Consider the following 132,999-nt stretch of genomic DNA (forward strand, 5'->3'; position numbering starts at 1 on the left):
CCAGGGATACCAGCGATTCACGAGTTCGCCGCCGAACAATGTGCACATGCAGCCGCAGTATGCCCAGAGCAACGCTCGCCCTATGTATCATGCACCTTTTCAACCCCTAGGGCCCCAAGCTCAACACCAGGTTCCAATGCAGCATTCTCAGCAACAACAACACTCGCAACAGGTGCCTGATTTCGGTGCCTGGGGAATGAACGACGCTACTGCTCAGTTTGGCATGCAGCTTGGTCACAGTGCAGTTGCCGCTGGTCAAGAGTATGTTCAGAAAAACGTATCTTCATATCTATCTAGTAGTATCTACATTCCTTTTCACGCGTGGGTCATGTTTACAGTTCGGAGGGATGGTCCCTTTCACCATGCTCAAGCATCACTTCAACGTGTCGAATTCATATGTTATTCGAAAGTTACAACTTGTGATATTCCCTTGGCGCCACAAGCCCTGGCCACGGAAAATTAGACGCGCAGAAAATGGCCACAGTGAATGGCAACCTCCACGGGAAGACATCAATAGCCCAGACTTGTATATACCACGTTCGTAATCTCCTTTTTATTTGATGCTTTCACATTGACAACGAATATCATCTAGTCATGGCTTTGGTCACCTACATCCTAGTTGCAGCATTGCAAACCGGCTTGCAGGAACGCTTCCATCCACAAATACTGGGCTCCTCCGCATCCAGGGCTTTTGTCGTTGTTCTTCTTGATTTCGTGTTTGTCAAAGGAGGCTGCTACCTGCTCAACGTTCAAGGTTCCGGTCAAGTTGTTGATTTGATCGCATATGGAGGTTACAAATTTGTTGGGTGCGACTCTTCTCTCCGTAGCATCATTCACGACTGACATCCCGTGCAGCGTGATTTTGACTTTGTTCGCAGGATTACTAAATTTCGGGACGACGATATATGCTATAGTGTTCTTGTATTCATTTTCTGCCAATGCATTCTTTTTGGTGGGCTTTTCGATCCCTTCACATTTACTTATCTCACACCAGCAGACAGCTTCGTTCATTGCGCTCTGTTGTATTACCCGACGCCATCAATACACCCGCCAACGTTGGGACTGTCAATCCTGCGCAACGCAAAAGACGCATCACATTCCTTTTCCTGGAAGCTGTCTTGCAGATAGTTTACATGGCCATACTAGTCAGAATATAGCTCCTAACGCGGGTCGTATGCATTTATATTATAATCTGTGGAGAGTTGGTCCTTGTCTCGGAATTCGGTCCCATTTTAGACTTAAGTTGAGCCAATCACGTACTGTGTCCTTGCATATTAATGTCCTTGCATAATTTACTGCACCCGAGATGTGAAGTCACGAAAGTCCTGCAAGTTCTTTAGTTATCACATCGGCCATGATCCGGAGTGGTTGAAGATGAAAATTCTTGCAATTATCACATGCGGTACATTTTGTAAACGGATCACTCTACCAGGAGGCCTTAAGGTTTCAAGTCGTGGTGCCAGTGGATGGATAGCGGAGTTGTTGCCAATGCTTTTGATCCCAATAAGAGTCATCCTTACAGCAATACCTCACGGTTCCGTCGTGGCTCTGTGCCCCGCACTATATGCATGATACAGAGTCGTAAGTTACCTGAAGCACTTGGCCGTCAATCGCATTATGGACCGCCAGGATTTTTGGTGGTGTTCAAGTTTAAGTTGAACACTTCCTTCCTTTTATGGCGTTCTATAGAAAATCGTTTGTGGGCGTGGTCTATTGTCTTCGAAACTGAAGGTTTGCCACGTTCTTGTGCTCATTGCCGATGTCACGGTTAGGCGCGCATACTTAGACGTCTCGGACCTTGCTTTGCGTCTTACCACAGCGTGCATTGCATCCTTGATGGGGCGGACCACCAAAACCAGTTCAATGTTGATCTGGCTAGCCAGGGCCACTGTATCTGCCATGCTTGCCCGGAAATTATTGCAAGGTCGTTGAGCGAGAGGCTGATTCAAATATTTCCTGACGCCCTCGGGTGCATTTTACAGTGCGTCATTATTCATGGAAAGTAAGTCCGGTAAATCATCCGAAACATCCTTTTGTTGACTACTTTGTTGACTATGGAACATACCAAGTAGCATGCTCGTGGTTTATCAACGGTACTACCCTGTTTTTCTGTGGCTGCACAGGAAGTGGAGTAATTACCACAAACAGTATAGTGTCTTTCGAAAGGCTGGGGACAAGGTTCGTCGCGCCGCATCACAGATACTGTTGGACAATAGCAGGTTTTGGCACTGTATTGTCTTCAGCCCAGAGTCTGATCCCTTAGATGTTCTCTAGCTAGATGGCGCTCAGCGGCAGTGGTGTTTCAACACGTTTGTGGCTTGATTTCTTCTTTCTGGTACCGAAATTAAAAATGCCTTGCAGCTTAAATACGACTGCGCTGCGTGATTGAAGGCTACCTCTGTTGTGGTTTCCTTCGTACACACTTCGACTTATTCGCCATTATGGGACACATACTCCTGCTCTTGCCGTTGGCTACGCTTGTGCTCTATTTGCTGACTCGAAAGAAAAAGAGTGCACTTCCTCTACCTCCAGGCCCTAAACCCCTACCGTTGATAGGCAATCTTCGAGACCTCCCTCTAAAGAATGAGGCTGCAACTTATAATGACTGGGCGAAGAGATATGGTATGTGCCACGATCTATGATAGTTACTCCCAATATCCTCATTCTTGATGCTGCTCGCTATACCAGGCGACTTAGTCTATGCAAATGTTCTTGGTCGCCACCTGCTCTTTGTTAATTCTACACAGATAGCAAATGATCTATTCGAGAAGCGGTCAACCAATTATTCCGACCGTAATTCTTTACCAATGATAAATGATCTGTACGTTTGACTTGATGTTGTATCCTCACAATGAGGCCGCTGACAATCACGGTGCCTGTCAGGATGGGTTGGGACTGGAGTTTCGGCCATATGCCATATGGTAGGTCGGCCAATTCATTGTACATCTTGATAGTCTAATCAATTATAGGTGAACGCTGGCGGAAGCACAGGAAAATGTTCGAGCGCCAGTTCCGACCTGCCGTTGCTCCCACGTACTGGCCTGTGCAGCGCAAGGAGGCACATGCACTCCTTCGCAACATCCTCGACGCCCCAAGCGATCTGATCGAGCACCTGCGTCAGTGAGTATTTCCGAAGGCAACTAGTATGATCGATATTTTCGTACTTATCGTTATCTATGCTAGTAATGCGGCTAGCGTCATCATGAACGTGATTTACGGCATCGAAATCGCACCACGTAATGATAGGTACATCGACATTGCTGAGAAAGCCCTTGATGGGATGGCGAAAGCCGCAGCTCCCGGTGCATTCCTCGTCGACGTCCTCCCCTTTTGTACGTGGATGTCGTAAATTTCCGTTTTCATCAGGTACTAAGTACTCCATTTACAGTGAAATATGTCCCGGCATGGATGCCCGGGGCTGGGTTTCAACGTAAAGCTATAGCTTGGAAGAAAGCTGTTCTTGAAATGCGAGATGCGCCTTTTGAGGCTGTTCAGAATGCGCTGGTAAGTTCATTGTTCATCAGTTAATGGGACACGAGCACATACATCTTTTCGTAGTCCCATGGAAAAGCATCCCCGTGTTTTGTCTCAAACCTCATCAACGATCTGGACAAGGAAAATACCGAGGACCAAGTAGAAACTATCAGGGGCTGCGCAGGTTTAGCCTATGCTGGTGAGAACACTTCCTTTGCGTGTGCCTGAGATAATGATAACAGTGATTCGTCGTGTAGCTGGCGCAGAAAGTGTACTGTGTTTGGTCCATTTCCCTGTTTTCAAGCTTACTAACTGATTCGTTGCAGGAGGTGTCATCATTATCGTCATTTTTCCTTGCAATGGTGCTTCATCCCGATGTCCAAGAGAAAGCACGGGCAGAACTGGATTCTGTCATTGGGCCGGGTCGTCTTCCAGATTTCAATGATAGGCCAACTTTACCTTACATCAACGCAATTGTGAAGGAAGTGTTACGGTGGAATCCTGTTGCTCCTCTTGGTGAGAGCATATCAATACTTTCTGAGGTTTATCAGTCATAACTGTGACTGTTAGGTCTACCTCATATGGTCACTAGTGATGATGTTTACGAGGGCTATTTCATCCCTGCTGGGACGACCATCATTGGCAACACCTGGTACGTCCTTCGTAATTTATTTAACAACTCGATCAATAATCATGGGTTTCAGGACAATACTGCACGATGAGAGGAATTATTCCCAACCGATGAGATTCTGGCCAGAACGTTTTCTAACAGCAGACGGAGAGGAAGACAACACCGCACTTGACCCGGCCACAGCGGCATTTGGCTATGGAAGGCGGTAAGTAGCAACGCGATATCCGTTGGCTTTTTCTGATTAGGAAAATACAGCATTTGCCCAGGGCGCTTCATGGCTGATGCCCAACTTTGGATCTCCGTAGCTTGTCTATTGACAGTATTCGATATATCTCCTGGCTTCGATGAAAATGGACGCCCAATCAAGACGGAAGCTGCCTTCGAATCAGGTATGATATGGTAAGTTGCCGGTAGCGTTATGGGCGAAAGAGAACTAATCGGTCAGGCCTAACAGTCATCCGAAACCATTTGGGTTTACCATCACACCCCGCTCTGAGTCTGCGAAAGCGATTATTAAACAGACGGCAGACCTCGTTGCCTAGGGTTCAGCGTATACTTCATCTCCTATTGTATATAGCCATCTATGAATATTGTAAGTTAATACATGTGCTTTAATCAAAACGTTCAGCATTTAGCTTCGAGTGCGTTCAGCACGGGACGTGCTTTCTGGCTTTTATATGGTGAGAGACTAATGCGCATGACGATGTATCAAGAATTCTGAAGCACGATCCTCTCGATCAAACCTGCGCCTAGCCTCTCGATTTCGTCCAGTACGGCACGTTCGTTAAGAACGACTAGTCCTTTATCTTTAGCTTTCTCATTCTCCTTTAGAATGACGTTTAAGAATAGTTATAGGACTGATACGTATAACCTCCCACCTTTTTGTTTGGTATACTGGAGAATCCTCCTAGGACTCTAAACAGTCTGGGATTTTTCAAGGTAGGTATCCATACTGCTCCTATGCGGTTACCGCCGTAGGGGTCATAGAAAAACTTCAATGTCTCCCCATATGTGCGCTATTACAACAGGAAATTAGATAATACAACTTTGAGTAGGATGGGCCACTACAAACCGCAAGATCATTGAAGAAGAGTCGGGCAGGATCGAATCCTGGGCGCACCACAGTGCCCATGTCGCTACCTTGAGAAACGTTTTTCCTTGACCAGACACCAGGGTCGGCAACCACGTTTTGGAAATAACGGGGAAGAACGCTAGAGTTTAGCTCAATGATGATATCGTAGTGAACAGTAGGGTGAATGAAGAGGTCCTGTGGATATCATATGAACTCTATGACATAGCAAGAGGATGAGACGATATACCTTCACGGTAAAGCCACTGCTATTCTCAATCCCACACAAAAAATCCCAGGTTGCTACCGCCAAACTGCGAATTCTACGCGCTACTATCAAGTCTGGTCCACCAGCAGTCCAAACACGACCCTCCGTATCCTGTTCTGTAGAGATAAACCACACGCCTCGCGAGGATGCAGATACGACAGCACCAGTTGGTTTCGTTGATACAATAGAATCCTTCGTAGAATACAGCGGAACGAACAAAGGGTTCTCCCATTCCCATTCCTTCAAGTATTCAACGACCAGGGCAAACCCACGTTCTTTACTCCTAGGAACGCAAGCACTAGCATCAGTCACGGACGTTCCCACACCATCAGAACTAAGGAATATGTGTGCACAGATAATTTCTACTGCCTCCTCGCTGACATGGCACTGCAAGAGCCAGTGAGAGGCCAACCAACGTTTGACTAGTCTGACAGTTCCTGCGAATGCAGTGAATCGATGACAGAGGTTGTTGATGGCGCGATGGTGTTGAGGAGCATGAATGAAACGGCGGGTGTATAATTCTTTGGCTTGTCGCGCTTCGTGAAGTTCTGGGTTATGCTCGACGTCGGTAATCTGGCCAACTTTACGATTGCGTGGTTTGTCATTAATGATGCGGTCAAGAAGCGTTGCTTCCCTATCGTGCCATATCCGTGCAGAGAATGCCCAGCCTTGGGGTGTCATGATCTCAAGCGAAGCTTGGTCTTGAATGGCAGACGTTTTTGTTGACGTCTCCCCGACAACCACAGTGGCCTTCACACCACCCATCGCTTTCATGATAACAGTTGCTATGCTTTCAAAAAAGGCGAGTTTCATTTTTTGTATCGCCCGTAAATCATCTGGCCACTTGGCTGATTTTTCAAATTCAAGGATGATGTCCATTGGCGGTAAATAGCGTAACGGTTCAGGAAGTGCCAATGACGAGGAAGCAGGTATAGGAAGTGGACTGAATGTACTAGTGTATCGCAAGTATTCAGAGACGGGGCTCACGTTGAGCAACGCCAAAGGCAGTTGGTCATCGAGGGCTTTCAGACCTTTCACAATATTATCAAACGCAGATATGGCAGCTTTGAAACCAGTCGATCCTCGAGACGACTCGTGGAGATCCAAGACTGAATCGGGAAAGTGTAGTGATGAATCGAATTGTGCCTGCCAGGTTTGGATGTCCTCGTTTACGAGACTGAAGTGCCGTCCCAGTAAGTGACGAACTACCATGCTTGGGATATGGGCTCGTTCATCTGACGTTTTCACCTCCCAAACGACGCTTTCAGTAATCCTACCATCCTTGAACCGTCGAAGCTCGGCCTTCTCTCCCCAGAAATTACGAAATTGTTTAGCTTCTTCCGAATCCTGGTCTTCGACGGAAGGGCCATGATCAACCAGCCTGAAAGCATGGTCCGAGTCGTAAATCAAGCCGACGTAGATGGAGGTTAACCGCGAAGGGTAAACTTCAGATATTAGCCTGACTTCAGACGACGGGTGAAGAAGTACTACGGCCTGTGTACGATTACCAAGCCCATGATGCAGAACAGTTGATAGCGATGACAAAAGGGCGTTGTCCGATGAACCGTGGTCCAACTCGGAGGAACTGGCGACAGATGACGAAAGCTTAGCGCGTGATAGCTCGACGCTGCATACAAATACAGATCAGGTAACGTCGAGTGAATGTGTGTTCAAAGACCAACCGAAGGACGACATCAAACCGTGTAGACAAATGACGTTGTTCCCTCAAGAAAACTTGCGTAAACGGATCATCTGACGTGGATGTTGGATGATCCAAGATCTCAAGAGTTTTCCTTGCATCATGTCTGAGCTATGCGAGCAACGCCGTAAATAATGGGAATTCCTTGCAAAGGAAATTTCGCACCAATTCAAGAGAACCCAGAGGTACATTGGCCAAAATATTTACCCTCGATGATGAATCGACGAAAACGGCGGAGTGGTGATGAACGTATTCTTCTGGTGGGAACTATCGTATAGATTCACGTTAGTGGTCTGTCCAAATTCCAACATGGATACATACAGTGTGACCTTCACTCGACTTGACGAATATAGCACTTTTGCTGAATTCATGTCTGGCTATTGGACATAGATCTATCACTGTCATGGAAAAACAATAATTAAGTTGTCGCTTACATAGGAAATAAAGAGCTGCTTTGAAAAGTTGATATGAACTCAACCCCCGCCCCAAAGGCTTTTGACGGACGTTCGTTTTACCTGTGCTGCTTGGTTCCTCGCCCAGAATAAGCAACCCCAGTAAAGCAGCCCACCAAAATCCCTTGCCTTCAAAACCCCTCACGCACAGCTGGGATCCTTCTCCATATCCCCGCTGGTTCGCCCATACTCTCAGAAGCATAACAGCATCCTGGAAAGCGGGAGATATTTCCTTCAGCTTGTGATTAGTAAGAAGGTCCGCTTTAGGTAACGATGACAGGAGTAGTGTAGTATTGTATAGGGGGGTTGAGAGTTGGGTCTCCGCAGGGTCGTCTGAGCTGGTTCGGATATTAGTATGAGAGGGAGAAAGTCGATGGAACGGGATTGGAGAGGGCGATGGGAGAACGGGAATGATGCGAACTTGAGCATGTAGGTTGGAGAAATCGCTCTGGCTGTCATCTAGATGACTTGTTAGAGTATATAGGAACGAAATATATATATGTTACCTTTATGCGGACGAAGCACAATGGTCGTCAATCGAGGATCATTAAGCGCTGCTTCGTAAAACACCTCAACATTGAGTGCACTTTTTTCGTCTTGAATGGCAGCAGCAATTGTTGCCAAATAATACGACCTCTTGAAGAAAAATCTCCCATCCAGGTAGTCCTTTTCTTGGAATAGACTCTGTAAAACACCCAAAGTTTTCAATATACAATATATTAGAGTGCCTGTTCACTCACCTCGGGCATTTCGACAGCTATATCAACTCCGAAATGCTTGTCATCTTTTCCCTTCACGCTGATCTTATTAGCCCAGCTACCCACTAAAGTGATATCAGTAGGCTTTTCGAAGGTGACTTTCCATTTTGTTTCCCGCGTTGGGAATGGCAAGGTATATGGTACAGCGACACCTTGTTTTCCAAGGGATTTGTATGCAAGAAGAGGATGTTGAGCTGGTATTGAAGGGAGAGACCTTAAGAATGTGTGCAGCGTCATCAAGAAATGGTCAAGTGGGGATTTTTGGGATCCTTTTGGTCGTACATTAGGGAGAAGCGCATCAATCTAAGGGAACGCCAAGATGTCTGTCAGCCATATCCCTATCATTTCGTAACCCGGAAAGACTTACCTGTAGTTTGAAAGAGTTGGATCGGTATAAAAGTGACGCGTCTTGTATGGCCCGGAGTTCTTGTCCAGTGGGAGGCTTTGACTTGTTATTCGACCCTCCATGCTCAGCCTGCGCGACAACTGTGGTGGAATCTTGTTCCTCTTCATCATCCTCACCAAAGCCTCCCCATTCATCCTCATCGGCCCCCTCCGAACCATCTCCCTGCATTACTTCATCACCCTCCGCTGGTCCACTGCCTACCTCGCTTCCTTCTAATATATCCTCATCATCTATTCCAGCTCCCACGTCAATGTCCTTCACATCTTCTACTGGTGCTCGATGCTTCTAGTGTTTCGTGAATTTCTGTCCTGCAAAAATACCAGAGTACTACTCACTTTGTGGCTTGTGGCTGTCTTATCCATTCCTCGTTTTCTTTTGGCCATAGTTGCGATGACAGATGTTTGGAAACTGAGAACACAAGACTGTTTGATAGTTCTGGTAAGCTTTTCTGGCCGTACCAGTGACCAACGAAAAAAACTTGGCGGCAAAGCCCGATTTCCAAATAAGGCAAGTAAGATAAAAAGGCCAGCCCGCTGCAAAACATTCGCAAGGAAAGCTGAAGCCCGTGGCGAAAACGTGTATTGAACTCATCGCTAACATTTTGCATACAACAAAATAACTTATTCCCCTGCAAAGTTCCGTCGCTGACAGAAAGCCAAGCTAGCCCTAGCCCTAATTATGGCCGATATTTATGCTCTATGCCCGAACACATAATGTTCCAATGCCAAATCAATCTTCGATGACAATCACTTCCCCAGTACCCTGAGCCTCCCTCCCAGAAATCCCTCCTCCACTTCCTCCCACCCGGCGTTTTGGATTCCTAACCTCATCACCCACAAGGTCTATATCTACCACTTCTACGTTTCGTTTTCGTTTCTTCCCCGATAAGCGAGAGGAACTAGTCGTCGACGAAACGGGGGCGTCGTCTTCTGAATCTGATAGTGTAATCGTTTCGGCTTGTGTGGCGCTGGCGCTGGTACTGATCCTTGAAGTTGAAGAACGGGTAATTGAAGGCGCCTTTTCCTTGCCTTTGAGTTTGCTACCTGCTGTCGTCGAGGTTGATGGTGAGGTACTGGACGAAGATGTAGCGACTATGGGAGGAGGAAGTGCATATAATTCGGTCCAGCGCCGTGCAGTGCGATCGTGCATTTCTCTATTGCGTATAAACTCGGTTGCAATGGAAGGAACTGATGGGGAAAGTGGGAGCACGAAGCCACAAGACCCAAATGAGCATAAGAGCAACGCTAAATGAGCGTTGGATTGGCTTACCCAGTGGATCCTCTGTTTGAGAAGTCCAACTAAATATCAGCACGTGAACCTGATTATGTAGAACATAGATACGCACGAGGATTTGGGTCTGTAAGAAGTGACGAAAGTGATAACATTACTTTGAATAGCGACAGTGCAGGCGACCAGTTGTGTTTCAGGATATCAATACATATGTTTCCTCTGTCGGATATGTTCATATGATATATGCTATGCATCCCACTCAGTTTAGGCTATTTAAAAAAGGAAATTGGTTGCATACCGAGTGGTCAACGTAACTTTTGGAGCAGAGAATCTGGCGAGAAATTCAAATAAGTGTGAGGACGACAAGGTGTACCTTCGCGGTGAGCAACTCACGGGTAGTCAGGAGTGAGATACACGTCCACATTGAAGACGCCTCCTTCGTATGGGCTGCCTTGTGGACCTGGAATGGATCCCTTCCAATGAAACAGGTTGTCAGCGGACGGCGCGAGAGTGATGGCACCTAAATCTTCCTTCTTCACGTCAGCTACTTCGCGGTGAATTCGTTTCACAGTCATCTGTCATAGGAAGCCTGGGTTAAAGCGTGAGGAGAAGTACTTAGGCGGCTTACTGAGGACGTTCCAGGAGCCATGAGGAATGCTGTCTGCACCAAAGAAAGTGATACCTTGTACTGCGAAAGGATGGTGGTTGCAGGTCAAGTGCTTATACTGAATAACCGCTTTGAGGGCCGCTCATGCCGTCTTTCGTGGCCACAACTACACGTTTAGAAAGTGGCTCTCACACTCTCACGTGACAGATAGAGTCATCGCTCCTTTACTTTGAGCGCCAGTCAAGCTGTTCTACTTTCTCCTTAATACCACACAGAACGAAAACCAGTGTTGTATCGAATACCATGGTCACTCGAATATCTGCCTATACACAACCACTCTGAATCATCCATAAACTTATATTTTCTTGCCTGTTTCTTGACTTCATGTTTGGCGAATCAGAGTCTGAGAGCCCACGCGTACCCAGTCCATGGGACTCGCTCATTTCCACACCCCCGTCACCGCCGAGGGAGAGGGAAACTCTACAGCGCAACATACCTAAACTCGTACCAGAAGCTGAAGAGGTGAGCCTTCCTCTATGTTTCTCACCGAGAATAGCTTATTTACTCTCTTATTGTCCCAGGGAAATGTAGAGTACAAGCTGCAGTTACTCTCGCCCTCCCCCGCCCGTTTCGCCCGCCTCGTTACGCAACTCAAGTGGCGACTTCTCGAAGGTGGTGGACAGGCATACTACGAACTCGGCGTAGCCGATTCAGGTGCACTCGTCGGCCTTCCACGAATCCAGCTCGAAGAATCCCTAGAAACTCTAGAAATGATGGCCGGAGAGATCGGCGCCTCTGTCATCGTCGTGAAAGAAGTTGAAGTGCCCGCTGAGCTCGCCGACTCGAACGGCTCACCAGGCGACCGCTGGGGCATTAAGCATAGACGCGAGAGAGAATCGCTGATGCTGTCAGTTGAAGATGACTCGGCTACGTCTACTACGGATGCTGACTTTGAAACGGATCTTTCGACGACCGACGTTACAGATGTAGACGACGATCCAATCTCCCCTCAGAAGCCTCGTTCTGACGCCGAAGCGAAGAACAAGTCGGCGGATGATTCCCTATTGGCTATCTTTACCATGGACGCAGAATCAGAAGTTGAGGTCCTAGACGGAGTAGGAGGTTCCGTGTGTGATCCAGCGCCCTTCTCAGTGAATCTCGAAATCGCATCAGTATACAAACCACGCCCAATGCGCCGGCGCGCACACATAGCCTGTACAGGGACAACCATGGCGACTTCCCCACAAACTAAGCATGATAAGCGGATGGTGAACACCAAAACCAAAAAGGCTCCACACCACGTACATCAACTTGCACCCCCCCACTCCACAGATATTACCAATGGTGCGCAGGCCAAGCAGCAACCAAAGGCGCTCAACCGGCGGTTCGGGAGGGACCGTAGACGAGATGCGAAACGAGTGGCGTTGCTAACCCACGTACCGACTGAGCGAGCTGGCCCACTGGCTGGAGTGGAGGGTCATGAGAGGGAGGGACAGGTGGTAGACGAAATCTCAGCTGGTTTGGTGGCAAGGTTGGAATCTCTGCATGTCACTGTGGAGCCGCAGTCCGTTGATTCTACGTTACCTCCTGAGCTGTTGGTGTGTGCATCCGGAGTCGATAGAGAGTCCATGCATTCTCCACCGGTTTCCTACGCCCGTGAAGGTGTAAACAGCACTGTTGGCGAAGAAACAGGAGGTACTAGACTCATCGTCGAAGCTTTAGTCGTGCGCAAGTTGTCGTTGGAGGAAGCCTATTTGGATTTTGGCGGATTTTCTTTGCTCTAATATTTATTGGAATTATGTTGTGTGGTTGTTCAGTTAGATTTTTAGAAGGATCACACAGTTGGAAGAATGATACATTTTACTGCAGGACACTTCACTCAGATAATTTAGATATACTTTGCAGTTCGATGATAATGTGACAATATCAGTACAAGTACTGACTGACAGTTTGGGACTTCGCAATAAGTATGACGATGATAACGGTTAAAATTCACGCTGCCTACAATGTATGATTGGTTGGTGGTGATATATTGCCGATTGCTTTCTGGAAGGTAGATTCTTTCATGCGAGCAAAGGGTGGCATGGGTTCGTTTAAGACCTACGCACACCAAGCAAAGGCGTGAAAACATATAATTCGTGAGCACTGTAGGTAGGTAGTGTATCGTCTGTCTCATTTATGAATGTACAGTTATGGGTGGGACAGTGTGGATAAGGTGGACAGTGGAAGCAGGTTGCCCATTACATAATGACGCAACAGGAGTTTTGCTAGACGAGGGCATGAGTTGGGTGATAGGCAATAGGAAACGAAATGGAGGAGAGGTTGACTGACCTTCTTAGCGGTCTTGTAGAACATCTTGCTCTGTGCAGATAACGCTTGTGACCTGTCTACGAGATTGTCCAGTTTCTCTCCACGCTGCAGAACCGATTCAATGGTTTTATGCTATAGAAGAGACGTTGGATTAGCAATCGGTGCAACTCAATGTAGTGGAGAGCGATGGGAGAAATAAAGATATGTGGGAGGACGTACGAGCACGATCTTCGTCTCATCTAGTTCCTGTTGTACTCGCATGATAGCATCAGCCTGGCGGGGGTCCTGGTACTTCTGGAGATAAGTTTCGATTTCTGGGAAGGGTATCGAGGGAGCAGCAGAGGTGGTGTAGGTCGACTGAGGAACTTTAGTGATGAAATCATCGAGCAGTTTCGCTATAAGCGAGAAAGCGGGGCGGACAGGGTATTCATGGTCCGTGATGATGATACCTGCGACGAACATGTTAGAACGAGTGACAGCGAGGTAAAGAGAAATACGATACCTGCAATATTTTCTGGGCCGCCTCTGTTCCAAACATGTGCAGTGTAGTTGCCTTCTTGTACGCTCTGCCGCTGGGTGGCTTGTGTCCTCTCGACGACAGTGCGAGAGAAGAAGGTCATGAACTCTGCAACGGAGCCGCGCTGGTAGAACGAGAACGAGGAAAGGTCAGACGCTGTCGAGAGCAGCGTGCTCGGGCCTGAGGAAGTCGTCAAGAGAATTGAGAGCGAAAAGATCTTCATCGTGTCGTTGTAGTAGGTAGTAGCAACTGTGATTAGAGGTGATGACTGCGATTGTTCAAGTTATTGTAGCGCCACAGACTCAGGTGCGCATGCTGTAATACCAACTCAGGTAAGAACTACTAGAACGCAATGGTGAGCTTATCACAGTCTACGATTGCATTCATGCACATTGTTGATCATAACAACGCATCATATAGGACGTGGATCCCCTCCAAGATACGGCACCACCCCGACACGCACTCGAATCAGATGACGAGGAAGACGAATACAATCCCGCACCACGTCCTTCTCTTTCTTCCCCAACCCAGCCATCGCCAACCATCAAGATCGTCGGTAAAATCCCTTCCAACACGTCTCTCTACATTGGTTCAGGCCCAGCTGGTCTCGCTTGGGCTAGAGGTGCTGGACTCGGTGAACAGCTAGGCGCGGTGTACGTCAATGAAAAGCAGGTGCGTGTCGGTGGACTGTAGTTCCAACGTGCATGATACATATTATCTATTTTCTCCCTGCTGGAAATATTATCATGGTGCTGATGGAAATGCAGGTAGGACTGTTATTCGTGCCCTCATGGACATCCACCGTCGTCCTCATGTCAGAGATTATGGTCCGTCTGCCCCTATGGGCGATGCACACCTATGCAGAAGCCGTGTTAAATCACTTAAACCCCACCAGGTACGATTTCGCCAAAAGAGTGGTTTCATGAGTTTTGTCTCGGTGTTCAACTGACTCCCTTTCCCCAGCGTCGTACTCCTAGATTCGTACTCCACGCGAACTTACATATCTACAGATCCGGACCCAAATCCATCCGCTGATCCTCCCATACGATACCTCTCTGCAAACTGCACCCCCAATCTGGTCAGTATACTCTTCTATATTTTCCTTCATAAGATAATTTGCTTACTGCCAACTAATCCACTTTTACGCGGAAATGAAATAATAAAAACAAATAGGGCCCCGCAGTTCACCTCTTCGCACTACCCAACCTCCTTCAATCTACGTCCGCCTCCTTCCTGTCCATCCTCCACTTCGGCGCCTTCTCGCCATCGACGTCACCGTCATCCCAACCTGTCAAACCGGCGCCCATTCCAAGTACCCTCCTCCTTCTCCCTAACCCCCAAATCCCACCTCCTGCCCCAACCCAGCTCGCTCCTTCCTCTGCATCGACGCTCGAAAGTCCCAGTCTCTGGTCGGTTGATACGATGCGCGCCGTCCACGCACTGTTACTCGGTGTCCTGGGCCAGAAGGTGACGCCGTGGGAGGAGCGTGACGAAGAGACAACAGGAGGAGCGGGAAAGGATGTAGCCAAGAAAAAGAGGGGAGAGGTGGGTGAGGGAGGGATGTATATCTAGCTTGTTACCGTATTATTTGAAGCTGGGTGAGGAGGAGTAATTTCAAGCGAAGTCGAGGTTTCCAAGGAGGTAATCTCAAAAATAAAATTGTACTGATAATGTACTTCCTATGAACAAAAAACACGGTTTGTGTTTGTGGAATTCAGACTCGAACTGAGGTTGGTAAGGATCTGAGTTTGTCTATCCAGCCTTTAAGCTTTGAGCTTCAAGCTTCAGGTTTGCAGTATCAAACCTTGGTTGCACGTCCTGGTGTTGACTTGGACTCTGTAACATCTTCGTCCCATGCGATATGTACTTGAAGACCAGATAGGAGGATTCGAGCGAAACTTTCAGTCATAGTGACGGTGAACGTTTACATGGTTCGGAAGTTATATTAGTTGGTTCCTGTCCCTGGCGGCGTCTGTGGATGTGAAGATATCCTCTGCTAGCATTTAGGATACAAGTGAGAAAGCTTCATTGGATGGTGTTTATCAACTGCAAGTTGTGCTCGGCTCTTATCCTATCATGATACAGAGAATGACTGTAGAATTCTCATACCTTGGCTGCGAACCATGAAGGCTAACAAAACGTGTATATACCTTGCATCTTAGATGAAAATGTATTCAGACCTTGATTTGGACACGCTGGCCTGGCAAAACGTTGATGAAGGACAAGAAGAAACGAAAAGGGGTCGCAGAAATGAATAAATAGGGCATGAATTCGAGTAATTGTTACTAGTAGCGCTTACTGAAAAGGTCCATTTGTGGACAGACGCCCTTGAGAAGAAAGCTGTCTAAATCCATGCCATGGTTGTCCCAGTCATCGCCATTATCAATATGGTAAGCGTCAAGTCGTGGATAAGTTAAGGTTGTAACCACATTTCCTCTTCTCACCCGTGCACATGCAGTATATCTTCTCCGCATCGCAGAGGTGTCGAGTTCAAGTTCCAGTTTACTAGCAGGCCGTTTTTTTTGTCTACCTCGACAGTGGCATGAGTGTTCCGGTGTCCTCTGTCAGCGACGTCGGGGGTATGGTGGCGCGATCTCATTCTGTCGACGCTCGCTATGGTAGATTCAACGAAGTCCACAGCAATGGTCATCAAGTCAACAATGAAATACACGGCCCTCAAATAAATAGAACGACAATCAACACCTATATTCAACATAATGGTGCGATTGATCTTCTTCAGTGGCACGAACATCGTATAATGTAGCCCGTTCGATAATCCAGCTAAAGAACGCCAGGAACTCACAGACTGGCTCTCTCCTCTGAATTTTCGTCAAACGCAGAGCGAAGTTCGTGGAATTTGGCGAGAGGGAACGGGAGGATGGGTGCTGGAGGATGAGAAATTTAGGCAGTGGCTAAGAGGTGATGTGAAAACCCTTTGGTGCCCTGGTATTCGTAAGTATAATGTTGCGGTCGAAATCAACATGGTCCATTTTGCTGATATGCCGAGTCGACTAGCTGGTGCTGGGAAGACCGTTCTTGCGTAAGTCTAGCGACTGGTCACTGGGATTCATCCCGATCACTATCATGCATTCTTACCAGGTCTTACATTATCGACCATCTTGAGAAGGACAAAAAGGATGATGTGGCTGTGGTCTACGCTTATTGCAGCTACAAGGACCGTTCGAGACAAACTACTTGCAATCTCGTTGCAAGCCTATTGAAACAACTTGTCCAAGATTATTCTGCTACGTTTGGATGCATCAAAGATGAATTCAAACGTCATCGAGAACAAAACTTCCGTCCAACTCTACCAGAGGTTCGCGACATGTTAATCAACGAAATCAAACGATATTCCCGGGTTTTCGTCGTCGTTGACGCTTTGGACGAAATTTCCGAGGATGACGCGGCTCGTTCTGAGATGCTGCATTGTCTGCAGTCTCTGGGAGGTAGCCTATTGGTGACTTCTCGTGACATATCATCGATCAAGGCAGTCCTTCGCGAAGCTCTTCGCATGGACATTCATGCGCACGAAAATGATGTACGCAAGTATATCACAGACCGCATTCGCTTATCGGCACGATTAGACGGGATGTTGGGTGCTGGTTCCTTTAGAGGAGAAATCATTGAGCTGCTGACAAAGGAGAGTCAAGGCATGTGAGCACTTATTAGAGCTATTCTCATGCTTGCCTACACCGGATTTTAACGTGCTAATCTAGGTTTTTGCTATCTCGTTTACATGTGGATCTACTAGCACATAAACTTACTCGAAATGAAGTTCGACTCGCTATTGATAATCTCCCCAAGGAGGTGGGGAGTGCTTACGACGAAACTATGAAACGGATAGATGAAGGTCCACATGGAGAACTGGCTAAGAAAGCCTTCACGTGGATTGTTTTTGCCTTGCGACCGCTGTTGTTCACCGAGCTCCAGGAAGCTCTAGCATTATCAACTGGTCTACGTGAGTTCAGTGCTGATGACCTGGTGGATAAAGCGGCGATAATGGAAGCCTGTGCTGGTATATTAGTTGCTGGTGGCAAAAAAGACGGAGAGAACGATGTATGTCGTTTGGTTCGTAAGTAGTCTGTAGTCTGGCGCATGATCCAAATGTTATTGCTTAAATTTGTGTTCATCAGATTACTCTGCTCAGGAATATCTCGTAAATCGTGGAGATTGGGCTTTTCCAGACCCCCAAGCGCAAATAACTAAAATATGCCTAGCTGCTCTCTCTATCTCACCAAAAAACACACGTCCCGAGAAAAAATCAAAAAATAATAAGTTCCTTGTTTATGCTCGACAAGATTGGGGTCACCATGCGCGTGGGCGGGTCGAGGAGAAAAATGCGACAGTGATTCGCAAATTTTTACGTAGTGACGCAAACGTTAAGAATGCTCTGAAACGCATACATGGCACTCGTTACTTCCACGGGGGATCAGCATTGCATCTGTGTGCCTACTTTGGTCTTTATCAGACTATCGATTACTTGCTGGGGAAAGGCACCGTTTTCGATCGAAGAGACGACTGGAATAGAACGCCACTGTACGTTGCTGCAGAAGAAGGGCATGCCAGAGTGGTGAAGGTACTGCTTGATCGAGGTTTTGACGTCAATTCGAGGAATGATGATGATGAGGATGACACACCGCTTAGTATCGCAGCTGCGAATGGGAGGATAGAGGTTGTTCGAGTACTATTGGCAGAGGATGACATAGATGCCGACCCAAAGGATATGTATGGTTCGACACCGCTCTCGCTAGCGGCTAGGGATGGATACGTGAAGATTGTCAAGCGGTTGTTGGCGAGGGACGAAGTGGAGGTGAACTCGAAGGATAATGGTGGTTGGACGCCGCTCATGCAAGCAGCTTCGGGGGGGCATGTGGAAATCGTCAAGCTGCTATTGGCATGGGACGAAGTGAAAGTGAACTCAAGAAACAAAGACGGTTGGACGCCGCTCATCCACGCAGCGTCGGAGGGGCATACGGAGATCGTCAAGCTGTTGTTAGCAAGGGACGAAGTCGGGGTGAACTCGAAGGATGATGACGGTTGGACGCTGCTCATGCACGCAGCTTCGGGGGGGCATGTAGACATCGTCAAGTTGATGTTGGCAAGGGACGAAGTAAAAGTGAACTCAAAGGATGATGACGGTTGGACGCCGCTCATCCACGCAATTTCGGAGGGGCATATAGAGATCGTTAAGTTGCTGTTGGCAATGAGCAAAGTGGAGGTGAACTTGAAGGATGCCGACGGTTGGACGCCGCTCATGCACGCAGCTTCGGGAGGGCATGTAGACATCGCCAAGCTGCTGTTGGCAAGGGACGAAGTGAAAGTAAACTCGAAGGATAATGACAGTTGGACGCCGCTCATGCACGCAGCTTCGGAGGGGCATGTGGAGATTGTCAAGTTGCTGTTGGCAATGAACAAAGTGCAGGTGAACTCGAAGGATAATGACGGTCAAACACCGCTCTTGAAAGCAGCTAAGGAGGGGCATGAGGAGATTGTCAAGCTGCTATTGGTGAGGGACAAAGCGGAGGCGAACTCAAAGTATGGACACGTGTCAAGGTCCAAGAGTTCAACAGTAGCCACCAGCTAATCCGGAATGACCATCTCTTCAACAGCACTACGTGCATGATGACCCCACTGTGTAGCTGCATAGTGATATAAGGCCCTGCCGCCGGATAACCACTCCCATCTATAGAGGCGATTTGGAAATGGGGGGAATGTCAATAACGATGATAAAATCCTTAGGCGTTCGCTGGTGATCCCTGATCCTTGCATGAGGATTCCAACACGACTATGATGTATATTTCTCGAGATATTGTTGTGCATTGTAGTCTTGTGGAAATAATCATTAGATGCAAACAAAATCAGAGTTACGAGCCAGAAAACTCACGAACTAAACGGAATACAGATTGCTTTTTATCAGCAGCAACCAGGCCAACACAGGCTTCAAGTATAGTGGCTTCGTCCAATAGATCACCCTCACTTCTTTTGGGCTTGTCTGTTGAAAAATCTAGGACGTATCGAAGCTCCAAAACCGATAATGATTGGAGAGCTTTTGGTTATCCACAGGAGAGTGTTTGTAGCGAATGAGCGAAGATCCTCGTCCAAATCGTTAATCCGGCTCATCGATACATCATAAACACTTTTCATCTCCATGGACAAACACTAGAGCATCTGTGACGGCCTAACGGGTAAGTGTGGAAGCTAACAAGTCCAATTGTAGGCGAGGTAAAAAAAACCTGAAGTCAAATATCAGATTGAGCAAGATTCAGGGTTAACGTGTCACCTGCCGATCTGCTCAAAAATCTCTGCTCTTAGTTGAAAATCGCCAGCTACACACTTGCCCAGTCGTGTCCCTAGATGGATACGGCTTTCAATATACTTTTGTATATCGCTTGTATGTGCTCATATGTCCATACGTTGGGCGTCACAAAGAAGGTCACCAATTGGCGCGATGTCATGCGAAGTCACCAGTAAACTAGCTCCGAGCGCATTGAGCCTACAGAGTAGCTCATAAGGGACGTGGCCATCCTCCGGAACTTCGTCCATAACATCCACAATAACAAAGACCCTGGAAAACGACTGTATTTCCGAGATCAGTGTATCATGAAACTCAGATAGATTTGGGCGAAAACTATATTGTTCGTGATAGTGGTACTGGATTTAACGCTGTAGAAAGTGGAAATATAGCCTTCAACAAGTTGTTTCAAAAGATTTGCGAGAAGGTCAGACACTGCCTGCCTTGCTTTGTCTTTATAGTTGCAATAGATGTAAGACATAGCGATGCCATCGGTTTTATGTTGTTCGGCAAGAAATTTGACCATGGATGATCTGGAAAAGTCTATGATTTTAACAAAGATGAATATCTGATGTTTGACGAGGTGCTTACGCAAGAACGGATTTCCCAGAACCAGCTAGTAGATTGAATCCATTAGCTAACTAAAAGACCATTGTGTGGTGATGAGAAGACTACTACGAATCCCAGGACACCATAGTGTTTTCGTATTCCCTTGATGCCACTCCTTAAACTTGTATTCCTCGAATACCCAGCCACAAGTCCATTCTTGACGGTTTGCATAAATGTCGTTCTGGGTTTGTCGGAAGTTGAGGGGAGAGAGCCATGTAACAAGCTGCTGGGGGTCACGAGCTGGTTATTCGCATTGTATAGGTATCACTGTAGGATAGAAATACGGTAAGCCCAAGGGCCTTTGTGGATTGGGTCGATGTATGTGAGACCTCCGGTGATGTTGATTTACTGACCGTGAATTTCGTTGAAGGTGCTGTGGCGAGCATCGACAGTGCGAGCCTGCGCCACCAAATCAGCGACACAGTTATAGTCATCGTTCGCTGAGTGCGAAGATGGCTGGAGGTTCGTGTTAGTTCCGCTCTAGCGTCTTGATGATATTTGGAATCGTGAAGTGGTGAGGTTCATCAAGCTACCAGGGATGTTTATCTAGTTAGTCACCATATTTGAAGCCAGGTGAGGTGGGGTGGTTTCCAAAGTCAAGGTTTCCAAGGAAGTAATTTCATAAAGAAGACTGCTGATCATGTATGAACGAAGAACGCGTCCTGCGTTTGTGGAGTTCAAACGCGAGCTGAGGAGGTCGATGTTTTGATGATATGTAGAGCTTGATTAACTAAGCTTACACGGTGATAGCAGTATGCTTCAAGGGTGAGATAGATTACCATTCGAGCGAAGTCTTCAAAATCACGGTGAGCGTTTGCATGATCCGAAAAATGTATTAGCTGGTTCCTGCCCCTGTCTGTGGGTGTGAAAACGAAATCTCTGCGGTTAGTGGATCGACAAGATTCATGTTGATGCCATATCACGTTCGACACGGACGGGAGAGACCATACGCATCACCGTTAGTTTAGATTGCTCACCACAACCGTAGTCTTGCTGCTCGCTGTTTGATGAAGGTGTATCATTCCAAAATTTCCAAAACTAGCTTATTTCAATAGGACGGATCCCACGCTCAATTGCAAAAAAGAACTGAAGAAATAGAGAACAATAACCTGAGCTTGCGTGTATCCATAGTTGATAGCGTACACGAATCCATTGGAGCAAAAGACATCGCGCGTTTGAAGATAAAGTTCAGTCTTCGCCAGTTTGATGACAGCAAGGTCCGCAAAGTCCACTGGGCAGGATACGATCTGGAAGTCATCAACAAGGTATCCTTTAGGTGGGCAAAGACGTGCACTTTCTCTTGAGTGGCGATTGGACTGACATATCGCAGGCACTCGGGGAGTAATGTATTTGGTGTAGGTATAGGCACTGAACTATTGCTGTAGTTGATCTGGGGTAGATGAGGGGATGAGAGTAACTTGGTTATGCCTGAAATTGACGCTAGGCAAACTTTATTGGTAGGCCAGCTGGTCATAACAATTTCGGAAAGGCACTATCTAAATGTGTGATTCGAGAAGGGTATCGTTTGCTTGGCAGTATTGTCAGTGACATATTTAACGAAAATGGTGAAGAAAGCAGCCTCGTGATATACCGGCAGTGAGACTCATCGCATGTACGATATCCAAGTATCCTCTGCTAACATTGAGGACACAAGTGAGGAAGCTTCCTTGGACGGCGTTTGATAACTGCAAATTGTGTTTGGCTGCTATCAGGATACAGAGAATAATTGTAGATTTCTCATACCTTGGCCGCGACATGAAGACCGATGAAACGCGTATACTTTGCATCTTAGATGAACATGTAGTCAAACACATTGGCCTGGCAAGACATTCCGGGTATTGTCAATGTCAGCGCCTGCTGAAAAGGTATCTGTGGACTACGCACTTTAATTCCGCTGATAGTCGTGCGTTTGAAGCATTCCAAGATCATGAATATCAGTCCTGTAGCTATCAGATATAAGATCAGTCTATTGCAGTAAATCAAAGATACTGACAGACGTCCTTGATAAGGAATATGCCGAGATCCATGCCATGGGTCCCAGTCATCACCATTATAATTATCAGTATGGTGGGCGTCAAGTCGTAAATTAAACTTGCACAGCCTATATGTAACCACATTTTCTCTTCTATTTGTCCACGCTATATGATAAACTAGAGTATCTTCGCCCCATCGATCGCAGAAACATCGAATCTCAGTTCACTGGCGCTGCCAGCCACCCGCCCGCCCGCCTCGCCCTCGTGCAGGCTAGCAGGTCGTTTCTATTCGTCGAGACCTCACAAGTGACATGAGTGTTCCGGGGTCCTCGCTCTCGCGTGTTGGCGGTGTTGATGTCAAGGGCATGGTGGCGCGATCTCATTCTGTCGACGCTCGCTATGGTAGATTCAACGAAGTCCATGGCGATGGCCATCAAGTCAACAACGAAAACCATGGCCCTGAAACAAATCAACAGTCTAACTCTGTCGACGTTCATGACCATGGCTATCAAACCAACAACGAAGACCATGGCCCTGAAACAAATCAGCCATCTAATCCTGTCGACGCTCGGTATGGCAAATTCAACGAAGTTTATGGCAATGGTTATCAAATAAACAACGACGTCCATGGCTGTCAAATCAACAACAAAATCCATGCCTTTCAAGCAATTCACACGCTGAACCACTATACTCAAGATAACGGTAAGGACAATATATCTTCCCCGGTGGCTTGAAAGTAGTCTAATATATTTACAATGAAGTCCATGCCTATCAAACAAATCAAACGACGATCAAACACTATACTCAAGATAACTGTATGATATATTTTCGTCTTCGGCCTGAATGTAGTCTGATTATAATGCAGTTGATAGTTCGGCTACCTTGAAAGAACGCCAGGAATTCGAAAACTGGCTGTCTCCTCTGAATTTTCGTCAAAGGCAGAGCGAAGTTCGTGAGACTTGGCGAGAGGGAACGGGAGGATGGGTGCTCGATGATGAGAGGTTCAAATTGTGGCAGAAAGGAGATGTGAAAACGCTTTGGTGCCCTGGGATTCGTAAGTATCATAAATTATAATCGCGGTTTACATGGTCCTTTCCCTAATATGCCGAATCAACTAGCGGGTGCCGGGAAGACTGTTCTTGCGTAAGTCCTGCAGCAAATCAGTTATCTTAAGCAGTCATCACGTACGCCTCTACTAGATCATACATCATTAACCATCTCGAGAAGAACAAAAAGGACGATGTGGCTGTGGTTTACGCTTATTGCAGCTATAACGACCGTTCAAGGCAAACTGCTTGTAACCTTGTTGCAAGCCTGCTGAAGCAGCTTGTACAAGACTTCCCCCAAACGTTCGGGCGCATCAAAAGTAAATTCAAACGTCATCGAGAACAAGACTTTCGTCCAACTCTATCCGAGGTTCGCGACACTTTGATCGACGAAATCAAACAATACTCCCAGGTCTTCATCGTTGTCGACGCGTTAGACGAAGTTACCGAGGATGATGATACTCGTTCTGAGATACTGCGCTGTCTGAAATCTCTGGAAGGTAGCTTGTTGGTGACTTCTCGTGACATGTCATTGATCAAGGTGGTCCTTCGTGATGCTCTTCACATGGATATCAGTGCGCATGAAGATGATGTACGCAACTATATCACAGACCGCATCTGCTTACGGACACAATTGAACGAGATGTTGGGTGATGGAGCCTTTAGAGGAGAATTTATTGAGCGGCTGACAAAAGAGGGTCAAGGCATGTGAGTACTCATTGGAGTTATTCCTATTCTTTCACACGCCAGATTTTAACATAATAGTCAAGGTTCCTGCTATCTCGCCTGCACGTGGATCTACTAGCACACAAACTTACTCGTAATGAGGTCCGATGCGCTCTTGATAATCTCCCCAAGGAGGTGGGAAGTGCTTACGACGAAACCATGAAACGGATAGATGAAGGCCGACATAGAGAACTAGTGAAGAAAGCCATGACGTGGATTGTTTTTGCCTCCCGACCACTGTTTTTCACGGAGCTCCAGGAAGCTATAGCCTTTTCAACTGGTCTGCGTAAGATCAGTGCTGATGATCTGATGGCTAAAGCGACGATATTGGACGCCTGTGCTGGTATACTCATTGCTGATGGAGAGAACAATGTATGCCGCTTGGTCCGTAAGTAATCTGGTGCATGATCTAAACGTTATTGCTTAAATCTGTTTTCATCAGATTACTCTGCTCATGAATATCTCGTCAAACGCGGAGATTGGGCTTTCCCAGATCCCAAAGTGCAAATCACCAATATATGCCTTGACTCTCTCTGTATGCTTTCACCGAAAGAAGCACATCCTGCAGACGTTTCCCGCAGCCAAGACTTCATCGTTTATGCGCGACAAAATTGGGGCCATCATGCACGGAGTGTCGAGAAGACAATTCCGATGGTGATTCGCGACTTTCTAGGCTGTGAGGCGAATATTGAAAATGCCCTAGAACACATGTATGGCCCTGATTCTCGTTACTTCGACGGGGGTTCAGCATTGCATTTGTGTGCCTACTTCGGCCTTTATCAGACTATCGATCATTTGTTGGGGAACAACGTTGCTGTCGAGAGAGGAGACAAAAAGAGTAGAACACCACTTTACATTGCCGCGGAAGAAGGGCATGACAAAATAGTAAAGCTACTGCTTGATCGAGGTCATGATGTCAATTCGAAGAATGACACTTGCTATGACACGCCACTTGGTATCGCAGCTCGGAACGGGCGGATAGAGGTGGTTCGAGTGCTGTTGGCGAGGGACAAAGTTGACGTGGATTCAAAGGACAATTACGGTTGGACACCACTCAAGAGAGCAGCTCATCAGGGACATGTGGACATCGTCGAGCTGCTTTTGGCGAGGGACGAAGTTGACGTGAATTCAAAGGACAATGAAGGTTGGATATCGCTCTCGTTAGCAGCTAGCCAGGGACATGTGGAGATCGTCAAGCTGCTGTTGGCGAGGGACAAAGTTGACGGGGATTCAAAGAACAATGACGGTTTGACACCGCTCTCGTTGGCAGCTGGCCAGGGGCATGTGGAGATTGTCAAGCTGCTGTTGGCGAGGGACAAAGTTGACGTGGATTCAAAGGACAACGACGGTTGGACACCGCTCTCGTTAGCAGCTAGCCAGGGACATGTGGAGACCGTTAAGCTGCTGTTGGCAAGAAACGAAGTTGACGTGGATTCAAAGAACGATAACGGATGGACGCCGCTCTCGTTAGCAGCTCGCCAGGGACATGTGGAAATCATCAAGCTGCTGTTGGCAAGGGACAAAGTTGACGTGGATTCAAAGGACAATGACGGTTGGACACCCCTCTCGTTAGCAGCTAGCCAGGGATATGTGGAGATCGTCAAGCTGCTGTTGACGAGGAACGAAGTTGACGTGAATTCGAAAGACAATGACGATTGGACACCGCTCTCGAGAGCAGCTTACCAGGGATATGTGGAGATCGTCGAGCTGCTGTTGGCGAGGGACAAAGTTGACGTGAATTCAAAGAGCATTAACGGTTGGACACCGCTCTCGTCAGCAGCTAGCCAGGGACATGTGGAGATCGTCAAGCTGCTGTTGGCGAGGGACAAGGTTGACGTGGATTCAAAGGACAATGAAGATTGGACACCCCTTTCGTCAGCAGTTCACCAGCGACATGTGGAGATTGTCAAGCTGCTGTTGGCGCGGGACAAAGTTGACGTAAATTCAAAGAACAATGGCGGTTTGACACCACTCTCATTTGCAGCTCAACAGGGACATCTGGAGATCGTCAAGCTGCTGTTGGCGAGGGACAAAGTTGATGTGGATTCAAAGGACAAGTATGGTTGGACACCGCTCTCGAGAGCAGCTTACCAGGGACATGTGGAAATCGTCAAGCTACTGTTAGCGAAGAACACAGTTGACGTGGATTCAAAGGACCATGAAGGTTGGACGCCGCTCGAGAGAGCAGCTCACCAGGGACATGTGGAGATGGTCAAACTGCTGTTGGCGAGGGACAAAGTTGACGTGGATTTAAAGGACAATGAAGGTTGGACACCGCTTAAGAGAGCAGCTCACCAGGGACATGTGGAGATTGTCAAGCTACTGTTGGCGAGGAACGAAGTGGATGTGAACGAGAACAATCATATCGGTTGGACAGCACTTACTTCAGCGGCTAATAAGGGGCATCTGGAGGTCGTCAAGCTACTGTTGGAAAAAGATGGAGTTGATATGGACTCAAGGGAGAATGATGGTTGGACGCCGCTCACGCAAGCAGCTTTCGGGGGGCATGTGGAGATCGTCAAGTTTCTGTTGGCGAAGGATGAAGTTGATATGAACTCAAAGGACAATGATGGACGGACACCGTTCTGGTATGCCGCTCAGGAGGGGCAGGTGGAGGTCGTAAAGCTAATGTTGGCCATTGATGGTGTGGATATCGACTCGCAGGACCACGAAGGTTGGACGCCGCTCTCACGTGCAGCGCATCAAGGGAAGGCCGAAGTTGTCGAGCTACTATTAACGAGGTATGACGTAGAAGTTAACTCGCACAAGGATTGTGATTCCACACCGTACACTCCTACAGCTAATCAAGGGGAAGCACAGTTCCCATTCTCCGAGACATGTATGCTACTGGCTTTCTCGTTCCGAGCTCCTTACCACAAGGAATTAGCCCGTTTGCTTGTCAAAAGGGCTTCGGTAAACTTCAACGTCAACTGGAAAGATCAGAGTGGTTTTACACCCCTTTGGATAGCGACCTGGCATGGTGATGAAAAGACCGCGAAACTTCTATTGGCTTGCAGCGGGGTTGACGTGAACATGTTTCCGACAGACAGCAGTGTACCGCCATTATGGGCTGCTGCGTACCGTGCTTTTAGCGAATTGGACGAGATCTTGGACACGAGTTCTTCCATCTATCAAGGTGTAGATAGCGACGACGTCAACTGTGGAAAGAGGTAAGCCCCAATAATAGTGATATTACCGTTACCAGTAGTATTTTAAATGATGATATATATTACAGTAACGACCTTCAGAGCGTCGAGAATTCTGGTTTCCAGCAAGGGAATGAGGCAGTATTGAGGTTGCTGCTCGAAAGATCCGACGTTGATGTGAACTGGAAAAACAAGAATGGGGAAACACTCCTTTGTATAGCAGCAAAAAACGGATGCGTCTCTCTCGTAAAGCAATTACTCTCTAGAGATGACATCGACGCGAATTTGCAAGATGATAATGGAGACTCATCACTGCACCGTGCAGTACGTTCTGGACACAAGGAGGTGGCCGCTTTACTTGTGGCATGTGATGACATTGCACTCAATCTGAAGAATGCTTTGGGTCAAACTCCCCTTCATTGTGCCATCGTGTCACAAGACAGTGAGGAACATGAACTATGGGATGCTTGTACACAAGAGGGGATTGTGCAGCTTCTTCTTTCTCACGACGACATTCGCGTCGACTTGGAGGACGACAGTGGATTTACACCTTTAATGCTTGCGCGCCCTATTGAAAGATTAGGCGTAGTGAATTTGATTGAACAACACCTCAACGCGAGCCTTAGGGATAAAGCGAGGGCACAATTCGAAGGCGTGGAACGGAACTGCGTCAACGTGCGAGATGGTTTTTCGTTCCAGGATGATACATCAGAGACTTATTACACAGCCTTGGATGAGATGTCAGATACTTATTACACTACCATGGATGAGGTATTAGAAATTACGGAGCAGTAAACTGCAGTGCGGCGTCAATATTGATAGTAGAGGTACCCGTCTTGCGTGGATGACCTTGTTCGAGTGGCTGACGTTTTTTCTAGATTTTCCTGGCTGTCCTCCTAGTGTTCCCCCTGCAATTAATCGAGTGGTTCCGCACCTCTCTTACTGTTTTACACCGTTGCTTATTTATCTGGTCTGTGCTTATGTTGATCTTGGGTCTTGTGCGGTATATTCTAGAAAGATCTGTAGTGCTATATTCGCGTACAATGAGATGGATATATCAAGGGACAGTGTCAATCTACTCGAGTCGTTTTTCATGTAATAATTAATACGAGTCTCGTTTAATAATATCGATCAAGACTTACTCGGTCGATAATTATTTGAAACTAGCATCTTCTAGCAGAGACCGAAACCACGTCAAATTCTGAGTACTTCGACTGAAGACAAAAAACCGCGTAAAATTCAAAGTCGCATTTATTTTCGGTTGTAGCAGTAAGTGGCACTAGTGTAGCCTTTTTCTTAGAGGCAATCGTAGCTAGTGAACAGCTTTATGGGGCTGCCGATGAATACTGCAAGGCTGGCCGACAGCATAAAAAGGCTCGAGCCAACGCATGTCCCCTTACCCCATTGTAACCGTCACATATCCTGGCAGCTGGACAATTGATGATATTCTAGAGGGATCAAATCGACTTGCACACAGTCAGGATCAGAAGGCTGCAAAAAGAACGGCAGCCAGGCATTAGGACAACATATTGCAAGAGTCACCTCGAGGACAGTATCCTTGGAGCCTCATTTTTTCGATCTTCCAGTAAGTTGATGGCAAAAATATTATTTCTTTCTGTATATAGCCATGATTAATGACCTTGATCCTTGTACGTCCTCGCATACCATACCTCTACCTCTTTTAGCTGGATAGCTTTGCCATTTCGTGACCGCGATGATGATTGCCATGAGGGACCGTTGTTGGTCTGTAAATATGATGATTATGTGATAAGGGATGTACACTCGACTGATTCGTACGTCTGAATCCATATCACGAGTCCCAGCCATTTATTGTCGTAAGTCCTGGCATGTGAAAAGAGTGTCAAGGAGTGTCTGAATTTAGCAAAGCAATGTGACACTAACAAAACCAAAACCCATGGTCGATAGCGAAAATGCCATACAATTTGGTTGGAGGGTAACGGAGGAAGGTGATAAGATCGCCCAGTGAGAAGATATCTGCGAAGAGACCACTTTGGATGGCATAGCGGATCGAGCGATTCAGTACGGCATCAGCTTTGTGGAAACCAGTTCGTGGTCAAGTAAAGATGACCGTAAGTGAGACTACGACGAGATGTAACAGCGATATGCATCTACCGATCGGTGAGCATGTGAGCAGGGAGAAAGGGTCTTTGTACCGGTGATGAATAGGTCAAGGCTAGCTGGCATCGACAATCACCCTGTAACGAGGCCGCCCAGCACAGGGAGTTCGACCAACCTAGGTAGCTTATCGCAGGCTCGGTGTATATGGCTCAGCTTGGACCTACACATTTATTATCCATGCTTTGATGCTGCAAGCCATTCTGAGGGGAAGGGACGAATTTGTAAGCCCCACAATGGTACTGAGAGAGATTCGACTGTTGCGCAGACGATATATAGATACTGGAGACATCACACTTACCAATAGCCCAGGAACATATTCATCAATAAAGCTGACCGAGACCGTGGCGATTGGAGTAAAGCATATAACCAAAGCGCCGCTGAAATAAGGCATTGGTAAACGGTAAATACTGTAGCCCAGAGCAAGACTTACGGTTTATATCAGTAGGTGTATTATAGTCTGTCATGCTGCAAAGTGTAGCACAGGCAAGAGAAAGAAAACCATACCAATGTACCCAGGCCATGTAAATGGTACTAATATAATGATAACAATACAGAGAATGCATATGAGACATTGAAAAAACGTACGAAAATACTGTGAACGATGTCGATGCAAAACAATGACACCACCATATACCTATCAGCGGCAAGTCGGTACTAAGATTATCGAAACGAAGGGCGTGGTATCTACTTTATTGCTGGATGATCATTGTATTCTGTGATATCCCATGGATTAGATCGACAAACGAGGGTGTGATAGGCAGCACACTGGTATGTGACCGAGCCGTATAGGTAAGTATAAACCGCAGAAATAAAGGCGACGATGGACAGAGCAAAGACATCATGAATGACAAAGATCCATAGAATATCCCATTTAGCAATGTACCTTTCACAAATGATCGGATGGAGTCGAATTAGAAGAGGAACAGACTAATTGTCCAGTCGCCATATGCCCACAGTCCCCCAGTTGCTTGCTAGTTACAATTGCGAAAGAGAGAGATACAGCGATGACAATAACAACAAAGGCAACTTCTTATCTTAAGGAATGCCGACGATTCAACAGTTCTGCGCGGACTTGTACCAGACGGGGAAGTTGCATAGATCAGGACAATAACTCATTTGAGAAAGTGTCTCGCAAGGTACTCTAAATCTCCTATAAGAAGGCTTGAAGCAGCCTGTCCGAGTCCGTCTGCAGTCCGGCATCAGCCGTGAAAACTGGCAAATTAAAGTTCAGCCACCCAGTGCGTTGAAACCATGGCATTTACCTACCAAGTGGGATAACGACTCTACAAGCCCGCAAGACAGACCGCCGTACGCCATGGTGAGTACATTCCACAGTATGGTGGTCCTAGTTCCACACCGAATGGCCACCTCATTCTCTTGAACTGTAACACAATGTACATCTAACTCTTGTCTTTCTCTGTTGTCTAGCCTAAGGAAGTTCGGGATATCAAGGAATTCATCGAGATCACCCGGCGGAAGGGTGCTTCCCGTGAGTTGCTTTCGTTTTCATCAGTGTTTGCAGCGTACTGAAGTACACGGATTGCATCATTGTTTGCTTGTTTTTGCTCATCCTGACTTTTCCAATCACACCCACCGCGCCTTACCCAAATCTATCTCTACATCACCCGCATATGCTTCGTATCACGCAACGAAACAAACACGGAAACAGAGACCCGCATCAAGAAAATAGCACCTAAAGTCGCGGGGGGAAAGGTGCAGACAAAGTTCAAAGTTCGAACGAAGCGATACCTTTACACGCTTTCCCTCGATGACCCTGAAAAAGCAGAGAAGCTCAAGCAGAGTATGCCTCCAGGTAGGTCTTATTCTCTTTACCCTTCATTTAGCCCAACCCCTCCCCGTTTTCCCTGCGTTTTCCCCATGCGACTTATATCAAAATGCATACAAATCAAAATTGCAAATAGTTTGAGAGTTTCATTGCTAACTTTTCGTTGTCCCACAGGTCTGACGGTCATCGATGTTGATCAGACGCCAAAGAAAAAATAGAGGACTTTGCGTATCTTTCTCGAGCGCTCACAGTGCTGCTTTTCTACTCGCTTTCGTCTTACTACTACATCGGTGCCTGAGGTCTGGGGCGGTTGATAGCCTAAGGGTAGTAGTGTTAGTATCACCATGCATTTATGCCACTATGCAGCCCTACACAAACACAAAACTTGAAGAATGCCTTGCGCCTCATCACGCATTCATGCACTGTAATGCCATCCATTTTTTTTTGTCTCGTCACTTTTTATGCGCGCTATGATCAGCCTTGTCCCTCTTGCGTCGTTTAAGTGCTAGAGCTTCCGCACTTATCCAGTTTCCATTGAATGAGTTATACATTCAAGGTGACGATATTGGACGAGGTATCCATGAAAGAATCAGATTCAATCCACTGTACATGAACCATCCCGAGAATAAACTGAAAGCATCTAAAGCAAAAAAAAAAAACCGTTCACATCGTATCGTACTATACATTAGCTGATATATCTATCCTGCAAGTAACCAATTAAGCAGCCCAAGAGCCCCACAAGCACCCATCAAAACCATTGTCGTCGTACCCGCCGCCGCCGTTCCCATATCTCGCACCCTCACGGACGGCCCAGAATCTGCCATTCCCCATCTTTGACTTTGGAGGTTTCGCCGTCGATCATCAGCACGCGAATCTAGCGCCTCCAGATCGATATCGGCGGGGGATGTTTGGGAAGATGTAGAAATGAGGTGGAGGAGCACTGAGAGGAGCTGCGATCCATCGAGGAAGGGTAGGGGGAGAAGGTTGAGGAGGTAGAGCGAGAGCATGGTCAGTTGGAGGTACCTATAGTTGTGAAGCAGGTTTGTTGGATTGGTGACGATACACAAGATGGCCGCAACATCGTTTTGAGACCAATTAGAAGGGAGCATGTATCATATAAGTAGAATTTTGTTCAGTGAAATATCTCTAGAAGATAATGAGTGGAGAAAGACGTACGAGGAAAAGGTGGCGATAACGTTTGGAAGGTAGGAAGGTAGGAACGGGTAGGATGGAAGGAGGTTACTGACTTCGACTTATTGTGGTATCACAGTGAGAGAGAGACACGATGAGGAAGGCCAAGTCAATTTAGCAGGAGCAGAAGTAAACCAGAGAACACCTACCTTGGTCGTACACCTCAGCCCTTGGTCCACTCCAGAGGATGACGTGCTCATCAGTCGAGGGTATCGAACTTGGTAATGAAAACTTCCCATCATCGTCCAAACCACCCAGAGCGCCGTTGGATGACATGTCACTTGGGAATGCAGGCAGCGCAGATGCAGACGGGGAACGTTCGCCCTCGTCGTGGCGGTAGGATGACTGCACGGTGATCCGAAGTAAGTGGGAAAGCAGGTGGGGTTGGATGCATGTTTCAGTGCTGAAGCAGGCCGAGTTGGCGGTGCATCGGCGCTGGGTATTTGAATGGAACTGATGCGTGGGTGATTTAGGTGTGGAGAAAGGGTGAGTAAGGAGAGGGACGGGGTCGATGCAGTGTTCATTTAGAAAATCAACCGATGTGAAACAGGAGAGCGAGCTCGAGGTATTCTGCGCTGATGAGGATGAGGATGAAAAGGAACAGCAATGATCCGGTTGGGCTTGAGAAATGGTGTTAGCATTGAATGTGGTAGCGATGGCAGATTTGACGTAAAAAGGTAAACGACACTTCAACAAACACACCATGAAATATTTTTCAAAGGCAAAAAGCTAACCTTGATACCATGCTGCGTCTACGCACCATCCCAGTTGAGCAGGCGAGTTGGGGTAGGAAGATCCTAACGAGCGAAGAAGATACGTGTCCCATGGGTCGGTACCGCTGGAATCTGTCGCGTTCAGTGGAACGTCATCTAAGTAAGTGATAACTGATCCAATGGGTAGGTGGGCGCGGAGAGGTGAGTCCTTCCTTGGAAGAAAAAAGCGATTATTGGTGAGATCGATGCAGAAATGTACAAATATGTATGGAAGCGTTTTCACTGCATATTTGTACCAGCCGTGGAAGGCATTCAACGTCCTTCAATGTCCATCGCTCACTCGAATATAGATAAACTACAAAAAGAGCCAACAACGAAAAGAAAGCAGCCCGACTTACCTCGTCAACATGGACAATGACCCTGCCCCAGGCTGATACATCCTCGTAGCCTACGTAGGACCAGAGTGTGCTGAGCCCGGCTCGAGATAGGGAGAGGAGGAGAAGATACGCGAGGAGATTGTGAAAGCATCCTGCGGAGATGATATGCAGTTTTTGCTTCGGGTGGAGAGAGGAAAGGGGTGTGGAAGCAAGGGATAGGTGGGCTGAAGGGAGAACGAGGACTAGAGAGAAACCGGCAGAGAGAAGGGGGATGGAGTGGCTGCAGAGATCGAGGCGCTATGATGTTTAGGGGAATATAGTCACTGAGAGGAAGGACGTACAGCGCGGATGAGACGAAATGGCCTGCTTCGTGCACGAATTGGCCTATTAGTAGGGACAAAAAGATGAATGGCAATTCGGAGAAAGGGGCGGTTAGACCTGGGATCTTTGAAACAATAAAATATATTCATTAGTCGATGTGGGACTACTTACAATTGGTCGAAGGGCAAAGGCACTGTCGTAGGAGCCATCTGCGACATCTGTACCGCCATCCGCATGTCTTTTAACTATACCACTAGGTCGCGTGTTATCGTAATAGTAACGATGGAAATGACTGAATGTAGCACCAGCCAATAAAGCCGTATTCCAGAGCAGTAATCCGAGTGCAGCTACCATTCCCAGTACGCCTAGAATAGATCCAAGAGTATAGAAGCCATCGAGGACGCTAGCGAGGCGTGAATGTTGTTTCGTAGAAAAGAGAGCTGAGAGGTAATCGTGGAAGGGGTTGAGAAGGGATGTTTGTACGCGGAGATGGAGATTTCTTGGTTGGAAGGTGAGCGTTGTGGAAGAGGACTCGGAGGTGTGGAATGGTAGGGTTGGTTGGCGATGCAGCCATTTTGAAAGCGACCGTATGATGTAAGCTGCTACTGATAAGAGAATAAAAGCCGTGAGGAGAGACATCAACTGCTCTCAAGCTGCAGTAGTGTCTACCAACGCGTTTACCGTAGTCATATAAGTACCAGCTTGTTGAGGCTGGCATGCGTTACGTACGTTACAACAAATACGTCACGCGAAACATGTCACTACTCCGTTCAGTTACTATGTTTTCTTGTCAGTGTCATAGCAGTCATTGAATTTTATTCTTACTATCAGCTCGTATACAATAATGCACAGCATCTCTTCGATTTTCTGTTCAAGAACAATTTACAAACAAGGCTTAACAGCTGTTACGTTCCAGAGACGACATTTTGCTCAATCTATCGTTGCAAAAGGCCATGACAATCCTCTGGTGAGCACGCACTTTCCATTGCTAGCTTCTTATTTCCTTAGTACAATTCAAGCTGATTTTTTTTCTATTAGTAGGGTCTGCCTAAGCTCACTGGTTCACCTCCACACAGTCCGCGCGGCCCAGCACCTCAGATTCCACGCAGAGGCCAACCAATTCCTAAGAGACCCATCCCCAACGTTAAAAAAGTAATAGCTGTGGCTAGTGGGAAAGGTGGGGTTGGAAAGAGCACGGTTGCTGGTGAGTGCCTTGTTTTCTCCTCTTCTCGTTATGGCGGTACAGTTTTCTTATGGATGTAAATAGTCAATCTAGCATTCGCTCTCGCCCTTCTCCGTTCTCCTTCCAATCTTAATACTGTGCGGCCCCGCATTGGTATTCTTGACCTGGATATATTTGGGCCTTCCGTACCTACGCTTATGGGTCTCCAGAATAGTGAAGAGCCGGAACTGACCGACTGTGAGTAGCTTCTTGACTTCAACTCGAAATAACACTTACCTCCATAATTTGATCCTCTTCCTTTTTCGCGACAGCTGCAAAAATTAGACCGATAGTCAATCATGGACTTCCAACCATGTCCATGGGTTATCTTCTCCCAAAATTAGGGAACGCGGACGGAAACACGGATACAGCAGTCGTATGGCGCGGGTTAATGGTGCAAAAAGCAGTACAACAACTTTTGTTCGATGTTGACTGGAGGTCTGGGGATGGTGGGCAAAGTGCGGGGGCTGGGTTAGACGTTTTGGTTGTTGATATGCCTCCTGGCACGGGCGATGTTCCCCTCACATTGGGTCAGCTTGTCAATGTGGATGGTGAGTTTTGCAAGCTTTATGTATCACAGAAGTTAGAGTTTATTCAAGATGTTGACATCATCTAATAGGTGCCGTTATCGTCTCCACGCCGCAAGACGTTGCGTTGAGCGATGTTAGGAAGGGAATTGTTATGTTTCGAAAAGTCGGCGTACCTGTGAGTTTATGTATATCTCATCTCTTCGAAAATTTCCAACATCGCGCATGGCATAGATAACGGGCCTTTTACTCAACCAATCTCACTTTTTATGTCCCTCCTGCTCGACCCCCCATTACCTCTTTGGATCCCCCGATTCCTTCCGCGCGACTGCGAAAAGGTTGGAGGTAGATATCCTGGGTGAACTACCGCTTGTTAGGGGGGTCAGCACAGGTGGCGACAGTGGAATCCCTTACTCGTTAGTGTCTAGTCGAAAAGCCGAGAGTGAGGATGCAGAGGGAGGAGAAGAATGGAGGAGAGTCATGGATGATACTGCTGCTAGGGTATGGGGAGAACTGTTCAAAGTGTGAAGTTTTAGTCTGCGACAGTAATGTCTACCCTTATATGCTACTATTAGTATGTTGACATCCATTTTAATTCTTGTTTCTGGAACATTCCACAGTCCTGATGCACATTATATGCGCCTTTGATTATGATAGCCTGATTGATAGCTGAGATAGTAAGTGGCTGTGTATCTTGTTGAAGTTCTCACTTTTTTCTGGGAAGGGTCTCTGGGTTGATCTGGTAAGTAAACTCAACAACGGTCCATTATTTATTCCTTGATTTCATGGCCACGTCGCTTAGATCAAGGGTAGTTTGAAGAATATGTCGTCTCGCTAATGGTCTTTCGGTTTCTTGTCGTATATGATGGGACTCTAGATCTACTAATCGGGCTCGAATGAGAGGAAATGACCCCGATCGATGGATCGCCGACGACCATTCCCAACTCGGGATTCGACGATCAAAGTGCTACTTCTTCTATCTACGTCACCGACGATCATCGACCAGTGCGAGTAGATAAAAGCTACCTCTCCCTTCCTCTTCTCCTTCCTTACCCCCCTGCTTCACTCTCGTGCCAGCCAGCCTTTTACCACCAACCGCCGTCTTCTTTAGCCATACAGTCATGACTGGATATATTCCACTTGCAAAAAACGCCATCCATCTCTTCCAAAAGGGCTTAGGTCACGGTCCCTTCTCATCGGACCTGCTCACAAAGACTCTGGAAGACTTAGATAAGGTGCTTGAGAACTCTTCGACACTTACCGTGCGGGATCTCGTGAGTAACTATGCTCGCATCCTTGATCTGGATTTTCTGAATAACTGGCTCTCTGTACACGAACAGCCCGCGTTTACCGATGCTGCGAATGCTCTCGGTAAGGGAGTAGATGATAGGAAGTTTCTGGTGTGTTTTATCTTGGCTGCATACAATGTATATGCGCCTTGTTCACAAGATATTAGCTTGAGAAATTGGTTGTACTAATGTCTCGTCTTCCGGATGACTCGGAATTAGGGAGAAGACTTCAGAACACTGTCATTGATATATGTGAGCGGTTTACTTTGCAAGCATGCACTATCTACATATACGCACCCATATTTCAACTTTTTGGAGGCATATATCCGCTGTACGTAAGTCCGGATGATTACTTATCATAATATTTCTACATAGTGTTTAATGACCTTCCCCACCCACCAAGTACTTATCTCACCTTACCAAAGCCCTTAAAACACGCTTCCTCAAAGCAGACCAACTACGCATTCCGTAGTGCAGATGGATCGAACAATAATGTTCTCTTCCCTTCGTTCGGACAGGCAGGCCAGCCTTACGCACGTTCCGTGTCTTCGATGAATACGGTTCTCCCATCGTTTTTCCCTGATCCAGATATAGTATTTGACGCTCTTCTTTGCCGGCGTCCTCCCTCTCCCCAACAAGCATCATCCTCGTATTTCCAGTCTCATCCAGGCGGGCTTTCATCTCTCTTCTTCGCATTTGCCAATTTTATCATTCACTCCATATTTCACACCAATCTGGACAACCCTCGCATCAACGATGCGAGTTCGTATCTGGATCTGAGTGTGTTATACGGCAGCTCGGAGGAGGACGTAAGTAGGATAAGGAGGTTTGATGGTTCGGGGCGGTTATGGGAGGACGTATGGGCTGATAAGAGAGTCGTAGGAATGCACCCTGCATTTGGGGCGCTCGTGGTCCTGTTTTGTAGGAACCATAATGTGAGCATCACTCTTCCTATTTTCCATACCCTGGTGGTTCCATATTTCGTCCTCCTATCTCAAATGTAAGTGTGTATCCATTGCTGACTACTGTATAGTATATAGCCGAACGTATTCTCGCGATTAATGAGAATGGGACTTATTATTCGCCATCTTCTCCCCCCATCATTTCTGCCACTTCAGCTCAGTCCATTAGTAGTTCTATGCCATTTGACGCAACTTCCCCTCACAGTAACGACACTAACCGCTCCCGCCTCCTCTCCCAATGCGATGAAATTTTCCATCGCGCTCGCCTCGTCAACACAGCTTACTTCATGCAGATTGTGTTAAGAGATTACGTGGGCGGGATTTTAGGCCTTGTCAGAGATGGGCTGGAGTGGAGATTAAACCCGCTTGGATGGAGCTCCCAGGAAAGTAGTGGGGTGAGCTGTTCCCTTTTCATTATTGTTCCAAGCTCTTGCCCCTGATAATAAACATCCCATACATCTATAGCCCTCTGGAGGTCAACGCGAAGGCCAGACACCACGAGGCGAAGGGAGTTCTGTTTCGATGGAATTCAACCTGATGTATCGATGGCATGCCGCGATATCGGAGGAAGAAGAGAAGTGGCTAGAAGGCGTTATGAGGGAAGTGAGTGGTAAGGGGTCGGATGAGGCAAGTGATGATCTCATCAAACGAATGTACTCTCAAGCTCACCACTGTTCTCATTTCGGTCACAAATAGATGCCCGTAGCGGACTTTAGAACTACCGCAACAAAGTATGTGAACGATAGGACAAGAGGTAGTGTCAAAACCTGGACGTTTGGAAGGTTTGCATCCATTTTTTGTGTCACTTGCGACTTGCTGACTTACAGTCCTACTTCGACCCTACGCTTTTATTCTTTCGCCTACTGTTTTGATGCCACTATCTCTTCTCCCGCCCTTGCCATTGCCAAAAGTTTGGACCGTCTTCCTTCCGGTGCTTTCTCTTCTGCAGAGCTCTCGGATATCCTACATCGTGCCACTGCTTCCCCGGCTTCCTCTTTTGGCGCACGTAAAGTCCCGAAGGCCATGAAACCGATAGAAATTGCTGGAATAAGGTGGGCGAGGAGTGTTGGAGGGTGCACGGTGAGAGATTGACGGCTTACACTTCTGATTCATCTGATTGTCTTCAAAGCTGAACGAGTTCAGGAGATTTATGAGACTGAAACGTCGGTTCAAGTTTCTTCTCTCGTTGTCTGCTATTCAGAGAAATGATAACTAAAGTATTTCCATTTTATGTTACCATCAATTCACTTCTTACCCCGATCAAAACTGACGTTCGTGGTTTGTACTTGTCAAGCTTACAAAAGCTTCAAGGAATGGAACCCTGATCCTGAAATTCACGTGAGTCCTTTAAACACGAGTGCTCAGTAGTGACAAAGGGTTTACTGGTTACCGAATCCAATGGCCGATATTTCCGTCGTTTTGTGTGCTATATTGCATGCATTACTCATACCTTATCCTGATCACCGCACTGTCTTGACGGAACGTAACAAATGGTTATTATGCTGAGCACAGAAAGCAGCAGAAGACCTATACAAAGACATTGAGAATCTTGAACTATACGTACGTGCTTCCTACTTATCTATTTATTCGCCATTCTTTGCAATTTTTGTCAATCGCCTTTATCTTCTTTGCATCTTCCGTTATACTACATAGCATAAGTATAAAAGTATCAAGCAATTTTTTTTTTGCTGTTTCTTGGGAGCGTAGCGTCCCATTCGCTTATCAATCCGTCCCATTCACAGGTCGGCCTTTACGCAGAAGAATGCAAACCCCCGATACCTGGAGCAGGTTTATGCCCAGGATACACACTCTCGCGCGCTATACTTGCCGACGCTGTTTGTTTAACGCGAGGAGACAGGTTTTTGACGGTGGACTGCACACGTGAGGATTTTCGTACATCCCTCAACTTCCAGCTCAGCTACTCATGTATTCAATTCGCACACGCTACTCGATGCAACAGCTCATAACCTAACCTCCTGGGGTTTCCAAGATATTCAACCCAATATAGAAGATGGTTCGATGGGAGGTATGCTCACGAAGCTCTTGTTCAGGACACTTCCTGGAGAGTACGTAGCAGGCAGCGGATACGCGCACTTTCCTTTTTTGGTACCATCGTTTGTAAAGGAGTCATGTTTTGGCAAGGATACTAAGGTTGGAGAGGATAAGCTTGGTGGTAGAGGGCAGCCTAAGTTGAACATCTGGAGGAACCTTAATATAAGTGCACCTGGCACATGCGAGGTGGATGTGAGGAAGAGAGGATGGGTGAACCAGGAGATGTACAAGTGGGAGGCGCTGGATGTAGGCATCAAAAATGGAGTAGGATTTAAGAACGGTGGGGTCGAGCTTCATATGTGTAAAGACTTCTTTTTACAGTATGAGGCTCGTATGAGGCTTCTCACAAAGGGTGGGATGAACGGATTGGACTCATATCACAATGTGGTAAGTTGTCATCTGCATAGTGCTACACATCTACTATCTCTTGTATTCTTGCTCGCTTCCTTTCATCCATACAATCACCGTAACAAAAAATGGGCATGCTAACTTCTGCAATCTAGATCGATGTGGCTCTCGTGAACCAAGTGGAATTGTCCTCGTTTACACACCTTCTTATCTCCGAGAAATCTATTCAGTGTAATCGCCACAATGCCGGTTTGCCAGCAGATGTTAACGATATGTTTGTCGACGTGGTGAAGGACGTGATCAACCTTGTCCCAGTTTATTGGGTGGTTAATAACATGGTGAATGATCGCTCAAATTCTTATCCAGTTGTTGACTACAGGAGCACCTCGTCCCTCTTGAGTTATTACTGACGTTATAGCTATCTTCCTGCATTTATATATGATATATTGACACAAATATGTCCATAGCTTATGTTGCCACTGAAGGCCAGTGCGAGCTTACGTGGAATGTATACATTGCAAGACTGGTATGGAATGTTCTCTGATGTGTCCAAGTGAGTTCTTTTCCCTTTCTATATAGTGTTTGGCACAGTTAACTAAACCGCAAACTTACAATCCTGACCAGGTATCTGTACTTCAATAATGGCCAAGTCAACGACTGGACATACCGGGAGAAAGGTACACGAGCTACTTCAGAGATTATACGGCATCTTAAAGCCAGTTTGGCGGAAATATGCAAAAGCACTGTGAGCCTGTCTTTGATTTATCGGGAGATCGGGGTAACGGAGTTGATTAAAGCTCTCCCTCGCCGAGTTGACCCAGTCAGTTCTTGCCTGGCTAGGAGGCAGCAAGGAGAGGGGAGAGTTTCTAAAAGAGGTTTTATCCGCTATCCCCGCTGACCGTCAGCGCGATGCGTACGATATCCAAATTGAACACGCTGCGTATAGTCTATTTTCGGAATTGATTCCTACCGCTGTTTTGTTCGCAAGTGCTATGGCTACGGTTGTGGACTATTATCTAGATGACAGGTCGCGCGATGCATGCCAGGAGCTGCAAAGACTGGCTGCAGCGAAGAGTCCAGAGGCTAATGTACAAATACTACCCTATGTCTACAAGGCACTTGGTAAGTCATTATCATGCGAGTCTCCATTGATTACCCGCTAATATACCTTTCAGAGAACCGGCGTCATGTGAGTGGCGATTTTGTTAGGAATCTGGGTTCGTTTGTGTAATGTATAGGATTGGCAGAAGCATCTCCCCGGAAATGTGAATGGCAATAGTGCCACGCCCGCACACGTTAATGGCGGCGGTCATTTGAATGATTTTTCTAGTGCTCATGCAAATGATGCTCGAATCATAAACGGAAATGGCCAGAATGCTCATGTGAATGGCATTCACGAAGAAAACAAAAACTCAGTATGCCTCGATGTCCTTCATATGTGCTCTCGTTGACATACCACTGCTCAGGCTTGTGATTATGCACGACTGAGGCAGAAACATTCTGGCGTCGGAAGTGACAAGGGGTAAGAAAACCTCTCCATCCTTCACGGGCCTTCACTTCCTCGCAACTAACAAAGTCACAGTCTTATGTCTCCCGAGGTGTTTGAAAAGGTATTACAATTTTTTTTCTTTTGGAGTTGATCACAACCGTTATGTCCTAGGCTGCGCCTCAGGTCATCAGTGCCATCTTTAGCCTTGTAAATATTCGAAGGGCGCCAGGCAGATGTGGTCGGTTAAAGACGTACGCCCCTTTTCCTTTGTACCAAGTTTAGGAAGTACAGATTTATTTTGGAACCAAGGTGTCATTTTCAAGATAACTTGCACCTCAATCAGCACGTAGAAGAATGCTTCGTTGATCCTAGAGGGGGTTTGTCCCCTTTACCAGTTTCATTGGTTCTTCAAGTACGTATTTTCCCTCACCGAAAGCATTCCGACATTGTAATGACCTACATGATATTCAGTATGATACTTAGCTTATGACAACACTTCGTGGAACGATAATCAGTGCCCGATGAGACAGTGTATCAATATGTAAGTACGATGACTCGTCTATATGCCACGCAGAGCATTTCTGGTATACATTTCTTCTTGTGAAATCAATGGTATATCAGTTTCAATACGAACTTCCTCGGTATTTAGGTCCGACGGTTATTAGAAACGTGAACCTTGTTTCATTCGGTCTTTTCAGCTAGCTTTGGCTTTTTAGTGGCCCAGTGTATCTTAGTAACCCTCCAAGCAAATATAGAAGCGAGAACTATCGTTGCTGCTGATCTTGCGGAATCGTGCGTGAGGAATGGCTCTGTTGGGCTCACTGGCAGCCAAGGCAGTAAAAACGTCGGATAAGTCGGACGTGACACGGTGAGATAGTCATATACAAAGGCTTTGCATACTTGTGAGCAAGAGAGTTTGTAAAAATGCAAGGGACTAACCAGCAATCGATCCGCCCCAGATGTCAGCCGTCGATAAGATGCTACCTTTCAGAAATATAGGAGTCGACAAGCGCCACTCGGAGGTCCACACGCCGAATGTAGCTGCAGTTACTCCGCCTCCTGCTGAGGCGATCGCTCCAATGATTAGACGAAAAAATATGGATTGGGAGAGTCGTGGATCAGGATAGCTGTGCACGAGTGAGAGAGAGGAGGTAATGGAGCCAAGGCGAAGGATAGCATCTATGGGGATGAGAGTAGTATCAAAGAAGCGAGGAACGAGTGCCTAGAGATCGCAGTTCGGACTAACATCATCTACGGCTTAAGATAATAAAGGTGGGACATACCGTGGGGAAGATATGGAAGAAAGCGGTCAGGCATAAATGAACGGAGAGATAGTTGATCCAAAGAGAAAATGAGTAAAGTGGCGGCGGCGGCAGAGATAGCAGCATATGCGTCCAGATAGACCCGCCCCATGACTGTGAATACTTGTCAATGACCTCTGGTTAGACATGACATTGAGTTATAATACCATGATGAGAAAACCCGCGAGATACATAGCCCAGGTCAAATTTGGCTTATTTCCACTGGCTCTGACCTGAGCTTGAAAAGCGATCGATATCCTGTTCCAGTGGTAGGCATGGCATGTTCTATCGATAAAGCGATGACTTACCTCGCTGCATGAAGAGTTGGTGCAAGTGTAAAGGGAAAGATGGTTGAATGGACGACGGTTTTGGAGACTACCTGAGTGAGGCTTGTCACAGGCTCGAGAATGGTAGAAGTCATATTCATTTCCTAATATCGCTGCGGGCAGTAAGAAGAGCCTGCGTGCGAGCCAGAATGTTCAACGTTCAACAACGATGTGCACCGTCGTGGTGACGCGTAATTACAGCCCTGTAAGCCTGAGTTTCAGGAATTAGTACCGTGAGACTCTATTTAGTCTGGCTGAGAACGGAATGACCCCTTGGAACTTGAACTCTCCTCTTACATGCTCAAAGTGCATCAGTTGTCTATCCCGCATGTCTTTATCTCAAGCTATTCAAGAAATCCTTGCCACGCCTTTAGGGCCATTCCTTGATTCTGATATTCTCAGTGACAAATGCCAGAGCTTCAAGAACAAAATGCTTGTCCTACACTCCCTCTTTCTCGAATGCGCAGGTCAATCCATCGGGTAAGCCTCGTAGGTCCACCTCAGTCGTTATTATAGAATCACTCATGCTATAGTATGCTATCACAGCCTCGATGAGTCCGAGGACCCCCCCACAAAGAACACTCCTCCACCGCGTACAACGACGCATCCTGTTCGCTTTCGCGGTGTTATGACCTTGTGTTCTCTTGATTGGCTATCTGAACGAGGATGTCAGTACATTGAAGCAGAAATAAAAACGCGCGAGGCAGAGTGGCGCATGCGTGAGGGCCAGCGTCGTCATCTTGATATCTCACTCGAATCGTTAATCAATGGAAATCGAAATATTCTTGGCGGAGAAAAGATCAGGCAAAGTGATCAGCAAATCCACGTAAAAGTCTTGATACAGGGCACCAAGAGCATGCCTGCTGTCTACCTGCGATGTACGTGATTATCTTGTCTACGTCAAGCACCTTGCAACAACGTGGTTTGATAGCTAAATTAGTCCCGCATGGGCTTCTATGGAGTTCGAAAGATCAGTATGTTTCTTCTCTACAAATCGAACAGTCGAAGTTCGTAGACTCACACTATACTAGACATAGGCTGTACTCTGTTCCCACCCTCGATGCGGTTACACTGGACCTTTCCCGGAACTACCTCTTGCGTTACAAGCTTACCCATATCATGGAAGAAATTATTCGTACTGACGCTGCAAAGACACCACTTCGACAACGAACCCCAGAATACTTTGTACGGAAATATTTAGAACACTACGCGTATCCGAATAACGCACGTCGCCGTCGCCTCATCTTCACGGAGTCAGACCCGAATGTCGATAGCAATGGGAATACTCGTATCCCAAGACATCTACGATCCGTCCACAAAACTGAGATATTCAGCCTCTTTGCATCGCAGGCAGAATGGATATATGCATATCAATGCGCAAAGCCAAAGCCAAGACGCGTGATTGATATCAAAAGTTGGGGCGAATTTATTCCAACAGTGAACAAAGCGAGAAAGAACGCCGCACGAGAAGGAATCTTGTGGGGTTGGCCCATAGGTGGGGAGCCACAACTTGACGAGATCAATGAAGAAACGTCAGAGTCTGATGAAGCTGAAAGCTCGGACATCGCTGATCGTGTACGGATCATTGGCAAGGATGCCGCCACTATGCGCAGAGCTATACGGAATGCAAAGAAAGCAAGTTTTAAAGGCAAAGAACCCATGACGCGAGCTCTCTCCCGCTCCCCTACACCATCTTCAGGCGACGAACCTGACCCTTTGCAAATGCATCACTATGACACAGACTTCTCTGAGTCATCTACTGAATCGGCATCCCTGTCATCATCAGATGAAGATAGTCGCTATGACATAGATCCACGCATTTACGACAAGGTTCCTCTACCATTATTTCGCAAACCTGATCCTCCTCGCAGAGACATGCGTTGGTGGTGTCCGGTTCGAGATTGTTCATACCTGATTGATATGAGGAATCTTACAGAAGAAAATGTAGGGAACCTTCGTGGAGATATCGTGTTGCATCTGACAAGTGGCAACTGGCGCAACTTTTACGAAGACCGAAAGGTGTTTTATGGTTTTATCGACATGGTGAATTCACATTATAACGACCATTTGTTAAAACTGGGACTCAAGTGGACGGATGCTGTCGACAAAGAGGTAAACTTGAGTAATAATGATTAAATGAATCTTGATACTTACGGTGCATTGTAGCGCGTTCTTGTTTGGGCCCATCCCAAAAGGCGCCAGTGAAAAAAGATATCCTTGATATGAAGATGGATTCAATGGGTTTCACATATGACCTATTCCATACAGTTACGATTGTAAGGAGCTATAAATTTAAACCCTGGTGTAATTTATCGAGGCGAGGAGCCAATTGTCTTGGGTTACATGAGTTGTAAAGGTGAGGCCGGTGAGGCGCTGTAAAATGATCATTCAAATTGACCGAGAGATGCAGGTATCAGGATACAACGTAGAGCGAGAACCGCCGATGGATCACGAAGCAAGCTATACTTGCAACCTGGATAAATATGGCCTGACAGCGACAGAAACCACTATGATGCCGTTTAGCACCAGGAATAGCTAGTTTTCCTCGGTTATTTGACAGAACTGGTTTCAGTTTACTAGCACAGAATTTGAAAGATGAGCGCTGAGCCAAGGTACAGCATTATTTGTGTGTGTTTGTAGTTTGTTCGAATGAGGCACGCGTCCAAAAAGTGCGCGAAACCAATTTAAAGCTCGGTTTTCATCCCAACACTCATTCGACGTCCACTATAAAGAAAACACAGAAACGAAAGGAAGATATCAAACGCAGAGTTAAGGCGTAACATATCTGTCAGTTTCAGTGCAAAAAATCATTTATATCGTATTTATTCCCCGAATTGACCCGTTAACAGGACAGGGCGATCAAGCATTGTACCTGCTTCTCACCAGCGAACTGGCTTAAATTCCTGAAACTCGTACCAGCCCTTACTTTCTCTCCCTTTCTGTCCTTAAATACCCATGGATGCAGCGGAACTCGCCCGTTGGACACGGTTTGCAGCCAAAGGCGGCATTGGAAAATGTACAGCACGTATAGATTGTATTGCAGAGGAAACTGGTGACCTGATGTTTCTTCAAGTACGGCTTTCCCACTTCCATATCATGTATTTGTGCTCTGCGTACTCATTTAAGCTCACCAGGACGATGAGATTACAGTCCTGATGCAACTGACTGAAGAATCGCTATTTCTCGTATGTTTTTGTCTTCGTCTTCTGGCCAGCGCCAGTGCTTCCAACTATCTCTTTTCATAGGGCTATTGTGAAGGTGTTGTCGGCCGTTTCCACGGCAATCATGTCGTTTTCCACTCAAAGCTGAAGAAGCCAATCATCGCCAAGCGTTCTTCGTCTTCTGTTCCTCGTCGCGAATCGCCCTCAGCAGCACGATCTGAGTCTTCTAGTCCACATCCTGTGTCATTCTCATCGTCACCTCGTGAATGGGCAGCCTTGTCGCAGCGCTCGTCTTCACAGCGTTCTCCCGCCTCACAGCTGTCACCCTCTTCTGCCCCGCTAATAGATTCTTATTTCATGTCGCAGAATTCATCTCCGTCTGCATCATACCTCGAAACTTCTTCATCGGCTGCACGTGATTCTGCGACTCTATCACATTCTCCAGTGCCCGTCATGCCTCTCAACATTGAACAAAAGCGGGTCAAAGGTGCTCGGGCGAGTCCTACAGTGGAGCAGATTATAGAGCCTGTACACTCTCAGGTAAAACCCCCGCCTGAAGATAACGAGCATCCAGATACTGTCTCAGCTCCAGTCTCGAATGCGCACCCAGGCCCGAGCTCTAGTTCCAGCGCTCATAATGGCTCGAGCTCGCACGCTTTACCCCCGTTAATAAGTTTTTCGTCCCCCTCAACTTCCAGCACGGCCGACTCCGCTCCGTACACTCCACCCGATTCGCGTACGTTCCAGAACGAGAAGCAGGAGAGTGTTACTTCATCCGTGAAGTACACACAAGATCCCTTCCGTTCCCATGATATTTCGTACACTGATACATCATACACCGATCCGAGTACCCGTATATCCTTTGGGTTATCTGACGCACAGACAGGTATTGGGTTGTCGCTTTTGGGAAACTTGGGCGATTCTGGAGACGTGTATAAGCAAAATTACGGGCTAGGTGACGATGAAGAGGACGAAGAAGAGGCCACGTTGGGTTATGCAGATGAGCATGATGATGATACGGATGAACGCCAGGATATGAAAGACCCGGAGTCTCAAGACAGAATGGAAGTGAATTCCGGAGTGGGTAGCACAGAACAACCCGCGACTAGAGAATGGGAAGGCTCCGCTCTACCTTCGCCATATGACAGGGCAACTACAACCAATCAACCATCTTCGTCTTCACCGAAGGATGAGCAACTTCATGAAAATGAAACTATACTCCCGTCTCCTTATGACTACGGGTTGCAGGGCCACAACCTGCCATCAACCTATGACTCATCTTCTCAAGGCGCTCGGTCTTCGCCTGAAAAGCAAACTACAGATGAGACTCGTTTGCCATCGCCCTACGACCACACTCCAGCTTCCGTTTCCGATCATCTTCCATCTCCGTACGATGCTCCAGTTCATTCACAGGTCCCTGTCTCGAACCCTCTGCCATCTCCTTACGACATCTCATCTCACCATCAAGTCGACTTTCCATTCCCCCGACCAAATGACTTACCGTCTCATGATCTTCCTTCGCCACACGAGCAGCCTTCCTCCTCTCTACATGATCCTCCTGAACAACCAACATTACCAAAAACCACTTCGGAGTCTACACATAAAGATGCAATTATGGAGAGTCATCCAGGCGATGAGGACGACCTTGAGGGGGAAGAAGAAGATTGGAATATATATGATGACTATCGTTATTCCCGTTTCTCCATGGCTTCTCCTGGGGCACGATATTCAAGGTATTCCAGGTTCTCTATGGTTCCAGGTGCAGGAACGCGTAATTCGCAAAGCTCAGGGTCTCTGCTGGCTGGTAAAGGGAAAGACCAGATACCACCGATGCCAATCTCCCCTACTGCGCGAGAAACTGAGGCGTCATCGCCAGCTCCACGAACTACTCCATCAACGGGAGCACTGAATTCGATGCCAGCATCAGGTCCTCCCACTCAACATGCTTATGCACGTGCTGCATCCTCTGCGTCCACTCACTCACTCTATTCCGCGATATCAGAGACGCAGACAATTGAGTCGCAAACACAGTCCGTCTACTCTCACTCTTCCTTGCTCTCCATGCAGTTCCCTGGCGTGCCTGGTTCAGAGAGGCCCCCTCACCTAACGCCTTCTGGCAGCAGCCACGACGTCGGTCAAGCTATGGACGTTCTCTCGATCGATGCAGCACTAGCACCGGCGACGAGTAGCCCACCTTTGAGTTCAACGAGCTCAGTTCCGAATGGTCAAGATCGTCCTGCCACCCTGACCATCGCCTCACCTCTCCTCCACACGACTTTTGGTTCGCCGCTTTCGTCGCCTGTTGGAGATTCAATAAGGGGATCCGGGATTAGTTCTGGGGTGAGTAGCTCAATGAGGAGTTCTGGGATGAGTTCTTCGCGAGCATCGGGATCTACGGGTGTAAACTCCACGAGGGTGTCGACTGCTTCGCATGGGACTGGCGCTGCAGTGTCAAGTATGAATACTAGTGGCAAGGGTAATGGTATGAGTGCTGGTGCAGGTATCGCGTCGGCACTACGTATGAGGCTCGAGAATGAGCGTGAGCGCGATGGGACAATCCAAATGGGGATCGAGCACCCGAGAGGGCCAGAAAAGGGAAGAGGAACGGAGGATACGCTGATGCGACCTATTGTCGTGGAAGATGATGAGGATAATAATGTTGGACTTGACCATCAGGAAGAGGATCAAGATGAAGATACTCCGCGAATACTAACTGATTCTCCTATGCCGTTGGATGAAGATGAGAGTGTTTCAATGGTTGAAGGTCCATCGCTCGCTTCTGCGTCAGTGTACTCAGGTGAGACGGCGGAGACACTCAGTTCTGATGTAACCTCGACGCCAGCCTTACAAGCTCAGTCTGGTGGAAGCGTTCCAGATGCACTTCGTCCGCGCCAAGCGTCTGGTCTTTCTTCGTGGCAGCCTTCGCCGTCAATTTTGCGTTCTGCGTCCCAGTCTCCGTCTGTCCCTCTCCCTCAATCACCTTCGTTTCCAAGTCCTCTGTCTAGAGCTCCAACGCAAGCTCACCCTCAGTCTCGAACTTCCCTGTTTCTTCCTCACCCTAATGCGCCCAAAGCTCCGCCGCTCATGCAAGGACAGGGACCTATGTACGCTCGTGCTGAGGCCGGTCCATATGCCTCCAGTTTGGGACATGTGGGTGCGAAGATCCCTCCTGGCTCCAGATTTATTCATGGAACTCCACCGCCTGGGCCCAATGTTCATCGTAATCAGAGTATGCAAGCAGGTGCAGGTACGACACCATATTCTGTCCACATTTTGCGTCAGATTATCGGGTGGCTGCGTGCGCAAGGACAAGCGCAGGGACGCATGGGTCTGATGACGTTATATGCACGGTGTGAGCCAGACCTTGCAAGTGCAATAGGGCCTGTTCCAATAGTTTTCTCGGTGGAACCGATCCCAGGTGGGGGTGTAGGGATGGGTGGTGGCGCAAGTGTTAATGGGGCCATGGGAATAGGAATGGGTGGGAGTGGGAGCAGTGGAGTTGGTAGTAATAAGGGGTTGGAAGGCATCAGCCCCGCCAATGGAGGTGCTATGAGAACGGATGCAGAAAACACTCCGCCATTACGGATCCGGCGGGCAATGACTACTGCTGGAACGAGCGACAGTGCCCAAACCTTTGAAGTTCCAAGTGATGAACTGAAGAGGGATGATGGATCGAATAAGGGAAAGTATGGAAGTATGATAACGGGTATGCATGAGGTATCGGTACCTGGTGGGAATGGTACATTGACGTCAAGTAATATGGGTATGTCGGGTAACAACGGCAGTAATGGTGCTCTCCAGCGTACAGGCTTTGTTCCTCAGGCAGGTGCCGCACGACCTCGTTCACGGTCGTTTTCGGGGTTCAATACTACCGCAGCGCAGGAAGCTGAACGCAGGTGAGCAGCCGTGTTGTCCTTAGACTTTAGCTATTTTTCAATAAGAATATATGTACGTTCAGCCGTGAAGACCCGCAACAGATATCCAGAACAGTGTCTGCTTCAGCTGTTACGTCTTCTGGTTTGAGTAGCGTCGTTGCTCCCCTCCGCATCTCGAGTAAACCTTCTCCCCTATCACTGGTACGCAACAACGACACAGCACCGACAAGACCTTCTCCAAGATCACCCACCAGCCCACTTTCACAAGTATCCCCTATCACAGATGTGACACAGTTTGCTTCCTTCTCATCCCCACCAGTTAGTGGAGGGCAAGCAGACGCCAGACGAGGTACCCCCATTAGTCCTCCTCCTGTATCTCCTCATGTCCCGACTATGGGTGATAGAGACATATCACCCCCCATGCCGCTTTCCCCCATGCCTCCTGGTCCCCGTGCACCAACCGCATCTGTGAGGAGTTCATCGGTGTCGTCCAACCACCGAAGTATAATTTCGCCCCAGCCATGGGTATCCCAACGCTCCGGCTCACTTGATGGGGAATCATCTCAAAGCGAGACGAGATCACTCATGACTTCCCCTCCGCCTATAGAACCATCTGCACGTTCATCGCCCCTTACACACGAGCTGTCGCTCCGCACCAAGATGAGTCTTCCAATGCTACGGGGAAAGAAAAGCACAAGACTTGGGCGAGCAGATGAAACGGCAAGCGTAACGTCATCGAATGGGCGGACTGAGGAACATGAGACTGTTCAAGTTCAGGACATGGATTTCGAATTGATAAAGCCGACATTGCCACTCTCTGGTAGGACGAGTCAGGACTCGGTTATGATTGGGCGTGACATGCTTTCGGACCATAAGCCAGATTCCTCGAGTCCATTTGGTGACACATCTTCGATATTGTCAGGTGCAATGCCTCCTAGATCCCCTCTGGCCCCAGTGGATCCGTCTATTCCGGATGTAAAGCCTTCGAGATCAACTGATGCCCATTCTTCTATGGATGCTCATCGGCACCGAGAATTGAAGTGGATGGCTCTCCTGCCTACAACACCTCCCGCACAGGCGAGGAAGAGTAAGAAAGTCAGACGGCTGCTAATAGAGGGTGTCCCTTCTTCTGTGCGCTACCTTGTTTGGTGTCATCTAACCGATAGCAAAGCACGCGCTCTACCCAATGTTTATTCTCAGCTTGGGAAACGAGGGCGGGTCCCAGTATTCAATGAGATTGAGCGCGATGCACAAAGGCTTTTCCCAGATCAGGCACAGTTGCACAACGCCAAAGGCCCTTTAGTGTCACTTTTGCAGGCGTACCTAAGCATGGTACCGGACATCCAATATAGTTCAGGTACGGTGTCTCATTTGGTTTGATTTTCAGTATTATTGATAGACCGCTATTGGCAGGGTTAACCTCAATCGCGGGTCACTTGCTTCTTCTAGCACCCGAAGAAGATGCTTTTTGGATTTTTGTCTCCATGATGGACACTCATTTGCGCTCCTACTTCTCTGCCAACCCCATTCAAATGGAGGTTGACTCGGCGCTCTTCAGTAAAGCTTTAGAAAGTACTGATGCAGCCGTTGGCAAGAAACTATTCGTCACCTTGGGTATCTCTCCAAGTAGCATCTGTCGTCCTTGGTAAGAACATTGCACTTGCAAAGAACAAAACAATTCTGAAAAGATCTGCTAGGTTTTCTACATTATTTGTTGGCACTCTTCCTGTCGACTACCTTCATAGGGTGTGGGATATGTTCCTGTATGATGGTAAGCAGCTTTCTTTTCACTACCTATCTGGAAAACTTTATAATAGTCATACAGGCGTGACATTCCTTTTCCGAGTAGCAATGGTATTGATTCAATGCTGCCGTCATCTCCTCCTCCAGTCCACTAGCGAAGCTTCTGCCCTAGAACACCTCTCGCGCCCACCATTAGCATGTCTACCTTCAAACGCTGATGCATTTCTAGCCCTCACAATGTCAATGAAGTTGAAAGATGATGATGTCCGTAAGCAGCGTATAAAAATGGAAGCGCAGGTGAAACGGCATACCCAGACTCGGGCGTCATCAGCGAGTGGCTCCGGTGTGCAGACAACGTCCATATCGCTACCAAAAAACTAATTCATACTTCCCCGTTCTGAACTTAATCATCTCCTATTCATTCGATCCTTGTAGTTATATACCCGACCCTATGTTCCTATGATATGGCATGTTTTTATTTTGTCTTTTCCAGCTTTCCTAGTGTTAATCATGTCACTCGTGGACTGACCGGCTCACATATATACCATACCATAGTCAAGTGTCGACATATTGTCCTATAGCGCTTTCTTGCATGCATTCTCCTTTCACTTTGCATATACCACTAGTTGTATGTAATATACGATAATCGTTTAGAAGAAATCAATACATGGGTAAACGTACATCCATTTTATACAAGTTTTTTAATAAGTTCCCTGTACTTTATTTGCCGTGTCCTTCCAATCTATTTCCTGTGTGAGGACTGATTTCAGAATCAATTCTGGAGAATATATAGGGTGTCCATCACGGACGAGTGGTCTCCATATCGAAGCATCTTCTGGGCAAGAAATCACATATCGACCTTCTTTTGCCTTCAAAATACGTGACGTAGGGGCCTGCGTTGAAATCTGTGACGTTGTCATTAACCTCGCAAGTGTATGTGGACAGTCTGTTAAGACGTACCTGGCCACCAGCGGCGGCTACAATGTTCTTTAATAGTTTATGATCGATAGGTACTTTTGCCGTCATGTAGAAAGTCATTTGCGCAAACAGGCCACATCCATGGTCTTTGGACCGACGAAGGGCATCAGTCAGATTGAAACCCCATTTCTTCTCTGCTTCAGGATCACTTAGAATATATTTATCTTCGGCTGGATAGATGTTAGTAACAATTTGAGCTAGAGGAAAGTAACTCACGAAGAAGCTGATTTGCAGCCGCAGAAGCTGTAGCCCACTTTTCATTCAAGACATATGGGGAAACGGCCATCGCACAAAGAAACTTCTCTGTGCGTACTATGTTTTTCGTGAGTAGGTGTGTACACTCGTTTGGTCTGGTCGTCGTTTTTACACCAAGTTTTCCTAGCCGCTAGGAGAGAATATATCAGTTGGTGCACAGATCACACAACACGTTTGAAAACTTGCCTTGATCACGTCGTCCGATAAGCTGATTTGAGTAGTCATCATTTTAATCACTTTGGCCTCAGATCCCCGACTGTCGTGTACTGTGTCAATAACGGGATAAACAAAGGGGATGTGGGAAACGCTACCTCTTCCCCTGGTTTTCTATGCCGGCACCCTTCGGGTTGGGTGGTTTGGTTGATACTGTCGCCTTCTTCTTACTCGTTATCTGCTCGTCCTCACCGCTACTTTCGTCTTCAGATTCAACGGCTACCCTCGTCTGTTTCGCTGACTTGGGTGGCTTGGCAACTTGGATCACCTCTTCATCTCCCCCTTTTCGTTGTTTCCTCTGTGTTTCATTAGTCTCCACACGTTGCCTCTTATTGTTTTGCACTTCTTCTTCGCCCTCAGAACTCTGGTCCAAATCAGCAGCGTCAGAGGCTCTCTTCTTTCTTTTCTCTCCAGCAGCCCTATCCTTGTCTTTCGATTTGGCATGTTTTCGCTCTCGCTCGAAGTTTACAACGTCTGGCATGATTTCGTTACGTAATCTTGTAGAAGCCTTTGAAGCAGCAGAACGTTTAGACAGCGATCGAGCCAGCGTTGAAGGCGTCTCATGAATCCCTCCTCCATGACGAGGCGTTTCGGTAACTCCATGCTCCGGTATTTCCTCACAAGGCCGCTTGGATGGACGACCGCGTTTGGGTGACAGGCCCACCGCTGCCTCGTCTGCTTCGACGCGCAACGAGTCCGTCCGTCCCAAATTACTATTTTTCTTAGCAGAGTTCGAAACAGAAGGATAGTCCTTGGGGAGTGAGGGCACCAATACAGAAACTGTCCTTTTCGGTGTTTGTAGCTTCTGAGGTGAACCGGTCGGCTTTTTTGCGTTGTCACGAGCCTTTCCTTTGAGGGGCGACGAGGCTAGACGTTCGGCATCGTGGTCGGACTCTTCATCTTCTGTTTGTGTTTGTTCAGGCTGCCGTATGGTTGTTTGTGTGAGCTTATGAACTATAGGACGCAAATCCTGACCGCTTGACTCATCATTGTCAGCGTTCCGTTCCGAGGGTTTAGCCTTGGAGGAGGGACCAGGCTCGTCAGTCGACTCGATATGTTCTGCATCTAACATGTTCCCCGAATTCCGCATCTGTCCAGCTCGTCTAATCAACTTGCGCCGTGGCTTCTTGGCGGAAACTCCGTCCTCTTCCTCCCGTGGTTCATCTGCACCATCGCCGGCCGCAGCAGGTATTTTCTTCTTAGCAGAGGAAACCCGTGGTTTGCGTGATCGTGGCTTAGGTGAAGGAGGCCTTGCTTCGTCTTCATTATCATCAATATCCATTGCGTCCTCTTTCCTCTTTTTGCCCTTCTTTGAACTTTTGGTCACCTCTCGAGTCGGCTCGGACCTCATCACAACATCACCATCATCATCTGGCAAAGCTACAACTTCTTCCACTTCCCTAGCATCCTTTGCACTCGTCTCTGTTTCACCCAGATGCTCATGTGCCGGTGGTTTGGATAAACCATTTCCTTTCTCCAATGAGGTCGACTTCGGGACAGCATATTTCGCAGCAGCTTCCGCCTCTAAATCTTCTTCAATGTCAATATCCATATCTTCCAGAATCACCTTTCCAACACCCTTCTCCCCTAGTATCTGGGCAAAATCGACGCCGTGGGGGAAAACGATGTATTTTTCGAGTCCAACAGTGAGGTTTTTCCATTGCACAAAACAATCTTCGAGCCATGTGTGATTGACTACAGGGATCGACCAACTACGAGCTTTGGTTGTCTTGTTTCCAGATATGCTGGCGTTATAAGTTTCAGTTTCGCTGATTCTCGCAAGAGAGAAGGGATATAGGCTCACTATGCAGCTATGACAATAGTATTGCTTGTAGACATGCTAGGGGTAAACTTGGCCCCCATTGCTGATATCAACCTTTTCAGATAGTCTCGGGAGTCGCCTGTATAGTTTGTGATAGTGATTTCCTACGGAAGCTGAGTTGGGCATGAGCACTCTAACTAACCAAACTTACGTGTGAAGCAAATCCTTCAATGAGTCTCTTGGGTATGGGGTAATGTAAAAGTTGATCGGTAGGCCTTGACATAGTACCACTGGATTCCACATGGAAAAGCCAACTTAGGGTTCCTATGGTCTTCCCTGCTCTAGCAGCCTGTTAACGGGCTCGTTACCGAGTACACTGCATGATGAAGAAAAGAAAGATTCACCCTGAAGTACGGAACACCACTTCGGTACCTCGTGATGAGAATGTCCGTCTCGTCAACCTTGCGAAATTCTTCTTCTATGTCTCCATCACCACCCTGCGCCTCAAATTCTACGACCACACCATTGGCTCGTCGAATTCCAGCTTCCACAGCTTCGCGTCTGCCGCCTGATAACTCTAGACTCGGGCTCAGCAGAATCCGTCTTTTTTGCCATACGTCGCGAGAAGGTGATACTGATGAAGCGTCCTTCCCTGGTGTCATTAACGCAGATTTGTATAACGACCTCTTTTCAGAGCTGATCTTTTTCAGTTTCTTAGCAGCGTCGGAATCGCTCAGTACAAGTTCAGACGACGGTTTCAGAATTCTTGGGTCGGGCCACTCGTATTCTGCTGTTGGCAAAGTACCGAAACCTAGTCTGACAGCATCATCGAACCAATGGGGTAAAAGGACTATCATCTTTGTCTGGTCCTTGAAATGCATAGCAGTATTGTACTTGTCGCTTTCCGGAGAGAGGGCAAAAAGGTGAGTCACATCCCGCGTGAGGCCACCCCGCCATTGGCCGCCTAGCGCGGTTATACCTGCGGAAAGAACCTCGAGGTCTGTGGCTGGAAGCTATGCCATAAGGGTAAGGTAAGTGAAATCCGTTTGAATATTAGAAGCAGCTACGAACATCGGTAGCACAAGCCACTATTCCAGAAAATATCATGGCGGGATCAGCGGAATAGTATTGCTCTCTGTACCAATTAACTGTGAGATCCTTGCATATGTTTGTAGAGGCGAATAGAAACACGAACGGCTGAGATTTACCCATAATGATGGATCGGTCAACCCATTTGTCCTGCATAACGTGAATGAGATATGTAGGTATAAGAGAGGGTCCATACGCACTGAGATAACAAAAACGCCATCTGCGATATCTTGCCAGCCCTCAAATTGGCTCGAATTTGTTATGACATGAGTTGCGCGGTCTAAGGAGACAAGCCTCGCGCCATTGATATCGAGAACACTAGATAATTCATTGCGACGGTCAGATGGAAGAGACAAAGGGAGGTGATATTTGATGTTATCGAACACTGGCATATTAGTATAACCAGTGACAAGGGAGTAAAGATGACTCTGCAGGCTGCAGATGGGAGTAAAAGGAAAACGCGGAAGGGACTCTGACCGCACTTTACCACGAGACGCGCTTATGCGTGATTAGCACGTGACTTGCCACAGTGGGCGAATAATCGCTCACAGCATCTCTGAACCATCTTGTAACTGGACTTTACGAATAAATTGGTTTTCACCGTACCCCACCAAACAATGCCCCTGCGTTTCGTCGACTTCCCTTCTGACCCCAATTCATTGAAATCGGTGCCAGGAGACTACTTAGTTATCTATTCATCTCTAACAGATGGAAAACTATGGTGCCCAGTACGTTCTGATGGATCAGAACGAAACCGTTGATATAATATCTGTGCAGGACTGCGTTGCTGTTGATGACACTGTACAGAGTGTTTTCGGAAACAATGATGGCCCTTCTGCACTAATCGTATACGTTGGTCAAAAGGCAGAGTAAGTAGTTACTGCGACGGTACTGATCGTCGAAAAGTTCAAGTTGCAAATATGCAGCTGGAAAACACCTTCCAATCAATTTCGCGGAGAGCCTTGGAAGATCCAGTCTGTTCCTACCATAATCAGACTACGAGATGTACGTCCTCTTCTTTACGTTTGCTTTTTGTCGATGTCTTGACTCATCTTCGTTTCAAAAGGATGCACGGCTTGTCGATATGGACATAATACATCGCCTACATGGGTTTGTGGAGGATGGATTTAATCTTACAGGGAACTAGACACGTATCCTGGCAGAAATTAGCATTGACTTCGATCTGTTGCTATCATAGCAAATGAAAGTGCGTAAGCCACTAAACTTCATACTTCCCTAATTCATGGATATGATCAACTAATCAACTTTTGATCAGTATATGTGACTATCATGAGCTATTGCCAGGTACATCGACGCGGACAGTTTTGCACAGCAGTTTTGTGGACCTGATCCGTCCCTGTTGTGTCAATGTGTCATTAGTAGTATCTTGGTCAAAACACGTCATCATTGCAACCAATTGCATATCAGTACTAGATAGCGCACTGAATGAATGTGTAGAGGTGGGTAAACTGACATCAATGCTGGCAGCGAACGCAGTCAAAATGTAACTGTGCGATGATGGAAATTTGAACTGACTCGATGCAGTGCCCGAGCTGCGAGTGAATTGATTGCTATCGATTGGTGAACAGCAGGTATAAGGAACTGACTCGTCACCTATCCTATCATAGTCATACCCTCGGTACCGAGCTGACAAGAGGTACTGCGTGATTTTTTACTAGACTTGAACGTTCTTGAACGCCTGATAGGTATTCATTGGTTATATGCCAGTGGGTATAGCTACATGTACCGATGAGTGATCAAAGCGGATTGCTCAGACTAACCAGTTGCTGGCAATGATCTCAGTCACTGAGTCAGTTCGCCAGGGCTGTTGCAACATCGACTGATATGAAGTTTGAAGCTGAACAATAGCTGAGCAGTCATCGAGAACAGTATCAGCTGACATCAACCACTGGCAATCAGGTCAGTCATGGTGTCCAGTGACTCCCATCAGTCCAAATTAGACAGTCTCCGGATCCGAGGCGTTTAAACAGTGTTTTCATCAGCGCTGCGTCACGATGACAGATATGGAAGAGTACCACAGCTGGCATAGCATACTTTGTAGAATCTGTAAATTGAAGAATGCAATTTGCCAATAAGTTACGGTAATGGACACTCTAAGGAATTGAACATAAGGAAATGCCATTAGGTCGGCTGAAGGAACCTAGGGAAATGCGGTGTTGTTTAGGACAAGTTTAGGATCCGGACCACTGGCAAAGTGAGAAAGCGGTCGCGCGTAGAGATTTTCAGGACCAAACTTGAGTATCAAACGCAGAAATATCAGATCTGGTCGCTTTAAGGCGTTTCATATTCATGACACAAGTGGTGCATTGCAGTGGACAGCCAGCGGAAGAAAGAAAAGGCGCGTTTAATGCTCTACTTGCTGTCGATGCGGTCTGACTCGGATGTGCTGGGAATACCTGTATGACGAGCGTCTGAACATTCGCTTAGGCGCAGGAGGAGTTCATCCTCCGAGTCTTCGTTTCACTTTCGCACATCCTTGTCAGCGAGCATCTGCGATGGCAAAATGGTACCCGACGACGTTGCAATTGACTCACGCTGACAAATGGTTATCTGTACTGCAGTGTAAGTGATCGAGGAATCTTTCCATTGTGTCTATCGCTTAGCCTCCAGTCACAGATCGGTGTCCGTTCAGGCTTGCTCCGTTTGCTGTATACTTTGACGATGCGGAAACGCATCTCCTGAGAGCTGCGCTTGCAGCAACTCGAGTCACATCCTCTACAGCATGGCAACCGACTTTCTTCCCGTCCATCTCAATACTGCTCAGTCTTGGTATATATAATGCTAACACGAGGAGCCATGGATGTCCTCATTCAATCTATATCCTCTCATCTACTTGCTTAGTTATCTCCAATGCCTGGTCTCAACTTCAACTCTCAGTCCATTCGAGTTGTCCAGCACAATTCTGCCGGTGACTTCTTATCAGTCGCATACCCCACTCTTCGCCGCCACGAGCGTTCTTCCAATATCATTCTCGCACATGCTTTGAAGAGAATCAGCACTGAGGCTGCTTTGACTGGATGCCAGTTCATCACTGACTCTGAAGTCTACCCCAATTCGCCATCTACTTCACAAAACTACGATGACTCATTCTGGCTCACTGTCTGGTCTACATCCGCTACCGGGTCCGCTCCTACGCTAGACCTCATTTTGTCTTGCACTACCAATACTCTCGGCGACTACCCAGTCTTCTTATGGACACCTTACACTTCCTCTTCAAAGTCTGCTACTTGGCTTGTTCCCCGCATAACGGCTCTCATCCATCATCTTCTAACCCGCGTTCACCCCGAACGTGTCTTTTCGGTCTTTGGTTTGACTTCATTAGTCAAGACCTTTGCAAAACACTGGTCAGATATCACAGGCTTTGTCGTAGAGCCAGAACCTTTCTACGCTGCTTATTTCACGTTTTGCACTCCCGATACATTCCAAGAGTCTGCATATCAACTCTCGAAAGGGCATGTTCTCCGTCGAGCAACGCTCGCGGACGTTGACTCCGTTGCTCAGCTCTGCAAGGAATTCGCCGATGACTCAGTAAGTCTAGTCTACTTTGATCAGCAATCTGGATGAATCGATCTGACTTTGACTCCTCATTTAGATATACTTCCCTCTGACCATCGATCGGGCCAAAGTAGAAGCGTGCGAGATGATATCAAAAGGACAGATCTGGGTATACGAGGCATCAAATGACATAGCTGCCATCTGTGCTGTTACTCGTAGCTCCGTCGATGTCTCTGCAATCACCAAGGTATACACCACCCCTAAGTGGCGGAGACGGGGATTCGCGGAACATCTTGTCCGTTATGTGACGCGCAGGTACGTGTTCATTCTTTCGTGGTAATAATAGGATCCTTATCCGAATCCTTGATCAGACTTTTCGATTGTGGGAAAGAGAGCGTTGTGTTGTATGTGGGTCACGCCAATAGCGCACAGCGCGTCTACGATCGAGTCGGTTTCGTAGGACTTTGTGGTAAATCCAAGCCCGAAGGAGTTGAGGACTCACTCGAACTTGGTTTTGTTGGATCAAAACGGGGGCACTGGTGAACGGCATCATTCAAATTCATGAACTGGACTTGGACTACAGCAAAGCTGTGCATAAACACATCCAAAGGACTCATCTAGTTTTCAATACTTTAATCATTCCAGACTTATTTATCATATTTACAACACTTGGAATAATGTTTCTTGCATCATATTAGTATACTAGTCTCCAATTGCAGACCTAATGTATATATGATAGTCGATATTAGACACTGAAAAATTGTAATCTGCTGCAATTTCATCGCCCTTACTTACCTTCCCTGCATGCCATTTTCATCGAGTGTTACCAAGTTCTTATTTGTGTCCTAACAGCAAAGCGCCGCACACTGAGTTTGTAATACCTACAATTTCAGTTGTAATGCTTTACAACAATTCCATTGATTAACTCTTCTTCTACTCCTTCCTCTTTTCCTTTCTTGAGCTCTTTCCTACCATACGCTACACTCCTTTCTTTCATCCAATTCCCAGCAAGGGGTGCATCTTCGTCTGCACACTTTCGTTCTATACCTATTCGCTGCAACACCGGGCTATCAGTACACGGAAGCAACCTGACGTCATCATTCGGAAGAGAGAAATAGAAGACTCCAAGACGGCTATAACTGCGTTGATCTTTGGGAGGCTGCACAACACGATGGATAGTGGGTTTATAGAATCCACCCGATAAGAACTCCATTGTATCGCCCGTGTTGATTACCTGTAAGTCAATGACTTTAGCATGGATTCAGGGCAAAGAGCATGTCACGTCCTTACCAGGGCATTGTCCATATGCTGTACCCACTTCCATTTTCCATCCTTTGAGAGGATCTGCAGACCACTAACCGGCTGGCTCCATAAAATTGTGACACTCCCGTAATCTAAATGCAGTTGGATAGGTTGGTAGTGCGTGGACTATGATGTACCCACTAAAATGTGATTCACTGACCAGTATGTCCCTTGAACCATACATTGTTAGCTAGCCTCTCTTCTTCTTCAGATCGTGGATAGCTGTAGGTATTTATGTCAACCCTCTAAGGTACAAGTGCACAGTTACAAAGTGAGGATCTCACTATTTGATGAACCGCACTAGCGTCAACAGATAGTATTCAACCTCGTTTCAAACCCACGGTGGGAGGAGACACATACTGGCTGTTACTCCGTTCGCATCAAATGTGTGTTTCTTCACTAGCGTGTCCTCTGGAAGCTCGAGACTCAGAGCTAGAAGCCTACAATCGCCATATTAGCAGGTATGTGTGGAAGTTACTCGTTACTCACCTTAGGATAGGATGAAGAATGTTGATATGATTGTGCCTTGCAAATGCATCGAGTTCTGGGAGGAAAGGGCGTAGTGCTTGGGGATGAGGACGCAAATACACATTTCTGTTGACTATCATCAAACGCTGTGACCTTATAAAAGTGTTGATTAACAAGATAAACCATGAACCCACTTCCGTATTGCTCAATCTGGTCAAGGACTTTATTTTCGGTATCGACGTGCTGGCAATCATTGAACCCTATCAATGATACACACAAGAATTGGATAGCGAAGTGAAGGCCTCACCCAATATCTACGGGGCTTGAACCCTTGGTATTCCCCCACTTTCTCAATGGTTGCTCTATATGTTTTCATCTCCTCTGGAGGTACCACAGAGAATGGTACGTCTGCTATGTCGAAGAAACGATCGCGCTTTTACAGGATTAGCATTGCGTTGCATCCCACAAGTCTTCATCCTGCATACCTGAGCTTGTGTGTATCCATGGTTGACAACGTACATAAAACCATTAGTCCGTAGGGCATCGCGAACTTGCGGATATATCTCTGCACGTCCTTTGGGAGTCTGTGCCTTGGCGAGGTCAATGATCGCAAGATCGGCAAAGTCCACTAACGAATATTATATATCAAGGTAAATCGCGATGGATAATCTCAATAAAGGTGCAACTTACATTTCTCTTCAGTTGGAGGTGCAGGGATGTATCTCGGACATTTTGGAGAGGCCACACAGGGAGCAGGCATTACCAGTTGAGTCGACTTGTCCTAGAGGAAGCGTTTAGCGGACAACAAAAGCACTCGGCTCTTCATACAATCAGACCTTTTGAAGTGGAAATATTGGGACTTACAGTTCACCTGAAAACTGAAAGAGGTAAGTAACTCTCCAGAATAGCATCTTTTTCTTTCCGCCATGGTTCTCGAAGCAGGTACTGAGCCGGAGAGCACGGAGTCATGGGGCATTGAAAGTATCACAGGAGTCACATGAAGGCCAAACAAGCGAGTCGTTGATCTTATCTTCTCCAAGATAAGGCGCATTAGGCCCACATGGAATAGTTCTGCTGAGAAATTTCTTGTCAGAACCAAGGTCATTACATTCTTTGCATCGCTGCAGCTTCAGTTGTAATGCTTTACAACAATACCGCTAATCAGCTCCTCCTCCACCCCTTCCTCTTTTCCTTTCATAAGTTCCGTACGGCCAAATGCAACACTTCTTTCTTTCAGCCAATTCCCAGCGAGAGGTGCATCCTCGTCCGCGCATTTGCGCTCTATTCCTACTCGCTGTAACACTGGACTTTCTACGCAGGGGACCAGCTTGACATCATCGCTTGGTATAGTGAAATAGAAGGCTCCAAGGCGTTTGTAGGTATGCTGGTCTTTCGGGGGCTGTACAACACGATGAATAGTAGGTTTGAAGAATCCACCTGACAAAAATTCCATTGTATCGCCCGTGTTGACTACCTGGAAATGAAAACAAAACAAAAAACGATAGGCAACAAGTGATACACATAGAATCCTTACTAGCGCATTATCTATATGCCGCACCCACTTCCATGTTTTATCTTTGGAGAGAATTTGTAGACCTCCGACTGATTGACTCCATAATATGGTGACGCTTCCAAAATCTAAACGACGCGTAGTGTGCTGACAGGTAAATTCACTGTCAGTTTACTGAGCGGAAGATGTTACCGACCCGTATGTCCTTTATGCCACACGTGGTTAGTTAGTTTTTCTTCTTCCTCTGAGCGTGGATAACTGCCGATACGTTAGTTGGTTGACATTGACCAGTAAAAAGCAAGAGTCTAACTATTTGATGAACCGCACTGTGTTAACGATGACGGTCAGCATTGTGCTAGGACGATGATTACGAGAAGACATTTACTAGCTGAAGCCCCATTTGCATCAAATGTGTGCTTCTTTATCAGAGTGTCTTCTGGCAGCTCAAGACAGAGAGCCAAAAGCCTGTAATATAAAAATTTATGGGATGTGTGCTTGATAGTACTCCGCAGCTTACTGTAAAATGGGATAAACGACGTTTATATGATTATGCCGAGCGAATGCGTCAAGCTCTGGGAGAAAAGGACGCAATGCCTGAGGATGAGGACGCAGATAAACGTTCCTATTGACTGCCAGTGAAGAAAAAACGCTGTTACAAAAAAGACCCATATCAGCCATACAAATTGCGAGCTTACTCCCATATTGCTCAGCCTGGTCGAGAACTTTATTCTCGCTATCAAGATACTGCAACCATTAATGGAAATACCCCCATCAGCGATTCATGACGAGTTGGCGCGATAAGACGATAAACTCACCCAGTGCCCACGGGCTTTGAACCCCTGGTACTCCCCTATTTTATCAATACTTGCTCTGTACGTCTTCATCTCTTCTGGAGGCACCCCAGTGAATGGCACGTCTGCTATATCAAAGAGGCGGTCACGCTTTGCAGAGTTAGTGGAGTATCGCATCCAGTACGTCCTTATCTACATACCTGGGCTTGCGTGTACCCGTGGTTGATGGCATACATGAAGCCATGGGTATGGAGTGCATCGCGAACCTGGGGATATAACTCAGCACGTCCTTCAGGAGTCTGTGCCCTGGCGAGGTCTATGGTAGGAAGATCCGCAAAGTCCACTGGACAAGACCGAGCGCGAGGTCATCGACAAAGAGCGTAGAGATAAAGACACGACGTACAGTTTTCTGTAGTTGGAGGAGGAGGGAAGTATCTTGGGCATTCCGGAAGAAGCACACTAGGGACAGGCATTTCTGACTGAATCAAATTGTCCTAGGGGAAGAGCGATAGAATTAACTCAACCCTTCATAAAGCCAAACAACGTCTCTTAAAGAGGACGTCTGTGGCTTCGAGAATAGAGTGATATGGTTTGAAGACTGAAAAAGGTAGATAACGTCCTAGAATAGCACTCTCACCTTCGAACCGAGAATCAAAGTTTAGATACATTGTAAGAAGCCAAGACCAGTCTATTATTCCTTAAAGTTCGAAGTCTCGCAGCTAAACAACTGTTGGAAGTGAGTCTCATACAAAACATATTTTTGCTGGTGAGCACTCATAACGGAATAGCCACAGTTTAGGTTTACGGATCGTAACCCTTGCCACGTCCTGATATATGCAAGTGGTGGGAACAGTAGCTTGAATGCGAGATATCCTCTCCACTCGAGCTTGAACCGCTGGGAATTGATGATTCATTCGAGATCCAAGACCTGATGAAAGCCTACAAACGCTCCAGAAAGGCGATAATCGGACATGGGAACATTGAACCACGCAGAGACTTAGACATAGGTGCACAAGGAAAATCGACAATAATCTAATGACGACGTCAAAATAGGTGTCAACTTGAATGTGACCATAATCCTGCAGATTATACGTACATGATATGGAACAGTAATGATCCCCGAAGTGGCCCTGCCACTAGAAAGGTAACATCTGACATCCTCTGAGAAATCAAAATTGCTCACATGAAGGTTCGACATTCAGTTCTGTTAAGTTGTGACTAGCCAGCTGCGGGTATGACATCGGTCACGATTAGACGATGACCGACATGGTTATAACTCTTACTAACTTACTAAGCAAGCTAGGGTGAATGTCAACTCTTAGGTCACCAACTCTATAGACAGATGACAGTCTTTATCAGCAATCCTAGATACTAGCGTTCACAACGCCGAGCCTGATGAAGCAGAATGAGTCAAGTCACAAGCGACTGAAACAGTCTTCTGGTCAAGAGAAGAGAACTGGAAAGATGGCATATACATATAAACGGCGTCTCGAGATCCAAGTAAAATTGTCTTCCTTACCATAGCAAACTCGAAGTGCTTGAATCGACCTTGAATCTAAAGAATTGCCCAATACAGCGCAAATCAACCTGTCAACTCTTACATCTTTGCATTAGAAAAATCCAGTTCCATCGCGATGTCTACTTCTACTCCAATGATGGATGCCATCGTCCTTGACCACTTTGGGGGCCTTGATGCCCTCGTCTACAAGCAACTCCCTGTCCCGATCCCGAAGCACGGCGAAGTTCTCATTCGTATCCGCGCCTTTGGGATTAATCACGCAGAAGTACATATGCGCAAAGGAGAGTGGGCAGAGGCCGCACCTGTCTCTGGCATTGAGTGTGTCGGCACGGTCGCAGCTGCACCAGGCGGCGAGTACCCCATCGGGACGAATGTTGCAGCTCTCATGGGTGGACTGGGCAGGACAAGGAATGGAAGCTATGCCCAGTACACGGTTGCCCCATTACATAATGTCGTCCCACTCACTACAGACAAGAGCGGCCTGCCATTTAGCTGGGAAACGTTAGCCGCGATCCCAGAGACATTTGCTACCGCGTGGACGTGTCTTTTCCGTAATCTGGAGGTAAAGAAGGGCGAGAAGGTGTTGATTCGAGGGGCAACGAGTTCGCTGGGCCAGGCAGCGGTGAAGCTGGCAGTCGCAGTGGGTGCCAAGGTTGTTGCGACAACGAGGAACGAGGACCGTTTCCAAGGCTTGTTGGATTTGGGGGCAGAACGTGCTGAGCTTGAAGGAGCTGGTCTGGCTGCTAGACTTCCAGAGAAGAAAGAATTTGATGCAGTCCTTAACCTCGTCGGCAACGTCGTTCTACTCGACTCGATCGATATTCCCCGACGCGGAGGCCGCGTATGCCATGCTGGATGGTTGGGTGGACTCGCGCCGGTGAAAGACTTTGACCCGTTGACGCAGATGGCGAGTGGTGTGCACTTTAGTCTCTTTGGGAGTTTCATGTTTGGAACACCGCAGTTCCCTCTGTCGGATGTGCCATTGGCACAGATCATAAGGGATGCCGCAGAGGGCAAGTTCGACGTAAAGCCAACGAGGGTTTTTCAGTTTAGTGAAATCAGGGAGGCACAGAACGTGATGGAATCGGGAGAGGCGAATGGGAAGATAGTCGTTGTAGTCGAGGCATAGGTTACCGGTTTTCCAACGTCGCGATCTTCTTCCTGTGTACCACATAGAATTCTGGGCTTGAAAAACTTTGGCTGTACTTGCTGTCAATGAAATGAATTGCACTCCATTTTTTGCGTTTTGAAGTTTATGTGTCACCGTGACCTTCGTGATCCAGTACCAGTACGAGCTGTCGAATGTACATCTCTGTTCAATTTAATGAGCTCGTTTTTTAAATCTTGTTCGCCATAGAGATGCGGTGCTGGCGATTGGCTATTGGTGAGTACGGTATCTTCGATCCAGAATCCAAAGTGTATGCAAGTGCTTCGTCGTCGACATTGAGAATATAGTGCGTTCGAAAGAAAGAAAGACAAAAAGCTGGAAGAACCGATTGGTCGGCGATAGACTCCCGACGCTCGATTGTAAACGGATCACCGGCCCGTCGCCCCTAAGGTTTGCAGGCGGTCGACTCTCTGGCAGTTCATTCCAGTTACACCCATTGCTTGCATATGCATTACATGTACGCTAAAGAAATTGCACATTTGAGGGAAACCAATTGTAAGAAAACATTCTAGAGTCCCTTAAGTGTAAGATCCTACTCCTCATCCTCTTGGTCCAGTGCATCGAGCCCTGAGCATGGCAGATCCTCCTGAGATAATTCGGTGACGTCCAGTAGGCGGAGATTTATCTTGTCTGATCGAGGGAGATGCAAATGACTTTCGCGAAAGACGGTCTCGAGGTATTCTTCAAGATCGTGCCAGTTGAGAGGAGGGAGGACGGGAGAATGCCCAACTTGCTCATCGGAAGTAAGAGAAGATATCAAATCAGGGGAACGGAAGAGAAATGGGATTGCAGAGAGTTCCATTAGCGAGTCTGGATTACTTTGAAGTGGTACATAAGTGGGAGAAATGTAAGTGGGAACCATTTTATCGGAAGACGGATTGATATTGTTTATGGATGAAAATGCAGAACTTGACGGCGATGATGGATCTGCGCCAGAATCTGAAAAATATCAAGCACCATGAGCAGAACGATAGAAAGACTTGAAACAAGATCTTCATGGGGTGCGAAATATCACCTGAAATAGAGGTACACAGGTAGCAGGTAAAGTCAGAAACAGCATCGTCGCCCTGGTTGCAAAACAGACGCGGAATATCTTTAGGTAGAGATTCAGGTGCTTCTCCAGCTTGATTCGATTCGTTACACGTCCACTGAGAGGATATAGTAAGAGCAGGGACAATAGGCGATGACAAAACACCGGAATCGACGGAAGTAAGGCTCGTTCGGTATTTGTATTGTTCACAAGAAGGTGACCTCGTGCTGTTTCTTTGCGTGACTGTGGAAGGTGTGGAGGGCTCGATCGAGTCGCGGCTATATGCGCCAAGCGAATGCGCTCTAAAGCGGTTATTGCTTGAACTAGACAGTGAATGAGAAGAGGAGACATAATCCGATGCATTTGTAGGAGAGGATGGACCCATTACAGCCGACGAATGAAATTTGGGGCTAGAAGACGGCAAGACGGTGTCAGAAGAGGGGACAGAGAAAACGTGAGTAACTGTGGAGAGGTGTTCTTCCTTGGCTGTTTTTTCTTTTTCTTGTGGTGCATCTAGCGGTAGTTCGTACGTTTCGTCTGATAACGGATTACCGGCTTTCCTTGCGGCTGTTTTCCTGCGATAGAACCACGTATCCACTTTTTCAGGGTCTGCACCTCGACTGAGCGCCCAAGCATTCCGAGACGTTTTTGATGGTAGGCGTTGATCGTATCTCCATATCGTCCAGAGATCGAGAAGCTGCGAAGACGAGAGATAAGGCTTCGCCGTCTTGTGAGATGGGGAACTGGGTTTTGCGGTGTAATATGCGGATGGCCGTATGCGTGTAGACTTTGACGATTTTTGAGAGACCTGGCGCGTTTTCTCGGATGTTGGGTTATGTATGGGCCTTTTCTTTGCCTCTGGCTTTGCAGTTGCCATGTCCAAGTGGTCGGCTGTTTCTTGGAGTCTGAAGAACACTAACCCAGGTCCGATCCGATCCGAACAGATCTAGCTGACACTTTCGGTCTCCGCGACAATCCTTCCTTTTCGACCAACTTTCGACGTCAATCTGGATTCTGTCGGCTGAACGGATCCGGCGATGGAGCATCTGGTTTCATTCTTAAATGCGAAGGTGCTTTTGTTATCACCACCATGTTAGCACCTCCGTCAGAGTCAGAAATGGCTGCATTTAACGACGACGACACGTCCAAGGCTCATGTTCGCACAAAGACTGATCTTAGCGAAGACCATAGCGAAGATTTTGGCCGCAACGGGGTCGATAGGGCAGGCAGGGAGCATGGTCGGATCGCTCGCCCTCGCATTCAGTTGCCAGATGGAGGGACATTGGGCGGCTCTAGCGAGGAAGAGAAGCGTTCTCATAGCGGATTGTCTAGTTCACCAGGCAGGAGCAGCGATAAGCCCTCTCGATTCAACCTGAAACTACCAGCTACCATGCAGTGGATCCCCAAGAATTCGACGTGGTCAAGGTGGAAGCCAGTAATTCGCAGTGCACTCGCCGCATGGGTATCTGCTCTTTTGTTTGCTATTCCTAAGACAGAGAATATAATGGGACAGGTGCATCGTCTCCTATTTCAACCCTTGATATGCTTATATCCCATAGGCAAGCTTTCTCATCATCATAGGTATGTCAATGGGCTATTTATTAATCCTCAACGACGACACTGACTTGATTTTCCTTAAAGCTTCGTTTCTCTCGCCTCCCAATGACCCCTTTATCGCTGTCCTCGAACGAGAGTTATTCATCTTGGCATTCGTTGCAGCTGGCTGGGCGTGAGCACGTTTTCTTTGGGTAGCTGAATGTTTCTTACTTTCCCTTTCAGCTGGAGTTGTCTAGCGTTGAAGCTCGGAAGCCTGGTTCGATCGGAGATACTGCCTACCGCTAGTCTGCCTAGTATCATCACTGGTCAGTATGTTGAAGCTGCGGTGAGTTCTCCCTATTTTTGTTTCGGGACCTTGTAAACATATCACTGTATAGCCCACAGTTATACACGGAGTTTTCATCTTCGTTGGCATCGCGGTTCTCCTTTTTGTGAAAGCTCGACAAGGTCCCGGGCCGTTTCTTTTTGGTGCCATCTTTGGAAGCATATGTATCGGTGAGCTATTAATGCACGTTGTATACATCTTTCGCTAAAACATCACTCAACGTTTCCCAGATATCTCACTTACCACAGGGTCTCTCTTCCCTTACCCCTACTATACTGCAAGTATATATATTTCAATGCCTAGTGCCAAGCTGACTTTTGTTTGAAGATCGGAGAAGTCATTATTCTTCCGCTTGCCTTTCACTCGGCGATAGCATTAGTCCTATCTATACTTGTATTTCCTTCTTCAATATCCGCGTTGTTCACTGCTCGCCTACAAGGTGTTCTGGCACCTCTCCATACCACGATACGATTACATCGTGATTATCTTCAAGCGTGTGTCACCTCCGCCGACTTCTCGCCTTCTGAACTGGTGACAGCAATCGACGCTGCGGAGGGTGCTCTCGCACCACTTGCAGCAGCAGCGCGCCTTTTAAAGATGGATATCATATTCGGCCGCTTCGCACCTACGGACTACACTACGGTTCATCAGTTGATACGAAGGATCGCTGTACGAGCAAATGGAATGGGTATGTATTATAGTCTCATAGACCCAACACGAGAGAAGTTTCCTGTTACCCCTGTTCCGTCAAAACCGGCTACTCCCATTGGCGTGACACCGATGCCATCAAGGCCACACTCACCTGATCGACACTCCCATGCAAGCCATCATGATAATCTACAACATACTCCTGATCACGCATCTCATCTCACGGGACGACATAAAAGCACTGCAGCTCGGTCGCGACATCACCATCACGCCCACTCAAGCTCGCCCTTTCACATACACCATCGCCACCCACACCACCGCTCCCAGTCTCACCACCACAATATGCTACATAGTTCTCTTCTCCACCTGGCGTTATCGCGGACGCCGAGGTCTGAATTTGCGGTTGGTGTCTTTGAGTCGCAGAGATACCTCAATCTTGAAGTCTCCCACCTTTCACACCCCGAGTCTAATCGTTTCACTGATCAGGCGACTGGGCTGCTGAATGCGAGCTGCGCCCAACTTCTGGAGGTCTGTGGGAGCGGGCTAGAGGGTGTGCAGTCATGGTTGGACCATGTTCGAGACCATCGTTTCGATTTCTGGGTTAGCAGAAGCGAGAAAGAACGCATACGAAAGGGGGGTGTTCAGAATTACGAAAGGATACGAGATGAGCTTTCCCGCGTTCTTGATGATTTTAGGAAGGATAAAAGGTTTATCATGATATTACATATGCGTTAGTATGCTTACACTGCTTATTGCCAGAAACATTGTCCTTGATCCATATCGACCTGCCCTGAGCGCAGACTATGATGGCGCATCAATTGACAACGAAGTTCCACCTCACAGATATCTTTTTCATTGTTATGTCTACCAGTATCATCTCATGCAGTTTTCGATACTTTTGGTTGCATTGGTAAATAACGTGATCATCCTTCTTATCAATATTCACACCCTCTTTCTTGTCATAGTTCGATGAGATCATCAAGCTCGAGCAACATAGAAAGCGCAATAGGCTTTGGGTACCATCCATGCCCCTGAAAAAACTTCTTTCCTGGAGCAATTGGGATGCTACTGAGAATTTAGGAAAAGATGATGACGAAAATCCTGGCATGTGTACACCCTTCATCCCTTTCGTTCCAGTGTTGCTAACGTATATACTCTGTACCGAATAGAAATCATTCCGGGGATGGAACCTAGTTGGATGTCTGACCTTGGAAAAGCAGCTCGTCGTGATCCAGATGCGTTGCCCCCACGCAATGCGCTCGAAATGATCATGAACATAATATACCGTGTCTTCACCAATATGGGCGGTGGTAACGTATTATTCGCAGTCAAGGCAGGAGCTTTGACAGGTTGAGGATTTTTCTTATACAGACATTCATATATGCTTACATTGCGCTTTGTTTTGCACTTTAGTCCTCTTGAGCTTGCCTTCGTTCTTCAAGTCCACCGCATCATATGCATATAGTGAGCTTTGTGCTATGCTTTTGTTGTGTTTTACTCATCTTCCTGTAATATAGAAAATAAGTTTGTTTGGGCTGTGTAAGTGCTATTGGTAAAAGACATGATATAGCCTTCCTGACAGATACACAGTTTCATGGGTCAGCTCACGCTTGCGCGCTTTCGAGGAGATACAACCTTCGGCCTAGTAGCTCGCATAGGTAGCACATTTTGTGGTGGAATCGTGGGCATGGTGATGTGGTTTGTTGCTCTCCGCCGCCCTTCTTTTGGCTATTCATGATCATTATCGATAGGTATGTCTCCGCAGGTTCTGGTCACGGTAATCCATACGGGCTGCTGGCCGTCTTTGCCGTCTGTTTTCCATTCTTCTTCTTTGCTCGGCTCTACTGGCCAGGCCCACCTATGGTCAACATGATATTCTTTGTAACGACGGCATTGGTTCGTTATATACCTCACAAATTGGGTGGATTTTGTTGATTGACGGTACTGGTACTGCAGGTTGTAGGATATTCTTATCAAGATACGCACTTGTATATCCCTTCTTCTCCTGGATGGGGTTTCGATGTGTCATGGGTGAGTCCTTGTCAACGATGTATTCGAGGTTCCCGTTAAATACATGATTTTGCAGAGGCGTTTCCTCCTCGTTACTATCGGTGTGACCGCTGCTTGGTAAGCTCGCTGGCCTTCCTACCCACATCTCACTCGAGACATCAGTAATTGAATGAGTTACCTGGTAGTATTTTCTCATTTTTCCCACCCAACACAACAATTCGATCTTATCAGCGAAGGACGTTGGCAACAACATCAGCGGAGATCGGTTCTATTTATTGTTCAATAGTCTCGTTCGCAAACATCCCCAGGCAAGAAGATGTCCAACAAATCGTCCAGAGCCTAGTGGCTATTCGTAGCAAGCTCAGTCGATCTATAGTTTTGCGAACGAATGTCGTTTATGAAGTTGGTATTGATGACCCGACGATCTGTTATTCTTGTTGACAAGCGACTGTATCTATCTAGTTTTCACTCCGAGGACAATGGCCGGCGGAGCGATACCAGAAGATCGTGGAGATACAGCTGTATGGCTTTTTTTTAAAAATTTGATGTTCGAGAGTTACTCACATTTTTGTGCAGTGAAGTGGCATATCTTCTTTCCCACTTGATGTCCGTTGTCGAGCACTTGGAGCCTGCATGGTCCCATGCATTTTTGCGCCGGACACGTTTGTTAGATTCCGATTTTCAGGGTGATGTACTTGCTGTCATCAGTGAGTAACGGCTGAGACTGTTCAAGGAGAATTTTTTTGACATAGTCATGTCTACTTCGATAGGTTTGATATCTTTTTCTCTTCGTACAGGCAGTCCTTTGCCGCAAATCACGCCGTGTCCATTGTTAGATCGCTTTATGCTCCGCCACCATGGACTAAATGTTATCCATCAGGAGTCGGAGGATGACTACGGACTTCCAAGGACGCTGACCCTTGAGACACTGGAAAATGAACAATATCTGTACGTTGTCATTTGCATAAGATGTCTTTGTGATACGCTCTTACTCCGAGATTCTTCTAGGATATTTTGCGTCGGTGTATCCACAGTGTTCGGCATCGTGACACGCCTAGACCACCTTATGGTCGCCGTTAAGGAATTGGTCGGGGAGCAATATCACATTCACGGTGTTGGGCTTGGGCATCACCGAAAGCCCGCGGGAGTAGAGATGTCTTCGCCGACGATCTCCATGCGACCAATGCAAGATGTGTAAGATGTGTAGAGAATGTATGTAATATTGATCTTGGAAAACGTTGCAACTGCACACCCTTTTTAGAGCCTATCGCGTTATATCCAGTACCTTTCTCCTGTACAGTTAGATTAAATATATACGCTTTGGCATTTGCCACGATACGTCAATCGTCTCGTTTACGTATCAGTACCATCTACTCGTTTGCTTGTACTATGTCGTATTCTACGTTCTGGGCATTGCCATCAGGGAATTCAAGCCACCAGCAAATGTGAATGTGCGTCAAGGCTTTCAAACTCTGCTCTTCATTTTCTCTAGTATAGCCGCCAAGTCCTCTTTTGAGACTTGCTTTTGGGGCCAGTTGTTTTCCAATGATATAATTAGTCCATCTGTTTCGCTTGTTTTGGGTACCACATGAAAATGGACGTGGTCAACGTGCTGCTCCAGAGAAGTTACGTCTCTTGTATCAGCAAACAAATTCTGCCTAAATCCTCGGATTCGGTTACGGCGTGCTCACCTGAAATGCTAGTTTACCATTGTTCTGAACCGGTAGTATGTCGTCTGAGATGTCCTTGGCAGGAAAAGAACAGCACGGCAGACGTACCTGCAAAATATTGTACTGCTCGGCGCCTGTCATGAGAGCCACCTTCTTGATGACTGGGCCAATGTCACGGAGGTAGTCGTCCGAAAGGTCTCCAAGCGTCTTGGCGTGAGCTGATGGGTTATCACGGGTTGATGTTGATGAAGAGTAGGGTACGAAGTTGAATTCGTTACTTACATTTGGGGATCACCAACGTATGGCCATCGGATACCGGATTGATGTCCAGGAAGGCAAGACTGACGGGGAAGATAGGTTATCGGTGTTTCTTAAACGCCTTATACCGCATTTTTACCTATGATCTGTCTCGTAAACCTTGAAGCCTGGGATTACGCCTGCTTGTCAAGTCGCTGATCAGCGTAAATGGTTTTCGTGCTGATATCCCGTTCCGTTCTTGCCTTTAGTAATACCGCAGAAAAGACACCTAGACAGTCATTCGTTTCAGTTAGTTTTGGTCAACTTTAGTTGTGACACAGTCGTACGAACTTGTCGTCGTATTGTGCTGACATGAGACTTAAAATGAATAAACCAGATCGTTGAATTGTTCTACCAATTATATGATTTGGGCGTGGCGCTCGAAGATGAATGATATCGATATGGCATATGGAGATGAGTCCCGTGATCATGATCACAAATAGGATTAGTTCGTCCACTATCTGTGAGATTATAACCTGGTTTCAATTTATATTTTGACAGTCCAAAACATGATAAATTATAAGTAGAGGTCCGTCTACTTGTCCGCTCTATAAAGTAATCAACTCTAGACGTACATAGATCATTATCATCCGTTCATATGCGAACATTATAGTCCCATACCGGCATCTTCCGGGCTGATAGATATCGGGAGTTCTTCTGCTGACATTGCCAAAGATTCATACAGGTAAACAATACCAAAAAGTAAGAAAAGACTAGCTCCTCCGAGTGTGACTGGGGTGGAATATTAAGCCTAAGAGCGAACTAAGAAATAGTAGAAGGACTGACCATGCTTAACAGATATCTTCGTGGATACATAACGGCCTCCTATCACTGCAAGGGCAGTACAGCATGTATGTCCCAAAACTGTTCCTAACGTCACTAGATACACATTCTTGATATGACGTATGACAAATTGTCGGACAAGTTTCAGTGCCCCAGTTTTCGCAGATTGCGAACATCAATCACTCACATGAGCGGCACCGAGAGCAATCGTGGCAATTTGACTGCGATCACCCCATTCGCCGAGAAACGTAAGAATGAAGGCTTGAACAAAAACTGGACCCAGAAACAGGCTGCAAAAATTTCGTGCCCCTTCGGCTATACCAACGGCCCCCCCTTTGTTTCTGGAATGACGAGTAGCACTGGGTGAACGTATACCTTCCTCCACCCTCTCCAAGGGAATCACATCCCCGTCTTGATTGACGAAGCCTGTTCTATCATTTCCTGCGTCGTCACCTTCTATCTCCTCCTGTGCCTCTCTCATCTCCTCTTGTATTTTCCCATTTCCACCTTTCATATACCTACCCTCCATCATCATTTTTGAACCAAAGACTAAGAACAATATTCCAGCTGCAACTTGCGTCCACCGTTTTGGAATAAGAGTTGGAAGGAGATGACCCATAGCGGCGGACAACATGGACATTAGGAGAAGAGAACCAAATGCACCAGCAAATACAAGGAGGCGAGGATGGCGCATGGCAAGGATAGCAGCGATGAGGAAAGTTTTGTCGCCTATTTCAGAGAAGATTATCATAGCAAACGATTGCAAGAGAGCTTCCATGTTGCCTTCTGAGGCTGAATCGTTGCTCAATGGAACAGACATGATGGGGTGGGTAGGTCTGACAAAAAATTGTCAGCGAAAAGTGGAAGATAAAGGGAAGGAAGTTATACTTCGAATTACAAGTTTTCCGGCCAAGCCTTTGCCGTCAAAGATGATAGACGTCCGTCTCGAGTGAACCTCAAGTGTCGTGAGCTGGCGGCTGCGCTTCAAAACACTCCACTGCCATTATTTGAATCGCGTCTGAGATCACGTGACGTCTATCTATGTGTCTTGTTTGGTCTTTTCTTACACTTTGGTTCACTCCGTGTCTTCCACTTCTCTCCATGCAGCAACGCTTGGATTCATTTTTAGTTCAGGTATGAATATCCCCGCCTCAGTTTGTCTGCATCATTACATACGACATGACTTGGATTGAACTTTATTTATTTCGATATCAAGATCGCTGCTGAATCGAGGACTCCATTCTCTCAAATTATGCAGGACCTTCATCCTGGATCGGTGGACATGCACGAGACAAAAATAATCTGATGGTAATTTGGTCATGAGTGAATAGGGGACTCACCGTCACGCGCTATAGTCTGGCTTTCGGAACACGACGGGGACATCGTCATCCCACTTCTCGCTCAAGCCTATCCTTGTGAGTCACCCTACTGCTTCTTTGGATCTATGGCTTTCTCTGACCCTATTCCGCTTTTCCCCTGCGCATGGAATTGGTGATTGGTTTAGTAACCGTTATGATCTTCCGCGAGATTTTGATGCCATACGTCAGTCATACGCCCAGACAAGAGACAAATACGCAATAACCCAAAAACGGCTAGATAAAGGGCCCTTTCAAGTTGGATTACGTCTTGCGACACCTTACTTCAGACTGTGGCCTTATCCTCTGAAAGCTGCTAAGGCCTTACGCATTGGAACGAACCTGTTTTCACACCACTCCTTATGGTCCCATGATACACTTTTACGAGCTTCGAAAGCCAGAAGACGATGACTTCGCCCACGATCACCAACATGATGCGCTGTAGTCGGCTGTTCCAGCTTCTCGTCCTGAGATAAAAATACTATCCGCGTTATGTAGTACTGCAAAAACAAACCTACTATTACCGTGTTTTCGCCGTTTAATCAATACCCCGTCGTAAAAACGCTGAGTGATCAAGCTTTGCAACATGAATCATGTCTGAACCTTAGATTTGTGCGTGTTTTCTTAACGTCCACGCACTTAATTCACACACTGCGACCAAATATAACATGCGTGATTGTGGCTACAATTGAGACCAGATGGGACCTCTGTCTATTGGATTTGTTATCAGTTGACGCCATGTATCGGAACCCCGTCGCGGTTTGCCATTACATCGGCCAGTAGAGAGGATCCATTTGGCATCGATCCAAACGCAATATACAAAAAAAAAACTTTCTTTCCTCAAGGCTTTGCTCTATGATTTTCTTCGATAAACACTGATATTCATAAACCAGCATATACTAACTTCCATAACAAGGATGAATTGGTGCGTTTTATATCGTGAACTTGCAAAGTTCCAAATTGATGCGACCGCAAAGAAAAGTTATAGTCCAACGTTAATTTACATGACCTCAGAGCTTTGTTTCGTCCTCTTTTTCAACGTACTCCAGCTGCGCTTCACCAGATAAAACGTCACGTATGAGCTGCAAAGCAGCCTCGGTAAATGCAATCATGTTCTTTTCTCTGTCAGCAAGCCCAGTGTCCACCATACGTACTGCGACCCCGCCTGCACGTGAAACGAATGCAATGTACGTCCTCCCTGCTCTAAGCAAGGTGGGATTGGAATATGAGCTCGCAAAAGAGTTATATGACTACACTCACACGTGAAGGAATGGTTTACCAGGAACAGTAGGCCCTGTTGCTCCTGACTCGCCGATACAGTAAGCGGCTTCGAGCGTATTGCACACATGGGTAGCCAAGCCTGTCACAACTTCCGGTGTTGCACCCCTATATACTATATGAGAAGCAGAGCTTTAGAATGGGGACAAAAGTTGCTTCACCTGTAATCTTTGATATTTTGTTCACTCCATCCACACCAAGCTGACCTCGATTTTGTGGTGTACAAGGTTGCCCCACCGATATACCACTTACTAGCCCCCGGGACTGAAAGCAGGGAGGCCGAGATAAGGCCTCCTGAGGTTGTTTCGGCGACAGCGAGAGTGGCTGGACTCGAACCCGATGTCAGTAATGTCGCAATTTCAGCAAGAAGAGGACGAAAGGACGCTGGCGGAAAACTGTAGGACTCAGAAGCTGAAGCCATCGCTGTTCAAGTTCAGCTGTGTAATAGAGCAGGCGATTTACAAACTCACGGGCGTTCTAAATAAGCCACCTAGCCCTTTTAGGACCGCACATGGATATTCCTAGCCAGCTGTATGGTGCATATGATACGAATGCAGTAGGCTCTGAGTGTATTCACACAATAAATTGGTGAGGCCTGGAATTTACGATTATATCAGATTAGACTTTGTCGTTGACATTGGATACTGTGTTAGGTCCAACCTCCGATCCTAGCCCACGTGCATGGTTGCATCCCCCCGGTAATGACAGTGAGCATTTATTGGGGAGCATTAGGCCTTGCATTCAGTTGAGGCCGTTATGAACAAAGACACATCGATGACACTACAACTTCTGCTCACCAGTCAATTCATTTCAAGTTCTCGCTTATTTGGTACAGTACCGCCAGCTCTAGCAACCAGTCTCCTCGAACAAAAGGTACCAGTCTTCAACGTTTCAAGGTATTTCAGCCTGAGCTCCCAGGCTACAGTACACCATTAAAAGACTGAAAATAACCTAAACTTGGACAGCAGGAAGGTTTGCAATTCGGTCAAATCACAACACCCGGGTAATACTTGGACGGTACATGGTATGTTTTCCGGCCATCCCATTGTCCCGGGCATGCGTGCACCCTTCAAATAAAAAGTTCCAGGGAACGACGTTCCTTTCCTCCATGGCTCCGAACTCGACAAGTACCCGGAAGACTCGTTCTCATGCCTCGGACTTACTTATTGCCACCCCGCCCTTCCGATCACACATGCCTCGTAGTGTCTGAAGATAAGTTCACATACACGGACTGAAGAAGGCTATATTTTTGGCTGGATGGATTTTCCCCAAGATGGGACCCTATCGATATCTTCACATACCCACTTCCCTCGCATCCCATTTGCTAATGCAAGGTACAGGCCGACACGACAGGCCGACACGACAGTCTGTGAGTTAGGTCTGAGATGAGGTCTGGAGAGGATCTCTCCGCAGTTTGGAATGCATTTGGGTGAAGGAGACAGGTAACCGGTAAACCTTGGAAAACGTATTAAATTATTTATGGGGCTTCCTTTGCGTGGTTCATAAGCCGTATGTTTCTACATTCTGTCCTCCCCAAACCTGACCAGCTTGTAGGTATCCCAGATGTGATTCGTTTGAAAGAGAATATTGTCGAACTCGAATAAAAGTGGTTCACCATACATCGCACGACCTAGCATTCACGAAACTTTAATAAAGCAAACACTTGCACGCAATAATTGACGAACCCAGCGTAAAAGCGAGAATATTAGTTGTAATTCTTGACGACGATACCACGAACAATCTGCTCTTCTACACCTTTCTCTGTGCCTTTCCTCAGTTCTGTACGTCCGTAGGAAGTAGTCCTATCCTTCCTCCATTGTTCGTAGAAAGGCGCATCTTCGTCTGCACATCGACGCTCCACACCTACACGCTGTAATACAGGGCTCTCAACGAGAGGAATGAGCCTAACATCATCATCGGGCATCGAAAAGTAGAATACTCCAAGACGATCGTAAGCGAGCTGATCTCCAGGAGGTTGTACCACACGATGGATGGTAGGTTTGTAATATCCACCGGAAAAAAACTCCATAGCGTCGCCAGTATTGATCACCTTGAGCATCGTGTCATTTGGAATGATGAAGAAAACCAATTTAGACGGAGATGCCTTACCAGTGCGTTGTCTATGTGCCTTACCCACTTCCACTTTCCATCCTTTGACAGGATCTGTAGACCACCCACAGGCTGACTCCACAAGATGGTGATGCTACCGATGTCTACATTTAGTAAGATTATCAATGAGACTCCCCCCCCCAGTGTAACTATAGGATGATACTAACCGGTGTGTCCCTTCAACCACACATTACTCGACAGCTTCTCTTCTTCCTCAGACCGTTTGTAGCTAGTGATGTGTCAATGGAATCCGTGATTACAACATATAGGGGTAAACTCACTATTTCATGAAACGTACTGCTCACGGTGAATGGTTATATCGCTGTCCGCATATAACTCGACAAGCACTGACCTGCTGTCTCCCCAGCTACATCAAACCTGTGTTTATCCACCAGAGCATCTTCTGGGAGCTCAAGGCTGAGCGCCAACAGCCTGTCATGAGGCGTGAATAGGCACTTTTTGAATAGTTATCCGTGACTCACTTTAGGATTGGTTGAAGAACATTGGTATGGTTGTGTCTAGCAAAGGCATCGATTTCAGGCATAAAGGGGCGTAGGGCTCGTGGATGAGGACGGTTGTGTACGTTTCTATTGACTGCCAAAGGGACCACGTTAACACTTACAGCTCACAAGTAGATATGCCAGAGACTTACTTCCATAGTGTTCGATCTGGTCGAGAACTTGATTCTCAGTATCAACACGCTGTCATGGTAAGTCTTTCGTTTAAGCCTTTCAAAATTCAGGCAACATGATATGATAGCATTACCCAAAACCGACGAGCCTTGTAACCTTGATAGTGTCCCACCTTTGCAATATCCGCCGTGTACATCTTCATCTCATCTGGGGGCACAACTGTGAAAGGCACATCGGCTATATCAAATATTCGGTCACGCTATATAAATAGCACACGCAGTTGAAGGGAGAAAGCTGGAAAGATGGTGAGTAGTTACCTGAGCTTGCGTGTATCCATGGTTGATAGCGTACACGAATCCATTCGAGCGTAAGGCATCGCGCACTTCAGGATAAAGTTCTGCACGACCTTCTGGAGTCTGAGCCTTGGCTAAATCAATGATAACAAGTTCCGCAAAGTCCACTGGGAAAAATACGTCCTAGAGGTCATCGACAAAGTATCCTTTGAATGAAGGCAAAGACGTACAATTCTCTTGAGTGGCAGGTGGAGGGATATAGCGTGCACACTCAGGGAGTGATGTGCTTGGTACAGGCATTGCACGTTATATCGTTATATCGAACTATTGCTGTGGTTGGCTTCGCGTATATGAGGGGATGGGAAAACTTCGTTATGCCTTGCAATCGAAGCCAGGCAGGCTTTTATCGGTAGGCCGGCTGGTCCTGATGATTTTGGAAAGGCACTATTTACATATGGAATTCGAGAATGGTTTTGTTTGCTTGACAGTATTAACATGCTGGACCAAGATAGCGAAGATAAGCGGCCTCATTCCTGGACCCAACGATGCAGGTTACCATTTCGATAATGAAATCAGTAAACATCCCGGAATTTTTAGTTGCTCACTGTACATGATGATAACCATCGCCCCCCGGGGCAGACCTGGACCCGACGGTCACGTGCCTTTTAGAACTGTTTCAAGCAATTACTATGTAGCACATTGCAGTATAACCATTGCCCTCTGGGGCAGACCTGGCCCCGGCTGTGTCCAGATCACACAGCAGGCCATTACAGTTAACATTTTGTGCGGCCTTTACAGCGATCACAGAGCAACAACGTACAATGGATGCAAGAGTGAGTAGCACCAAGGTAGCCACGTGACAATGGACGGAATGAGCCGAAAGTGCGAGAAAGGAAAGGAAGCGTAAACGTAAATGAGTAATGACTAAAAGGTCCTTGGAAAACGCAGCGGACATTTGTGCTTTGGAAACCTGGAACCTACGGGTCCAGGAATTATTAGGTTATGAGCCTGTAAGGACCATTCACTTTTCTCTACCCTTTCATTCCATGTCTTGGTTTTCAGACACTTTCCCTATTACACCTTTAGCTTTAGGGCTAGAGGTGTCCTTTGCCATTTTACTTCTCATAGCCTTAACAGGTTTTCTCAACCATTGATACCATTTCATATTGCAGATCAGAGACTGGGTAGCACTCCCAGCCAGCCAGCACAATGGGTAAGGACTGGTAGCAGGGATCTTGCCAACCAGCCCCACACCGCATCAGTGCCTGGATATATTAGTAAACACTTTAGTTAGGATTTTACCTCATCATGAGGATATGGTTCCTTAACATGTGTAACAATACCTATTATTAGTATATCTTCCCACCTGTGTTACGATAACACAATTTTTGGACCTTCCCTTTTATTTTATTCTCTGCTTTAACCTTATACTTTAGCCTTCACACATGGTGCCACGCGGCATTTCCCTTTCTCACGCCGCGTTGCCTTTCTTCTTATTTTAGACACAACTCTCTTACACAGTGGAGCCGGCCATGCGGGCTAGGCCCCATGACATCATCAGCCACCGTCTCTATCAACTGTATAGTACACATGTACAAATAACCCTGTAGTAGTATATATACCCGAATAGATCCAGGAGACTCCTCAGCGAGTCCTCCTATTGTATACCAACTAACTCACTGCATCTTAAAGGGTAACCACTCCCTCATCATCTTCTTTATAGTGTGTTTCTGTGTGCGCCGGAGTAACTAACTCTTGGTTGTTACATTAGGACTCGCTCTTTCTACTCTCTCGCACATTTGTGCAAAAAGTCCCACTGGGCACCCGGACTCCAGGGTGAAGGAGATTGATTGTTGGTTAGGAATATCCCGCATAGCAGATAGGTGCACTCTTCGCAACGGCCTTGTAGTGCTTTGGGAGAAGAACCAAAACTGTTGATACGCGGCCCCCAGCGTTAAGGGGAGAACTTAGCTCAGCAGTCGGTGTGGAACCGCTGTTGATTAGAATTAAATACAAAAAAACTTCAATTTCTCTTTCCTCTGACCAGGCCGGGCACTTGCCTCCGCCAGTTGGAGAAGGGTTGACAGCTTAACAAGCGGACCACCCCCTGACAACTGTTTGGACCAGGGTTTCTTACAAATACTTTTTATATAAACTTTCAAATACTATAGTGTGGGTAGTCGGAGATTGAGATCCGATACTCAGCTGGGAAGAGGTTGATCCGCAGATAGCAAGCGGGGACCCCCAGTTACGTTTTTATTACTTTACAAAGAGAACAAGTCAACATGTCGTTGCAACAAGATATGAACAGTCTGCTGCATGCCATGCGTGCACAGATTGTAACATTAACTTCGCAACTCGCCGAGCTGCAGACTAATCCTCCTGCGGCAACCCCCTCGGTTGAGAAGAAGTTCAAGAAAAAGGTCAAAATTGTCGCTGACCCTGGCACTTTCGAAGGAGACAGAGCGCAATTCGCCAAGTGGTGGATCAAACTCCAAATTTGGGTCAAGGCAAACTGGGACACATTTGCCAACGATTTTAAGGTAGCCACTGCAGTGCTATCTCGACTAAAAGGACCTGTGGCGGGTCGATACGCCCAAGTTAGATTGCAGGAATGCTACACCGCGGGAGTGTGGCCAACCTGGGATGATCTCAAGAAGGAGATCGAAAAATACTTCAAACCACAGGCTGAGCGTCACTGGGCGCGTCAGCAGATCCGTTCCTTCAAACAAGGAAATATAAGGACAGATGATTACGTTACCCGGTTCCTGGCCCTCTCCATCCAAGGAGGGCTTGGTAATGAACATGCACTAGAACTGCTGGAACGCAATGTGAACCCTTGCATTGCAGAACAGATCTACTTGCAGGATGTAAGGAACGAGGACTTGGCCCTGGCGGATGAGGAAGTACGAAAAATTGGTAGAGCCATGGAGCTTTACCAAATGCACCAAGGTGGCGGGTCCACCACCAAAAACAACGAATCCCAGAGGCACCCTGGGTTATCAAACCAAAAACAACAACACTCTCACGGGTTCCAGCCGTTTGGGCTGCAACCAGGTCGGGGTGCTCCTATGGATATTGGTGCGGTCCAGGGCGGACAGACGCGCAGATTCACCTGCTACAACTGTGGGCAAGAGGGGCACATAGCCCAAAAGTGTCCAAATGGAGCGTGGGCTGCTCAAAATAATCAAGGGCGCCAGGCACGCCAATTAGAGTCCGAAAAACCGGACGATCGGCTCCAAACTCTGGCCGGTCGTTCGTATGATGAAATCCGGGCCTTCTTCTACAACCAGTAAACCACAACAAGGTGGCCCCTGCTCCGGGGTGTTGCACGAGCAATAAAGGAAAGACGGGGATGGCTCCCCAATTTGTAAATAGATTTTTAAATTTATTATCTGAAGTATGTACTTGTATAAAGCAATGTGACTGTAATATAAATGATACTACCACTGCACCAGTGTCTCCCTTGGAGCATGGCCCCGGCAAGATAAACACTAGGGTGCTTGATTCTGGTAAAAATAAAATGGAAAAACATGTAACTTTCGATACCCTTTCTTCTTCTCCTTTGGAGCCACCCTTTCACGAAATCCCAAGGTGTGTGTTGATGCACACATATTTATTCCAAAAGGAGATCCGTTTAGACGTTGGCGTGGAAAACCTTGCCCGGGGCATAGTACACCCAACCAGCGCACTGCTTGATTCAGGCGCTAACGGAATCTTCATCGATCAGGTCTGGGCGGAGCAAATTGGACTCCCCCTTGTAAAATTAGATGTATCTATTCCCGTCTATAATGTTGACGGTACGCTTAACGCGGGTGGCTGTATCACGCACAAATGTTCTTTTGTGGGCGAATACCAAGGACACAGAGAACGGGTCACCGCCGAAGCTACCCAACTAGGGAAGATTAATTTAATCTTAGGCTGGACCTGGCTATTTAAATACAATCCTGAGATCGACTGGCAGACAGGGGTTGTCACATTGTCACGATGCCCTCAGGAGTGTGTAAACTTGGGTAAACCAAATCATGTCTGTCAAAATGAGCGTATTGAAAAGAGAAACGCTGGTCACGTTTACGAGCTCAGATCTTTAGAAAAGATTGATGATGACGATGATGAGGTAAAACCCGAGGAAGAGATTAAGAGGCTGGTACCTCCCGAGTACCATGACTTCTGGAAAGTCTTTTCAAAACATAAATCAGAGCGCTTCCCAGAGGCTAAGCCTTGGGACCATGCTATAGATTTGAAGGACACCTTCAAACTGAGAAAAGGACACATGATTCCCCTCTCTGCTCCAGAAAGAGATGAGGTATCAAGTTTCATAAACGAACAGCTTAGGAAGGGTTACATCAGACCTTCCAAAAGCCCTATGACGTCCCCAGTGTTCTTCATTCCTAAAAAGGATGGTAAAAAGTGCATGATTATGGACTATCCTTACGTGAATGAGCACACGGTTAAAAATGCGTATCTGCTGCCTTTGATCAGTCAGCTAGTAGACAAATTGGCTGGCGCCAAGATCTTAACAAAGATGGATCTCAGATGGGGGTACAATAATGTACAAATCAAAGAGACAGATGCTTGGAAGGCCGCGTTCACGTGCCACCGAGGATCCTTTGAACCCCTCGTTATGTTCTTTGGGTTGACCAATTCACCGGCGACCTTCCAGAGCATGATGAATGAGACCTTTGCGGATATGGAAAACTGTGTCGTCATTTACATTGACAATTTGTTAATATTTACAAAGTCGGACAATGAGGCTGAGCATGACAGAATCGTGCAAGAAGTCCTTCAACGCTTACAGGAATGGGACCTATTCGTCAAACCTGAAAAATGTAATTTTAAAGTGAAGGAAGTAGACTTCCTCGGTATGATCATAGGCCAGAACGGAATCAGGATGGATCCTGAAAAAGTTCAAGCTATTTTGGAGTGGCCAGAACCTACTCGTGTCAAAGGAGTTAGGGCCTTCCTTGGCTTAGGCAATTTCTACCAAAGGTTTATCGAAAACTTCGCAAAAATCACGAGACCGTTGAACGATCTCACAAAAAAGGACATTGTTTGGCACTGGGGTGCCAAAGAACAAGAAGCCTTTGATAAGCTTAAACAGGCATTTACAACGGCACCCATATTAGCCTTTCCAGAATTTAACAAAGAGTTCCGGCTAGAAACTGACTCTTCTGATTTTGCTACTGGGGCTGTTTTGTCAATTAAATGCCCTGACGATCTTTGGAGGCCTTGTGCCTATTTATCGCATAGTTTGTTGCCTACAGAGCGCAACTATCAAATTTACGACAAAGAGATGCCGGCCATCATTAGAGCTTTAGAGCACTGGCGGCACTACTTAGAAGGTGCTAGGCACCAATTTGAAATTTGGACCGATCATAAGAATCTGGAGTATTTTATGACGGCCCGAGACTTGAACTGAAGACAGGCCCGCTATGCGGTGTACTTGTCAAGGTTCAATTATAAATTAATTCATAAGCCTGGAAGCTCTATGGGGAAAGCAGACACTTTATCCAGAAGAGAGGATCATGCCAACGGCATCGAAGATGATAACAAAGGTGTTACCCCTGATAGACCAATCAAGGGTTGCCAATGTTAGAATCGGGCAGAATTCCGATCTTCTGGAAGTCTTCAAGAAAGACATCTCCTCAGAAGAGAAGGCACGCCTTGACGGCAATGAAAATTATTTATGGGAAGACGGGCTCTTCCATTTCAAAGACAAGATCTACGTGCCTGAGTCCGCAAGGATCAAGGCAATAGATAGACATCACGACACTCCAGTGGCTGGGCACCCTGGGTGGCAAAGAACAATGGAGTTGATCTCCAGAAACTACATGTGGCCTGGCTTGGTCAAAGACGTGCAGGAATATGTGAAATCCTGTCTGAGATGTGCCATAGCAAAGAACTCTCATCAACCGCTGTGAGGCAACGATAAACTATAACAAAAACGAAACCTGTCTCCTTCTGCACTTGCAGGGAGTAAGGGGTTTGATGAGCTTTTGAGGTCGACATATGCTAGTAAATATAGCGAGTAGAGGACTTTTGAGAGGTAAGCTTTAAAGGTTCTTGTTGAGGAGTAAAGCGGGTAAATTCAGTAATAGAAAACTAAGGAGCCATACATGAATAGGTAAGGCTTTATATAGTGAACTGTTCGTTCCTCAGACCGAAAGGAGAATATACGAAAAGTGGTCTGAGGAATTAATCGGCCAATAAGAAAAGGGGAGAACAACTATTGTATGACTTTTAACTTGATTAATCAGCGGTGAGAGATTTGTACTAATAATAGAGGTTTGTTACGCGTGTTCAGGAACCGTATCCTCATGATGAGGTACGATCCTGAACAAGGCATTTATTAGTGTATCCAGGCTTTACTGGGGCTTGGAGCTGGTTGGCGAGATGCCTACTAGCAGTCCCTACCCAGTGTGCTGGCTGGCTGGGATCGATACCCAGTCTCTGATCTGTGATATAAAATGGTAGCAATGGTTAAGAAAGCCTGTGAGGGCTATGAGAAGTAAAATGGCAAATGATACCTCTAGCCCTAGAGCCAGAGGTGTAATGGGAAAAGTGTTCGAGAACCAAGACATAGCGAAGATAAGAAAATAATAAAATGGTCCTTACAACCGCCGGCCGGTAAACTTATGCCGAATCCTATACCAGCTGGTCCCTGGCAGGATATATCGGTGGACTTCACAATGGATCTGCCCGAGTCAAATGGGTATAATTCAGTAATGGTGGTAGTAGATCGCTTCTCCAAAGAAGTGGTATTCATACCCACCAATAAAACCATTACCGCCGCCGGCACGGCAGATTTATTTAAAGATTTCGTATGGTCTATCCATGGGTTGCCAGAAACAGTTATCTGATAGAGGACCTCAATTCGAAAGCGAATTTACGAAAGAATTATGCCGGATGCTGGGCATCAAACCTAAGTTATCAACGGTGTTCCATCTGCAGACTGATGGACAAACGGAGAGACTCAACCAGGAGTTGAAACAATATCTCCGGATATTTATTAATGACAGACAGACGGATTGGGCCAAGTGGCTAAAGATAGCCCAGTTCTCATACAATGTTAAACAGTTGTCGGCTACAGGAAAGGCACCATTTGAGGTTACTAGATTGTACCTCCCCAGAATGGGTGTAGAACCTGGGAAAAGCAAGAATGAAGCTGCTGAGAATATGGTCAAAGACATGAAGTCTGTTTTAGATGAAACGCACAAAGCGCTATTCAAAACTGCAGAGCAGATGAAAGACAGGGCAGAGCGTAGACACTCTAAGGCCCCTGACTACAAGGTCGGCGATGTCATGCACCAAAGTTGATTGGTAGCATGGATAGGTGTTAATAACAAAGCGAATATTCAAAAAGACTCGCCTTTGTGCCACACAGGCACAGTGCCACGTGGAATAGTAATTAATATTGCCTTTTTCGAACTTGTGGCTGATCAGCACCACCTCTATTAGGCAATCCAGTCACGCTCACCTTTGCTTATCCATCCGGTACTTTCCGCGTTTCGGCATTTTGGCAAATTTTCGCGTCACCACTGGCTACACATTGCATTGCGCCCTCGCTTTTGTCATTTCCCTTACTCCCCTTCCTTTGCCTAGCCCCACCATGGGCCCCTTCCTCTCCTTTTTATTCTCACCTGATGGTCGTTTCTGGATCCCCATTCTAATCCACTTTTTCGTCACCTCCACCCTCCTCCTCCTCATCTTATTTGCACCCCCACCATTTCTGATGTCACCACTTCCTATCCGCTTCCGTCGCCGATCCGTTGACTACCATGTGCCACTGCTGATATCAGCAAAGCCCCGATGGCCGGTCCAAATAGGGCAACAGGTCCATCTCCATGACGTCGATCTGCCATCATATACTATCAAAACATCGGCCGCTTGTCTTGCCTGGTTGGAGCGTGGGTGGGTAGTTTTTGAGCTGGAGAAGGTTCATCCCCTTGCGTTGCCCATGTTCATTGCTGTCCCATTCACTTGGGTACACTTATCTTTTGTCCATCGTCTTCGCTACAGCTACACCTACCACACGCTGCCTGGGACTCACTTGTTCCAAATTGGAACTACTCCTCTCCCTCCCTCGTTTGATCAGGTGGTCCAACACAACCAGTCCATTGGTAAGGCCATGGAACTGTCGGATTTGGACTAGGTGGTGGACCGGTGGCTCCAGTTTTTTTTTCTTCAGCAGAACATTCATTTACAGTGCGATTATTTTTGATTTTTGAATCATTTTTATGGACACATATTTTTTTAGAATGCCTGACTGACATTAAAGGAACTGTGTTGATACTGATAGTGTTTTGCCTTGCCCTTTTTTTACTGCATCTTCCCATGACATCATGATTTTCCTGCTCTCTTTTTGCTATTGGACTTTACTTTATGGCTGTACAAACCTGTGACATTACTCACAGCATTCATTGTTCTATCTCTTTCTTTTCCTTTTTTGACAATCTTATCCTGTACTACCTACGCAGGATTTGTCAGCATACATTCCTTCCTTCATGTTCTTTCTCATTCTTTTTGCACAGCTATACTGTGCATAGCCTACTTTTCTTTTACTATATAAACCCCTGTATTTTACCTTGTAAAAACAACAAGAACTCAATTCCAGACTTCTTCTCTAATTTCAAGTTCACTACTCTGCTGCTTGTGATCCAGTGTGGTCACAACACTTCCCACTGCTACCACTGTCAACTGCTGTCATCGTCACTTCCCATTTTTGAAGTCATTGTTATCCCTTTTGATTAGAGTCCTTCTGAGCACTACAGTTTGTGCGTCAGGAGCCTGCTATCACTGGGAACCTCGTCACCTCGTCATCCTTGTCGTTCTCAAACCTACCTTGTGCTACAATTAGCAAGGTAGTGCTCATCTATACTCATCACTAAGCCCCTATCTTCTATAAATTCAACTATCCCTCCTCCTCAAAACCCACACTCATACACCTCTGGGTTTTACTTTGAAGGACCCTTATACATACCACCCCATGAACAAGCAGAGCACCCACTGTTCTAGGAGGCAAAGCCCATAAACAAGTTCCGTGGAATCTGGGAGGATTGTGTGTTAGTTTGTTTTTGTGTGTGGTTTTCTAATAACAGTTCTTATCATCGACAGCGACCTGGTCTGGTTAGATACCGACCACTTAAAATTAAAAGACCGGCAGTCTAGAAAACTGACCGAAAAGTGGATTGGCCCTTACCGGATTAAGGAAGTCAAACCCAACGCGGCGGAGCTGGAACTCCCAAAACGAATGAGGGTAGTACCCACGGTCAATATCAGCCATGTGAAACCCTACAAGGGACAGCTGCCGGGACAGCGTGTAGACTGGCCGGGACCGGTTGTAGTCACCCAGGAAGGTGAAGAAGAGTTCAAAGTCAAACGGGTGGTGGATGCACGCTTGAAGCGTGGGAAATTAGAGTTTCTAGTCCTATGAAAGGGCTATGGAGACGAGGACAGAACGTGGGAACCAGAAGCCCATCTGGACAATTCCCGCAACATTGTTTGCGAATTTTATCCTAAGAATCCCTCAGCTCCTAGGAAGCTTAGAGGCATGGACTCCAAACTTTTTAATTCTCTTTTTCAACCTATGCCTGAAAATTTAACCGCTACCTCCGGAATTTGGTCTCGCCTGGAAGTTGAGCCTTAGAAGGGGGGGTAGTGTTACAATAACACAATTTTTGGACCTTCCCTTTTATTTTATTCTCCGCTTTAACCTTATACTTTAGCCTTCACACATGGTGCCACGCGGCATTTCCCTTTCTCACGCCGCGTTGCCTTTCTTCTTATTTTAGACACAACTCTCTCACACAGTGGAGCCGGCCATGCGGGCTAGGCCCCATGACATCATCAGCCACCGTCTCTATCAACTGTATAGTACACATGTACAAATAACCCTGTAGTAGTATATATACCCGAATAGATCCAGGAGACTCCTCAGCGAGTCCTCCTGTTGTATACCAACTAACTCACTGCATCTTAAAGGGTAACCACTCCCTCATCATCTTCTTTATAGTGTGTTTCTGTGTGCGCCGGAGTAACTAACTCTTGGTTGTTACAACCTGCTGATCAATCCTTGAAATTGTACAATAGTTCTTCTTTTTCTTATTGGTTAGTTTCATCCCCAGACCACTTTTCTATTGTTCCTCTTTTGGTCTGAGAGATAGACAGTTAGCTATAAAAATCCTACATATTCGTGTATAGTTCTTTAGCTTTCTATTACTTGAATTACCTGCTTTACTCCTTATCAGAAATTCTTGAGTTTACTCTCAGTCCTCTACTTGCTATAAACTCTAGCATCTGTCGACCTTAGAACTCATTGTACCTCTTACTCCCTGCAAGTGCAGTAGGAGACAGGTATTTTTTTGTTATAGTTTAGTGTTGCCTCACAGAGCCCTGGTGGCATAAAAGCTACACAGGAAATAGTTCTCATTTGAACAGGTAGAATACAACCTTGGAACCATGACCACAGCACACAATACCTCTGTATGTCCAGTATTACAATACACAATTTTTGGACCTTTGAGTTTCATTCTCCACTTCAGCTTTCTTTCTTAGTTTTCACACAGTTGTACCATGCTGCACTTTCCTTTTGCACAGACTCACCTTTTTTGTGCAGCGCTGCCTTTCTTTATTTTTAGATACAAGTCTCATGCAGTGGAACTGGTTACAAGGACTGCTCCTTATGACATCATCAGCCACTGCCTTTATCAACTGTACAGTACATATGTACAAATAGTCTGTAGATGTATATAAACCCTAATAGATCAAGGAAACTCCTCAGTGCGTCCTCCTGTTATTTACCTATAACAAACTTGTTCATAACACTAAGGGGTTTACCCACTCTTATTCTCTCTCTCTCCTTGCTTGTTGCTGTGTGTGCTAGAGTATAAAAACTTTGGTTGTAACATCCAGTTCTCACTGGACTCAACAATTTCCAGATATAGAACCTTTGGATCATCTCCAAGCTATGTCGGGAAAAGGTTCTCCAAGTTGTTACTGGAGAGGAGCTCAAACCCTCACCAGGAAAGCCCACCTCCTTGGAGGACCCTGAAATCACCTGGATACTTGAGCATGAAAAGGCACATGGAATCATCCAGGACCACATCTCCAATGCCCTCCTAATGAGGACTGGAGACCTCACCAGCTCCAAGGAGTTACTTGACAAACTTGTTTCACTCTATTAGATATCCAATATTGCCTATGCCTTCTATTCATTCCAGCAACTTACCAAATTGTCCTAGGATGGAACATCACTTATCTAGGACCACATTGCAAAAATCCAGACTATTGATTCACATCTCCCCGGAATAAAACTAGGAGTTGATACCAAACTTATAGACTTTGTTCTTCTCCAATCTCTCTCATGCACTCCTAAATGGCAAGTATTTCAATTATTGGTAATCAACACAATTGAAGAAGATAAACTTATCTTTGATGCAGTTGAGATCTGGACCACTGCAGAAGTTGCACAACAGTCAGGAAACACTCCTAGAGGTTCAGAATGAACACTTAAGTCTGAGGAGAAGTGGTGTGTTTTTGTTGAAATTGCTCGAATGAACCGCAAAAAAAATCAATTGATGTTTGTATGGGCAAATACAAACAGATCAACAATCATGAGCAAATAAGCAGACAGTATGATTTGACGCCAAGAATAGGTGATGGCAAATGTGTTGCCCTCCCTAGGCAGAACGGGAGAAGAAAAGAATGAGGGACCTGTATTTTGACGGTTAGTGAGCTGCATAGGGTGGGTGGGTTGACTGCCACCTGACAGCGCAATAGAAAGGTCTGTTAAGGTTCTGAAGGGAAAAAAATTGTCAATAGGGCAATTCAAATTTATAATGATAGAGTCTTTCATACAAGGTTTTTCCAATAGTAAAGTAATGCCAAACTTGTAATTGATCAAAAGATTGATGCCATCAATTGTTTTCATAATTGCATTAAGAAAGATGATTTCTGGGGGTAAAGCTCTCTCTCTTGCCTGAAGCCCTTCTTTGTACCATTTGTTTGGAGTTAAAACAAGTGCTACCAATTCCACAAAGGAATTCCAGTAAACCAGAGTAGTCATGGAGTTGACTAGGGTAGGGAATGTAGCAAAAATTACAAGTCCAAAGAGATAAATCCAGAAGGATATCCCATTGGATATGGGAACTTCTGGTTGTGATTGTACTACCCAGATGTTTAGCCCTGGAAGGTTTGTGTAACAACCAAGAGTTAGTTACTTTGGCGCACAACTCAGACATGCCAAAGTGAAGTAAGTGGGAGTGGTTACCCTTTAGACAGGTTGTTTGTACATGTGTACTATACAGTTAATGGGAGCAGTGGCTGATGATGTCATAGGGCACAGCCTGTGTGATCAGCTCCACTGTGTGAAAGACTTTGTAACTAAGAATAAAGAAAAGCAGCACAGCGCGTAAAAGTGGAGTTTGAACAAAATGGAAAGTGCCACATGGCACAGTGTGTGAAAACTACATGAGAAAGTTAAAGAGGAGAATGAAAATCAAAGGTCCGAATATTTGTGTATTGTGACAGTTTTTTTAGCCTCATGTTCTATAACAAATGCTTGGGACAACGGTCTGCAAAAAGGAGTTTGTGTGGACTTTGAACAAAGGAATTTTTGATGACATTGTATGACAAGTTTGATAGATAGAACAAAAATTATCAAGTGGATAAGAATAATCTTGGGGAAACTCCTTGGACTTTTGGGTTTTTGTTTATATTACAAAGGAGCGTTGAGGAGGCACTTCAATTTTAGTGAGAAAAAGCCCTTGGTTCTTTCATGTAATGATTACATATGGTAAAAAAATGCAATGTCATAAGGTTACATGATTTCAGAATTCCTATTGTGCATGAGGTGAGTTTTTGGAGAAATAAAAAGGTGTATCAATGGGAAGGGTGGGTGGGTGGAAAAAATGTACTCAATGTACAGAAATCAAGTGAGTGCAGATGTATAATAATCTGTAGTTGTCAAGTCAGAAAAAGAAAAAGTGCTAGCTGCATTTCTTGCTAGCACCAAAGACTTACCTCTATTGTGACACAATAGATGATCAAACTTCCACAAGTCAAATCACACAACACCTCAGAGTGTCAAGCACTTCAGTCAGCTGGGAAAGGTTAAAGGAAAGGAAAAATGCAAGGATAAAGGAACATAGGAGGAGCAATTATCTGGATCTGACTCCAAGGAGGAATAGAGTCATATTGCATTGGAACATGTACATATTCCCAAGCCCCTTGCTAAACACATTCAAGCTTACTGTTACAATAGACACCCCAGTACCTACTTTACATTTTACATTTTCTGTACTTTTACTTTTCATTTTTTAAGTCATGTGACCATTTACTTTACTTTACTTTTTGGACTTTTCATAGTTACATGACTGATCACGTGACATATCATATGGCCAGTGTCGAGACTCAACATGTGAATGGTCACATGATAGACATTGGACTCAATTGTATAGTACCTCATGTATTGTAGTACATGTTGTGCTCCAGTGCCCCAAGGTTGTATCTTGTTGGTGTTGCCACACTTACCTTGTGTTGGAACCCAATAAAACCAAAACAACAATCATCATTGACTCTGGAGCCTCCATAAATGCCATTGGAATTGGAACTGTAATCCTACAAGTGACTGTTGGCAAGAAGGACTACAATATTGCACTGTCAAATGTCTTACTTGTGCCAAACTTCACTTTGGCACTTGTTTATGCCCACAAATTGTCTAAAATGAGGTTATCAACACTTTTTCCAGCAGGGTCCAATGCTTGTGAAGTTTGGAAAAAGAAGGAACTCATCCTCACTGCCGCACACAAGCAAGGACTGTATCACATCCAAGAAAAACTGTCAGAACCGTGGCCTTTTCAGAGTAACAGAACTGCAGAGTACAGGGGCGGAGTAACAGAGTATGGGGGCAGAGTAACAGAGTACGGAGAACGAGATGGGGAATCGGCTTAGCTCATGCGCTAGACTCTTCCACAGACCTTGGTTCATGGATATCACAAAAGCTAAACTTGAATCCATATTTCCAATGTGGGTCCTTGGAGAAGCAAAATATTTGATATGTTCATTTCAACAAAACAATCTCCCTATTGCAATGCCAATACATTGACAGAGTCCTGGTGTTACAATAACACAATTTTCGGACCTTTCCTTCTTTTTCATTCTCCGCTTTAACCTTGTACACTTTAGCTTTCACACATGGTGCCACGCGGCACTTCCCCTTTTGTTCAAACTCCTCTTTCTCGTACCGCGTTGCCTTCTTCTTATTTTAGATACAACTCTCTCACACAGTGGAGCTGGTCATGCGGGCTAGGCCCCATGACATCATCAGCCACTAACTTTATCAAATGTACAGTACATAAGTACAAACACTCTGTATTAGTATATATACCCCAATAGATCCAGGAGACTCCTCAGCGAGTCCTCCTGTTGTATACCAACAAACTCTCTGCAGCTTAAGGGGTAACCACTCCCTCATCACTACCTTTATAGTGTGTTCTTGTGTGCACCAGAGTAACTAACTCTTGGTTGTTACACCTGGAGTATACCAGAATAAAGAATTGCGAACCAGTATGGACACCAATGGCCCATGGATCAAAATTTCTCACAAATGCTCCAGGGGAAGATATTGTGCAACACAAGGTGCATATTGAAGGGCTTCAAGTGTTATATCTCTCGATTTTAGACTCCCTCATGCATGCCATGCTTGGAACCCGCCCAGATATTGCTTATGTTGTTGGAATGCTAAGCACACACAGCTCAGCTCCAAGGAGCCATCACTGGGAAGCTGCCAAACATTTTCTCCAATATATGGAAGCAACCAGTGACAAGGAACTGCGTAGTGACTCCAAAAACCATTGCAATGTTTGGCCTAAACAGTGTGCAAAGTGCATTGCCAACAGGTGTGGGCATTTTTCTGAGCTTTGGTGAGGTTGACAAAAATACTTGGTCTTGGCTATAAAATTGTTCCTGGGCCATGTGATTTGGCCTAGCGGCTGTGAAGATATATCCATTTCAAGTTAGCAATACCATTGCAATAGTTTTTTTCATTTTTGAGTTGGAAGCAGAGATTACAATGGTACCATAGAATATTTGGCTTTGTTTGATCTCACAAACAAAAATCCACATATAAACATTGTGTCTGAGTTTAAAAAGGTTTGCAAGCTTCTTTATTCTCAACCACCATTATCATAAAATCTCCCTCTCCTGCTCAAAAGAACCAGATTCTTAACCTCCTTGATGCAGGTCAAACTGCTCAGTCCATTGCCTCTACCACTGGTGTACATGTCTCTACCATCTCTATATTTTGCTCCAAAGAGCATTTTGAGCTGCAAAATTCTGTTAAAGGTCATCCATCCAAGCTTTCTCCTGCCAATGTTTGCCATGTCATGCATCCCATCTCCACTTGCAAAGCAGAAAATGCTGTCTAGATCACCAAAGCCCCTACCAACATCATCAACCAGCCCCTCTCCCCAAACACTATCCACCAGCACTTGAAAAAGACTGGCATGAAGGTTGTGGTTAACTGGAAACACCCTCTTCTCTCTATCAAGCATTGTAAGGCTAAGTTAGACTTTGCTCATGCTCACAAGGACTGGACTGTGAAGGATTGGAAGAAGGTTGTATGGTCTGATGAGACCAAAATCAATTGCCTGGGGCCAGATAGATGCAAGTGGGTGTGGAAAAAGCCAGGTGAGGGGCTCAGTGATAGACTAGTACAGGGAACTGTTACAACCAATGTTTTTATACCCTGGCGCACAACTCAGACAAAGCTTTAGAGGAAATGAGCGGGAGTGGTTACCCTTTGGATAGGACTAAGTTTGTTGTAGGTAAACAACATGAGGACTCACTGAGGAGTCTCCTGAATCTATTGTGGTATATATACTACTACAGGCTTGTTTGTACATGTGTACTATACAGTTGATGGAGGCAGTGGCTGATGATATCATGGGGCACAGCCCATGTGACCAGCTCCACTATGTGAGATACTTGTAGCTAAAAATAAGAAAAGGCAGTGCAGCGTGAGAAGGCGGAGTTTGAACAAAATGGAAAGTGCTGCATGGCACAGGGTGTGAAAACTGTAGAAGAAAGTTATAGAGGAGAATGGAATTTAAAGGTCCAAAAAATTGTGTATTGTAACAGGAACTGTTAAGTTTGGAGGAGGTTCCATAATGATTTGGGGCTGTATGACAGAGTTGGGTATGTTGCTAAAATTGATGGTAGGATGGATGGGGACTTTTACCTTCAGATTCTGAGGGATGAGCTGCTGAACACCCTGCAGTATTATGATCTCAATTTTTTTGACATCATCTTTCAGTAAGACAATAACCCCAAGCATACCTGCAAAAAGTTCAAGATGAGCAGGGGTTTGGAACTATGGTGTTGCCTACACAGTCTTCTGACATTAATCCTATTGAACATAGGTAGGGTCGTCTCAAGGGGAGGCTTGCAGAGTATGAACATTGCCTAGGAGGATTCAGGCAGTGCTCAAGGCAAAAGGAGGCTATACCAAGTATTGATATTCCCTAGATATCTCCCTTAATACCAAAAGTGAAAAAACTGTTGCAATGGTTTTGCTATTTTGAAATGGACATATCTTCACAGCTGCTAGGGAAAATCACATGACCCAGGAGCCATTTTGTAGCCAAGACCAAGTACTTGTGTCAACCCCACCAAAACTGAGAAAACTTACTATGCCTATTGGCAGTGTGCAAAGCGCACTGCATTTAGGCCAAACATTGCAATGGTTTTTGGAGTCACTGTATTGTAAAATAAATACCTGAGCAATGCATGAGGAAGGACTCAGCAAGTCCTCTCCTAGTGTCTAACAACATTAGTGAAGACAACCTCCCTCCTTTGATAGGTTGTACCATTATTCCTTTGAGTTGTAGCTTTTGAGGTTGTGCTCCAGTGCCCCAAAATTGTATCTTGTTGATGTTGTCACAAATATATTGTGGTCTTTGCGTCTCTGTACACGGTACTGTCTGTGGATTTTGCGATGGTGGAACATGTTTTTGATTCTGTTGATAACGCAGTCTATACTGTTAATACTGAGGCTGTGGCATTCTCTGCTGTGGTAGTCTGCCTCTCCTTCTTTCAAGATTAAGTTCTTTGTTCTGTTGCTCCCATTTCCTGGCTGCTGCCTTCTATTCTAAATATGTAGTGTAACAACCAAGAGTTAGTTACTCTGGCGCACACAGAAACACATTATAGAGAAAATGAAGAGGGAGTGGTTACTCCTTAAGATGCAGTGAGTTAGTTGGTATACAACAGGAGGACTCGCTGAGGAGTCTCCTGGATCTATTGGGGTTTATATACTACTACAGGGTTGTTTGTACATGTGTACTATACAGTTGATAGAGACAGTGGCTGATGATGTCATGGGGCCTAGCCCGCATGGCCAGCTCCACTGTGTGGGAGAGTTGTGTCCAAAATAAGAGGAAGGCAACGCGGCGCGAGAAAGGGGAAGTGCCGCGTGGCACCATGTGTGAAAGCTAAAGTATAAAGTTAAAGCGGAGAATAAAAGTAAAGGGAAGGTCCAAAAATTGTGTTATCGTAACATGTAGTAGAGAGGTTTTCTTGTTGCAAAACGCAATCACAGAGGAATTGAGAGAGATTTTGGCGAAGAATACTAGGAACAAATAGATAGCTTTCTTCTGCATCAGGTAGCAATCCTGCTTCCATAAGTTTTAATTTAAGTCCTCTGAAGTATGCATCAACCATTATATCTCTTTGCTCATAGTTATGAAGCACAATTTCTGCTTTTAACTTGAGGTGGGGGTCAAGAAATTTGCTATCTAGCTCCTTGATAAATTCCAAGATACTTCCCCACTTCCGTGGTGCAAACAAATCTCCTAGCACTGCAGTTTATTTGTTGAAGTTTGCTTTCCAACTTGTTAGCTTTGTTGGATGAGATGTAGGATAATGCAAAGAGGATTTTAGAGGAATCAGTTTCAAAACTTTTGGGATAAGCGGAAAAGTAATCAGCTAATGTGTTCTTCTGGTTAACGTAGGTTTCCTTTTTGCCAATAAATTCAAATGGAGGGGAGGCAAGGACAGCTTTGCTGCCATGATTTGGTTTGTTGAATATTCTTGTTGCTAGGTTGGGTTCAAGGTCTAAAGACTCTTGATCAAATCAATTGTTGAATGTGGGTTTTTTGGGTGATGGATTCTGAGGTGGAGGGGGAAAGTCTTCTGGTCCTGCAAATTGATATAGATTGTTTGGTTCTAGAGCTTCTGCAGCGGCTTCTAGAGATTGTGGGGGAGGTGTTTTGGGAGTGACAAGGGGGTAAGGCTCTTGGTAAGGCTTCAGTTTGAAAGAGTTAGAAATGCAAGTTTATTTAATCAAAGCCAGGATTATTAAAAAAAATTGTCCATTAATCCTCCTTCCACTTGATGTCCCCAATATTTAAAACGGTTAGAAAGCCTGCTCTCATCCTCATCTGCTAAAAACTCTTTGCTTTCCAAGTCTATCTCTATTTTTGCATGTCATATCCATGCCAGAAGGCAGAACTCCAGAATCTCCAAAGAGGACATTTCTCAGGTCTGAACCCCCTGAATCTTTGGTACTCTTGGGATTACACTCCTCTTGTCCTGCTGGTTGGTATAACCCTGTACCCATGATACTCTGGGCATCTACTCTGATACTCCTACACCAGACTTGTAGTCTGCTATACATTTTCCTATGCACATTTTTATACTCCTCATAGATTCTTCAGTTTAGACCTTATGGTACACTCCTCCCACATACAATTTCCCTTCACTAGATAATTGTCTGCATGGATTTCTGTACCTATATTACAAGTTACTCCTTACGAGCTCCCACTCCTCCGACAGTATATACATGTAAAACCCAGAAACGTGTGGGTGTGGGTTTTGAGGAGGAGGGATAGTGGGAAGATAGAATGATAGGGGCTTTGTGACAAGTATAGACAAGCACTACCTTGCTAATTGTAGCACAAGGTAGATTTGAGAAAGACAAGGTGACAAGGTGATGAAGTTCCCAGTGATAGCAGGCTCCTGACGCACAGACTGTAGTGCTCAGAAGGACTCTAATCAAAAGGGGTAACAATGACTTCAGAAATGGAGAGTAACAATAACAGCAATTGACAGTAGTAGCAGTGGAAAGTGCTGTGACCACACTGGATCACAAGTAACAGTGAGTAGTGAACTTGAGATAAGAGACAGAGAAGAAGTCTGGATTGGAAGTCTGGATTGGATTTTTTTTTTACAAGGTAGGATACAGGGGTTTATATAGTAAAAGAAAAGAAAGGCAATGATTTAATAGTAGATGATGGAAGATTGATGTCATGAAGATGGAGCTGTTGCCCAATTGGACCGGCTGCTGGGGCTTTGCTGAAATCCAAAATGGCACATGGTGGTTGATGGATTGGCGATGGGAGCAGATAAAAAGCAGTGACATCAGGTGTGGAGGAGGGGCAAGGAAGAAAAGTAGAAAGAGCAAAGAGGTGACAAAAAGTTGATGGGGATCCAGAAATGGCTATCTGTTGAGAATAGAAAAGAGAGTAAAGGGCCCACAGTGGGGCTAAGTAAGAGAAGAAGGGTAAGGGGGAACAATGGAAGCAAGAGTGCAATGTGTAGCCAGTGGCAATGCAAAAATTTGCCAAAATGCCAAAATGCAGAAAGTACTGAATGGAAAGCAAAGGTGAGCCCAACTTGATTGCCTAATAGAGATGGTGCTGATCAGCCACAAGTTTGAAAAAGGCAATATTAATTACTATTCCACATGGCACTGTGCCTGTGTGGTGCAAAGGCAAGTCTTTTGAATATTTGCTTCATTATTAACACTTGTCCATGCTACCAATCAACTTTGGTGCATGATAACACTGAACACAATCCAGCGCATAATCTGTCAGAGATCCCCAGACTTTAGTTCAACACACTGCCCTTGATTCTACAAAGTGTAAAATCAACCTGAGTGATCTGTAAGGTACCCTCCCGCCCTACAGCTCACCTCAATATAATTTTCTCTTTCAAGGCATGTTTTGATCCCAAAGAACCTTTAGTTCTCAACCAACATTGCCTACAATCAAACACACAGATCAGATCAAGATCAATATTAATTATCAAGGGAACAGAGCATTGATAGACATAGAATTGTTCTCCAACAGTGATTGGGTATACATGGACTAAAGAAGGCTAGTCTCCAATAGCAGACCTAATACATGTATATAGTTGATATAGTACCTTGTATAAGGTCTGCTCCACAATAAGGGTGGAATGCAGGGAGCCTCCCTTTGGTGTCTGTAACTGTCATTTTGATGGCTATTTTACCTGTTAATTCCCCATATGGTGTTCAGAAGATTGAAATAAATTAATATAATAGCAACTAGAATGATAAGATGCAAATAATCATCTATTCAGTTTTATCCAGCCAACCCTCAAGATACAAATATGTTGACCAAAGCCTCTAAGAACACCCAGCATACCACCTCAATCAGTGAGTAGCATCCTGGACTTCCGTAGGTACAACTATCAACTGGGATATTCCTGCTAACATTCTAGCCTAGCTCTCAACCTGTGATTTTGGAGGACCGGTGGACAACTATGGGACACTGATTTAAACTTGGCATTTGAGAGTGAGCCTGGTCAAATCCATAGCTGGACGGTCTACCAGATTATGACAGAAGATAGATTTATTTATTTGCTGGGTGATGAATTCTATATGGTGCTAAGTCTTACTATGGGGTTAACAGTGAAGCAATGTCCTGCCGAGTGATGCCGCCAACACGGATTTGACCGAAGGGGGCCTCCCTGCTACGAGGCCTTACTGTGGATAAGACTAAAAGAAGGCTACATTTTCGGTTGGATGGATCTCCCCAAGATGGGACCCTATCGATATCTTCACATACCCAAGTATCTCGCATCCCATTTGCTAGTGCAGAGCACAGGCAGACACGATAGTCTGTAAGTTAGGTATGAGATGAGGTCTGGAGAGGATCTCCTCGCAGTCTGGAATGCATTTGGATGAAGCAGATAAACCGTATATCTTCAAAGACAAAAAATAAAAAATAAACCAAACACTTGTACGCAATAATTGACGAGAACCTGAAAGCGAAAATACTAGTTATAATGCTTGACGACGATACCACGAACAATCTGCTCTTCCACACCTTTCTCTGTGCCTTTCTTCAATTCTGTACGTCCATAGGAAGTAGTTCTATCCTTCCTCCATTGCTCGTACAAAGGCGCATCTTCGTCTGCACATCGACGCTCCACACCTACACGCTGTAATACAGGGCTCTCAACGAGAGGAATGAGCCTAACATCATCATCGGGCATCGAAAAGTAGAATACTCCAAGACGATCGTAAGCGAGCTGATCTCCAGGAGGTCGTACCACACGATGGATGGTAGGTTTGTAATATCCACCGGAAAAAAACTCCATAGCGTCGCCAGTATTGATCACCTTGAGCATCGTGTCATTTGGAATGATGAAGAAAACCAATTTAGACGGAGATGCCTTACCAGTGCGTTGTCTATGTGCCTTACCCACTTCCACTTTCCATCCTTTGACAGGATCTGTAGACCACCCACAGGCTGACTCCACAAGATGGTGACGCTACCGACGTCTACATTTAGCAAAATTATCAATGAGACTTTCCCTGCCAGTGTCACTGTAGGATGATACTAACCGGTGTGTCCCTTCAACCACACATTCTTCGACAGCTTCTCTTCTTCCTCAGACCGTTTGTAGCTGGTGATGTGTCAGTGGAATCCGTGGTTACAACGTGTAGGGGGAAAATCACTATTTCATGAAACGTACTGCTCATGGTGGATGATTATATCGCTGTCCGCATATAACTCGACAAGCACTGACCTGCTGTCTCCCCAGCTACATCAAACTTGTGTTTCTCCACCAGAGTATCTTCTGGGAGCTCAAGGCTGAGCGCCAGCAGCCTGTCATGAAGCGTGAACAGGCACTTTTTTAATAGTTATCCGTGACTCACTTTAGGATTGGTTGAAGAACATTGGTATGGTTGTGTCTAGCAAAGGCATCGATTTCAGGCATCAAGGGGCGTAAAGCTTGTGGATGAGGACGCTTGTACACGTTTCTATTGACTACAAAATGCACCATGTTAACGCTTACCGAGCCTTACAGGTAGATGTGCCGGAAACTTACTTCCATAGTGTTCGATCTGGTCGAGAACTTGATTCTCAGTATCAACACGCTGTCATGGTAAGTCTTTCGTTTAAACTTTTCGAAATTCAGGCAAAATGATATGGTAGCATTACCCAATACCGACGAGCCTTGTAACCTTGATAGTATCCCACCTTTGCGATATTCGCCGTGTACGTCTTCATCTCATCTGGGGGCACAACTGTGAAAGGCACATCGGCTATATCGAAGATTCGGTCACGCTATGTATAGAAGTGGTACAGCGCGCAGTTGAGATTGGTGGAAAGAAAGCTGGAGAGATGGTGAGTTACCTGAGCTTGCGTGTATCCGTGGTTGATAGCGTACACGAATCCATTCGAGCGTAAGGCATCGCGCACTTCAGGATAAAGCTCTGCACGACCTTCTGGAGTCTGAGCCTTGGCTAAATCAATGATAGCAAGATCCGCAAAGTCCACTGGGAAAAGTACATCCTAGAGGTCATCGACAAAGTATCCTTTAGATGACGGCAAAGACGTACAATTCTCTTGAGTGGTAGGTGGAGGGATATAGCGTGCACACTCAGGAAGTGATGTGCTTGGTACAGGCATTGCACTTTATATCGTTATATTGAACTATTGCTGTAGTTGGCCTCGCGTATATGAGGGGATGGGAAAACTTCGTTATGCCTTGAAATCGAAGCCAGACAGGCTTTTATCGGTAGGCCAGCTGGTCCTGACGATTTTGGAAAGGCACTATTTATATCTGGAATTCGAGAATGGTATTGTTTGCTTGACAGTATTAACATTTTGGACCAAGATGGCGAGAAAAGCGGCCTCATGATATACCGACAGTGTGATTCCCCGCGTGTACGGTTTTCAATTATCCTTTGCTTTAGTAAAGCTTCAACGGATGATGGTATTTATTGGATGCAGACGTTAGGCTGTATAACGATACAGAGAATAATTGCAGTTCTCATACATACCTTGAGCTTGGCTGCGAGACAAGGGCTAACCAAAAAGCATATCCCTTGCTCCTCAGACTGAAATGTAATCAGATATACAGCACGATTGAAGGGCGAGTGGAAGCGAAGAGGTGTAGCAACAATGGATAATATTGGGAGCGGAGTCATTTATTGTTAGTGATTTTATTTACCTTACTGAAAAGGTATCAGACTGTGGGCCGTAGTACGCACTTGGATTTTGCTGATAGTCGGCAGCGATTGACTTTCGGAGGTTCGCCCTGTGGGAGGCTGGGAATGTTCCTCCAGCTGAGTACATATAAGTACCAAACCACGTCGTACCTTGAGATACCGGTGAATATATGTTCACATGACGACGATGCTGCGCTTGCACCATTCCAAGACCCATTCATCATGAACATCAGTTCTGCAACTTATCAGATGCAAATCAAAGATACTGACAGACATTCCTGATAAGAAACTTGTCGAAATCCACGCCACGGGCGTCCAAGTCATCGCCATCATCGATATCCGTAACTGTCGGTCATCATTGTGGTCTTACAAATTTGGTTTTGGCGTGAAGTCATGGATAAATTGAGGTTGCGCAACCTGTAACCACGTTGCCTCTTATCATCCGTGCGCGCCATATGATAAACTAAAGTATATGTGCCCCATCGCAGAGGTGTCGAGCTCAAGTTCCAGTTTTTTTAGAGTCGACCTCGACTGTGACATGAGTGTTCCGGGGGCCTCGCCCTCGCATGTTGGCGATGTTAATGTCGGGGGCATGGTGGCACAATCTCATTCTGTCGACGCTCGCTTTGGTAGATTCAACGAAGTCCATGGTCCTCAAATCAACAACGAAGCTCATGGCCCTCAAACCATTCACACCACCATCAACAACTACGGTCTGACATATCCTCTTCTGCCCGAATGTAGTCTAATACAGTACAGTAGATATCTCAGCTGCCTTGAAAGAACGCCAGGACTTTGAAAACTGGCTATCCCCTCTGAATTTTCGCCAAACGCAGAGTGAAGTTCGTGGGATTTGGCGAGAGGGAACGGGAGGATGGGTGCTGGAGAATGAGACATTTAAACAGTGGCTAAGAGGTGATCTGAAAACCCTTTGGTGTCCTGGGATTCGTAAGTGCACTATCACAATCACGATCTACATGCCAATATGCCGAGTCATCTAGCTGGTGCTGGGAAGACTGTTCTTGCGTAAGTCTAGCAGCAAATCAATTAAATCCATCTTGAGCGGTCATCACGTACGTTTTTACTAGGTCATACATCATTAATCATCTCGAGAAGAACAGAGATAACGATGCTACTGTGGTTTACATTTATTGCAACTATAAGGAACATTCGGGGCAGACCGCCTGTAATCTCGTTGCAAGTCTTCTGAAACAGCTTGTACAAGATTTCCCCCTTGCGTTTGGGCGCATCAGCGAAGAATTCAAACGTCATCGAGAACAAGACTTCCGTCCAACTCTATCCGAGATTCGCGACGCATTAATAAACGAAATTAAACAATACTCCCAGGTCTTCATCATTGTGGACGCTTTAGATGAGATTTCCGAGGATGACGATACTCGTTCTGAGATGCTGCATTGTCTGCAATCCCTGGAAGGTAGTTTGTTAGTGACTTCTCGTGACATATCATCGATCAAGGTAGTCCTTCACGAAGCTCTTCGCATAGATATTTGTGCGCATGAAGACGATGTACGCAACTATATCACAAACCGTATTCGCTTGCGGACACAATTGGACAGGCTGTTGGGTGACGCTTTGAGAGAAGAAGCCATTGAGCGTCTGATAAGAGAGGCTCAAGGCATGTGAGTGCTCCATAGAGTTATATTTATTCTTACAGACACCAGATCTTAACATGCCAATGAAGGTTTCTGCTATCTCGTATGCACGTGGACCTACTAGCACACCAAGTCACTCGTAATGATATTCGACTCGCTCTTGAAAATCTCCCCAAGGAGGTGGGAGGTGCTTATGACAAAACTATGAAACGGATATATGAAGGCCGATATGGAGAACTAGCTAAGAAAGCCATCACGTTGATTGTTTTTGCCTCTCGACCGCTGTTTTTCACGGAGCTTCAGGAAGCCCTAGCCTTTTCAACTGGTCTGCGTGAGATCAATGCTGATGACCTGGTGGATAAAGAGACGATAATGGAAGCCTGTGCTGGCATACTTATTGCTGATGAAAACACAGATGTATGCCGTTTGGTCCGTAAGTTACTTGATGCATGGTCCAAGTGCTATTACTTAAATCTGTTTTCATTAGATTACTCTGCGCAGGAATATCTAGTAAAACGTGGAGATTGGGCTTTCCCAGACCCCCAAGCGCAAATCACCAATATATGCCTAGACGCTCTCTCTGTGTTTCCACCGAAAGATGTACGTCTTATTGACCTTTACCGCGGCCAAGGCTTCATCTTTTATGCACGACAAAATTGGGGCCGCCACGCACGGAGTATTGAGAAGACAATCCCGATGGTGATCCGCGAATTCTTAAGTTGTGAGGCGAACGTTGAGAATGCCCTGAAACTCATACACTCTCGCTACTTCAAGGGGGGTTCAGCATTGCATTTGTGTGCCTACTTCGGTCTTGAACAGACTATCGATTACTTGCTAGGGAACGACGCTGCTGTCGATCGAAGAGACAGCCAGAATAGAACACCATTGTTCATTGCTGCAGAAGAAGGGTATGCCTCTGTGGTGAAGTTACTACTTGATCGAGGTCATGACATCAATTCGAGGAACGATCTTCGCGATGACACACCACTTGGTGCTGCAGCGTATTATGGGAGAATAGAGGTAGTTCGAGTGCTATTGGCAGTGCGTGAGGTATGTGTCAACCCAAAGGATAATAATCGTGATACACCGCTCTCGCAAGCAGCTTTCCAAGGTCATGTGGAGATTGTCAAGCTGCTGTTGGAGAGGGATGATGTGGATGCGGACTCAAAGGACACTAATAATCAGACGCCGCTCTCGCAAGCAGCTTACCGGGGGCGTGTGGACATCGTCAAGCTGCTGTTGGCAAGGAACAGAATAGATGTGGACTCGAAGGACGACCACGGTTGGACGCCGCTCATGCGAGCAGCTTACCAGGGGCATGTGGACATTGTGAAGCTGTTGTTGGCAAGGGATGAAGTAGACGCGGATTCAAAGGACAATAATGCTTTGACATCGCTCTCGCAAGCAGCTTCCCAAGGTCATGTGGAAATTGTCAAGCTGTTGTTGGCGAGGGATGAAGTGAATGTGGGCTCAAAGGACCGTAACGGCCGGACACCGTTCTGGTATGCCATTCAGGATGGGCGAGTGGAGATTGTTAGTCTGCCGTTAGCCAATGATGGTGTGGATGTCGACTCGCAGTACGAAGAAGGTTGGACGCCACTTTCACCTGCAGTGGTCCAAGGCAAGACCGAAGTTATTGAATTACTATTAGCGAGGCCCGAAGTAGACATTTTCTCGCACAAAGATTGCGATTCCACACCATTCATCCTTACAGCTAATCAAGGGAAAGCAAGCATAGTCCAGATGCCACTCCACGAGATATGCATGTCACTGGCTTTCTCGTTCCACGCGTCTTACCGCAAGGAATTGGCCCGGTTGCTTGTCATAAAAGCTTCAATAAACTTCAACGTGAATTGGAAGGATCCGTGTGGTTTTACACCCCTATGGCTAGCGGCCTGGAATTGTGATGAAAAGACGGTGGAGCTTCTGTTGGCTTACGATACAGTTGACGTGAACATTATCCCAGTGGAGAGTGGCCTGAGTATACCGCCATTGTGGGCTGCAGCATATCGTGCTTTTGTGAAAGTGAACGAGAATCTGGGTTTTAGTTCTTCCATTTATCATGCCCCCAATGCAAATAACACCGATAACAACAACAGGCAGAGGTGAGTCGATATCAGTGATCCTATTGATAATGATTCACCTATCACAGGAAAAGAGGAGCCAGGAGGAGGGGCAGCAAGGCGGCAACGATAACGATGTGTCCCCACCCCCTTCCATCACCCGGAAATGACCTTGAAAGTGACAAAGATTCTGGGTCGGATTTACGGAAGGGTGTGATATTAAACTCGCTGCTTGCAAGGAGTGATGTTGACGTGAACTGGAAAAACAAGCTCGGGGAAACCCTTCTTTTAATAGCAGCAAAGCACGGATGCAAATCTCTTGTAGAACAGCTACTCTCCAGACGTGACATCGATATGAACTTGCAAAACGACAATGGAGACTCGCCGCTTCAGTGTGCAGTACGTTTGGGCTACGAGGAAGTGGCCGCCTTACTTGTTGCACGGGATGGTGCTACAATCACTCAACCTAGCTCCTCAGAACCCATCTCCGTGGAACAGCTTTACCAAGCACCTTCTCAATCTTCAATCCAAGGAAAACGGAAGAGAAAAGTGGAATTTATAAAGGGGGAACCGACTCAGTTAGAACTTGCCAATGTGAAACGGACCCGCATTGATATGGAGGATAGTTCTGATTATGGCATGTACCATGGCTATTGACTGGTATAATGGGGAGAACCTAGGAGTAAACTCTCCTCTTTTAAACTGGGTAAAGGTCATTGTCCTCAAAGGTGGCATTATATCTTATTTATCGAGCGTCCTTTGTACGACCTCGTATAGAACATGCACAGTTTACGCAGGCCTTTATTCTCTAAATGTAATATCTAATTACACTTGAGTCATATCTGTACTGTCGCCACATGATTCGAGGATTTGCAGGTCAACAGTATGATGGATAGCAGATTCAAGAGGTTAAGGCGGGCACGACATGACATTCACAGAGGAGACAGGTGAGCACTATTATATGCCAAGTGAACAGGAGTGGTTAAAAGCGGCCAAACGCAGCTTGTTACAGTAACATCCCATTGATGCTAACTATCACTACATAGCTGGGCTCATCTTCGCAAATAAGGTTTTGTCGCATCTATACGACACGAGCAATGATATAGTAGGTCGATATTGTACTCTTTCACTTCAAAAAAAAAAAAACATATACTGACAGACATGGTCAGAAGGCTGCAAACAAAAGAACGATCAGAGGGCATCAGGAGGATATTGCAAGGGTCACCTCGAGGACAGTGTCCTTAAACCCATCCAGCAAGTTGATGGCAAAAAATATAAGGTTCTATATTCGTCTATGTACCAGCAATACCTGAATGGAAACGAACGGATGGAACTAGTTCTATTTTTTCTCTATATGGCCATCGATGATGGAACCTTGAGATCCGCTTCATAAGAAGCGGCATCGTTGAATACTTGTACGTCTTTGCGTACCTCTACCTCTTTAAGCTGGATGTTTTTACTCCTTTGTGATGATGATTGCCATGAGGCACCGTTATTAGTCTGTCAATATTATGAGCATGTGATAGGGGGGGTGTACATAAGACTGGTTCGTACGTCTGAATCCATATCACGAGTTCCAGCCATTTGCTGCCTCAGGTCCTGGCGTGCAAGAAGAGTATCAAGGAGTGTCTGAATTTAGCAAGACAAGCAACTTTGTCAGCGACGAAACCCACGGTTGACGCGTTACTTGGCAGCTTACGTTGGTATATATGCGACCGATGGGGATAGCAAACATGCCATACAAGTTGGTCGTTGGGTAACGGAGAAATGTGATGAGATCACCCAGGGAGAAGATACCCGCGAAGAGACCAGTTTGGATGGCACCACGGATCAAACGATTCAGTACGGTATCTGTCTTGTGGAAGCCAGTTCGTGACCGAGTAAGGATGATCGTAAGCGTAACTACGATGAGACATAACAACGATCAGCATCCATCAATCGAAGAGCAGGAAGAAAAGGCAGTCCTCGTACCGGTGATGAATAGGTCAAGGCTGACTTGCATCGCCAACCAGCCTGTAACGAGGCTATCCAAGGCAGAGAGTTCGACCAACCTAGGTAAAATAGTGTGAACTTGGTGCGCACGGTGGTCTCTACCCCATACTTGGACCTACACTTTGATTATCCATGCTCTGATACCGCAAGCCATTCCGAGGGCAAAGGTCGGCACGGCAAGCACAAGGATAACACCAAACAGGACTCGACTGTTGCTCAGACGATAGATACTGGGGACCATAATCTAGGTTAAGTTGTCGACTCCCTCACGCTTCCATTACTCACCGATAACCTAGGAAAACCTGCGTCAACAAAGCTGCCAAGGCCGTCGCGATTGGAGTAAAAGTGTATGGCCAAAGTGCGGCTGAAATAAGACGTTAATAAATATGGAAACGTTGTAGCCCAGAGCAAGAAGGATTTACACGTTATAGCAGTAGGATTATTGTAGTTTGTCACGCTGCGAGGCGCTGAGATGAATATCATAGGCAATACAAAGAATACCATACCAATATACCCAAGCCATGTAAATGGCACTAACGTGATGATGATCAACATAGAGGGGTGCATAATAAATACTGACAGACGTACGAAATGCTGTGGACGGTGTCGAGGATGAACAACACCAACACCATGTACCTACCGGCGGCAAGTTAGTGCTAAAATTATCAAAGCGAAGGATGTGCCTACTTTATTGCTGGATGATCATTGAACTCTGACATACGCGCGGAGATCAGCAAATGAAAGTATATTAGCCACGCGAAAACATACTTATTCTGTGATAGGCAGCAAATTGGTACGTGACCAAGCCATAGAGATACGTATTGACTGCATGGAGATGTGGCAATTAGCAGAGAAAAAGCGTCAATGACGGTAAAGACGTACAGAATATCCCAACTAGCAAGGTACCTGTGGGGAAATATGAGAGCTTAGAGAGTGTATGGAGATAAGAGGAAAGAAACTGACCAATGGTGGAGTCGTATATACCCATAGTCGACAGTTAGTTGCTAGTTACAATTGGGAAGCGAGAGGACAGCCAGTTGAATGCTAGCTTCAGTGTGTGAAATGAGCGAGTACGGGGATGCCAACGAGAGCAAAAGCGAGTTCTGGCCATCTTAAAGGCTACCGGCGACTCAATAGTTGTGTGTGGGTTCACACGAGACGGGGAGGTTGCATATGTTGAGGATTATTGCTCGTTTGAGCAGGTACTATAATATTTTTTGTGGCAGGGTAGGAAGTGGACGGAAAGGGCCGACTGAATCGGCAAGTGCACAGGAGGCGAGGAAGTGAGACAAGGAGGGGTTCTATTGGAGTCCCCCTTTACAGCACTTACAGCAACAATGTACGCCAATTTCGGGGACAGCAAACGTAGCGAGTCACGTGGTATGAGATCGACACTCGATCGCCGATCTGCGATTTGCTTCCGTGCCTCGCTAGAACAGGACTCAATCTTGCTCTAGCAAACGTTAACCAAAAATACCAGACCGTACTACATGCTTCATCTACATGCTGTGACTCACACAGGCTCCATCATATCATCACAAGCACTACGATCTAAGTACTCCCCACCGTACTTCTTGTGGTCAGAGATCAGCGTCAACGCCTCCGAACTTTCAAGTGCCTCCAACTTAGCTGATACTCGATATCGTACACACTCATACCGCTTCCCAGGGCTAACATATGAATGGTAAAGTTCGTGCCACTACGGAATAACCCGCTATCCAAAACGCACCCCATTTCCTTCATTTACAATCGTCTAGCCCTTCATTTCACTCCTCTTCACCATTTATTAGCCTCCTCATTAGTCTGCACCTTTTCCTGTGGGAGCGATATATTGCGCCCTACTATCCGTGCGATCACAGGACTTTGTCACTTTGTCAGTCATAACAGGGCCGATAAAACCTCATTTGCATTACGCACCCGTAGCACTGGTATACTTATATCGCACACAACATATCACCACTTCAAACTCGAAAAACCACCCACTACTCTCAACCAGCATACTCTCATATTCCGATTTCAATTTCAACATGTCCACTCCTACTATCTTCTTCCTTGGTGCTACAGGCTACCTTGGTTCTGAGTTCTTGATCCTCCTCAATCGCGACTTTCCTCAATACCACGTCGTCGCCCTCGTCCGATCCTCTTCTCTCTCTCGCGTCCCTCGCTTGAAGGAGATTTATCCGAACTTATCGGTCGTCGAAGGCTCGCTCGACGATGATGCCGTTATCCAGGAACAAGTCGCGAAAGCCGACATTATCATCAATAGCGCAAGTTCTGATCATCTCCCCAGCGTAAAATGTGAGTCTCGGAACCTTTGACTATCGTTTCCACCGCTTATCTCGCCATTCCATAGCAACACTCGCGGGACTGGAGAAAGGATCCGCAAGTAAACCTGGGAAGCCTCCTTTGTACATTCACGTATCGGGCTGCGGCATCATCAGTGACGACGCTCGTGGAGAACCCGTCGAAAACGTTAAAGAATGGTCTGACATCGGATTGGATCTGAAAGAGTGAGTACCGGCGTTGTCTGGATTTCGAGATAGCGAATTGACGGCGAGCACATCGATAGTTGCCCATCTACGAATACGCATTTAGAGTCTGATATTCCTGTGCGTCGTCGCTGCATGGCATTTTCGTTAATTCACGTAACTTCCGCTAAAATAACGATACGCAGATCGTCGAAGCGGGTACGCGTAAGGAAAATCCCGTTCGCACGATTATCCTCTACCCTGGCCAGGTTCGTGAATATGTCTATAATATATTGTAGAAGAAGTTCTAACGTTGTTGACGTTTGGTATTTAGATCTATGGCGTTGGACGAGGTATGATGACTCTCACCTAAGGATTGAATAACGCTTATGTGACACCTTGCAGGTGTCCAGAGAAACACCTTATGGTTGCGTATCTTCTTTGATATGACCAAGAAGCTCGGTTACATGGGAACCTGGGGTCCTGGAGCAAATTCGATGAACAATGTTCACGTTATAGATGTGGCTTCGGCTTTACTCCTCCTATTCAAATCTGCACTCGAGGGCAAGGCTGAGGAGGGTAAAGACGGTATCTGTACGTTTCCCTGGCCTTAAGTGTTTGCGTCCGGCTGATCGCATCAATCAATCTCCAGACTTCTGTGGAAGCATGCAACCAAAGATCTCATACCACGACTGGACCGAAAAGATGGGAGACGTGAGGCGATCGAACGGTGTCATCTTTATCGATTTTACTGACTATATCCCCACTATGACCAGTACTTATTCAACAAAGGAATCTTGAAGCAAGGTGGTACTCGTCCCATGCCAGCAGAGGTTGTCGAGCCTCTGGGCCACTGTAAGTCCTTTGAAAGAATTTCCAGTTAGAATTTATGGTTGATCGTAAATTTTCTTCTTCATAGACGGTTGGTCGCTGTTGGGTGGCAATCAGTTCGCTAAACCACAGCGACTCGCACGACTTGGGTGGGAACCTACAGAGACGGCCAAACTCTCCCTTATGGACTCGTTCCCAGACGCAATTGAAGCGTTGTTGGAGGACCTCAATTAAGAGGCTCAATCGGTGATAGGCTTAACGAGGATTAGATTAATATTGTGTAGTAAATGGAAATGACTACTGTAATCGAATGTTTTCTTTTCTGATGCGAGAAGTGAGACGTTATCGTCACCTTACTGGAAATGATAAGAATATTGACATGTATGAGTGGCAAGACAGAACCTTTGGTGCTGACCTTACCAATAGAGACATGTCAGGCTTAACGTGATCCATATTATTATCAGACGTTTGACTCGCGCGTAGATGTGATTCAGAAGCATATCGTGGCATAGATTCGTTGAACAGTGCAAAAAGGTAAAAGGATGCATCTGGAACGATGACACGAGGATGTTTCACTGTAATGACCACTGAACGTAACAATCAATTTGACTGCAGACGTAGGCAATCTTACCTGCCAACTTGACAACCCGCTGATCGCTGTTTAAGTTGTAAGGTGAAAGAAGGTATCAGAGCACCATTTGATTTTCGTTAGCACATGGAAGAAATATTATAGATACACCACACGGATGCAGTGAGCATCGAGATACAAAGTTACAGAGCTTCTGCGGCGGAGATGTACAGTACTGGGAAAGCGAGCGTCAGGACAAGGCACCACGGCCGGATGCAAAAATAAAGACAGACCATTATTTCCCCGAACAAAAGCATCGCCGTAGCGATTAGTGAGAGTGCCATTCACGTGTTCTTCAGTCTGCTCTAAGGCAATATTCATGTATCCATCAAGACATGAAAGCACACCTGCATTGTGCCCATTCAGTCCGGTACGATGGATTCAGACGGAAAGTACGACTTACCGCGGTAATCCACTCCCGATGTGAGACGAACGATGACCCTTTTCCCTACTACGCCCTTCAAGAAATCAGTTGGAGATCCCGAGGTTGTGATAGGCGGTGGTGGTGGTGGCGAGGCCTCGTTTGGAGGAGGAGGGGGCGTTGTCTCGTCCATCGGATAGATTGCAGTCGGACTGTAACCTGTTTTGCTCGCGTCGCGGTTGTACGCCTTGGTGTGGTCGTGTTTGGCTCTCTCGCAGTGGGACAGGCTCGTTTTTGATTCCGGTACCCGCGATTGCATGATTGCTCATGAAGACCTTGTACGACGACAGCCATCATGCCAACGGTCAAGCTCGTCGTTATCGGTGCTTCCGGTGTAGGCAAGACTAGTCTGCGCACTCAGGTAACCTCATTGTTGACTCTGAGCTTAGTCTTGTCTGTACTCATTCTTTATTATTAATAGTATATATCAGGGCGTTTCTCAACAGGCTATCGAGCTACCATAGGTGCTGATTTTATTTCCAAGACACTTCCTCATCCAACCAAGCCAGACCAGTCCGTAACACTACAAATATGGGTCAGTTCCCCTCCTTGCTTTTGACTTGTTTTTTCTGAGCTCGACGGTGTCGTACGACTTTATCATAACATCACACAGGACACCGCCGGTCAGGAGCGTTTCTCCAGTTTATCTGCGGCATTTTTTAGAGGCGCAGACGCTGCTCTGCTGATGTTCGACGTCAACAAACCTGAAACGCTCACAGCCCTCACCAGATGGTGGTCGCAATTCCGCGAGAAAGCGCCTTTGTCAGACGATGAATTAGAAGACTATTGTTGCGTCGTCGTTGGAAACAAGATTGATGTGGTTGACCCATACGCTCGCGTCCCTCCAGTTTCAGAATCAGAAGCTTTACAATTCATCAACGAACTAGTCCCTCCTTCAACTCCACCTCCATCTCCTCCGTGCGAAATCGCCATTCCTCACGTACAAGAATTATCTATGTTTCCCAGTATAACGATGTCTCATAATAATGGAGACATAGATCTCCCCTTACTAACACCTCGCACACGGTCTATCGACATATCCCACCACTACAAACGCCTATCTAAATCCCGCTCCCGTAGTAGTAACCAACTTAACAACGGTACTATGACCAGTACGCATACTGGCTTCACAACTTTCCACACGCCATCCTCCTCTCTCTTCGACGCCTACGAGTCAGCTCGCTCTTCTCCAATCCCTTCCTCCGCCCGTTCCTCGAGACCGACATCGCCTACCCGTACCCCACGCCGTATCCCGTCAGTTTCGAGTACATCGTCCTCTGCCGTCACTATCACTCCGAGTTTATTCAATCGAGGTCAAGCGGTTTCAATGGCTCATTTGCCTGTTTCTCGGCCAGAACGGCGGCCACGACTCTTTTTAACGTCAGCCAAGACGGGGGAAGGTGTGGGCAATGTTTTCGAATACATTGCTCGTCGGGTGGTTCTCAGGTGGGAATACGAAGAAACAATAGAAGCAAGGACGCTGCTCTTTCGGAGTCCGAATGATACAGACGCGGAGACGGTCCGTTTAGGACTCTCGCAAGATAGCAAACGAAGCGCTGGTATAAGTTCATGCTGTGGACGATAACTTAGAACGAGACTGAGTATCTTTTATTTTTATGTATTTCTGGATCTTCGTGGGCGCAGACCTTACAATCATCTTTTCAGTTTCTATTTGTTATAGTTTCCGTCTTTTCATGTTTTTGGATTACAGGGAACGGTGCCATTGCTGCATAAATTAAGTGCGTCGTAGAAATTCATTTACCGGACAATTTATCAGTTCATTATTGGGCTTTTCACCATTTTGTACTTTCAGAGTCGGCTTTGTGACTATTTTAGATACTCATCTACAGATACTACAGGCTATAAACTTAACAATTTGCTTATATCTGCAGCGAGAGTCAAAATTGTTGGCAAAAACGTGGGGTCGAGTTGGATTTTCTTGTCATGCACTTTCTTGGGCTCACATCTAGTTATACTGCACCATCCACTGTTGGCCGCACGTAAGGCATTATCGCATCTCCATCCAACTCAGCCCTTGGTCGCCCATCCAACGTCTGAACCATGGCTCACTGCATGCATCGTTTGAACCTCGATATTTGTGAATGCGCAGAGTCGAGATCATGTCCCGTCCGAGTAACCGACTTCCGCCAAAGCGACAGCAAGCAAATAGGATATCCCTGAAACCTGGAGGGCGAGGCCGCCCCAGGGGGCATATTTCGATTATGATACCAAGATGATACTGCATTAATTTATGACTTATGACATCTATCATAAGTCCACTGCAATCTCGTTTTCCCTCGAGAGCAGCAAGCATAGCAATTTTATATAGGTATAGGCGCCCACACTCTCTTTGCGTATAGCAGGGATCCGAGTAGCCTGTTTGCCACCATGGTAACTGATAGCGTGCGTATAAATGGCTTTCATTCCTTGGTAGTGTTCCCTTGTCGGCGGGGAGAGAATATTCTTCAACAAACGTCTTAAAACGACTCCCGTAAGTACGCCAGAGTACGAATTTGAATCTGTTACATTACAATTATTAGCGATAAAGACACATGATAGCGTTAACCATAAATAAGTCAGCTATTGTAACAGTGGGAAGGGTACGAAGTTCCAGTTGTAATTCGTGAGTTTGAAAAAATGCAGGTAGTGTAGTACGGATAAATTAAAGTACATAGCTTATTCGTCGGGGATAGATCCTTTCTCTACATCTTGCTTTTGGTCTTGCCGGTAGGCCCATTTTTGCTTGCTTTCCACCCAATTCCGCTGTATAAACCGAACTGGCCAGCAAAGTCGGATCCAGAAACCCACATCAGGATCAGATCCGTGGAAATGACTGGTCCTTTGAAATGTCACGACAATCCAGATGGTAGCAAGTGTCAATAGCACCGTCGTTATAGCGTAGTGAGCCAAAGATCCGTACGACTGAGGATTGATCTCTTTTACATTCATACCAAATACTGTCTGAACCATGCCATCAATTCAGAAGAATGTGATAATAGTTGCGGGCAAAGATAACATACGGCTGTAAAGTTGGCAGGCAGGAATATCATCGTGAGGTAAGATATCTATATTCGAGATCAGCCAAGCGAATCTATCTGCGTTTATTGGTGGACTTTCCTGCTTCATGGCAGTGGAATCTCGCAAGGTGGCTTTTGTTAATTCTTTCATTTGTTTACTGTCATCGATATTTACAGTGGCGAATGCCTATAATGATTAAGATATTTGTAAATAATAGGAGATTTTTTTCGTGAGTAAGAAAGCCCAGCACCATGTGGGAAGGAACTTACGAGATTCATGACATTTTGCAAACGTTTGCTATGTATATCTCTGATACCTTCTAACCTTTCAATCGCAGATAGCAGATTTCTGCATTCTTTCTTGAGGAGGTCCTTTGATGCTTGCCGCTCGTGCCGTTGTTTTTCATCATGTGGAAGAGTCTCCGTCGCTGGATGGGGAGTCTCTAACACAAATATAACCGACTTGGTGAAATCTTGTAGCAAAGTCGCGTAGAACAAGAGATGAGCTTGTATAATGTGCAACTCGCGTGTCAGACGCATTTCGTTGGTGGTAATGACGGATGATTCCTGAGAGAAGTAGCTAAGCTCTCGAATTGTTCAAAGATACTAGAAGACACATACCAGAATATTGATGTGGGCGTAAAGAATCTCAAATGATTCGTCCCACGCGTATAATGCGTACCACAATATAGACAATAGGACAAAGGTGGGGTCGCTGGTTTTGCTGAGTACATTTTGCCAGTAAACACTCTTACCAATTGAATATAACAGGACTTCCATTTGCTCAGCACCAGTCCTATGGGAGTCAGAATCCGGATGGTACGATATGATGGTACTTGATGTTGTGGAGCGAACCATGTGTAGGGAAAGAAGGTCGAGCATGAGGATATGTCGAGCTAACTTAGGCGTTAATCAGTGTCAACAGAATGTCTGTAGCAAAAACGACTTACAAGAACGAAGAAAAAGTGGAGACTGGGTATCTATAATTTCGTGTGAATCTGAGAGGAAGGACAATCTATCAAGACTGGGGCGACAGAAACACGTATTTGGTTTACGAACCTATACTACCATGCTGTGATGCATCAGGGGAATGCCTTGGGTACATGCCAGTTGTTGAGGGCACAGTTGCCGACTGGGGAGGGGGACATTGCACGGCACGTATGAAGGGTAAAGTAATCGTGATATCTAAGCTATCTGTGAGTGTAACCTGACGACTATGGTGAACAGTAACATACGGTCTCCTTCTCCTGGTTTCACTTCTTCTTGATACCGCGATGGTATCCAGTTTGTAGAAGAAGAGAAAAAGAAAGGTTCGATAGTATATCTACTCGAAGTCAGATGTATTGTGCCCACTTGAAGGATCACAGACAATACATACTTTTTGCCCAACATTTTGAGAATGGGGACCGTCATTTTATCCACAAACAATGCTCGAACACGAATGCCTTCTGGACGCTGTTAAAAGGAGATTTGGCTTGGTAAAAAAAAAGTATCAGATGTTAAGATTAACGCTTGCATCAGCTTGGAATGAACTCCAAATCTCTTCTTCGTTGGTACTCCATATCTTGAAATTCTCTGTCTCCCCAACGACAAAAGAGCCGTCGTCTTTGACATCGACGCTATATATTGAACAGCAACCAGAGTGAAGACACCGAATCAACATCTCGCTGCGCGCCACTTGCTCTGGAGTCCAATTGGGGAAAATGCTCTGTGGATAGCCTTTCCACGACTTGTCGAAAGGAACTATCTCTTTCGACGGTTGACCAGGCTTGAGATCTACATCAAAATTAATCCACGGCCAAGGGCCCGATGGCATAGCATGGCGATACCTACACAAAGACACAAACGCCAGTCAGGGTACCGTGATGTCCTATCACTGAAGAACCCCGAACTTACATCGGCACAGGCGTCCGCCTGGGCATCTTCCAGCCGTTACTGGCCACTGGACAAGCATCGTGAACGATACGGTGTGATTCGTCTGTGAGTGATAAGTGTTGTAAAGACATCACTTTTTATTGGGGTATATGAGGTTGAAGAGGTTGAAGGGGACGTTATACGAGAACAAGAAACGGAGGGAAAACGCTTGCCAAGCTAGCGCTGTAGCTATAAGACATCAGAAGAGACGCCCAGGACAGCATCAGTGACCGAAGCGGGGTAGTCGATAGCCGAGAACTACGGATTGATCCTCGTTCAGCTTTTAGGCTTAGTTCACAGTCCTCAACGTTGCAAGCAAGTGAGAGGGTGTACCTTTTTGAGGCTGTGTGTATCGCATAAATGTATAATATCAGTGTTCTCTGGAGAACAACTGCATATGGATACTACTTAGTACAAGATTACGGTCTACCAGGCATGTTTAGCTAAGTCTTTTAGTGTGGCGGGTAGAGAGTAGAGGTCTTACCTTGTTCTTTGGAGACCAAAGTGTAGCAATGAGTGGTTAAAGCTCGGAAATTTGTAAATGAGAACTTAACATGTGCAAGTCGTGCCTCGCATGCCTAATCAGGAAGCTTTCAGCCGCGACTCCAGGCTGGCCATCCTTACATATCAGATCTGTGCTAACATCATCTTTTACTTTTTGTACTGTAGAATATGAAGGTGAAGTGTGTTCGAGCCTAACATTGGCTGTCACATCTGTCGGGTAGTACTGTCAATGCATACAAACTCAACAACTCATACACTAGTGTCCAATGTAAAGGGATGAGCTCTAAAACAAAGTCCCATGAACTCCAACCTAATACATTGCAAACATTAGCGGTAAAGACATCGTCGTAGACTCCATGATAGCTGTAACATAGATCCTAAATAGCAGTTGTAGCAGCTACACAGTGACTCGATCAACGAGCGTACGTAGTCAGTCATGGTTCGTGAGTTGAGAAATATGCAGGTATAGTAGTGCGTAAAGAAAAAATATGAGCCATAGCTTAATCGTCAGTGATTGATCCTTTTTCTAGATCTTGCTTTTTATTTTGAGAATTAATTTTCGCGGCTCGTCTTTGATTATATTCCCTCCACTTGCGCAGTGAAACTCGAACAGGCCAGCAAAGCCGGATCCACACGCCCTTGTCAGGACCAGGTCCGTGGAAATGACTGGCGCTTTGAAGAGCCACGACAATCCAAACGGTGGTAAGGGTCAGTAACACAGTTGTTATAGCGTAGTGGGCCAGCGTTTCGTAGGAACCCGAGTTAATTTCTTTAACATTCATTCCGAATACCGTCTAAATGACCAAGATTTTGAAATTAGCAGGGAGTAAAACAGTGGGGAAATCAAAACATACACCCGTAAAGCTTGCAGGTAGAAAAATCATCGTGAGATAAGATATCTACGTTTCGTGTCAGCAGAAGAGACATTATAGTATAGTGGTACACTTGCCTGCTTCATGGCAGTGGAATCTCGCAAAGCGGCTTGCGTCAACTCCTTCATTTGTTTACTGTCGTCAATATTCACAGTGGCGAATGCCTATGATCTCGTCAGCGGACGACCCTGTGAAGTCTAATTAAATAGAACATACGAGATTCATGACGTTTTGCAGACGTTTACTATGCATATCTCTGATACCTTCTAGCCTGTCAATTGCAGACAACAAATTACTGCACTCTTTCTTTAGGAGATCCTTCGAGTCTTGTTGTTCCTGTCGTCCTTTTCCATCAGGAAGATCAGCCTCCGTCGCAGGATGGGGAGTCTCTAACACAAACATAACCGACTTGATGAAATCTTGTAGAAGGGTGGCGTAGAACAAGAGATGAGCTTGAATGATATGCAGCTCGCGTGTCAGGTGCATTTCGTTAGTCGTAATAACAGATGACTCCTACGTGCAAGTTAGTTTGCCGGACATATTACTCAAGAGACTACAATCACAGACCAAAATATTAATATGAGCGTACAGAATCTCAAAAGATTCGTCCCATGCATATAGTGCGTACCACAGCATGGACAGCAGCACAAAGGTGGGATCGCTGGTTTTACTGAATATTTTTTGCCAGTAAACGCTCTGGCCTATCGAATATAACAGACCGTTCATTCGTTCTGCACCAGTCCTATGCGAATCTGAGTCCGAATGGTACGAGATGATAGTGCTTGTATCCTTGGAGCGAACCATGTGTAGGGAAAGAAGATCAAGCATGAGGATATGACGAGCTAGCTTAAACGTGAATCGGCGCCAGCGAGATGGCCACAGCGAAAGACTTACAGGAACGAAGAAAGAGAGGTGACTGGGTATCTATGATTTGATGTGCGTCTGAAAGAAAATATAACGGTTCACGACTTGGGTGGTGGAAATTGTTATTTCGAGTTACGAACCTAAACTAACACGTGATGGATATGTTTTAGTGAAATTCGGGTACGTGCTCGTCGTCGAGGGCGCAGTTGCCGACTGAGAAGGGGGACATTGCACGGCGCGTATGAAGGGTAAAGTGATTGTGATATCTGAGCTGATTGTCAGTGTGATATGATGCCTACGATGAACAGTAACATACGGTCTCCTTCTTTTGGTTTCACTTCTTCTTGATATCGCGATGGTATCCAGTTTGTAGAAGAAGAGAAAAAGAAAGGTTCGATAGTATATCTACTCGAAGTCAGATGTTTTGCGTCAATTGGAAGTATCAAAGACAATACATACTTTGTACCCAACATTCTGAGAATGGGGACTGTCATTTTATCCACAAATAGTGCTCGGACACGAGTGCCCTTTGGACGCTGAGAAGCAAGGGTGGCGTTCGGGACAAAAATATGACCGATAAGATTTTGGCTTACCTCTGCCTGGAATGACTTCCAAACCTCTTCTCCATTGGTACTCGATACCTCAAACCTCTCTGCTTGACCAACAACGAAGGAGCCATTGTCTTTAACGTCGACATTGTATATCGTGCAACAACCAGACTGTCGGTTCTGGCACTGGGTTAACATCTCGCTGCGCGCCACCTGCTCGGGAGTCCAATTGGGGAAAATGCTCTGTGGGTAGCCTTTCCACGACTGGTCATAATGAGTCTCTTTCGACTGTTGACCGGATTTCAGGTCCACATTAAAATCCATCCATGGCCAAGGGCCTGATGGCATGGCATGGCGATACCTATGCAAAAGCACAAAAAGCTAGTAAGCGCTGGAACGAGAGGTGCCATCTGACACTAAGAAAATGGCCAAACTCACATTGGCGCAGGCGTCCGCCCGGGCATCTCCCAAGCACTACTGGCCGCTGGGCGCGTAGTATGAATAGAGCTCCGGGGAGAAGCCATGCGGTGTGATCTATTCGTGAGGGGTAAGTGTAGTAATGACATTCTTCGTTAGTTGGGTATCACGAGGGCATGCGAGATGGAAGGAATTGTAGTAGGAGACAAGAAATAAGTAGAGAGACACGGACAATGCCAGGTTGCAATTATAAGACGCCCGAAAAGACGCCCGAATGCATCAGCGGCCGGGTCAGGCAAGCTGGGCGGTCGATAGCCGAGAACTACGGAATGATCTTGACCCTGCCAGGTTTCATGTCAACTTAGAACCTCAGTGATAGAGCCTGTCCACGGTGGTCTAACGTTGCGATCTGTCACTTGTTCGCGATAGCGGTATGTAATCAGATCCTTACCACGAGAATGCACGAAGACAACAAGCATGGAGTTAACAAACGAAGGGCGGAACCCGATCGAAACCACGTTGCTGACCTTACTTGCTACATGGGCGAAAATATCCCAGATCCCACCATATTGTTCCCAGTTTGTACTAAAACTCCCATTTTCCACCTTTGTTTATATGAAAATCCCGTTGTCAAATTTGCCGGTCCATCATTTCATACTTATCTGTTAAAAATAAGATAAGATAAGAGGCAACCCTTGAATTTTAAGTAACGCGCCTGCGCAATGCATCATGCATCATGGCCATTACAGTGATAAACGCAACTATACCATTTCCGCTGATTTTGAAGCTACCGCATGGAACTAATACACGAGTGGGTTGTTGGTAGAATGGTGTAAGATAACTCCATTGACAACCGTAGTTCCTATGTATCAACTCAATGAACTTCGAGTCCACATGCAACCACTTTTAAATTTATAAACCTGCTGTACACGGCTGCTGAGGCCTGAGGATCACTGGCAGGATGCATCAACATGGATAGATATTAGGCGCAAGAGGCCTATAAGTAGCTAAAACACGCTGCGACCCCATGGGTATATCTCCCCCGGCACCACCAGACGATGACATACGAATCTCATTTATAGGTCGTCGTAAGGACGAGGCCCATCATGGATCATGGAACCTGTTAGACCATCGCACCAACACACTGGCGGAACAAGTGAATGTACATAATGGTCCGTGAGTAAAACCAAGCAACTAAATAGGTGTAGTATACAATAACACGTATGCGACATAGCTTATACGGGATACCCTGTTCCTTTCTCTTCGTCCCGACCTTGAATCTGAGATTGCTCCGTCGTAGTGTCTGTTTGCTTTTTCTTCTTCGCCAACTTTCGATGCAGCGCTCGAACTGGCCAGCCCAAGCGCACCCAAAAACTCTTCTGTGGCCCAGGACCGTGGAAGTGGCTGTTGATTTGAAAAGTCACCACGATCCAAACGGTGGCGATTGTCAGTAACAGAGTTGCAATGGCATAGTGTGCCAGCGTTTCATAAGATCCTGAGTTGATCTCTTTGACATTCATTCCGAATACAGTCTAACCAAAACTATCAGCACCGGAGAAAGCACGCAGGAGTGGAAAGGCCTACAGCTGTGAAACCTGCAGGCAGGAATATCATTGTGAGGTAAGATATCTGTACCTGGGTTAGCGTCGGGTGTACTAGTGCCTCACCATATACTTGCCTGCTTCATCTGTTTACTGTCGTCTATGTTCACGGTGGCGAATGCCTAGAAATGTATGAGCGGAAAACTGCATCTCAAAAGGGCGGCAACTTACAAGATGCATGACGTTTTGCAAACGTTTACCATGCATATCTCTGATACCTTCCAACCTTTTTATGGCAGATAACAAATTGTTGCACTCTCTCTTGAGGAGGTTCGACTCCTGATTATCACCTGCAAGGCCCTCCATACCAGGGTGAGGAGTCTCTAGCACAAAAGTCACTGATTGGCTAAAGTCTTCCAATAACGTCGAGTAGAATAACAGGTGGGCATGTATGACGTGCAACTCGCGGGTCAGATTCATCTCGTTCGTAGTAATAACGGACGATTCCTGGACAATTTGATGGGTTATTCAGGATGCTCAAGATGTGCAAATGGAAATAAATCTTACCAAATCGTTGATGTGGGAGTACAATATTTCAAAGGCTTCATCCCATGTGTATAGTGCGTACCACAGTATAGACACTAAGACGAAAGTGGGGTCCTTCGTTTTGGAAAATATTTTCTGCCAATAAACGCTCTGGCCAATGTAATAGAGAAGGCCGCTCATGCGTTCAGCACTGGTCCTATGCGAATCGGTATCTGAGTGATACGAGATCATAGTGCTTGAATCCTTTGTGCGGATCATGTGTATCGAGAGAAGATCGAGCATAAGAATATATTGGGCTATTCATGCATTAGTTGGCTACCTCTGAAACACAGAGAAGGTTGGATGAAACATACAGGAGCGAAGATAAAGTGGCGATTGAGTATCGATAATTTGCTGTGCATCTGGAAAGTAAATAAGAAGTCAAGATTAAGTGGGTTAGTTTGTCTGGAAATTTACGCACCTATACTACTACGCGATATTAGGTGAGTTTTCTTGAAAATAGGGGGATATATACTTGTTGTTTCTGACTGAGACAATGGACATTTCACAGCTCGTATGAAGGGTAAGGTGATTGTGATATCTGATTTTATTTTTTCAACGCGACATGAGGATGACGGAAAAGGGTGACTTACGGTCTCCTTCTCCTAACTTGATTTCTTCTTGGTATCGTGAGGGTATCCAATTCACGGACGAGGAGAAAAAGAATGGTTCAATATTATACCTACTCAAATCGGATTATGAGTCTGTTCATATGAAGAACCATGAATGACATACTGCGTGCCTAACATTCGGAGCACTGGGACCGTCATTTTATCCACGAACAAAACACGAACCCGGATGCCCTCTGGACGCTAGAAACTGAAGATTGGTATCGCGATAAATCAACGAAACGCAACAATCTGTACTTACGTCCTTCCGGAACAACGCCCAACACTCGTCGGCATTATTGTCTGATACATCGTACTTATCCACGTCACCAATTTCAAAAAAGCCATCGTCCTTGACATCAATGTTGTGTATCGAGCAATGTCCGAATTCTGGGCACCGAGTCAGCATCTTGCTGCGCTCTACATGACGCGGAGTCCAGTTCTGGAAAAGACTTTGTGGATAGCCCTTCCATGACATATCCTGTGTGCGTCCTGCCTGGATATGGCGACCAGGTGCTAGGTCTTCGTTAAAATCCATCCATGGCCAAGGGCCCGATGGCATCGCATGGCGATACCTATGCAAAACAAGAAGAAAAAGGTCAGTTCAACGTATCTAAGTGGGCAGGACTACTCAAACTCACATCGGCGCAGGCGTTCGCTCTGGCATCCAGCCGGTGCTATAGGGTGGCGGGGCTGCTTCAGCGCTGGTGGAACTTTGTGGATAGGTATTGTTACGATTTCTATTCGTACGCCGAAGTAACATCATTTCCTTGTTGAAAGGACGCAATTCGACAAGAACTTGGGAGGATGGATGAGAGTGAGAGTTAGAGCCAAGGAGGTACCAACTTTAGGGTGCAATTATAAGACGTGAAAAAGACGCCCGGGTGAATGGGCGGCCTAAGCCTTGCCTAAGCCTTAGGAAAGCAGGTTATACGGGAGGTTGACACCCGGAAGCAAGTTGACCCTGAAAAGCTCTGAAAATGTGGGCTTGAGTGAGTGCCCGACCTTGATACGAGAGCGAACGAAAAGTTTTCATGACGGAATCTTGTGCCAAAATGTCGTGGGCGTCAAGCATGAGAAGTACATACTGTAGAGCCGGTAAGACGAATAGAGCGGAACAAACACTTCCCGATCAAATCGAGAGCATCCATAATACACGCTGCAGTGGCACATACCGTGACTTACATGTTAAATCATACCAAATGCTTTTTTGTAATCTTTTACTTGGTGTTAAAATCTATATCAATTTCACAAGACGATGCCCAAATAATTTATTTTGCAGAGAAATCAGAAAAATAATAGATGACTTAGCGTGGTATTCCACCTACCTCAAGTGGCCAACACGGTCTTGATATGTCTCTTCGTCTGTAACTAGCAGACCTACGACACCACCCCATAATTACTATCTAAACGTCTTTTATAGCTAGCCTAGGGACTTCAGATTCCCCAGGCCGCAGCATCAGCATCACTCAAATTCTCCATACATAAAAACGCTCAGGGGCTTAACCGGTTCATGGCCAACGAGGACTCGTCAATACCAAAAATAAGATACGCCTGTCACGAATATGTCCCGGCGCTAGAAGAGCCCCACAGTGCGATCTTGCCAACAAACTGAGCGTAGGAAGCCGCCATCGTAGCACATTGACTAAAGTAAGTATTAAAATGCATGTCTCAAACGCACCTACAGTATACAAGTAGCATTGTCGTCCATAACGACATACCACATACGCATCACGCTATTCAACTAAGTATAAAATAGATCGATTACTATCACCCACACGTTCGTCTATCCGGTCTAAGCACCTAAAACCCATTAGAAAACCCAAGGCCTACAAGAATAAAGCAATACAAACGTCAGCCAAAAACGTACCCCAAACAACCCGTAACGCCGTATCAGTCCTTGACAGCGGAGCGCAAGAAACTGTGGTCATAACAATACTACTGACAAGAATAGGCATTAAATGGCAGAAAGCAGAAAGAAGAGAAGAGAGATCTATTAGTTACTATCATAAAATCCAAAAAAAAACATGTACATTTTCCCGTCTGCCGAAAGAGGGTCTTCTTGAAATCCGAACCATGATACAGACGCCCACTCCAGGGTTGTTAAAAACATGAGGTCCATCATGCATCATGGATCATGTCGGGTCGCTCCGTGAACATAAACACATCACCACGCGTTCACCCACCTCCCATACCCACCCATCCCCGCTGACGTTAAAGGGTTGCATGCCTTGGTGTCCGAGGTACATCCTGAGTTCTTTCTTGGCTATCGCGGCGCTATCATTGGCCGCACCACATGCGGCGATCAGCGAGATCCCGCCGGCACTGAGAATACCGGTACGCCCTCTCCATCTATTGCCTATACAAAACCGCCATTTCCGCAGAGACAACGGCGAGCCCCGCGATGGTCATCACCACAAGCGGAAGCATGTTCCAATACGCAAACGTGCGCTGACTGACAATTATACCCTTTTGCTTGAGGATACCACGCCATAGCAGTCCAGCAAGGCTGGCGGAAAAGGTGAAAGAGACGGCACCGATATTCGAGGCGACGGCGAGCGCGATGGCTGCTGCACGGTAGGTGTGTGGTTGGAGGGCGGCGGCGCTGACGACTTTGGTGAGGAGGATGGTAGCACCGATGTTGGTTCCTGAGAGGTTACAAAGAATGACGCCCAAGACGCCAATAAGCCAAATGGTCGGGTATGTCTCACGTTTTGATGCACGAACGAACCAGGTTGCGAATATCTCGATCCATCCTTGGTGCCCGAGGCTTTCGATGAGTATGAATTGAGAAAATGCAAAGGGAACAAGAGCAAAGGGGAGGCGAGGGAGCGCTGTGAAGAAAGTAGGGAAATGCGTATGAAGCCGTGAATGTAATGCGATTATGGTTGAACGGCGTTGAGCAATATACTGTTTAGGAGATGAGAATGGCGTTGAAGATTTCATGGTGGTCTCTGTCGGCTGTTTCGATGGGAGGGAAAGTTGTGGATCTGGTGAACCGTTGGGATGACGTTGCCTGCTGTTCGTCGAGAACTGACGCTCAAGAGCGGCGAGCATGACATCTTCATCTGCACCTGCACTGTGGTCCTTTGCAGGAGCAGCAGGTAGGCCTCGACCCAACATAGGAATTTTACGGATGTATCTATAGTGGTCCCACGTCAAGTCGTAAATAAGCTTCGCGACAGCAAATGGCAAACTAATCATCCAGACATCAATTTTGAAAAAGCTGACGACAATGCAGAGGATGAGACAGGTGCCCAGCATGATGCTCCCTACCCAAGCGCCAATGGGATCGAGGAGGACAGATCGCGCATCGAGATCAGCGGTAACGTTCAGTCTGCGTGGCAGATATTTTGAATCTCGGAATTGGCTTCCGAGGGCGAGGAAACACACGAGGTTGCAGGCGAGAAAGGGAAGAATGGTGTATGCAGTAAACGCGGCGTTATTGACATTGAATCCTTCACAGATGACTACCTAAAAAGTAGAAATATTCAGCAGAAATATTCGCCACAAGTGCTTTGAAGAACTTACGTTAGTAGGGTTCCCAACAAAAAGGACCATGCTCGCAGTGTTCGCCGCAGCGAATTCTGACATGAGCCATGAGATGGGATTTAGTTCTGCGACTTTTGTGTAATAAACTAAAAATGCGGTTCCGGAGAGAATAACAGGATCGTTGCCCAGGAGTACACTGAGCATGGTAAGCATGACATAAAAGTAGAAATAAAGTTTCCATCCGTTAGAACCGCCCTTATTGCTGACCCAGAATGCTGCAGCTTGAAGGATACCGGTGATGTCGAGGGTGATGGCCATGTACGCGAGCGAAAAGAAGAGGATGAGGATGTTGTATGGCTTGACGCCGTCTGTTCCTACTATTCCATCGCGGATGACAGCTGGATCGATGCATTGGGCGGCCCAGAGCACAGCGATAGCGATAATTGGCGCTGTGGTGAGATTGATAGGGATATGGGGTATAGGTCGGGGAGCAGGTATAGTGACAGGGCGTATCACAAATATTATGGAAAGGATAAAAATCACCAGAGTGGCGATTGACGACCCAGAAACCATTGAGACAGAAAGACAGTGCTGTTGCACACCACTCCGCTCCTGGCACGTCAAGAAAACTGCGACGTGAGTTTTAAGTGAACGAAGTCCAGCGCATAGCCTCTCTAAATCTGAGGACAATTGTGGCTGGACCGATTGCCGAATCTGCTGACCCGTTTTTCAGTCATTCTATAAGAAATTTCTGATGGATAGTCGACGTATGCACACACATGTGGTGTGTCATATTACAGCTAACTTACACACATACTACCTCTTACATTATTATCGCTATTATTATCACTGAATACTACTACTTGATATCAATATCCGAACGTTGACACGGATAACATGATCTCGAGTGTTCTGGTGAAGTAGACTTTGTGATCAAGCGCTTGAAACTAAAGGACAATACCATGAATTCTGTAGTGACCGTAGAGGAAAAAGCGCTGGGGCTGTAGACCTTCAGGCACCTTAAAATAGTTAGCGCAACCGAGACAATCACTGCCAGCCCGTCCTACTGTGCTGTTAAGAAGCTGATAACATCGCCGGTTTCTCTAGAGAATGCTGAGGGGGTAAATGTCGAAATGTCCGTTGAAAGCGGCTTGCACAAGTCAGGCTCTAGTAGGGCGATGAGCTTCGACATAAAACATAGCGTAATTGAGCGAACCGCTGCACAGAAGTGTCCTAGTATTCTATAATGACCATTTCACTGCAAGCTACTGGAGGTTAAAAACCATGACAGGTATTTGCTGTGCGTGTAGAAGGCGTTGTCGCATAGGCGATCTAATTTCTGAAACCCATAGGTAGTGAAGCTGCGGCGTCATGAGATAGAAGCGCGTATCGTGGGACCGATTGTGACACTATAAGGGAAAATGATATAATAATGATGGGGGAGGGAATCAGAACAATGGGCAGCATGATGTTGATATTCATATAGCTGAGAAGGCGCTTGCTTCGGCATATACGTAGGGTAAAGGGCCATGATGGATGGACTAGGGCGAGGGTTGTCCTCTGGTGTGCTATAGCGTGTGTGTTGTATTCCAGCGTTCTACGAGAGAGAAAGTTAGTCTGTATGCAGTAGTAGGTTTAGATTCTAGCGCATCCCAGCCTAGCAAATGCGAGACGATGCCGTTGAGCACTGCTAACAGCCACAGAAGAAGGGGAAGAGGAGAATGATGACTGGTGTAGGATAGGGAAAGTGCAAAGGCGGGCGAGACGCCTGCAAAGTGGTTCGATATGATGGATACCCGGGCCGAAAGAATGGCGTCCACGGATTAGCCTGTGACTGAAGCCAGAAATACGTCGTAGGGATCTCTCGTTGTGCATTAATCTGATAAGTCGGGAGCCCTTTGCTTCCCGTAGGAACGAAGGTGTGGGGCCGGATATATAGCGAATGGGCCTATGGGAGATTCCAGAGGAGCTCGAGTGATGATCATTAGCAGAGTATTCTGGAGATAACGAAAGGAGAAAGCAAGAGAAGATACATGATCGAAGAAATGATTGAAAAGGGAATTCATTTTAGTGGTGCTCGCACCTATTCTGAAATAGGAGACACAGAAAACGGATACCCCTGGATAAGTAGTATCCTTGGGTTGTTCTCAAGACATGGTGCCAGTGTGGTCTTGTGTACCGTCGTTACGTATCTGAAACGAAATAGATGTCAGGTCACCACCGAATGACAGGTGGAATGATACTCGGTGGCACTCGAGTGCAAGCTGGAAAAGACAGGTCATTTCGGTTCGGGACCAGCTTAAGTGCTTATTCGTATCAGCGATGACAGAACATTAGGATCTGAGAGACATAAGAATACGGAAATGTGCTGTCGCAGGAGTGAGTAAGAGTGAGTCGAGTGGCAGAATGCCGAAGTGAAGAGCCGACGGTAAACAACCCAAACAAGGAATTGGTCGACACGACACCCATCGCTTCGACTCTCTCGTCGTCGTCGCGCACATCGTCGAGCACGCTCTCCTCATCACCCATGGCTACCAAACACTCCCGTAACACGCCCTCCCCGTCCTCTCCCGTCCCCAACCATGGCTCAAAGCTCTCAAAATTCCTCCAGAAGCAAGGCCGTGACCGGTCTAAATCCATGACAGATCCCACTGCTGGTGGCAGCAGTGCCAGCATTGCAAGCTCGAGCTCGTCGAGTCTCGTCCAGCATCCATCAGAGCCATCGTCGCCCAAACAATCTACCAACAACAATCCCAGAAAAACAAGATTCCTGGGTGGGAAGTCAAGAGACGACAAATCCACACCCCGCTCATCCCATCCTGATAATAACTTCGATAGCGAACGTGAGGATTCATTCGACGAACCACCCGTAATAATTGAACCCGCAGACATGCCTCGCACACGCGCTCGCTCAGAACGTCCCCTCAGCACCGTATCAGACATTCACCCCTCAGTCTCCCTCTACTCTAGCTCTTCATCAGCCCGCATAGCAGATCTCCCAACAAGATTGTCCGGCTGGCTCTCTCATACCTTCAGCACATCATCCACTGATCTTTCACTGCCTTCCCTCCTCTCTCAATCCCATCTTTCCTCAGCCACCGCTTCTCCCAAAGGTAAAAGCTCTGCCCTTCTTACCGCAGCAAAGCATGGGAAAGGTCACCTAGACCGCGCAATGCGCTTCCTCATGGACAGCGACTCAACCCCAGATAAGTGCTCAGAGCCAATATGGCTTCTGGGCGTTCAGCACCTTGGCTATGAACCACCACCACCACCTGTCACCCCAGGTCGTCGCAGCTCAGTCGAATCTCGTCGATCTCCATCATTTCGCTCTTCTGCTTCTTCTTCTCAGACTGTCTCAGAACTATCACAGTCGCAACCTCCCTCTGCCAAACATCCTGGCAGTAACTGGCCCCCTGTTTTTTACGCTGACTTTACTTCTCGAATATGGCTTACTTATCGATCTCAGTTCTACCCCATCAGGGATTCAACTCTCTCCGCCCTCGAATCAGAGATGGCTGTTGCATCGCAAGGTCCACTACCTTCGAGTCCTCAACCCAAAAGATGGAACTGGCCCGTGGGAGGAGAAAAGGGCTGGACTAGCGATGCTGGCTGGGGCTGTATGTTGCGCACCGGACAATCACTATTAGCCAATGCCCTCCTTCATCTCCATCTAGGAAGAGGTGGGTATCTGCTATCTTATATCTATTGTATCTGTTCTTCATGCTTTTCGAGCAGATTGGCGTCGTCCCCCATATCCTGTCCATACGACCGACTACGCTACATATGTTCAAATTATTACATGGTTTTTCGATACTCCCTCTCCCCAGTCACCGTTCAGTGTACATCGCATGGCCCTTGCCGGCAAAGATTTAGGCAAAGATGTCGGACAGTGGTTCGGACCCAGTACCGCCGCAGGTGCAATCAAGTAAGGCGTCAATTTATTGTGGCTACTTCCTTGCATGATTGCTAACCCATACTAGAACACTTGTACATGCCTTCCCTGAAGCTGGTCTTGGGGTGTCTGTCGCTTCTGACGGTGTAATATTTCAATCCGATGTGTACGCTGCGTCAAATGCGTATATCGGTTCTCCACGACGACATGCAAAAGTGTCTTGGGGAGGCCGTGCTGTCATAGTCCTCATCGGAATCCGTCTGGGCCTAGACGGGGTAAATCCTATTTATTATGATACCATTAAGGTGAGCATTAGAACTCTTCGACCTTATCGCTGGATACTGATGACGGTGCCGTACACGTCAGGCTTTGTATACTTTCCCGCAATCCGTCGGCATCGCCGGCGGGCGCCCCTCTTCGTCTTATTATTTCATGGGCTCTCAAGCAGATAACCTATTCTATCTTGATCCACACCACGCACGGCCTGCGGTACCTCTCCGGCCTGCTCCACCTGCTACGGAGGCTTCCAGCTTGATGACGCGGAACCGTTGGGAGCGCGAGACAACCCCCGATAATGTGTCAGATAGGCGCACTAACCAGCGCTCGCCAACTTCGAACCACTACCGCTCGCCAACCTCGCCTTCGTCGGTTCGCACAGGATCATCGACGTTTTCGTACCATGCACCGATGTCACCTTCGCCGCTACAGCACCAACTCTCGACATCGTCCAGTGTAGCCTCAAGTGTATCGTCCCAACCTTACACACACTCGCAACGCTGGCAGAATGCGAGTCTGCCTGCGTCGCCTGAAATTAGTTCTGATATGGATGTGCGTGAGCTTGGTTGGGGTGACAGCGAGGGAGCAGGAGAAGCA

At 46.3% G+C, this 132,999-nt stretch overlaps 49 protein-coding genes across 49 annotated transcripts in view; 23 read left to right on the top strand and 26 right to left on the bottom strand.

Moving 5' to 3' along the window:
• The window catches only part of SERLADRAFT_471123 (uncharacterized protein), a gene marked incomplete at both ends in the record, with an annotated part of 1,516 nt that extends 128 nt beyond the window's left edge, over positions 1 to 1,388 (top strand). Inside the window, 5 exons of the mRNA XM_007319927.1 lie at positions 1 to 277; positions 339 to 537; positions 593 to 806; positions 856 to 952; positions 1,002 to 1,388. The exon at positions 1 to 277 is cut by the window's left edge and continues 128 nt beyond it. Of these exons, the coding sequence (XP_007319989.1) occupies positions 1 to 277; positions 339 to 537; positions 593 to 806; positions 856 to 952; positions 1,002 to 1,157 (943 nt within the window). The remainder of the gene's footprint in view (positions 278 to 338; positions 538 to 592; positions 807 to 855; positions 953 to 1,001) is intronic.
• A 684-nt stretch (positions 1,389 to 2,072) lies between these two features.
• On the top strand, positions 2,073 to 2,408 carry SERLADRAFT_393321 (uncharacterized protein; the record flags this gene model as incomplete). The annotated part of the gene is made up of 2 exons (XM_007319928.1): positions 2,073 to 2,309; positions 2,362 to 2,408. A coding segment is annotated over one exon (202 nt), but the record flags the coding sequence as incomplete, so codon positions are not given.
• A 33-nt stretch (positions 2,409 to 2,441) lies between these two features.
• On the top strand, positions 2,442 to 4,647 carry SERLADRAFT_371048 (uncharacterized protein; the record flags this gene model as incomplete). The annotated part of the gene is made up of 13 exons (XM_007319929.1): positions 2,442 to 2,622; positions 2,689 to 2,773; positions 2,884 to 2,921; positions 2,970 to 3,120; positions 3,184 to 3,332; positions 3,389 to 3,504; positions 3,559 to 3,673; positions 3,741 to 3,745; positions 3,801 to 3,990; positions 4,045 to 4,126; positions 4,179 to 4,310; positions 4,361 to 4,504; positions 4,560 to 4,647. The coding sequence occupies 13 exons, from the start codon at positions 2,442 to 2,444 to the stop codon at positions 4,645 to 4,647; spliced, it is 1,476 nt and encodes a 491-aa protein (XP_007319991.1).
• A 2-nt stretch (positions 4,648 to 4,649) lies between these two features.
• On the bottom strand, positions 4,650 to 8,925 carry SERLADRAFT_450501 (uncharacterized protein; the record flags this gene model as incomplete). The annotated part of the gene is made up of 11 exons (XM_007319930.1): positions 4,650 to 4,930; positions 4,984 to 5,121; positions 5,178 to 5,372; positions 5,425 to 7,069; positions 7,125 to 7,252; positions 7,307 to 7,408; positions 7,463 to 7,518; positions 7,576 to 8,052; positions 8,100 to 8,277; positions 8,334 to 8,654; positions 8,719 to 8,925. The coding sequence occupies 11 exons, from the start codon at positions 8,923 to 8,925 to the stop codon at positions 4,814 to 4,816; spliced, it is 3,564 nt and encodes a 1,187-aa protein (XP_007319992.1).
• A 416-nt stretch (positions 8,926 to 9,341) lies between these two features.
• On the bottom strand, positions 9,342 to 10,724 carry SERLADRAFT_471133 (uncharacterized protein; the record flags this gene model as incomplete). The annotated part of the gene is made up of 6 exons (XM_007319931.1): positions 9,342 to 9,944; positions 10,027 to 10,038; positions 10,103 to 10,233; positions 10,286 to 10,318; positions 10,381 to 10,562; positions 10,616 to 10,724. The coding sequence occupies 6 exons, from the start codon at positions 10,634 to 10,636 to the stop codon at positions 9,487 to 9,489; spliced, it is 837 nt and encodes a 278-aa protein (XP_007319993.1).
• A 214-nt stretch (positions 10,725 to 10,938) lies between these two features.
• SERLADRAFT_416385 (uncharacterized protein) lies at positions 10,939 to 12,546 on the top strand (the record flags this gene model as incomplete). The annotated part of the gene is made up of 2 exons (XM_007319932.1): positions 10,939 to 11,116; positions 11,176 to 12,546. 2 exons carry the CDS (start codon positions 10,979 to 10,981, stop codon positions 12,376 to 12,378), a joined length of 1,341 nt encoding a protein of 446 aa, XP_007319994.1.
• Positions 12,547 to 12,669: 123 nt separating this feature from the next.
• SERLADRAFT_471141 (uncharacterized protein) lies at positions 12,670 to 13,711 on the bottom strand (the record flags this gene model as incomplete). Its single annotated transcript, XM_007319933.1, has 4 exons — positions 12,670 to 12,861; positions 12,926 to 13,036; positions 13,124 to 13,353; positions 13,407 to 13,711. 4 exons carry the CDS (start codon positions 13,642 to 13,644, stop codon positions 12,835 to 12,837), a joined length of 606 nt encoding a protein of 201 aa, XP_007319995.1.
• Positions 13,712 to 15,751: 2,040 nt separating this feature from the next.
• SERLADRAFT_393340 (uncharacterized protein) lies at positions 15,752 to 16,271 on the bottom strand (the record flags this gene model as incomplete). The annotated part of the gene is made up of 3 exons (XM_007319934.1): positions 15,752 to 15,811; positions 15,880 to 16,141; positions 16,202 to 16,271. Coding segments are annotated over 2 exons (200 nt in total), but the record flags the coding sequence as incomplete, so codon positions are not given.
• A 518-nt stretch (positions 16,272 to 16,789) lies between these two features.
• Positions 16,790 to 17,403, top strand: SERLADRAFT_471143 (uncharacterized protein; the record flags this gene model as incomplete). Its single annotated transcript, XM_007319935.1, has 2 exons — positions 16,790 to 17,075; positions 17,138 to 17,403. Coding segments are annotated over 2 exons (501 nt in total), but the record flags the coding sequence as incomplete, so codon positions are not given.
• Positions 17,404 to 18,701: 1,298 nt separating this feature from the next.
• On the bottom strand, positions 18,702 to 19,278 carry SERLADRAFT_471147 (uncharacterized protein; the record flags this gene model as incomplete). Its single annotated transcript, XM_007319936.1, has 1 exon — positions 18,702 to 19,278. The coding sequence occupies one exon, from the start codon at positions 19,239 to 19,241 to the stop codon at positions 19,002 to 19,004; it is 240 nt and encodes a 79-aa protein (XP_007319998.1).
• Positions 19,279 to 19,820: 542 nt separating this feature from the next.
• SERLADRAFT_439524 (uncharacterized protein) lies at positions 19,821 to 20,756 on the bottom strand (the record flags this gene model as incomplete). Its single annotated transcript, XM_007319937.1, has 5 exons — positions 19,821 to 19,997; positions 20,051 to 20,246; positions 20,305 to 20,329; positions 20,392 to 20,548; positions 20,607 to 20,756. The coding sequence occupies 5 exons, from the start codon at positions 20,754 to 20,756 to the stop codon at positions 19,821 to 19,823; spliced, it is 705 nt and encodes a 234-aa protein (XP_007319999.1).
• A 609-nt stretch (positions 20,757 to 21,365) lies between these two features.
• On the bottom strand, positions 21,366 to 21,738 carry SERLADRAFT_393347 (uncharacterized protein; the record flags this gene model as incomplete). The annotated part of the gene is made up of 2 exons (XM_007319938.1): positions 21,366 to 21,592; positions 21,657 to 21,738. Coding segments are annotated over 2 exons (309 nt in total), but the record flags the coding sequence as incomplete, so codon positions are not given.
• Positions 21,739 to 22,682: 944 nt separating this feature from the next.
• SERLADRAFT_393348 (uncharacterized protein) lies at positions 22,683 to 23,300 on the top strand (the record flags this gene model as incomplete). Its single annotated transcript, XM_007319939.1, is given in 4 exon segments — positions 22,683 to 22,997; positions 23,057 to 23,108; positions 23,127 to 23,129; positions 23,161 to 23,300. Coding segments are annotated over 3 exon segments (182 nt in total), but the record flags the coding sequence as incomplete, so codon positions are not given.
• A 5,148-nt stretch (positions 23,301 to 28,448) lies between these two features.
• SERLADRAFT_471150 (uncharacterized protein) lies at positions 28,449 to 29,890 on the bottom strand (the record flags this gene model as incomplete). Its single annotated transcript, XM_007319940.1, has 6 exons — positions 28,449 to 28,679; positions 28,756 to 28,828; positions 28,884 to 28,958; positions 29,011 to 29,055; positions 29,116 to 29,729; positions 29,783 to 29,890. The coding sequence occupies 4 exons, from the start codon at positions 29,038 to 29,040 to the stop codon at positions 28,627 to 28,629; spliced, it is 231 nt and encodes a 76-aa protein (XP_007320002.1).
• A 731-nt stretch (positions 29,891 to 30,621) lies between these two features.
• Positions 30,622 to 31,583, top strand: SERLADRAFT_393352 (uncharacterized protein; the record flags this gene model as incomplete). The annotated part of the gene is made up of 4 exons (XM_007319941.1): positions 30,622 to 30,670; positions 30,781 to 30,841; positions 31,022 to 31,165; positions 31,313 to 31,583. 4 exons carry the CDS (start codon positions 30,668 to 30,670, stop codon positions 31,354 to 31,356), a joined length of 252 nt encoding a protein of 83 aa, XP_007320003.1.
• A 253-nt stretch (positions 31,584 to 31,836) lies between these two features.
• On the bottom strand, positions 31,837 to 34,379 carry SERLADRAFT_439527 (uncharacterized protein; the record flags this gene model as incomplete). Its single annotated transcript, XM_007319942.1, has 7 exons — positions 31,837 to 32,161; positions 32,315 to 32,390; positions 32,479 to 32,904; positions 33,064 to 33,250; positions 33,441 to 33,699; positions 33,761 to 33,864; positions 33,912 to 34,379. The coding sequence occupies 7 exons, from the start codon at positions 34,377 to 34,379 to the stop codon at positions 31,837 to 31,839; spliced, it is 1,845 nt and encodes a 614-aa protein (XP_007320004.1).
• A 124-nt stretch (positions 34,380 to 34,503) lies between these two features.
• Positions 34,504 to 36,103, top strand: SERLADRAFT_471158 (uncharacterized protein; the record flags this gene model as incomplete). The annotated part of the gene is made up of 6 exons (XM_007319943.1): positions 34,504 to 34,707; positions 34,782 to 34,944; positions 35,008 to 35,160; positions 35,235 to 35,513; positions 35,582 to 35,667; positions 35,724 to 36,103. 6 exons carry the CDS (start codon positions 34,585 to 34,587, stop codon positions 36,015 to 36,017), a joined length of 1,098 nt encoding a protein of 365 aa, XP_007320005.1.
• A 507-nt stretch (positions 36,104 to 36,610) lies between these two features.
• SERLADRAFT_439529 (uncharacterized protein) lies at positions 36,611 to 41,666 on the top strand (the record flags this gene model as incomplete). The annotated part of the gene is made up of 17 exons (XM_007319944.1): positions 36,611 to 36,763; positions 36,830 to 36,889; positions 36,946 to 37,113; positions 37,204 to 37,587; positions 37,812 to 38,135; positions 38,206 to 38,343; positions 38,437 to 38,522; positions 38,568 to 38,820; positions 39,483 to 39,621; positions 39,701 to 40,179; positions 40,296 to 40,478; positions 40,608 to 40,693; positions 40,765 to 40,885; positions 40,938 to 41,262; positions 41,316 to 41,329; positions 41,379 to 41,555; positions 41,607 to 41,666. The coding sequence occupies 17 exons, from the start codon at positions 36,611 to 36,613 to the stop codon at positions 41,664 to 41,666; spliced, it is 3,150 nt and encodes a 1,049-aa protein (XP_007320006.1).
• A 328-nt stretch (positions 41,667 to 41,994) lies between these two features.
• SERLADRAFT_471162 (uncharacterized protein) lies at positions 41,995 to 43,447 on the bottom strand (the record flags this gene model as incomplete). Its single annotated transcript, XM_007319945.1, has 5 exons — positions 41,995 to 42,519; positions 42,569 to 42,851; positions 42,913 to 43,044; positions 43,098 to 43,188; positions 43,239 to 43,447. The coding sequence occupies 5 exons, from the start codon at positions 43,355 to 43,357 to the stop codon at positions 42,311 to 42,313; spliced, it is 834 nt and encodes a 277-aa protein (XP_007320007.1).
• Positions 43,448 to 43,967: 520 nt separating this feature from the next.
• SERLADRAFT_471165 (uncharacterized protein) lies at positions 43,968 to 45,813 on the top strand (the record flags this gene model as incomplete). The annotated part of the gene is made up of 4 exons (XM_007319946.1): positions 43,968 to 44,134; positions 44,188 to 44,230; positions 44,288 to 45,612; positions 45,667 to 45,813. The coding sequence occupies 3 exons, from the start codon at positions 43,972 to 43,974 to the stop codon at positions 45,390 to 45,392; spliced, it is 1,311 nt and encodes a 436-aa protein (XP_007320008.1).
• A 4,422-nt stretch (positions 45,814 to 50,235) lies between these two features.
• Positions 50,236 to 50,465, bottom strand: SERLADRAFT_471171 (uncharacterized protein; the record flags this gene model as incomplete). Its single annotated transcript, XM_007319947.1, has 2 exons — positions 50,236 to 50,343; positions 50,370 to 50,465. 2 exons carry the CDS (start codon positions 50,463 to 50,465, stop codon positions 50,236 to 50,238), a joined length of 204 nt encoding a protein of 67 aa, XP_007320009.1.
• Positions 50,466 to 51,153: 688 nt separating this feature from the next.
• SERLADRAFT_393376 (uncharacterized protein) lies at positions 51,154 to 51,639 on the top strand (the record flags this gene model as incomplete). Its single annotated transcript, XM_007319948.1, has 1 exon — positions 51,154 to 51,639. A coding segment is annotated over one exon (224 nt), but the record flags the coding sequence as incomplete, so codon positions are not given.
• SERLADRAFT_393378 (uncharacterized protein) lies at positions 51,622 to 52,416 on the top strand (the record flags this gene model as incomplete). The annotated part of the gene is made up of 4 exons (XM_007319949.1): positions 51,622 to 51,649; positions 51,706 to 51,937; positions 51,990 to 52,063; positions 52,118 to 52,416. The coding sequence occupies 4 exons, from the start codon at positions 51,622 to 51,624 to the stop codon at positions 52,414 to 52,416; spliced, it is 633 nt and encodes a 210-aa protein (XP_007320011.1).
• Positions 52,417 to 56,890: 4,474 nt separating this feature from the next.
• On the top strand, positions 56,891 to 57,763 carry SERLADRAFT_471177 (uncharacterized protein; the record flags this gene model as incomplete). The annotated part of the gene is made up of 5 exons (XM_007319950.1): positions 56,891 to 57,060; positions 57,110 to 57,201; positions 57,259 to 57,337; positions 57,399 to 57,539; positions 57,609 to 57,763. 4 exons carry the CDS (start codon positions 56,950 to 56,952, stop codon positions 57,477 to 57,479), a joined length of 363 nt encoding a protein of 120 aa, XP_007320012.1.
• Positions 57,764 to 58,717: 954 nt separating this feature from the next.
• On the top strand, positions 58,718 to 60,649 carry SERLADRAFT_356808 (uncharacterized protein; the record flags this gene model as incomplete). Its single annotated transcript, XM_007319951.1, has 4 exons — positions 58,718 to 58,915; positions 58,970 to 59,881; positions 59,946 to 60,163; positions 60,220 to 60,649. The coding sequence occupies 3 exons, from the start codon at positions 59,204 to 59,206 to the stop codon at positions 60,389 to 60,391; spliced, it is 1,068 nt and encodes a 355-aa protein (XP_007320013.1).
• An 88-nt stretch (positions 60,650 to 60,737) lies between these two features.
• SERLADRAFT_371069 (uncharacterized protein) lies at positions 60,738 to 62,378 on the bottom strand (the record flags this gene model as incomplete). The annotated part of the gene is made up of 10 exons (XM_007319952.1): positions 60,738 to 61,082; positions 61,139 to 61,242; positions 61,311 to 61,372; positions 61,447 to 61,450; positions 61,511 to 61,590; positions 61,640 to 61,751; positions 61,813 to 61,861; positions 61,926 to 62,051; positions 62,104 to 62,246; positions 62,309 to 62,378. The coding sequence occupies 10 exons, from the start codon at positions 62,376 to 62,378 to the stop codon at positions 60,738 to 60,740; spliced, it is 1,095 nt and encodes a 364-aa protein (XP_007320014.1).
• A 3,196-nt stretch (positions 62,379 to 65,574) lies between these two features.
• On the top strand, positions 65,575 to 66,567 carry SERLADRAFT_350171 (uncharacterized protein; the record flags this gene model as incomplete). Its single annotated transcript, XM_007319953.1, has 1 exon — positions 65,575 to 66,567. One exon carries the CDS (start codon positions 65,575 to 65,577, stop codon positions 66,565 to 66,567), a length of 993 nt encoding a protein of 330 aa, XP_007320015.1.
• A 1,559-nt stretch (positions 66,568 to 68,126) lies between these two features.
• On the bottom strand, positions 68,127 to 68,517 carry SERLADRAFT_471182 (uncharacterized protein; the record flags this gene model as incomplete). Its single annotated transcript, XM_007319954.1, has 1 exon — positions 68,127 to 68,517. A coding segment is annotated over one exon (387 nt), but the record flags the coding sequence as incomplete, so codon positions are not given.
• A 509-nt stretch (positions 68,518 to 69,026) lies between these two features.
• Positions 69,027 to 73,374, top strand: SERLADRAFT_371071 (uncharacterized protein; the record flags this gene model as incomplete). Its single annotated transcript, XM_007319955.1, has 20 exons — positions 69,027 to 69,149; positions 69,196 to 69,365; positions 69,416 to 69,518; positions 69,571 to 69,688; positions 69,749 to 69,795; positions 69,846 to 70,873; positions 70,926 to 71,076; positions 71,132 to 71,274; positions 71,304 to 71,515; positions 71,580 to 71,630; positions 71,684 to 71,705; positions 71,757 to 71,864; positions 71,918 to 72,062; positions 72,123 to 72,197; positions 72,253 to 72,293; positions 72,362 to 72,578; positions 72,639 to 72,697; positions 72,753 to 72,883; positions 72,947 to 73,124; positions 73,185 to 73,374. The coding sequence occupies 20 exons, from the start codon at positions 69,027 to 69,029 to the stop codon at positions 73,372 to 73,374; spliced, it is 3,312 nt and encodes a 1,103-aa protein (XP_007320017.1).
• A 267-nt stretch (positions 73,375 to 73,641) lies between these two features.
• On the bottom strand, positions 73,642 to 74,549 carry SERLADRAFT_362241 (uncharacterized protein; the record flags this gene model as incomplete). Its single annotated transcript, XM_007319956.1, has 7 exons — positions 73,642 to 73,791; positions 73,868 to 73,891; positions 73,955 to 74,064; positions 74,129 to 74,187; positions 74,244 to 74,283; positions 74,347 to 74,372; positions 74,435 to 74,549. 7 exons carry the CDS (start codon positions 74,455 to 74,457, stop codon positions 73,642 to 73,644), a joined length of 432 nt encoding a protein of 143 aa, XP_007320018.1.
• Positions 74,550 to 74,674: 125 nt separating this feature from the next.
• On the bottom strand, positions 74,675 to 75,921 carry SERLADRAFT_471189 (uncharacterized protein; the record flags this gene model as incomplete). Its single annotated transcript, XM_007319957.1, has 5 exons — positions 74,675 to 74,708; positions 74,765 to 74,875; positions 74,930 to 75,035; positions 75,114 to 75,762; positions 75,815 to 75,921. The coding sequence occupies 4 exons, from the start codon at positions 75,744 to 75,746 to the stop codon at positions 74,692 to 74,694; spliced, it is 867 nt and encodes a 288-aa protein (XP_007320019.1).
• Positions 75,922 to 77,140: 1,219 nt separating this feature from the next.
• On the bottom strand, positions 77,141 to 78,175 carry SERLADRAFT_471191 (uncharacterized protein; the record flags this gene model as incomplete). The annotated part of the gene is made up of 4 exons (XM_007319958.1): positions 77,141 to 77,484; positions 77,542 to 77,667; positions 77,721 to 77,982; positions 78,030 to 78,175. 3 exons carry the CDS (start codon positions 77,978 to 77,980, stop codon positions 77,292 to 77,294), a joined length of 579 nt encoding a protein of 192 aa, XP_007320020.1.
• A 184-nt stretch (positions 78,176 to 78,359) lies between these two features.
• SERLADRAFT_471192 (uncharacterized protein) lies at positions 78,360 to 78,899 on the bottom strand (the record flags this gene model as incomplete). The annotated part of the gene is made up of 2 exons (XM_007319959.1): positions 78,360 to 78,465; positions 78,523 to 78,899. The coding sequence occupies 2 exons, from the start codon at positions 78,615 to 78,617 to the stop codon at positions 78,360 to 78,362; spliced, it is 201 nt and encodes a 66-aa protein (XP_007320021.1).
• A 48-nt stretch (positions 78,900 to 78,947) lies between these two features.
• On the bottom strand, positions 78,948 to 81,170 carry SERLADRAFT_471195 (uncharacterized protein; the record flags this gene model as incomplete). Its single annotated transcript, XM_007319960.1, has 11 exons — positions 78,948 to 79,189; positions 79,245 to 79,609; positions 79,669 to 79,772; positions 79,836 to 79,897; positions 79,950 to 79,965; positions 80,021 to 80,100; positions 80,151 to 80,262; positions 80,321 to 80,369; positions 80,434 to 80,559; positions 80,618 to 80,760; positions 80,824 to 81,170. 10 exons carry the CDS (start codon positions 80,891 to 80,893, stop codon positions 79,265 to 79,267), a joined length of 1,107 nt encoding a protein of 368 aa, XP_007320022.1.
• Positions 81,171 to 91,051: 9,881 nt separating this feature from the next.
• On the top strand, positions 91,052 to 92,097 carry SERLADRAFT_439547 (uncharacterized protein; the record flags this gene model as incomplete). Its single annotated transcript, XM_007319961.1, has 3 exons — positions 91,052 to 91,075; positions 91,537 to 91,761; positions 91,855 to 92,097. The coding sequence occupies 3 exons, from the start codon at positions 91,052 to 91,054 to the stop codon at positions 92,095 to 92,097; spliced, it is 492 nt and encodes a 163-aa protein (XP_007320023.1).
• A 9,574-nt stretch (positions 92,098 to 101,671) lies between these two features.
• Positions 101,672 to 103,314, bottom strand: SERLADRAFT_371075 (uncharacterized protein; the record flags this gene model as incomplete). Its single annotated transcript, XM_007319962.1, has 8 exons — positions 101,672 to 102,016; positions 102,076 to 102,179; positions 102,243 to 102,304; positions 102,424 to 102,507; positions 102,558 to 102,702; positions 102,855 to 102,969; positions 103,039 to 103,181; positions 103,245 to 103,314. 8 exons carry the CDS (start codon positions 103,312 to 103,314, stop codon positions 101,672 to 101,674), a joined length of 1,068 nt encoding a protein of 355 aa, XP_007320024.1.
• Positions 103,315 to 103,601: 287 nt separating this feature from the next.
• SERLADRAFT_471200 (uncharacterized protein) lies at positions 103,602 to 104,336 on the bottom strand (the record flags this gene model as incomplete). Its single annotated transcript, XM_007319963.1, has 3 exons — positions 103,602 to 103,745; positions 103,859 to 103,955; positions 104,007 to 104,336. 3 exons carry the CDS (start codon positions 104,071 to 104,073, stop codon positions 103,679 to 103,681), a joined length of 231 nt encoding a protein of 76 aa, XP_007320025.1.
• Positions 104,301 to 105,486, top strand: SERLADRAFT_471201 (uncharacterized protein; the record flags this gene model as incomplete). Its single annotated transcript, XM_007319964.1, has 5 exons — positions 104,301 to 104,569; positions 104,619 to 104,804; positions 104,858 to 104,882; positions 104,945 to 105,298; positions 105,361 to 105,486. The coding sequence occupies 5 exons, from the start codon at positions 104,329 to 104,331 to the stop codon at positions 105,374 to 105,376; spliced, it is 822 nt and encodes a 273-aa protein (XP_007320026.1).
• A 2,249-nt stretch (positions 105,487 to 107,735) lies between these two features.
• On the top strand, positions 107,736 to 108,387 carry SERLADRAFT_393410 (uncharacterized protein; the record flags this gene model as incomplete). The annotated part of the gene is made up of 2 exons (XM_007319965.1): positions 107,736 to 107,797; positions 107,819 to 108,387. A coding segment is annotated over one exon (260 nt), but the record flags the coding sequence as incomplete, so codon positions are not given.
• An 11-nt stretch (positions 108,388 to 108,398) lies between these two features.
• SERLADRAFT_471207 (uncharacterized protein) lies at positions 108,399 to 110,582 on the bottom strand (the record flags this gene model as incomplete). Its single annotated transcript, XM_007319966.1, has 13 exons — positions 108,399 to 109,032; positions 109,087 to 109,161; positions 109,232 to 109,434; positions 109,504 to 109,583; positions 109,644 to 109,754; positions 109,810 to 109,888; positions 109,947 to 109,981; positions 110,031 to 110,057; positions 110,113 to 110,160; positions 110,212 to 110,236; positions 110,293 to 110,349; positions 110,407 to 110,430; positions 110,488 to 110,582. 13 exons carry the CDS (start codon positions 110,510 to 110,512, stop codon positions 108,883 to 108,885), a joined length of 939 nt encoding a protein of 312 aa, XP_007320028.1.
• Positions 110,583 to 111,411: 829 nt separating this feature from the next.
• On the top strand, positions 111,412 to 113,145 carry SERLADRAFT_471209 (uncharacterized protein; the record flags this gene model as incomplete). The annotated part of the gene is made up of 9 exons (XM_007319967.1): positions 111,412 to 111,822; positions 111,878 to 112,034; positions 112,094 to 112,133; positions 112,199 to 112,261; positions 112,327 to 112,345; positions 112,398 to 112,586; positions 112,645 to 112,706; positions 112,769 to 112,847; positions 112,912 to 113,145. 9 exons carry the CDS (start codon positions 111,552 to 111,554, stop codon positions 113,055 to 113,057), a joined length of 1,026 nt encoding a protein of 341 aa, XP_007320029.1.
• Positions 113,146 to 113,438: 293 nt separating this feature from the next.
• Positions 113,439 to 114,033, bottom strand: SERLADRAFT_471211 (uncharacterized protein; the record flags this gene model as incomplete). Its single annotated transcript, XM_007319968.1, has 3 exons — positions 113,439 to 113,626; positions 113,685 to 113,798; positions 113,855 to 114,033. The coding sequence occupies 3 exons, from the start codon at positions 114,003 to 114,005 to the stop codon at positions 113,595 to 113,597; spliced, it is 297 nt and encodes a 98-aa protein (XP_007320030.1).
• Positions 114,034 to 114,121: 88 nt separating this feature from the next.
• SERLADRAFT_471213 (uncharacterized protein) lies at positions 114,122 to 115,753 on the top strand (the record flags this gene model as incomplete). The annotated part of the gene is made up of 3 exons (XM_007319969.1): positions 114,122 to 114,233; positions 114,294 to 114,407; positions 114,486 to 115,753. 3 exons carry the CDS (start codon positions 114,168 to 114,170, stop codon positions 115,455 to 115,457), a joined length of 1,152 nt encoding a protein of 383 aa, XP_007320031.1.
• A 628-nt stretch (positions 115,754 to 116,381) lies between these two features.
• Positions 116,382 to 118,776, bottom strand: SERLADRAFT_471215 (uncharacterized protein; the record flags this gene model as incomplete). The annotated part of the gene is made up of 10 exons (XM_007319970.1): positions 116,382 to 116,833; positions 116,893 to 116,937; positions 116,990 to 117,076; positions 117,160 to 117,456; positions 117,511 to 117,785; positions 117,840 to 117,887; positions 117,949 to 118,074; positions 118,125 to 118,213; positions 118,268 to 118,344; positions 118,406 to 118,776. The coding sequence occupies 10 exons, from the start codon at positions 118,703 to 118,705 to the stop codon at positions 116,549 to 116,551; spliced, it is 1,629 nt and encodes a 542-aa protein (XP_007320032.1).
• A 1,031-nt stretch (positions 118,777 to 119,807) lies between these two features.
• SERLADRAFT_439555 (uncharacterized protein) lies at positions 119,808 to 122,115 on the bottom strand (the record flags this gene model as incomplete). Its single annotated transcript, XM_007319971.1, has 11 exons — positions 119,808 to 120,101; positions 120,162 to 120,206; positions 120,251 to 120,343; positions 120,396 to 120,692; positions 120,747 to 121,021; positions 121,074 to 121,121; positions 121,184 to 121,309; positions 121,360 to 121,448; positions 121,503 to 121,579; positions 121,637 to 121,952; positions 122,030 to 122,115. 11 exons carry the CDS (start codon positions 122,113 to 122,115, stop codon positions 119,808 to 119,810), a joined length of 1,746 nt encoding a protein of 581 aa, XP_007320033.1.
• Positions 122,116 to 122,966: 851 nt separating this feature from the next.
• Positions 122,967 to 125,515, bottom strand: SERLADRAFT_471226 (uncharacterized protein; the record flags this gene model as incomplete). Its single annotated transcript, XM_007319972.1, has 11 exons — positions 122,967 to 123,540; positions 123,593 to 123,637; positions 123,687 to 123,731; positions 123,781 to 124,056; positions 124,117 to 124,391; positions 124,449 to 124,496; positions 124,556 to 124,675; positions 124,728 to 124,816; positions 124,870 to 124,946; positions 125,005 to 125,317; positions 125,384 to 125,515. 11 exons carry the CDS (start codon positions 125,506 to 125,508, stop codon positions 123,244 to 123,246), a joined length of 1,710 nt encoding a protein of 569 aa, XP_007320034.1.
• Positions 125,516 to 126,444: 929 nt separating this feature from the next.
• On the bottom strand, positions 126,445 to 128,848 carry SERLADRAFT_450533 (uncharacterized protein; the record flags this gene model as incomplete). The annotated part of the gene is made up of 2 exons (XM_007319973.1): positions 126,445 to 128,216; positions 128,274 to 128,848. 2 exons carry the CDS (start codon positions 128,805 to 128,807, stop codon positions 127,095 to 127,097), a joined length of 1,656 nt encoding a protein of 551 aa, XP_007320035.1.
• A 134-nt stretch (positions 128,849 to 128,982) lies between these two features.
• Positions 128,983 to 130,617, top strand: SERLADRAFT_471231 (uncharacterized protein; the record flags this gene model as incomplete). The annotated part of the gene is given in 2 exon segments (XM_007319974.1): positions 128,983 to 130,577; positions 130,591 to 130,617. The coding sequence occupies 1 exon segment, from the start codon at positions 130,268 to 130,270 to the stop codon at positions 130,460 to 130,462; it is 195 nt and encodes a 64-aa protein (XP_007320036.1).
• Positions 130,618 to 130,761: 144 nt separating this feature from the next.
• ATG4 (cysteine protease required for autophagy) overlaps positions 130,762 to 132,999 on the top strand; it is a gene marked incomplete at both ends in the record, with an annotated part of 4,018 nt that continues 1,780 nt past the window's right edge. The window contains 4 exons of the mRNA XM_007319975.1: positions 130,762 to 131,914; positions 131,970 to 132,159; positions 132,215 to 132,431; positions 132,493 to 132,999. The exon at positions 132,493 to 132,999 is cut by the window's right edge and continues 174 nt beyond it. Of these exons, the coding sequence (XP_007320037.1) occupies positions 130,762 to 131,914; positions 131,970 to 132,159; positions 132,215 to 132,431; positions 132,493 to 132,999 (2,067 nt within the window). The remainder of the gene's footprint in view (positions 131,915 to 131,969; positions 132,160 to 132,214; positions 132,432 to 132,492) is intronic.

This window comes from Serpula lacrymans (genome assembly GCF_000218685.1).
Source record: "Serpula lacrymans var. lacrymans S7.9 unplaced genomic scaffold SERLAscaffold_9, whole genome shotgun sequence".
In the NCBI taxonomy this organism is placed as follows: Eukaryota; Fungi; Basidiomycota; class Agaricomycetes; order Boletales; family Serpulaceae; genus Serpula; species Serpula lacrymans.